We start from the raw sequence: 144,179 nt of genomic DNA, 5'->3' as shown, positions 1-144,179 counted from the left end.
TTTTTGCCACCTTTGCTCCTTTGGAAGTCTGTTCCAGAATTTAGAAATCTTTGCCTAATTTCAAGCCTAAACTCATTGATGGCCAGTTTGTATCCATTTGTTCTTGTGTCCACATTGGCACTTAACTTAAATAACTCCTCCTCCTCCCTGATATTTATTCCACTGATGTATTTATAGAGAGCAATTCTGTCTCCCCTCAGCCTTTTTTTGGTTAGTTTAAGTCAGCTCTTTGAGTCACATGTCATAAGGTAGGTTTTCCATTCCTCTAATCAATCTAGTAGCCTTTCTCTGCACCTGTTCTAGTTTAAGTTGATCTTTCTTAAACATGGGACACCAGACAGACACACAGTATTTCAGTTGTGGTCTTGCCAGTGCCCTGTATAATGGTATAAATGGTTCATTGTAAGTCAAAGCTGTATAGTTAACCCCAAGTTTTGGAATATCTTGAGACAGACTTGATGCAAGAATTCCCGGGTGAAGCTCTGTGCCCTGTATTATGTAGTTGGTCAGACTAGAGGAACACCTCAATGTAGACCAGCCACTAGAGGGGGTGAGACATTGCCATTGGACTTCACAGCTATTTGCTAAACAGCAAAGGAATGTTGAAAATCAGGAATAATGTGTTCAAGTCCAGGTTCTGGGAAGTGTGGTCTCCTGTTTACAGGCCTTTCTGCTCCATCTCTCCCAGCCAAATCTCTCGGGCCCCTTACCTCCTTTGCTACGGTTCCCCTTGGCTTTGCAAATTCCCTCTCCCCCACACTTCCTTTAAGCTCCTGATCCCGCCAGAGTTCCTGCTCCCCTTCTTCTTGCTTCCGACTTTCTCCCTCCTTTTTTCATATGTTTCATCTCCTCACCCATCTGCTGCCTCTCTGTGCTCCCATCTCTGTCCTCTTATTGTCTCCTGTTCCTAGCACTCTCCCATCTTATATCCCCTTTCCCCCTATATCTCATCCCTTTGCACTAAAGTTTAGCAAGTTGTGCGGGCACCAGCAACAGCAGAATGGAGATCACAGGACAGATAGTCTACCTGGCTCTCAGTTCTGGTACCCAGTGCTATAAGATACACTATGCTGCATGCCTTTTATGATGGCATAGTCAGTGAAAAGCAAGCTGCATCCACACAGTGGTGTGTGGCTACATGGGCTAATCAAAGACCCTGATTAGCTTTGGGGAAAGGCTCAGCCGTAGGGAGTTGCTGTGGCTTTTCCCACTGCCTCTCCACTGACAAAGCCCTTCCCTGCTGCTGGAGACTCCTCATGAAAGGAAAAGGCTCCAGCCACTCTCTGTGGTGGGGGAAGGCTCCAGCAGCATGGAGCTGCCAATACCTTTCCCTGTTGCCTTCCCAATGCCAGCATCTATCCCACTGATGGATGGAGCCATTCCCTGAGACAAGGGAAGAGGGGAGGCAGCAGGACACAACATGGCTAAATACGGTAGTGTGGAGAGGGGAGGCATTGCTTGGGTGAGTAGGCTACATAGCCAGATACATACCCTTATGGCTTAGGCATGTCCTTTCTCCACTCAAACAAGCAGTCCCTCCCAGACTGAATATACCCATGTAAGGGTGCATAAACAGCAGGGCTGGATTAAGGGGGGCGCTAGCTGGGCAGCTGCCTGGGGCGCCAACCTATGGGAGGCACCTGATGGCAGCTGTAAAGGGCGCTTTGCACTCGGCCGCACAGAACCCCTTAGAGATGCAATCAGGCACCGCACACCAGGGGCTGCGCAGGGCCCTTTAGAGCTGCAATCAGGCGCCGCGCACCCAATTGCAGCTGTAAGGTGTGCAGCGGGCCGGGGGCAGGGCCACACATGCGTCGTGCACCCGCTGCCCGGGGCACAGGAATGGCTCGAGCTGGCCCCGATACACAGTATATGTACTTTACACTATGCCATAAGGAGGGTGCAGTGCAGCCATACCTATAATGCCCTCTGGGAAGCTGGGAGGAATAACTTCAGAGAAAGTGCTGCTCAGCCCCTGCAGCCTCAGGTTGGTGCATGCTCAGCTACCCTGTGGGGATGGCACAAGTGCTGTCTGATCAGCACACGGGCTTCGAGGGGTAGGAGCAAGCCCAGTACAGATGGAATCTTCAGAGATATTAGCTTCCAAATTTACAAACTGTTACAGGGTATGTGCAAACTGCTGTTATTCAGCCAATTATCATTTGGGACAATTTTCACAGGAATGTTGAAAGACGTGTTCCTAACTCCAGCAAAGACCCTGGCCTTGTACTATATTTTAAATCCCTTCTCCAAAGCACAGAGATATTAGAGCGTCTTCTTCATAAATGATTTTTAGCCTCATTTCCTCACTTTCCTTTAACTGCATTTTTAGAAACAACTGAACTGTTTTATCTCAAACTTTTCTAAAGATTACAGCTCTACAAGACATCTGAAATGAAGATTTCAGCCCAAACAAACAAGATTGTTTACTGGAAAGTGTTGGGCAATCTTAACTCTACACATCTCCACCTGTGCCACTTATAATTAAAGACTGAACGAGGAAGTTAAGCTTAGTAATATTGTGGCAGTCTTTTAATCAAATCATTATCCAGTTATGAAAAATTTCAGGTTTTATGAAGCGTATGACACATCTATCACATCTATTGATCTTAACTGATGCCTATTTAGCAAATACATTTAGGAGTTACAGCACTTGCTAGATTTGGGTTCTCACTGATTATTTGCTGACATATTGTTATATACAGCAACATTATGCAGAGAGATGTTATTTAAAGTTAAAATAAATTGCCAGCAAGCAGTTTAACTTCTTAGGTGTGGTAAATGATATGACTATTATGCAAGTCTATGATTTAATGGTTCATGTTTTGGCAAAACAGGTGCTAATACCATAAATATTATGAGTCATCAGTATATAAGCACTTATAATAAAATTCTCTATAGCAAGATTTAAAGGAAATCCAATGCATTAACTACGCTCACTTTTTAAAAGGGGATTGTGTGGGTTAAGTTACTATCCTTTGTTTAAATGGACACTTAAATCTGTTCTAAGTGTTTGTCTATTTGATGTATTAGTCTACACGAGAGGACTGTAAATGTTAGTCCTCCTGAATACATTGTGCACAACCGGGCCCATATGGACCCTGCTGGTGCATATTAGAAATTCTGTAGATCATGTTAATGTATTTCTGCTTTTCATGCAAACTAGCAAGATCTACACAGGCTGGCTAGTGTGCTCTTAAATTTACATCTGGTATGGATTAAAGCACTCTGTAGAAAAGCCCTACAGTTCCTTTGTGTTTCAGAGCAGTTTAACAAAAGAAACTCTCAGGTTTACCTTTCCAGACCATATGTTCCTAGCTGAAGAGTTTTGTGTTAGAAGTTACTAAGGTGAAAAACTCTGGAGCCAAAGATGGAAGAGTAGTGTGGGGGTAAATATGAAAGTCCATGGCTTGATTTAGATTTAGATTTAGAGGTGGGATGTTAGCACATGCCAACATCCCACATTTAAATACTAGACTATACTAGGCTCAAGAGAAACCAGGATAAAGAAGCTACTTGGAGATCGGACAAGTGATATGTGAGTGAGGTTTCTGCAAGAAGGAACTACTTGTGTTGTGTTTGGTCCACTTCTGTTCAGGACTATGTTTGTACTGAAGTCAGTATATTTGTACTGTAAGACATCTTTCGCTACTTTTAATCACCAGTTTTTCCTTTGTGCAAGAAAAGCTGACTTGCAAGACCTCAGTCTGCTAGTGCTTGGCAAAAGGGCAACAATACTATATGTCAAAAAACCTGCAAATAGTAAATTTTCAGAAAAATGCATTTTGGAAGTCACCAAAATTTATTCACAAAGTTGGGTCAAATTCAGAAAACAGTTTCACTTGGAAAAAATGTTGACGAGAAATGTGGATGAAAAATTGACATTTAAAACATTTCATATGCCTTAAATGGTTTTTTTCCCCATGGTTTTTCATTTCGAGTAAAACAAATATAAAAAATGGTTTTGCTTAAAAACAACTTTTCTTGCTTAAACTGGCACCAAATTTAAAAAAAAAACTATTATTCAGATAGTTCTACTATATAAGTACATAATATTAATCCTGCTTTAAGTGTGTGCAGGATTAAGGCCTAAAAAGCCAACTTGTTCAATAGTTTTAAATTAATGATTTGGTATTGTTTTCACTTAGTAACCAAAATCTTCTATTATCTTTATTTACAAATAATTGATGCTTAATCATTCCGTGTGTGTCCCCCCCCCCCCCCCCCCCGTGTATTACTAACATTACTACAAGAAAGGCAAGGTGGGTGACATAATACCTTTTTATTTGACCAGTGTCTACTCGTGAGAGACACAGGTTTTCAAGCTTACAAACCCAACACAATTTGGTCCAATAAAAGATTTTTCCTCACTTATCTTGTCTCTGATATCCTGGGAACAATACGGCTATGTCCACACTGCATATGGCATTGCTGCAAATTTTACCATATATTTTAGAAATCTGCGTCTGTCCATCTGTGAGTCTGTTCAATAACACCTCCTAAATGGTAAGAGCTAGGACCACCAAATTTGGTATGCAGCTTCCTCTTATCCTAACTTAAAGCAAGGTAAGTATTTAGAAGTGCCAGGACAATGGGATGTGCCTGGAATTCGATTGTCACAATAAAATAGAAAGGAAGATGCGTGGTGAGAGAGGGTTGGGGTTGTCCTCTCTCCCTTAGTCAGCTTGTTTACTGAACCCCTCATCTCCAACTCTTCTCCAGAACAATGATTTAAATGAAAAAAATAAAACGAATTTAACTTAAGGACTTGAGTAATGCCGGGTAAATCTTCTAGTTACGTATGCAATTAAAAAGTTATATTGCTACTCTTAGGAAGTTACAGTATTCATTATTTTAATGTATTTCTTTTCATGTTGATATAATATATGGATACATAAGTCAGTGGTTCTCAACTAGGTGTGGGGGCTATGAGTAGGTTTCAGGGGGTCTGCCCATCAGGGCCAACATATACTTGCTGGGGCCTGGGACAGAAAGCTGAAGGCTTTAGTATCACAGGGCCCCTGTAGGTGGTACTCCAGACAGTTACCCTGCTGGCTTATCTATTAACACTGATCCTAGCTTTTATATGTAGAAAAGCAAATGTTATGGCACAAATGGGCCATGAAGTTTTTATACCATTTGACCAGGGAGCGAAGGGGGAACTCAGAAAGGAAAAAGGTTGAAAACCTCTTGGTCTCACCCCTGTGGCATGTCCTGCTGGTCATGCTGGGAATTAGCTCTGTAGACTCCCCCAGGAGACTCTACTACTAGTTGTATCTTGCTGCTGTCACTTCTGTTCCATTCCCTGCCTGGATCTGCATCTGTCTCAATTTGCAGCATCCACCTTGGGGCACAGCCCACCGGCTAAGCCCCAGGACTATTGCCCCTCCCATCCCCCAGGAGAGCAGCAATCCATTGCCTTGTAACTTACCTCAGAGGCCCACTGCATTCCTCAGGCTACCCTCTTACTCCAGAGGCAAACTGATGTCGATTCTGGTCACCTTCATCACTGGCAAGTGCAGGAGAGGAAAAGGGAGCGGGGAAGGGAGGGAGACACCTCAGGCCCATCCACTACTCTGGTCCCCAACCCAGGGACCCTTTATCAGCAGCATCTCACTGTCCCTCCTCCAGTCAGGGCCGGACGGAGGCATGGGCGAGCCGGGCAGCTGCCCAGGGCGCCAACTGCTGGGGGGCACCTGATGGCAGCTGTAAGGGGCGCGTGGCGTCCCTTACAGCTGCCATCAGACGCCGCATGCCCAGCTCCCACAGGGCTGGCCCACCCGCATCCCTGCGGCGCCGGCCAGCAGCGCCCTTTCCCCCATGGCCACGGGGATCTACACAGCCCGGCGCACACGACAGCCGGGCCGGACTCAGCCACGCGTGCGCCCCGGGGGTGGGCCCAGGCTGTGCGCCAGCAGCTGTAGCCGGGCCACTCATGCGCCGTACGCCCAGGGGCGGGCCTGCTCCCCACGTGCAGGCCCGCGCATGCGCCGTGCGCCAGAGAGCGGAGCCGTGCGCCTGTGCCCGGGGCGCCAGGGTACCTCAAGCTGGCCCTGCCTCCAATTCTACTACTGCCTGCTCCCTTGAGCCACTTCTCCACAGCCCAAGCACCTTTGACTCCTGCCCCAAGTTCTCTCCTCTCAGGATCTCAATAGACTAAGGATGTGTTCGTATACATGTTTACACAATGAACTGATGAGCCTGGGCTCATTGGTTAACCGTCACGGTTACTCGCCATACCCCAGAAGGGGGTAGGGAGCAGGCAGGAGCCAATGCTCATGAGGATCCAGTTTTTTCTGTGAGCACCAGCTCCTACCACCACCATCTCACCTACACAGCTGCCTCTGATACAATAACAGCAGGGAGGAGTAAAGGCAACTCCACAGGGAGCCAATGATTGCAGGGATCCAGCTTAAAAGCTGGCACCCAGTGTGCACCGACTCCCACAGAGCTGCCACCTGCGTGTAAATGTGTAAGTGCTGAACATTTCAGGGGTTACACATTTACAAAAAAAATCATGCTTTTTAACATCCCTATTTCAGACTTAGCAAGGTCATTCCCAGTGCTAGCAAGCCAGTCCTCTAAGAAGCCAGCTTTCTCCCCTCAGGCTCTTTTCAGAAGACTTCCCTTCCCTCATCTATGGCTTCCCTTTTATCAGGGTCAGCTATGCCCTAATTATCTGCTACCGCTCAGCTTTCTTAGGCTGGTTTTAACCCTTGAAGGGCCAGTGTGGGGGCAAACACTCCATCACACCCTTGTTTAAATCAAATGTATGCACTGTTAATGATTTTCTGCTTCAGACTTCAGTCCTTTACCATGAGAGAGAAAAATTTTGTTCCTATGATTTATACTATTTGTCTAGTTTAAACTAGCCACAGGAAGGCAAGACAATCACAAACTAAGGCCACAGTCCTGCAAACACAGGCAAGTAATGACAAAAGTTTTGTATCCCTATTGAGTTGCAGTCGTCTCTTTTTAAATGTGGCAGTAATTCTTGCTGGCCAGTCATTGTAACTGTATACCAAGTTTGCCATTTATACCCTTCAAGCACTTACATGTTTTAACCTTTAAATGAAATAAAATACAGGACTGTGCAGCACTTTAAAGACTAACAGGATGGTTTATTAGGTGATGAGCTTTCGTGGGCCAGACCCACTTCCTCAGATCACATGGCTACATCTCTATTACTTAACCTTTAAATGTGAGACATAACCCTGTGCTTATAATGCAGAGCTATTTTTTTTATTGTTTCGGTGTAAGTGATACTCTTTTGGAGTCCTTTGTGGTAGATTAGCTACAGTGCAGTAAAAGTCAAAGATCATTCTACAGTAACAGACTGGGCATGCACAAGAGGGTCAGAAAAGTTGAGTTCAGAAACCTAGTGCACATAATGGTCCTGTTCCCAGCATTCTGAGATTTGAAAATCTAGGGTTAGCTGGTGACTCTCAGGCAGATTCTGCATCTAGAAGGAAAATTATAGTATAGGCAGTCCCCGACTTACGCGGATCTGACTTACGTCGGATCCGCACTTACGAACGGGGCTTTCTCGCCCCGGAGCTCACAGGCAGCGGTCAGCCACCTCGAGCTCCGGGGCGAGAAAAGCTGCTCCCGGTGCCCCTGGTCTGCTGGGGACCGTCTCCAGCAGACCAGGGGCATCGGGAGCAAACCGGCAGCAGCGGCGGGTTCCCGCGCTTCTGAGGCTTTGCCAGAGCAAAGCCTCAGAAGCGCGGGACCCCCCCGCTGCTGCGGGTTCGCTCGCGGTGCCCCTGGTCTGCTGGGGACCGTCTCCAACAAACCAGGGGCACCGGGAGCAAAAGCCTCAGAGGCGAGGCACCCCCCCCCCCGCTGCTTTGCTCCCTGTGTCCCTGGTCTGCTGGGGGGGCGCAGTTAGTGTGCCCCCCCCCAGCAGACCAGGCTTTTGTTGTGGACCCTGGGGCAGAGCAGCTGGGGCGCTGCCGGTTAGTCCCGCAGCACCGCTCTGGGCACTACTGGACCAACCCGGCAGCACCCCAACTGCTCTGCCCCAGGCATCCTGATTCAGCCGCTGCTGGTCAGTTTCAGCAGCGGCTGAATCAGGACTCCTGGGGCAGAGCAGCTGGGGTGCTGCTGGGTTGGTCCAGTAGCGCCGAGGAGCGGTGCTACTGGAGCAACCCAGCAGCACCCCAGCTGCTCTGCCCCAGACGTCCCCAAGTCAGCCGCTGCTGAAACTGACCAGCGCTGACTACAGGAAGCCCAAGGCAGAGTTGCTCTGCCCCGGGCTTCCTGGAATCAGCTGCTGATCAGTTTCAGCAGCAGCTGACTTGGGGTTCTTAAGTTGAATCTGTATGTAAGTCAGAACTGGCGGTCAGTTTCAGCAGCGGCTGAATCTGGACGCCAGTTCCGACTTACATACAGATTCAACTTAAGAACAAACCTACAGTCCCTATCTTGTACGTAACCCGGGGACTGCCTGTAGTTACAATTTACAATAAAGGGTTATTTGAGAGGAAGGCGAAGGTTCAACTTTACAAGTTATAGCACTTTGAATTGTTAGGCCACAGAAAATTGGGCCTACGGCAGTTATGCTAAGACAGACAGAGAAGAGTCCAGCAAAGGGTTCTGGGTAGTCCCTGAACAAAATTTGAGACATGAGTTGAGCAAGGGCATGAGATAAGCGAACAGCTGCATTTTTGTACTTGCTGAGCTGAACAGCTTGCTTAAGAAACTGATAAGAAAACTCCCTGTCTCCTCATTGTCTGGTACTTGCTTTCTGTCTTAATAAGAAAGTTACTAATGTATCAAGGCCACCTTGTATAGTTGGCAAGGTATGCACCCATGCTAGAAGTTTCTAACTAACAAAGGGGGTGGGTTGCTTGAGTGAATAGTCGATGACGTGACGGAACTGTCTATATAACCCCACTTGCTATAGAAATCGGGGGTTGGTTCTTGGTAGAGACGGGCTGCTCTCTATTGTCGTGTGCACTCTTCAATAAAGAGCTTTGTGATTAGACCTTGCTGGTGTTGCCTGTCTCTTTGCGGTCAGATAACAAACTGAAGCCATCTGGGTTTGAGTCCCCGACAAATTTGGCACCCCAGATGGGACACGTCTGACTCTCTGGTGCGGGATCGGACTCTGAAGCGATGCAGTGCGCATCCTCCAACTTTGAGGAGCCTTGCCCGGTGGCCTGATCCCTGCGTCGGCAATAAGGCGTGTCCTGTGAACCAGCTGAAGCCCGCAGAAATCCAGCAACATCGACCTACCCATTGTGTAGGATCCAGGTCTTCGGGGTTCGAGTCCCTGGAGTGTTTGGGGGTCTTCGAGGTTCGAGTCCCTGGAGTGTTCGGGGTTCGAGTCCCTGGAGTGTTCGGGATTCGAGTCCCTGGACAGGTAAGCGAGCGCTCGGTATTGAGAGGCTGGGGTTAGAGTCCCTTAACCGGGGTTGGGGTTCGAATCCCTTAACCGTGGAAAATAGGACAAGTTGGCAGTAAATGCCTGCGGGATGCCCCGTTGTCCCTGGTACTCAGAGATTGGAAGGGTATCTCTGGAACAGCCAGTTTAGCTAAGTCAAAAATGAGAAATTTATGTCAAATTCAATGGCCTTCACTCACGGCCCATTTGTCCCCAGATAATGATTGGCCGGACTGCAGAACTTTCTCCGTAGAGAAGATGGATGCTTTGAGAGATGTATTGGTCAATCTTAGACCGGGACAAATGGAATATTTATTTGTATGGTACAATTATAAGCCAAAAGAGAAGGAGATGGCCCTGCAGGCCGTTTGTATGGAGGATTCTGTTAAACTTCCCCCACCCTATGCTCTGGAAATGCAACCAGAGGATGACGATTACGTCCCCTTTTGCCCTCCAAGGGAACAAAGTGAAAGACTTCATGGGAAAGGAGGTGCTGTTTCCTCTCTTCATGTGAATATTGTACGCCGCCACCCATCCGAGCAGGATCCTCAACTCCCCAAAAGGAAGAATTTTTAGGTCCTCTACGAGCCTACCCTGCTCCCCAGAGTAATGGATCGGCTCAGATGGTATATACTCATGCCCCATTTACGACAGCCGATTTGTTGAATTGGCAGCGTTCTATGCCACGACTCCGGGATAACCCGGAAGTGGTAGAAAGAACATTCCGTACCATTTTCTTTATCCATCTGCCAACCTGGGCTGATGTGAACCAATTGTTGGATACCCTCCTTATGGAAGATGAGCGTCAAAAGGTTAAAGAAAAGGCTGTAGCACATTACCAGAGTCAAGCTTAGGGAGCCATGCCCACTACTGAGCCTAATTGGGATCCGAATTCAGATGAGGGCAAAGAGAGTTTGAGTTGGTATCGACAAGTTATTTTGCATGGATTGAGGGCAGCGGGAGAGGTTACCCCCAATTGGAGCAAGGTTACTGCATGTATTCAACTCCCTAATGAGCACTCCTCCGACTTTTTACACGATTGACTAATGAAATTAGAAAACATAGCAACCTGAATCCTGACTCAGACTCTGGGAAAGAAATGATAAAAATGGTTTTTATGGCGCAATGTGCAGAAGATATTGCAAAAAGGTTTAGAGAACATCCAGATGGGATACAAGGGAAAAGTTTACCTGAAGTGGTTAGCATTGCAACACGGGTGTACAATGGGAGAGAGGAGAAGAGAGAGAGAGAAAGAAGGAAGGAAAAACAGAAGGATATGAGGGATCAAGTATCGTTGATGGCAGTGGCCGTGGCAGGAGGCAGAGAAGGGGACCGCGGGTGGAGTCACGGTAACCAGTGAGGACCTTTGGAAGAGGAAGGAGTGGAGTAGCTAGAAGGCGAGGACGCGGAGGTAGTATTGACCCTGGTCGTAATGAGTGCCACTATTGTGGTGAGGCAGGAAACTGGAAAAAGGAATGTCCTTTCAGACCAAACCCTGATTGCAAGCCTGAGGTAGTGGGTCAGCTGAATCTTGAGACTCGGCGGATATGTAAGGAAGTGACGACTCCCCTTATTTCATAAGCTGCTAAGGTCTGACACTCTAGACCCAGCAGACTCTTTCTTTGGAGTGTGTAGAGTTAGTTTAGGTGAGGGTTAATCTAAACATATCCCCCCACACTGCCGAAAGGCACCCCTGTGTACTACATGTATGTGCATAATGGTCCAAGGACTTGAAAGCATTTAACAAATTGGAAAAGAGGAAAAATTAAAGCCCTGAGGAATGAAAGTAAAGCTCAGAAAAGCAAAAATCCTCCCTGCAGTGAAAGATGTAACTTACAAACTGCTGCAGCGCCTCTGTGCCAAAATAATGCACAAGAAGTGTAAAAAAAAAAAGATTTCTCAGTTGGCACACACATATCAACCACGCTTGGGGGGGGAATTCGACACAACATCATCCCTCCACCCCTCTTTATGATGCATACACAGATAAAGAGGAAACACGAAAAATAACTGAAAGGAATTAGCTCTTCCCTTTGGAAACACAGGCTCCTGTAACAAACTTGCCCAATCCAAAGCAAAACACCGAGTTTTGAAATAGATTTAACAGCTTGTGGAAAGTATTCCTCCAAACTTTCAAGGAAGGAATGCCTGCCGGCCATCAAGCCATATTGGCCCTAAGCATTTTAGTTGGAAACATATACACAGAACACAATATAGGAGTAGGAAAGGGCTGCCAAGCAACTTTAGGAGATTCTCAAGCCCTTGTTAGCAAATAGATAACTACAGCCTCTCCGGCTGGAATCGCAGGCAACCCAAGGATGTTTCACAACGCACAAGCAGGGGCCGTCCAGAGAAACAAATAAATAGTTAAAACCTTTCCCTCACACGCTATTATAATTGGCTTGAGGGTGTGGGAGAAGGTAACCTAAAAGCCACCGTAAAGTCAACCGGTAGAAATTGAATTTGAAGATGTAATCACTAGAAGCTAAATCTGCCTTAACAAGGAAACACATTCTGCAACATAAATCTCCTTACAGAACATAGGTGAGTGATTCACCCCAGAGTCAGCAGCATAGATCAACTGCTGCAGCATAGATGTTATGAAAACCCTATACTGAGAAGTTTAAAATTAGTAATAGCTGACTGCAATACTAAACATTCGGATTTACCTACTGAAAGGAATTAGGAGGGGTGGGGCTAATTGGAAAGTCCACCCTCCTTACCAAATTAATACTGGATAAACCTGTGCCATTGGGAAAAGTCATTTAGCAGGAATCAGGACAGACCATAAGAAGGAATTATGCGATTGTTGTTATATATGAAGGGAAACCTGCTTTTAAAATGACTCCTTGTTTCTTGCAGCCTCTTTTAATCATCTAGGCAAAGAAACAATCAAGTTTAAACATTTGGCTACAGACACTTTGTTAAATCTATTATAGAGAAATAAGGAATTATACTGAAATTTTATTGGTTAACTGCATAAAAGAATAAAATATATACATTGTACATTTGTAAAACCTGCACCGTAAGGGTTAAATGTGTCTTCCAAGGAAACTAATTATTGTTTTAAAAATCCAAGCCCAGAAACTTCACTGTGTTTTTGTTCAAGGCTAAGTTGATAGCACTTTTGGCTTGCTTTCAGATCCAAGGTTGTGTGTGTCTGCAAACTGCCTGTCTGTTCTGGAAGGGGGGGGGCACTGTCCCCCATAAGTAAGCCTGTAACATTGTATATGATTCTTTTCAGGAAAAGAAAACCTTTTTGCTTGCTGGAATAGTAACTAGCAAGGGCCTTGTTCTAAGAAAAAGTTTCTGTGGCAGTAAATTATTTGAAGCTTCACACATTAAAGAAAAAAAAAGGCCTAGTCTGTAGTACAAGAGGGAAACTAAGGCATGTCATCTTTAACTTAATAATTGAACAATGAAGTAATTTACTCAAACCCTCTGAAGCTGGTGTGCAAAACAAAAGCATACCAATAGGTAACAGCAGGCTAATAAAAAATTAGCAAAGAACATCTGTAAAGAAAAAGTATTCTAAAATATAATGCACCACCCCAACGTGGGTAGAAATGTTTTCTTTGTCTTTCAGATCATCAAAAAGCACTAATATCAGCTGAAAAGTTAACTGAAGAAAAAAAAACCATGGTTCTGTGTCATGACATAATAAATTTATGTTCTGTGTTCTGTCCAAATTTGTCTTGTGTGTCTTAATTGTGATATATGTATTTCGAGCATTGTTGTGTGTACAATATTGTTGTTTTAATGAAAGAATAATTTAAGTCCCTTAAATAATCTTAACTTTGTGCTTTACACAGATAGGTTTTTGCCTTTATAAATCTAGTGAAGTTTTAGCAGCAGGCTATGCAGTTTGTACTGTCTGGAATGTAGCGGAATCTGCTCCTGTACCTGCTGTTTTTTTCCCTTCTCTCCTACGATCGCCAGCTCCTTTGCCATCTCTTTCGGAACTGGCCCTCCTGCAAGACCAAGCCCCAGAATTGGGAAAGCAGGAGTGGAGACTGGCAGGGTGCACCTTGCACCCAGACCACTTGTGGTGCAGCTCTGATGGCCGCATTGTTGCGTCAGTGGTCTTGCTACCTCACCTTGCCTCAGTGCTCCATGGATTGTCGCATGTTGGCAAAGGTAAAACAAAATTGGTTTGCTCCCAAATTCTCCCAAGCAGCCAAAGATTACTGTCTGGCTTGCCCTGTCTGCCAAGCCCACAGTGTGGGTAAACCTGTAAAGACAGTTCCGGCAACCAGACCTCTGCCTTTGGGACCATGCCTGAATTTGCAAATGGACTTTATTCAATTGCCTACATGTCAATCTTTTGAATATGTGTTAGTTATTGTTTGCTTGTTTTTAGGATGAGTAAAAGCTTATTCCCTGCAGGAAAGCTGATGCCATCACAGTGGCAAAGAAACTTCTAAATCATTACATCCCGTTATGAGGAATACACCTTGTGATCTCCAGTGATAAAGGTACCCACTTTACTGGACAAATTGTTTAAAAAAAAACTGGCAAAAGTACTACTCTATTAGACAAGCACTGCACTGCGTGCGACACCCGGAGAGCGCAGGAGCAATAGAGAAATGAAACTGGATTTTAAAGAACAAACTTGCAAAAATATGTAAGAACTTTGGCTTAACATGGGTAGAAGCACTCCCGATTGCCCTAATGAGCATGAGAGCGACTCCTAATCGGAAAACTGAACTCAGTCCCCGTGAAATTGCATGTGGCTGACCTATGAAATTGTTAAGCAGCCCAAAAAATTAACCTGGCTGTTGCCACACTTATTAAAGGAAGCATAGTCAAGTATTGTCAGGAACTTATGAGGTGTGTACAGTCTTATCATTCACAGGTTAAGGATGCCTTCCAGAAGGCCCTGACTGAGCCGTGCCATAAACTACAACCAGGAGATTAGGTTTGCGTGAAGGTTCACAGCGAAAGACTGCCCTAGAACCCAAGTGGAAGGGTCCCTACCAAGTGCTTCTGACCACCCATACTGCTGTAAAGTGCGAGGAATTGCCCACCTGGATTCACGCCTTCCACTGCAAACTGGTTCCAGTGCCTACATAAGTTGGCCCCAACAAGGAGCACCGCAGACCTGGTACCAGAAACCCAGGTCCAGAAGTAGACGGGGATCAGTGCAGGCCTGGTACCGGCAATTCAGGCCCAGAAGCAGACGACGTCGGACTTCAAGGGAGCCACGCACATTCACCCCACCACGAATCAGGTGAACCAGAAGCAGATGACATCTGTGCCCGGGGCAAATGAACTGCTACCCCCTTAGGCAACCTGAAGCTTCGCCTTCGACTGAGAGAGCCTTAGATTAGTGGTGTCCTTTCCCGGAAAGATGGCCTCGTTTCCTTGCCTAGGTTCTTAAGTTTGCAATCTGTTTATTATTTGTTGTCTTTCTTTTTCAGTAGTATGGAATGTAACAGTTTCAGGCTCCAATTAGAGGAGCCCCCCCTTAAATAATGATAATGAGTGAAAAGGAAATTCATATATCCATGCCACTGTAGTTATAGCTAAAGCTTTACACTTATCCAAGTGTTAGTTATGTAGCTGAAACTCCCCGTCAACTTCCCAATCTTCACACCCTATTACAGTGATAGGTGAAGCAAACTACAAAGTCCTGAAGAACAGCCAGCATAAGGCTGGACAAACAATACATGCTAAACTTATGCTTAATTTTGTTTTTAATACCTAGCCATTATAACTTATATGGTTCAAATGTGTTTATGCTTTTAATGAACCAAGTTTCCCAAAAATTTAATTCCACAGGTTGCTGGATATGTGCTCTCAGTCCTGTACATTCAAAAGGAGGTATCCCAATAATTCCAGTCCCACTGAACAACACTCAAATAAATGGCACACTGTTTAGTAAATTGGGCCCAAAATAATACTTGGCAGGATAAAAAGTTTACTAACCCAGGGTATATCCGCCTAGCCCTGACCCCAATTGGAGAGTACTGCTGAACATGTAATGGTTCCGGAGCCAAGGTAGAAAAAGCCAAAACTGGATGGCCCTAAACTATGTCCTAGTAAGTAAGGGCTGGGTCTGTGCCTTAGTAGGAAAAGAATGCTGTGTGTATATTTCTGACACCAGCAAGGAAGTAAAGGAAGATGCCTCAGAAATTAAAAGAACTGTAGAAAGCCTAAGACAAGAAAAAACTGGACTCTCTGGGGTTGGTGGGAAAGCTGGTTTGAACATGTGGAAACTTGGATTTTGCAAAGAATAGTTCTAGTATTGGTTATATTCTTTTGTGCTTATTGCTGTTTCTTGTTAATTATATGCTGTATTTCTTGTGTTCTAAAAAACACAAGACAGACCCTTACCAAAGAGAATGTGAAACTCATGATGTTAAAATATAAGGAACAAGGTTCTGATCAGCGCGCCACCCAGTACCGCGAAGTTGTCCCAAGAGTCCCTTCATTGGTACTCTAGGGACAAAAGGGGGACCGTTAGGCCACAGAAAATTGGGCCTAAAGCGGTTATGCTAAGACAGACGGAGAAGAGTCCAGCAAAGGGCTCTGGGTAGTCCCTGAACAAAATTTGAGCCATGAGCTGAGCAAGAGCATGAGATAACCGAACAGCTGCATTTTTGTACTTGCTGAGCTGAACAGCTTGCTTAAGAAACTGATAAGAAAACTCCCTGTCTCCTCATTGTCTGGTACTTGCTTTCTGTCTTAATAAGAAAGTTGCTAATGTATCAAGGCCACCTTGTATAGTTGGCAAGGTATGCCACTATGCTAGAAGTTTCTAACTAACAAAGGGGGGGTGGGTTGCTTAAGTAAATAATCTATGACGCGACGGAACTGTCTATATAACCCTACTTGCTATAGAAATCGGGGGCTGGTTGGGTATGTCTACACTACAAAGTTAATTCGAACTAACAGCTGTGAGTTTGAATTAACTTTAATAGGTGCTACACATACAAACCGCTAGTTCGAAATTAATTCGAACTAGCGGAGCACTTAATTCGAACTAGGTAAACCTCATTCTATGGGAACTAATGCCTAGTTCAAATTAAGTAGTTCGAATTAAGGGCTGTGTAGCCACTTAATTCGAACTAGTGGGAGGCTAGCCCTTCCCAGGTTGCCCTGGTGGCCACTCTGGCCTAACCAGGGAAACTCTTCTGCCCCCTTCCCGGCCCCGGAGCCGTTAAAGGGACACGGCCTGACTACAGTGTTTGTGCCAGTTGCAAGCCTGCCAGCACCCAGCCAGCAGACCCTGCATCTGGCACACCATGAACCAGCCACCCGCTGCCACCCAGCCCTCCGCCTCTTCCCAGGACTAGGATGCGGCTCACAGGAGCCTGCCCAGGGCCGCAAGAGGTGGGTGCCCTCCTGGTCAAGTGCGGAGATCGTGGACCTCATCGAGGTTTGGGGGGAAGCCTCCAACGTCCACGATCTCTGCACTAGCCACAGGAACGCAGACGTCTACAGCCGCATGGCTGACAGCCTGGCCGCCAGAGGCCACATGCGGAGCCGGGAGCAGGTCCGCTGCAAAATTAAGGACCTGCGGCAGGCCTACTCCCAGGCCGGCCGACCCAGAGGCCTGCCCCCACTTTGAGGCCCTGGACCGCATCCTGGGGGCTCATGCCGTCCATGCCCCCCAGGTGGTGATCGACCCCAGGGCACAGGGCCCCATCCCTGACACCGAGGATGAGGAGGACACCGAGAGCCAGGAGCCTGCCCAGGACCCAGGACCCCCGAGGCACCCCACAGAGCACATCGCCTGTGTCGTTCGAGGCCGGGGAGGGCTCCACATGTGAGTACCATTATGCTTCCCTTATGTGTATGGGGGAATGGGAGGAGAGGGAGCCCAGGGACCGTTCACCTGGGCCTTGCCCACCATGGAGCAGCAGCTGGGTGTCATGCAAGGGCCCTGGCCTTGCAGAGGGGGGCTGGGTTTCACCCACCTTGTCCCCAGGGAGAATTGACCGCTGCTCTTGTTTCACCACAGCCGCAGCACCTGTGACTGCAGGGCGCACCACCCCGCCTGCAACAGCCACCCGCACCTGGGCCAGCAGGCACGCCAGGAACCAGGAGGAGTACCAGCAGCGGCACCTGCGGTTCCTGGAGCACCAGCTCCGCACCCAGGACCACTGGGTCCGGGAGGACCTGCAGCTGCGGCAGCGGAGTGTGGAGGCCCTGGAGGAGCAGGGCCGTGCCCTCAGAGGCCACCTCCAGACCTTGGTGGAGAGGTTCCTGCCTCCTCTTGCTCCAGCCTCTGCGGCCGTCCCAGCTCTTGCTCCTCCTCTCACCCCTGCTCCCCTTCCTGCTTCCTCCGCACCCCCCGTCCCTCCTGCCCCACCCTCCACACCCACTTCCCCCCTGACGCCCCCGCACCCGCAGTGCTGCGAGATGAGAGAGCCAGCAGGACCCCCAAGCCTGAGCTTTCCCTTCTCTTCCTCCCCTTCCTTCCCCTTCTAGCTCCCTCCTCCCAGGTTTCCCCTCCCGTCTCCCACCTTCACTCCTCCCTCCCCCCCACCCCAGTTATGTAAAATAAAAAGAGATTTTTTGTTGCCAAACAGGTGTCTTTATTTGACATTAGGAAGGAGAGTTAGGGAGGGGAAGGGGGGAGGGCTGTAGGGGGTAGGCCACATCCCCCACCAGGCACACGGGCATGTCCACGTCCCCGACCCTGATGTGGCGGTCAGGGAAGAAGGTCCCAGCCTGCAGCCTCTGGCACACGGAGGAGTTCTGATACACCCATGCGTCGTGTGCCTTGCCGGACCAGCCCACATTAATGTCCGTGAACTGGCCCCAGTGGTCACACAAGGCCTGCAGGAGCATGGTGAAGTACCCCTTGCGGTTGACATACTGGGAGGCCTGGTGTTCCGGAGCACAGATGGGGATGTGCATCCCGTCGATGGCTCCCCCTGCAGTTGGGGAAGCTGAGGGCGACAAACCCCCGGATGACGGCGTCCAGGTCGGCGAGGTGGACCACCCTGCAGAGCAACACCCGGTTGATGGCCTTGACCACCTGTAGAGAGACACAGCAAACCGCGAATCACTGGGGTGCCCAGGTGGCTGGGAGTGTTTGTGCCCTGGCACTGCCCTGCGCCTCACTCCCGGAAGCAACCCCCCCGGGTGGTGTGTAGTACGGCCGGGACAGACCAAACCCTCCGGTGCGGGGCACTTTTGACTCCTCCCCCCACCCCATTGTCCGTGGGGTGGCCCATCCCCTCCTTGCAGCTCCCCTGCCCCCTGGCCCAGTGGCCGGTGGGTGCCATACCTGCATGAGCACTGCTCTAACGGTGGATCTCCCCATGCCAAACTGGTTCCCAACAGATCGGTAGCTGTCCGGCGTGGAGAGCTTCCAGAGGGCGATGGCCACACGCTTCTGGAGGGGGATGGCGGGCCTCATGCGAGTGTCCCGTCGCTGCAGAGCAGGGGCGAGCCACTCGCGGAGCTCCAGGAAGGTGTCCCTCTTCATCCTGAAGTTCTGGGTCCACTGTCTGTCTCCCCAGCGCTCCAGGACAATGCGGTCCCACTAGTCACTGCGGTGTCCAGACGCCAGATGCAGCAGGGCATGCTGGCGTCCGGGCGCTGCTGCGGCTCCTCCATGGCCCCAGGGAGGCCAGGGGACAGGTAGGGGGCTGACGTGCAGGCAGCCTCCAGCCATTGCTGGCAGGCTTGCAGCAGCAAGTCTAAAAACTGCACCAGAAAGCCCAGGGCGAGGTCTGGCTCCATGTTGCCAACTGCGGCAGCGTCCCCAAAGGGAAGCACCGACACAGACAGGTGCAGACAAAAACGCTTTGCTGTCCCTCAGCGAGGTAGGCAAGCAAGCGGAAAAGCTGAGAACTGGCTGTCCAGGGAGGTCCCTTTAAGCACGAGCCTCAGACAGCAGCCACACAAAGCAACTACTGACCTGATGCCCTGCCGGAACCGGTTTCAGCGGCCCTTAAGTGCGCCCCAGCATCCAGTCAGTGTGGACACGCTAGTTCGAATTAGCAAAACGCTAATTCGAACTAGTTTTTAAGTCTAGATGCACTAATTCGAATTAGCTTAGTTTGAATTAAATAATTCGAACTAAGTTAGTTCGAATTAGCGCTGTAGTGTAGATATACCCATTCTTAGTAGAGACGGGCTGCTCTCTATTGTTGTGTGCACTCTTCAATAAAGAACTTTGTGATTAGACCTTGCTGGTGTTGCCTGTCTCTTTGCGGTCAGACAACGAACTGAAGCCGTCTGGGTTCGAGTCCCCGACAGAATCAAGTACAAAAGGAGCAAAAAGTCAAAACTGAATGAAAAGAGAAATTAATAGAAGATGAAGTGACAGTCACAGATAATGGAGAACAGAAACAACTCAAGCAAGGAAGAAAAGACCCAGTCCCACTTCTAGGAAGGCAACAGAAAAATTCATTTCCATTCCAAATCAGGCCCAACAGGCAAAAATGGAAGGGAAGAGAGAAAAAAATAGAACAGAAGAGGTACTGATAGAAGGGAGTAAAATGGAAACCCCATTCAGAGAGCTGCTTCTGGCCTCTTATCAATGTAGGCAGGAAATATCACTGCCATAATAAATCTAGGTGGCATCAAGTAAGTGAGACAAAACAGGTAATGATTTAATAAAGAATTAAAACTGGGCAGGAAGAAAATATCAGCCAAATTGGAAGAAAAGATGATAGTGATGTTTGCATCAGAATGCTACGGTATTTTATCAGTGTAACACTGATTGCTTATGCAATGCTCATCTTAACATGAGATTCAAAATCTGCACCAAATTCAGACTTTTCCTGGAATTTCTTTCTCTCTCGGCCATGTAATGTGAATTAGGGTATGTCTACACTACAGCGCTAATTCGAACTAACTTAGTTCAAATTAGTTAATTCGAACTAAGCTAATTCGAACTAACGCATCCAGACTAAAAAACTAGTTCGAATTAGCGTTTTGCTAATTCGAACTAGCGTGTCCACATTAAGTGGACCCTGAACCGGGGTTAAGGATGGCCGGAAGCAGTGCCGGCAGGGCATCAGATGAGGACTTAGAGCGTGGAGCTGCTGCCTCAGGCTAGCCGAGGGCTGTGCTTAAAGGGACCCGACCCCTACCCCGGACAGACAGTTCTCAGGGGTGCCCCGCTTGCAAAGCAGTCCTGGCTTGGATTGCCCGGAGTACCCACACTGGGCACATCACAGCACTTGGCCATCAGACCGGCTGCACTTGCCGCAGGCTGCCATCTGGGGAGAGGGGGCAATTGGGGGGCTGCAGGAGAGCTTCCACCCCCAGAAGCCTGCAGAGCCAGCCCAGTCCTCCCCATCGGGGGCTTGTACCCCATTCCTCCCTCACCTCCTTCCACTTACCCCTCCCTAGCCCCCCTTCCTGATGTACTAAATAAAGGACAATTGTGTTCAAAAATAGAATCTCTTTTTATTGAACAAAACTGGAGGAGACTGGGAAAAGGAGGTGGGAGAGGGGAAGAGAGAAGGTGGGAGAGGGGAGGGCAACTAAAATGATCAGGGGTTGGGAACAGGTCCCATATGAAGAGAGGCTAAAGAGACTGGGACTTTTCAGCTTAGAAAAGAGGAGATGGAGGGGGGATATGATAGAGGTCTATAAAAGCATGAGTGGGGTGGAGAGGGTGCATACAGAAAAGTTCTTCATTAGTTCCCATAATAGAAGGACTAGAGGACACCAAAGGAAAGGAATGGGTAGCAGGCTTCAAACTAACAACAGAAAGTTGTTCTTCACAAAGCAAAGAGTCAACCTGTGGAACTCCTTGCTGCAGGAGGCTGTGAAGGCTACAACTAGAACAGAGTTTAAAGAGAAGTTAGATAAATTCATGGAGGTTGGGTACATGGAGTGGTATTAGCCAGGGGGTAGGAATGGTGTCCCTGCCCAAAGTTTGTGGAAGGCTGGAGAGGGATGACACGAGACAAATGGCTTGGTCACTGTTGTCTGTCCATCCCCTCCAGGGTCCCTAGGGTTGGCCACTGTCGGCAGACAGGCTACTGGGCTAGATGGACCTTTGGTCTGACCCAGGACGGCCATTGTAAGCTCAGGGTCGGGGGTCTCAGTGGACCCCCTTGATTTTCATGCACACCTGCTCCTGGGTGGCCAGGCTGGCAGCTCTCCTGCCCTAGACAGCCACTTTCCTGTGCCTAGTGCGGAGGTCGGGGACGAGGTCCACGATGTCTGCACTAGCCCAGGCGGGTGCCCGCCTCTTGCGGTCCCGGGCAAGCTCCCGGGAGCCGCCAGCCTGGTCCCGGGAAGAGGGGGAGGACTGGGGGACATCGGGTGGCTGGCTCGAGCCGTGCCAGGTGCAAGGTCTGCTGGCTGGGTGCTGGCAGGCTTGCACCTGGCACGGGCACCGTAGCCAGCCCGTGCCCCTTTAAGGGGTCCGGGGCCAGGAGGGGGGCATACGAGTTTCCCTGGTGTTGGCCAGAGTGGCCACCAGGGAAAGCTGGGGAGGGCTAGCCTCCCACTAATTCGAATTAAGGGGCTACACACCCCTTAATTCGAACTAGTAAGTTCAAACTAGGCTTAGTCCTCATAGAATGAGGTTTACCTAGTTCAAACTAAGCGCTCCGCTAGTTCGAATTAAGTTCGAACTAGCGGAGCGCTTGTGTAGCACCTATCAAAGTTAATTCGAACTAACATCGGTTAGTTCGAATTAACTTTGTAGTGTAGACATAACCCCAGTTACTGTATTTGTGACTGGCTATCCACAGTGCACTGGCTGTGTAGCTGGACACTATGAAGAATTTGGCAGTCTCAATATCATGCTGATGCAAGACAAGACTATGCTTACCCTAAGTAACAAAGCTGTGCTGGCCAGTCCAGCTCTTAAATGGACAGTACGCCCTGTGACAGAACAATTACCTCCCAGGCTACGTTGGGAGCAACCAATGAGCTTTATATTCCATATATCTAGCTCTTAGAAAGTGTGGGTATTTGTTACTGTTTCCCCTGTGTGTTTGGGGAAGGAACTGAGTCTTTCAGTTGTTTTTCATCCTTCCTTACATAATTCAGGGGACCAGAGAGCAGAATATGTGCAGCAATGTACTGGTACTTTGCTAAGAGTGCAGGAATGCACTCTTTCCCTTTCATACACTTATCAGAGTCAGCATGGATCGCCGCTTTGAATTGCACTTTCCTTGTTCTGAGTAAGCAGTGCAAGACAAGTCAACTCTCAGCAGCAAACATATTCCAAAGCTCAGACTGTTTTCATCTTTCCTCCTACTGCCCTCTAGGGGGCTCAGCTGGGAATTTTGGTCTTTCCTTCTTGTGACTAATTACTACAGCTTTATACATAGGGCACAGGCCAACTCTTTTTCTGCCATTTCTGTTAAATCCTCCTTTGCTATATGGCTACGTCTAGACTGGCATGATTTTCCGCAAATGCTTTTAACGGAAAAGTTTTCCGTTAAAAGCATTTTCAGAACAGAGAGTCTAGATTGGCACGGACACTTTTCCGCAAAAAAGCCCCGATCGCCATTTTCGCGATCAGGGCTTTTTTGTGGAAAAAAAATCTGAGCTGTCTACATGGGCCCTTTTGCGAAAAAGCTTTGTGCAAAAGGGACTTTTGCCTGAACAGGAGCAGAATAGTATTTCCACAAGAAGCACTGATTTTAGACAGTAGGACGTCAGTGCTTTTGCGGAAATTCAAGCGGCCAGTGTAGATAGCTGGCAAGTTTTTCCAGAAAAGCAGCTGATTTTCCGGAAAAACTGGCCAGTCTAGACACAGCTTATGTGTATTTAGTTATTTTATTGAGAACCAGCAAAGGGCAGAAATACTGGGCCTAGTGTTTGGAATACCTACACTAGTCCCCCTGAGATTATTGTAACCGTAAGCGGTGTACATGCTAGGCATTTTTCATACATTCAGAAGGATGGTCACTGATACAAGGTGATTATAGCCAAGAGGACAGAGGTTAGAGGAAGGACACTGGCAATAGGAAATGTATACGCAACTTGTATATGTCAATATGATTCATTGCAAGCAGAAGTGATTCTTTAAGATGGAATTAAAAGTGCCAACATATATTGTGGCTGAATTAATGGAGATCCTACCACACACAGGGCATTTATGTGGAAGAAGGCTCAGAGGTGCTTGTGTAAGAATCAGACAAATGAGAGGACAAAGTTGGGAAACTGGCAGAATGACAGTGATGTGGACAATGTGAAGCGTGACAAGTTGAAGACATAGAGGGGAAAGCTATGCTATGGAGACCTTCTAAGGCAGAGCAGAGAAACTCAGAGCTGATCTGATGGCAGGTGGAGAGACAACGGAGGCATCTGAAGAGTGGAGTTACATAATCTCGCCAACAGGCAAGGAAAATGAGTTTACCTACTGTACAGGCAGTCCCCGGGTTACGTACAAGATAGGGACTGTAGGTTTGTTCTTAAGTTGAATCTGTATGTAAGTCGGAACTGGCGTCCAGATTCAGCCGCTGCTGGAACTGATCAGTTTCAACCGCGGCTGAATCTGGACGCCAATTCTGACTTACATACAGAATCAACTTAAGAACCCCAGGCGTCCCCAAGTCAGCTGCTGCTGAAACTGATCAGCAGCGGATTCCAGGAAGCCTGGGGCAGAGCAACTCTGCCTCGGGCTTCCTGTAGTCAGCCGCTGGTCAGTTTCAGCAGCGGCTAAATCAGGACACCTGGGGCAGAGCAGCTGGGGTGCTGCTGGGTTGCTCCAGTAGCTCCGCTCCTCGGCACTACTGGACCAACCCAGCAGCACCCCATCTGCTCTGCCCCAGGCGTCCTGATTCAGCCGCTGCTGAAACTGACCAGCAGCAGCTGAATCAGGACCAGAGCAGCTGGGGTGCTGCTGGGTTGCACAAGTAGCGCCCAGAGCGGCGCTGCGGGACCAACCGGCAGCACCCCAGCTGCTCTGCCACAGGCGTCCGGAGAAAAGCCTAGTCTGCTGGGGGGGGGGGGTACTAGCTGTGCCCCCCCCCCCCCACCCCAGCAGACCAGGAAGACGCGGGCGGCGGACCGAGACACACCGCGCCTGGGTCCTCTGCGGCTTTGCTCCCCTCTCCCTGGTCTGCTGGAGACCAGCAGACCAGGGAGATGGGGAGCAAAGCCTCTGAGGACGCCGGCAGCGGGACAGCCAATGCGCGTCTGGGCTGTCCCGCTGCCGGCTTCCCCCGCGGCTTTGCAAAGCCGCGGGGGGGGGGCTCGGGCAGCCCAGGCACCCCTGGGCTGCCCGAGCCCCTCCGCGGCTTTGCTCTGCATCTTCCTGGTCTGCAGAGAAAGCCCCAGAGTACACAGGCGGCAGGACCGCGAGGTCCCGCAGTCCGTGTACTCTGGGGCAGCCCCGTTCGTAACTGCGGATCTGACATAAGTTGGATCCACGTAAGTCGGGGACTGCCTGTATTTGATATGCATTGAATAGGAGGCAAATTTATATGTCCTGCCCCTGCTTCTGTGCAGAGAATTAGAGTGGGGACAGCATGCAGGAAGCAGAGCTGCTCAGCCCTGTCCTGCACCTATAAAAATCAGAGCATATTTTTTAGGAAAATACCCAATCTTGATTTAACATAATGCCAGTTATGTATGATCCTTCACAACACTGGCCAAAATGGTGAAAACCCTGACTGCTAAAAATGTTGGCCTTTCTAGTCTGAATATGTCCGGTTGCAACTTGCGATTGGATCCTGTTCTTTGTCTGCTCAAGTGAAGAGCCAGTTACACAGTATTCGTTCCCTTAACCTCACCCCTTAAATTTCTCTTTTTTAAGCTAAATAGAGTGAGCTCCGTGAGTCTAGCATTGTAAGACGTACTTTCTAATCCTTTAATAATTCTTGCGGCTCTTCTCTGAACCCTCTCAAATATATCAGCACTTACGTCAAATTCTGTACACAGTATTCCAGCCATCGTTGCACCAGTGCCCAATACAGAGAAATACAACTTCTCAGCTTCCACCTGTGATTCTTCCATGTAAAATGTCCAAGGAGCACATTTGCCCTCTTGGCCATAGTGTCCCACGGGGCGCCCATAGTCAGCTGATTAGCTGACATGACTCCAAATCTTTTTCACTTCCCAGCACAGAGTCCCCCATCCTGTACATATCACCTATATGTTTTGTTCCTAGAGGTACACTTTGTTGCATAAAAGCCTCTGCCTGAGCTATTACTTGATTTTACACATGGATTTTCTGGAAATACACTAAACTGTAAGGTTCTGCCAACATATGACATATGTAAGGGGACTGTTAGCCCTTTACTAAAACTCTGTGGGAGTTTTTGGTTCGCCAGCTCCCAGTATCAAAAGGGGAAGGGTCCATGAGACGGACAGACCCCAGAGACAATGGAAAGCAGCCAACACTCCAGCTCAGCCTGACTGACAGTTTGGACAGGCCAGTGAGGAGAGTGAGAGGCCAGGCCCCGTCCTCCCTGCGATCTGGGATTGTTCTGGGTCTCTCTGAGCAGGGAGAGAGAGAGCTGAGACACAGCGAAGAGGAGCAAGCCGTGTGGAGGGGCAGTCCTGCAGCAACAGAGTCAGGCACATACAGCCCAAGGAGTGCAAGCTGTGCTAAGGGGCAGGCCTGCAGCAACAGAGCCAGGCACACACAGTCCAAGGAGTGCAGACCCTGTGTTGAGCAACAGACTGGCAGTGCTCAGAGAGCCAAAAGGGACAGAGAAGCAACGCAAGGAGCTGGAGACTGGCAAAGCAGCACAGGGAGAGGCTCTGGGCAGGGAGATATCATCAGCCAGGAGGCCCAGCAGGCCAGACTGGGAGAGGGGTCTGACCACCTAGATCAGTGGTCTCCAACCTTTTTACACCCAAGATCACTTTTTAAATCTCCGAACAGGCGAAGATCTACCACCCCGCCCCTTTCTTGAAGCCCCACCCCTTTCTTGAAGCCACACCCCTTTCTTGAAGCCACGCCCTCTCTATTCTCCCGCTCCCAGAGGGAAACCAGCGCATGCCTGTCCCAGGGCCGACCCCCCCCAGCACAGGGAAACCCCGCGCGCGCCTGTCCCAGAGCCAACCCCCCCAGGCGCAGGGAAGCCCCGCGCGTGCCTCCCCTGGGGCTGACTCACCCCTCCTGTGCGGTGCAGGGAGCCGATGCTCACTCCCGCAGTACACTGAGCAGAGCAGCTAGCACTACTTCTGGAATCGCCGGAAGTGGCGCTAAGCTGCGGGACTTCTGTCCATCCCCAGGAAGACGACACTACCTCCATTTTCACTGGAGGTAGGTAGTGGGGCTTCTTGGAGGTGGGAGGGAAATGGGGGCAGGGCGGACAGGACGCCTCGCGATCGACTGGTCGAGGCCTCATGATCGACCAGTCGATCGCAATTGACCTGTTGGTGACCATGGACCTAGAGCTTGAGGCTGTGTGGTCACTGCCAGAGCAAGTGTGTCCCCCCTGCAGCACATCCAGGGCCTATAAGGGGCCTATAAGGAAGAGTCTGTGAACTGTCCCTACACTCTGCTGACTTCTGTTTGTGATGTCCCCATGCTACAGAGCAGGACTGTGTGTTCTCATTTAACCTTTCTCATTTTTTCTTATTCTTTTCTCTCTAATCAGTTGATGTTTAATAAATTGTATTTGCTTTGAACTTTATGGAATGATCACTGGGCCAAGAAAGCCTGCAGTGTGACAAAAGCACCCTGGAGTGGGGACACTCTAGCCCCTACCCCAAATGACTACAAGGTCGGGGATTAAGCCCCAGGAAACTTGGGACCAGCCTTGTTGGAGTTTTAAGGACTTTGCTACTCAGGAGAGTGGAGGGGGAGCCCTCAGGATCAGGGAGGTTGTGAAGTAAAGGAAGTGGGAGCGGGGACTCAGATCCTTTCATTGGTCCATTTCACCAGGGTGGTATAGAACTCAGGAAAGTTCCCCACAATAGCGGGACCATCCCCCCGCTTACACATAGAAACTGACAAAAACCTCCTGCTGACTGCATTGCTAGGGAAAAGGGGGAAGGCAGTTGTCTTCTCAATCACTTCATTAGTGATGATTTGTAAATGATTCTCTGAAGCTTTGTAATTGTTTCAGCTGCATTAAACTCTGCAACTTGTTGTAATCTTTGTTAACTTTGTAAAACCTTGTAACTTTGTAACTCTTAGCAACTTTGCTTTATAAGCTCAGAAACCTACTGAAAGCTTGGTGATTGTTGAGCCTTGCAACTTTGTAATCTTTGTAACTCTCAGCCGCTTTGCTTGTAATTTGCTTTAAACTGCATTCTTCCCTGAGATATGAGTGTGTGTGTGTGTGTGTGTGTGTGTGAGTGGAGGCTATTGTGTGTTTGGGATTAGAAACTGCAAGGCTGAGCATGCAGAGCCAGGTGATGAGTCATCAGACCAATTAAAGAGATACTGATGCTCTGCTGGATCAAAAGAAGGCTGGGGTCAGAATCGCTCTAGCTACAACACTGTGACATTTCATATTTAAACAACTGAAATGGTGAACCTGATTAATTTAAAAACCCTCTGACCATGAAACTGACCAAAATAGTCTGTGAATTTGGTAGGGCCTTATTATGGAGGCCCTAGCAGGTTTGCACGTCCAGTTCACCTAAAAGAACATTGTGAATTCATGCTGCATGAGAAATGTCCAAGAATAAGCTACCAAAATTGGGAGAAAATGAAGGAAATAAAGTAAAGCCTGAGAAGGATGGAGAGCATGGATCCAAGTGACATTTAAAGCCCTTCACCCCCACCTGTCTGCCTCCCACGAAATGGGTGTGTGTTCTGTTTGTAAACTTCCTAATTCTGTAGGGTTTAGCACAAGCCATACAGGCCATACACTGCATGCTTGATAACACAGCAGTAAGTTGGATTTTCAGAACCATTATTTTCCCCATGCTCTGCATCCTGTTTGTATTGTGCCCAGCAGACTCTGGGTGGAGGGGAAGGAAAGGTGAAGGAGGGAAAGTGAGGGGATAGGCTGTGCAAATGGCATGGCAGCTGCACTATACCAAGAGCACACGTGCAGTGATACATGGCATTGTATCCGGGACAGTAAATTATTTGGCCATAATTTACAATGTCCTCAGTTTTAAAAGCACAATTAGTCCAGAAAATAAAATTGGGGCAGGAGGGTTCAGTTACCAGCCTGGACTTCCAGTCTCTGGACAGACACATCCCCTCTCCAGGGTTTTCTTTGGCATATTCTCCAAATTGGTCCTCCTGATATAATTTCAGGACCATGTTCAGGCCTTCAGGGTCATTTCCAGGAGCTTCATTGTTTGCAGCTGCTCAGTGTCCAACCCCATCAGCCTTTTGGCCATGTGACATGCAGACATCTAGCTCTGAGAGATATCACAGTCACAGCTATAATCCTGCCACATCTTGATTAAAATCTTGGTGCGCTTCTCCTGCCAAGTAGCTAATCACAGCATTGTGGATGTTTTAAGCTCCTCTGAGCTGGGAGGCTGCAGCATGCCATGTGTGGGTGCACACAGAGGATGTAGAAAGAGAATAGATAGGTCAGAAAGCTCTGGGTAGAGGGGACTGTGAAACTAGAACTGGAGGACTAATCTGATAGGCAACCAGGAACCTGCGCCTTTGCTACACCCACCCTGCAACGTGGGCAGATGTGAGGTGGGCCACACCCATCAGACAATCCAGGCAGCTTGAAATCTACATGCCTCAAGATGTGCAGTTCAGGAGTTTGAGTGTGGACAATAGGGAGTTGTGACACACCTGGACACATGTAGCTGCTGCAGAACACACATACCCTAAGAGGCAGAAAGCCTTACATCCAATTTCCCACATAGGGCACATGACCAGTAACAGGCATGTGACCTATAGCTCCCAGTTTTAAACCACTGTAAGATGTGGACTGGGACATGTGCCCCTTCCCCCGCCCCTGCCCCCAGGGGCCACTGCCTGGTGAATACAAGGAAATAATACAACAAACACATGTACTGAAGTTTACAAGTTGTACAAGACAAATAAATCCTGCCCCGGAAAATGGCAGCTCCTCTGGCAAAAATCCTGGGCCTTCTGAAATTCATGAAAAATGTGGAGGAATTTTGGAAGTATTCCAGGTGCTTCTCCAAGTATCCCAAAGAGTGAAACGCTGCCCCCACATCCACATGTTGGCAAGGAAACAGAGAACAGTCTTGCTACTTCTGCATCTCTGGTTTCTGACACACTTGGATCCAGCCATCTGAAGAACCTCCCCCGGGCCCAGTGAAATGGGGGAGTGGGCACTGAAAGCATAGGAGATACAGGCTCTCTGCTCTCAGTTCAAGTACTTAGATGCAGCACATACCACAGCAGTGCAGAGTTGCAGGAAAAGTCCTGCTCAGCTGTAGGCCAGTACAAACAGACTTATCGGGGGAAGGGAGCTGCTAACATCTCATTGGTATGTGTGAACTTGGACTTTTCAAAGGCTTGTCTTTAGATGAAGTTAAGTAGATTGTCTGAGACAGCAAAAAGCACATCCCTAGCACAAAGGCTGCCTCCTTGGGAAATTTCAAATCCCTGCTCCAAAGCCTGGAGGCATCAGAGCTTTTGAAAAAAAAAATCTCAAGAAATGGTTAGTATGGGTAATACAAGGTCTTCATACACTCATAGGCTGTGTCTAAACTGGCAAGTTTTTCCGCAAAAGCAGCTGCTTTTGAGGAAAAACTTGCCAGCTGTCTACACTGGCCACTTGAATTTCTGCAAGAACACTGACGATCTCATGTAAGAAATCAGTGCTTCTTGCGGAAATACTATGCTGCTCCCGTTCAGGCAAAAGTCCTTTTGCGCAAAAGGGCCAGTGTAGACATCTCAGATTTGTTTTGTGCAAAAAAGCCCCGATTGCGAAAATGGCGATCGGGGCTTTTTTGCGCAAAAGCGCATCTATATTTGCATGGACGCTTTTCCACAAAAAGTGCTTTTGCGGAAAAGCGTCCGTGCCAATCTAGACACTCTTTTCCGCAAATGATTTTAACAGAAAACTATTCCGTTAAAAGCATTTGCGGAAAATCATGCCAGTCTAGACGTAGCCATAGACTTTAAGGCCATAAAGGATCATTCTGATCGTCTAATCCCCTGCTCCTGTAATAGACCTAGCATCTTGCCTAGCCTCCTTCTCACAAACCTCTGGATTATTTTGACAGAATGTTTCAGGAAATGCTCAGCCTCAGGGCAGACACCCAGCATGGAAAATTTTAAGTTTGACAGTGTTATAATCCGCGGAAAACAAAGGTGTATCATGGGAAGCACTGGGCAACCTTTGTAATGCTGCCAGCCCCCTCTTTAATGTGATGCGCTCACAGTTGGGCTCTAGAGATGTCATTCAGAGCCAGCAAAGGTCTTGATTCCAGAACTCATCCTGATTTGAATTCTCCTGCCAGCACCATATAACCCCTTCACTTAAAAAACAACTTTTGACAACTTGCTCTCAGGTATGACCCCCTCTAAGAACTTGGTTCAAAAGGCTGAGCAAGCTAATCCCCATGGAGTTCAATAGCAACAAAAATTATTAAGAGTATGGAATGGCTGCCATATGAGTAAAGACTAATAAGACTGGGACTTTTCAGCTTGGAAAAGAGACAACTAAGGGGGGATATGGTAGCAGTCTATCAAATCACAGAAAAAGCAAATAGGAAAAGTTATTTACTTGTTCCCCTAACACAAGAACTAGGGGTCACCAAATGAAATTAATAGGCAGCAGGTTTAAAACAAACAAAAGGATGTATTTCTTCACACAATACACAATCTGTGGGACTTCTTACCAGAATATATTGTGAAGGTCAGGACTTTACCAGGGTTCAAAAAATAACTAGATAAATTCATGGAGGATAGGTCCATAAACGGCTATTAGCCAGGATGGTCAGGAATTGTGTCCCCAGCCTCTGATTGCCAGGGCTGGGAGTGGGTGACAGGGGGTGGATCACTTGATGATTACGTGTTTTTAAAATTCCCTACAAAGATCTCACATTGGCCACTGTCAGAAGGGAGGACACTAGGCTAAATAGCCCTTTAGTCTGACCCGATATGGTTGTTCCTATATTATTATGTAAGCAGGGTATGCATCAATGCTTCCATTCCAGCCAGCTGGAATGGGAAAGAAATCTTGGGTGTTTACATAAATACAATTTGCCCCTACTTTGTTAGAAATATCTGTTAGAAATTGGGCTGTTACAATGGTGTTTTCCTCATTGTAATCAACTTGACTGGTGTTGGGTCACAAATTGTGGTAATACTAATTGCAATGTCTGTAATTATTGGGGAAATACTCTGTGCTTAGCCTGGCACAAAGGAGGGAAATATTCTCAGTTTAAAGAATGAGATTCTGACTCGGATGGACAAGGGCCCCCCTGCCAAAGCTCTGTGAAGTTAACCAGGGAGGGCAGGACTCTGAATCTGACGGCTGCATGCCCTCCAGGTGTGAGCTGAAAGACTGTTTCAACCAATTTCTCCCCCTTGTTCTAATGATAGAACTAGAACAGACTCCATAAGGAATCTCTCTTATGAGTTTAAATTTACTCCAGTGGATACTGGAATTTATTGTGGCTGGACAGTGCTTTGGGCCAAGAGCTGAAATTATTGAGAGCTGAAATCACTAGGTTTCAAAAGCCAAATCAAAGCCAAATTCACCACAAGTGGCAGATGCGAGGATCAGTCAGAAGAGTGGCAACATTACGATGAGCAGCCAGCAGAGCACCGATGGAGAGGCATAAGGAGTGGCCAACAGGGCAGTGACAGATAGGTGCAGTGAGTGGCCAGCAGAGCAGCAGTGGCAAGGTGGGATGAATGGCCAGCAGGCCATTCACCAGAAAGCAGCCAGAGAGCAGTGAATAGGTGGATGGCGAGTGACCAGTGGAGTGAGTAAGATGCCTCCTTACCTTCCCTCCACCCCTCGACTCAAGATGGGAGGTGGACTTTGTGGATGCACCTCTGAACACTGGGTCTGCCCTGATCAAGGGCAGCAACTATGAATGAGGTGCAGACAAGGGTTGGGCATGTGAAAGGGACATTTACATGGCTGGATTTAAGAACTTGAGAGGAAAAGGACATTGCCCAACTTACTTGGGGTGGGACTGTTACTCATGGTTTTGGTTATAAACTCTGTGGTATTTTCCTAAATTAATTCCACATTATTTCCCTCCCCTTTTATTAAATGTTTCTTTTCTACACTCAGACTCTGTGAGTGGGGAAGCATTGCCTCTCAGAGGCGCCCGGGTTGTTGTGTGAGTTTCCCAGATTACTGGGTGGGGGCTCGAGCCAGTTCTGTGTTAGATGGATGGAGAGGAATCCTCAGGGTATGTCTAAACTACATGCCTCCGTCGACAGAGGCATGTAGATTTATTTGTTCGAAAAAGGGAAATGAAGCGACCATTTAAATAATCGCCGCTTCATTTATATTTAAATGGCTGCCCCGCTCTGCCGACAAACAGCTGATTAGCTGTTTGTCGGCAGATCAGGACAGTCTGGACGCGCCGCGGTCGACAAGGAAGCCTTTGTCAATCGGCGCAGGTAAACCTGGTTTCACAAGGCATACCTGCGCCAGTCAACAAAGGCTTCCTTGTCGACCGCGGCGCGTCCAGACTGCCCCGATCTGCCAACAAACAGCTGATCATCTGTTTGTCGGCAGAGCGGGGCAGCCATTTAAATTTCAATGAAGCGGCGATTATTTAAATCGCCGCTTCATTTCCCTTTTTCGAACTGTCTAATCTACATGCCTCCGTCGACGGAGGCATGTAGTCTAGACACACCCCTAGATATTGAACCTGGCCCTGTCTGCTGCTTGCGCTGCCTGAGAGAAGGGTTACACTTATGTTCTTATGCCAGTCTGGTGTATAAAGCTGGCACCAACATGATGCTTCAGTGGTATTTTTTGCTACTTGTTTCTATGTGCTGAGAGGGTATCATTGGTGTTAAAGTAGCAGTCAACCTTTATTACACCTCATCTTTACAGAGGTGCAGCAGCCACTCCTCTTGGCAGTTCTTAGGGCTGAAATGCATACTGCTGTTGAAACAATAAACATAGTAAGGACCCAAGCTTTGTTTGTGTGAAGAAGTGAAAATGAGAGGGCAGCTTTTGTAGTCTTATTCCACACATTTTTGACCTATCAGGCTGCAAATGGCAGCTGAGGGTGAGGCTTGACACCTTGTTTTATTGTGTGAAGTAATGACAGATTTCTCAACTAGCTTTAGCTGCTGCTTGCCATTATGTGTTCCCCAGGATCAATAAGAAGGGGATGGGGTATTTGTAAAGGCCATTTTGCAGGCTGCCAGTGTGTTAGCGGTCAGTATATATAAAAAAATCTGTGACTGTTTTTATTCCCAAATTTTGTGTTTTTAATTTTGTACCTTCTGCATGTCCAGGGTTCACCATCACCATCTGGTATGCAATGGAAAACATGCTCCATTTTCTTTAGAAACAAGTTGCAGAACAGTGGGGGTTTTTTCAAATATCATTTGCTTGAGTTCAAGGATTTTGCTAGAAGAAGGTGATCAGGGAGGGGGAAGAGGCGAGAGACAGTGGGGGGTGAGGGCGGAGCCTGGAGCAGAGCAGGGGTGGAGTATGGACAGGGCCATATGTAGAAGCCAACTGGGGAGGACCATTGAAATTCATGACCTGGTACTTACTCTTTTTGCTCTCCATAGGACACTGGCATGAGTACAGGGATGTGCCACAAACTTCAGACATGTTAGCTTTCTCAGCCTGTACTCACCTACGCATGTGCTTCTGGAATTTAAATATGGGCAATAGAAGAGGTCTTCTTCTACTAGAGTCCACACGGGTGCTCCACTATAGGTGCTCATGTGCCCTATGCACCTCAGATTAGAGATTATAGGTAGCAGTGCCCGTTCAGCCCTCACATGCATTCCATATGTTCTGCACTATGGCCATACAAAGCTGTGCAGGCAAATTTCTCAACCACTTCAGTCTGAGATGGAGCCTCAGCAGTGTGCAGGCTGATCTTACCCCACCTGGATTTCACAGAGGGAAGGAGTTTTATTCCTGATAGTTTCTGGTTCCAAAAAGAATGGCAGATGGAGACCCAATCTAGACCTAGGATTACTCAACAGATTTGTAAAGTTGATATAAATCTTTTATGACATGTCTGACATGAAATTCATGTATTTGCCCCAATCAAGAAGAAATGGAGACAGATATTCCTGATTGTGACCAAAGCCTAGAATCGCAAACACTAAAAATGAGAGCAAGAAACATGGCAGGAACACCCAATAAACTGGTGGTTTATTCTGTAATTAAATTAACCAAACCAGTAATGAAAGAGCTTCAGTAGCACCACACTGGTTAACAAGAAGCTACACACAATCCCCTTTAGGCCTTTCAGCATTTGGTTCCCATCCAGACAAACAGGTCTAATATAGTGAGAGGTTATTGAAAAACCAATTTGCCATATGTGATTCACAACCCTAGCCAATTTAGTCACTACAATCCACTATACAATTTGAGGTTCACCAATCCCAAAAGGTCAATTACCCACAAGATCTCAATATCCTTATCCAAATATCAGGCTGTTGGCATCTTTTTAGTAAACTAACTAAAGATTGTATTAATGAAAGAAAAAATAGAGTAATGGAATGTTTTTTAAAAGAGTACATACATTAGACATGCTTGCAAGGTTCTTATATCAGATTTATAGCAGTGATGGAGGAGTCTGCTGGCTTGCAAAAGTCTCTTTGGAATCTTCCTAAAAGCTGAGAATCCAAATAAGGCTTGGATGTGGTATCTGTTTGAGTCTTTCCTGCATTTTCCATAGTATTCTAAGAAATTATTTGGAGAACCGAGCCCTATGGCTTGAACCTTTCGCTGTTTAAAGTTCTGCAGACTAGAGATGCAGTTTCAGGCCTGAGATTTCCCATGTATAGCTCTAGCAGTTTCTCCATGTTTTGAATACAGCATGTGCCTGAGGATTCTTCTTAGCTGAGCACATACTGACCTATCACTTCGAAGCAAGATCACCCTATCGGCAATGAAGCAGAGAGGCTCTGGAATTGGTGCATTGGAAATCAGATCTCAGCAGCTTACTTCCCAGGAGTAAAAAAACGTGTCAGCAGATGCCCACAGCAAAGCACTTCTCACAGGATCACAAATGGGAATTAGAGACCATTATTTTCCACCGCTTACTTCTATGTTGGAATGTCTCACAGATAGACCTCTTCATTATAGCCAAAAACAAGAAGTCTGATCAGTATGAGAAGTGGACTGAATTGCAACTTCCTGGCAGATGCCTTTCTCCTTTATTGGAGGTCAGGCCTGATTTATGAATTCCCCCTAATGCCCTTGATATGTAAAGTGTTAATCAAATTAAAGAAACACAAAGCCAGAGTTATTGTAGTAGCTTCGACATGGCCAAGACAATCATGGTTCATTTAGTTCACTGTTTGCTGATGATTCTTGCACCCTACTTCCAGCCCTGAGCCCCTCTTCAACCCCTGCTCTGACTCCTGCACGCCCATCCTCTGCCCTGAGACCCTCCTCACCAGTGTTCCCTGTAAGCTGTGCATTTGTGTGGCTGCTCAGGAGAGATTCAAATGCTGCCCAGCTGATTAGCAGAGTGCCCACAGCTAGGCTTTGTGTATCTGCTGGTGGTGCGCATTCACATATGCCTCGGCACACGTGGAAAAATACAGTAAACTTCTGATAATCCGGCACCTTTAGGACCCAGGGGGTGCCGGATTATCAGATTTGCTGGACTATCCAAAGGGGGGGCTATGAGGGGCCTGGGGGGAGGGATGCCACCCCAGACCCCTCATAGCCCCCCCTTCCGATAGTCTGGCTCTGCCTCAGGTGTCCCTGATTCAGCTGCTGCTGGTCAGTTTCAGCAGCGGCTGAATCGGGGACGCCTGCAGCAGAGCAGCTGGAATGCTGCGGGGTTGGTCTGGTAGTGCCGACCCTTGGCGCGGTGAGACCAACCCGGCAGAACCCTAGCTGCTCTTGGGGACACCTGGGGCAGAGCAGCTGGGGGGCTGCCGGGATGGTCCCACAGCGCCGAGGAGCGGTGCTACTGAACCAACCCGGCAGCACTCCAGCTGCTCTACCCCAGGCGTCCCCAAGTCAGCTGCTGTTGAAACTGATCAGCGGCTGACTCCGGGAAGCTCTGCCTCGGGCTTCCTGGAGTCAGCCACTGATCAGTTTCAGCAGCGGCTGAATCGGGGACAGCCTGGTTAGACCAACCCGGCAGCGCCCCAGCTGCTCTGCCCCAGCTTCCCCGATTCAGCCGCTGGTCAGTTTTAGCAGCGGCTGAATCGGGTAAGCTGGGGGCAGAGCAGCTTCAATGGTCCAGCTGCCCGGAGCACTTCTGGGTTCCTGATGGTGCCGGACCATCAGGAGTGCCGAACCATCGGATGCCGGACCGTCGGAGTTTTATTGTATATTCTGCATATGGATAGAAAAGCTTACAGGGAATATTACTGCTCATCCCCCCCAACCCTGACTCCCACGCCCCCACCTCAGCCCTCTGCTCTACGCCCCTCGTCAACCCCCAACTCTGGCTCCTGAAACCCCTATGTCCTCAGTTTTCTGTCCTGAGCCCCCTACATCTCCAAGCCCCTGCACTGACTCCTCCAAGCCTCAGACCACCAGCCCCATGACATGAAGGATCCAAGCAACACCAGGAAAGTCTTCTAGTTAAATATATCAGAACATGAGAACTGAGACCAGAATTGGGGTAAATCCAAAGAAAAGTATCTAGGAGAAGGAAGGCATCAGATGTGCAAGATATGAATTCAAACAGACTGAGAAAAGAGAAACAACAGCTGGGGCCAGGAAGGTGTGAACAGGTATCTGGTAAGTGTCTGGTAAAAACAGCTTTCATAGCAAATAAATCATAAAAATTAAGTTAAGAAATAGGGATGTGAAGGACTAGTTGACTAGGCCCCTCACCCCACCCCCATTGCTACCTCTATCAGATAGAGGCAGCAGGAGAGGGAGCGGGGGAGAAGAGGGAGTATTTCAAAGTGGTAGCATAGCATGAAGCCTGGGGCCAGACCCCAGGCTCCACAGGGTGCTGCCACTTTGAAAAGCCATGTGCAGCCCGGGGCCAGCTGGAGTGTCCCCAGGCTGCATACAGCATTTCAAAGTGGCAGTGCCACATGACGCCTGAGCGTTTGCCACTTTGAAATGACATGGGGAGCCCAGAATCGGGCTCCTCATGGCATTTCAGAGTGGCAAGTGCTGCATGGATCCCGGGATCAGTGGGGACTCCCCAGCACATCCCAGGCTCTGTGCATCAGGCGCCTTGAAGCATTTTAAAGTGGCAGCACCGTGGTGCACGAAGCTGGGATCAGAGGGGAAGTCCCCAACTGACCCCAGGCTCCACGCAGCGTTGTTGCCTTTGAAGTGTAGCAACAGCCCTAGGGATGTTGCTCCACTTCAGGTGGAGGCGCCCTATCGACTAATTGAATAGTTGATACAAAATGCATTGACTAATTGATTAGTCAATTACCCAATACTTAACATCCTTATTAAGAAAGATGCAGTGGGTTATCCAGACTATCCTTAGGAGCCAAGACAGATTGTTCCCTTTGGTACTTCCTCCGGTTAGGGTTGCCAGATGGTTTAACCGAAAATACCATCCTCCAACCCCCCCTTCCCCGCGAAAAAACCCACCAGGGAAAAAATTCTGTTGAGAAAAAGAAAGGGTGAGACCAAAGTTGTTGAGCAAAACAACAACATCAAAAAGGATCCCAAGAGTTAAGCAAAAAAAAAAAAAAAAAAAATTAAACAAACAGTTTGGCCCCTTTAAGAAATGCCTTTGAGGCTTTTTGGCTGCTGATGGCCATCTTGTTTTCCTGCTCTGTGCCAGACAGCTCCCCTGCAGAACCAGGTAAGCACCCGGGATTTTTGCCTTGTGGCTGGGGAAAAAAATCAGAAAATACTGGACATTTTAGGTGTCCGGTATTTTCTGATTTTTTTTTACCGGACAGGAGGCGAAAATACTGGACTGCCTGGGTCAATACTGGACACCTGGCAACCCTATCTCCAGTCTAGTTTAAAAATTTTTGTCTTTGGTAAAATGAATATTCTGCACTCCAAGTAAGTTTAGAAGTCTGAGCTTTTTATCTGTCATATAGTACTGTGTATTAGCACTTACAAGCGTAAGTGCAGTATTCCATGATAACTAACACAATGATACATTTTAACTTCAGCAATACACATTACATAAACATCCTAACTAAACAACTTTCTAGAAAAGTATTCCAAATACTTATTATTGCTTTAGCAACCAAAACTATGTTAGGCACTTTACAGAAGAAATAGGAGAGACAAGACACTTGTTTGAAGAGCGTGACATCAGAGGCCTGCAATCAGATCCTGAGGGTGACAGGATATATCCACTGGGGCCTGTACGGCCAGAGGGTTCCATCCATTGGACTCAACTGCAAGATCAAGGTCTCATGCTGGACCTCATGCTGTCTCTAAATTCTACATTTACTTTCTTTTTTAAAACACCATCTATTGTGAATAATGTTTTGATTTTTCCCCTGGCTTTCACCACAAAGCTCTGAAAATAAAAATAAGGTTTTAGCCATGAAATCAAAGCATTTGAAGATTTTGCTTCAGATCACATTTAGCATGTCAACAGTCCCTGTGACCTTCTTAAATATCTAGGCCGTTCTTCAACTTGCAATCTTTCTTGTCATTTTTAGAATTAAATATACAAATGGCATTTTAAAAATTGGACTAGGCCATTTATCACTCTTTCCTTTAAGTGACCATACATGGTAGTTGAGACTATGTAATATTAAACTCAGCAATACAAAATAATAGATGACTTGATGGTTCTCCTATCCCCACCCCTCTAGTCACTTCCACAATTTGGAAGGTAAGATGATACCTCTGAGGTTAAGCACATAAGAAGCTCTTCCAGATTATGGGATACATAAATGTCTTCTATGACGCTCCAACAGTTATTATTGAAAATGCTGCTGACTTGAATTTAGCAATTGGAAGAATATGAAACGATCACTCTAATTTTTGTTATGTTTGACTCCTTTACGCTTTACTGAATCATTACATCATAGGATTTATGCTCTTCAAAGACATTGAAGTTCTGAAACAAAGAGGCTGTGTCTAGACTGGCCAGTTTTTCCGGAAAATCAGCCGCTTTTCCGGAAAAGCTTGACAGCTGTCTACACTGGCCGCTTGAATTTCCACAAAAGCACTGACGATCTCATGTAAGCTTGTCAGTGTTTTTGTGGAAATACTATGCTGCTCCCGTTCGGGCAGAAGTCCTTTTGCGCAAAACTTTTTAAGGGTGATGCTTACCGGTTAAACATTTACATACACTGTACTGTCTTCATTTTTGGACTTGACTCTAAAGCTCCACACCTCCATGGAGAGTACTGCTCAGTGGCTACTTAGGCTATGTCTACACTGCATTCTGTATCTATTGAAGCAGCCTGTTATTTCGAAATAGATTTTGAAATAATGGGCAGCTTATTCCAATGTCCCTGTAACCCTTATTCCACGAGGGTTAAGAGATGTTTCGGAATAACGCTATATTTTGAAATTTGGTGCTGTGTAGAAGCACCAAATTTCAAAATTAGCTATTTTGAAATTAACTCAAAATAAGCTAAGCAATTTGCATAGCTTATTTCGAGGCAAGGGTGCTGTGTAGACACACCCTTAGGACATGTCTACACAGCAGGGCTTAAGTCAAAATAAGTTAAGCAAATTGAGCTATATCAATTGTGTAGCTTATTTTGAAATGCTTGTTTCAAGTTTTGGTGCTGTCTACACAGCACTTATTTCGAAATAGAGCACTCTTCCTCCGACTTCCCTTACTCCTCATAAAATGAAAGTTACAGGAGTCAGAGTAAGAAGTCCTCCAGCTTGACAATATTTCAACATTATGTCGAAATAACTGCCGGCTATGTAAACCCGAACTATGGGTACGTCTAGACTACCGCGTTTTGTCGACGGAAGTTTTGTCGGCAGATAGTGTCGACAAAACTTCCGTCGACAAAGAGCGTCCAGACACATTGAGTTCTGTCGACAAAGCAAGCTGCTTTGTCGACAGAACTCCGTAGTCTGGACGCAACGTTACAGGCAATAACACCTTCTGTCAACAGAGTTCTGTCGACAGAAGGTGTTATGCCTCGTAAAATGAGGTATACCAGTGTTGACAAAACTGCTGAGTTCTGTCGACGTTATGTCAGCGGTAGTGTAGACGCTGGTATAGTTTTGTCAGTCTAGACACACCCTATGTTATTTTGAAATCATGTTGCTGTGTAGACGTAGCCTTAGTGTTACCTAGCCTGCAGTGCCCATAGAGACATTACTCAAAGAAGTGGGGAAGATGTCACCCCGTGCAGTAACTGTTCCTTTGAGATGTATCCTCCCGTCAGAACTATCCTGTGCAAAGGATAATTCACGATGGCTGGCCCAGACCTCCGCTCTTGCGGCTCCCACCGTGGCTCTCCCAGCACTCTTCAGGAGCAGGAGCAGGAGCAGCTGCCAGCCTGAACCAGCCTCTCTTGGCTGGTGCTCTAGGTTTCTCCAAGTGCAGAAGTGTGTATGTGAGCCCCTGTATCAGCGCTCTTGGACCTGTGTATGTTTTGTGTGCCCGCGCATCTTGTGCACGTTTCTCTCCGCGTGTGGAAAGGGGCATGTTTCAGAGCCGCTCATCGCTTTCTTGTGCAACGCTTCTGTCTGTGCCATGTCAGTAAATGCTGCTGCAGCTGAATAGCGGGTGCGCGCGCCCGTGCATGTGCCTCGGCCGGGGCGTGCGCACGTGCTGCGGCGGTGCCCGGCTGCTCCCGGACACGTGCAGACACGCCGGGAACTCCGAGCTAGTCTCTCCCACGCGCACAGGCGGGCCCCGGGGTCTCGCCTCCCCCCCGCCTTCCGGGGCAACAGCCTCGCCGCGCGCCGGCCGCCGGGGGGTGCTGGAGGCGAGCGCGGCGCTCTAGGCCGCCAGGCTCAGTCGGGCGGTCTCCATGGTGCTGGCTGCGCCGCGAGCCCCTCCCCCCCGCGGTCACACCATCCGCCCGCCGGCCGCGGCGCTGCGTCAGCGAGACAAGATGGAGACCGCCGAGGAAGGTAACGCGCCCGCTGGCTGCTTCTCCCCTCCCCCCCCCCCCCCCGCGCCCGCATCATCCCCGGAGGGGGGGGGCGACCCCAGGAGGTTACACGGGGGAGGGGCGCCCCAGCTCGCGCCCGGCGCTACAGGTGCCGCGGGGGGCAGGGCGGGTGCCCGAGCCGTTGCGGGGGGGGGGGGGGCGCTGCGTGCCGGCACGGGGGGGGGGGGGCTTATGTAACCGCGCGGGCGGGCGGAGGGGGCGAGTCCCGGCTGGCGCTGGGGGCTGCGGGCGGCGGGCCCGGGACCTGGGGGGGGCGGGGCGGCCCCTGCAGCGCGGCGGGCTCTCGTGGCGCCCCCGGTGCGGCGGCCGCGCCTGGCGTTCGCCGCGTGCCGGGCTGGGGGCGCGGGGCAGCCGGAGCGAGTCCTGCCCGGAGCAGGGCGGGGGGTGTCGAAGGTGTCGCCCTGCGACGTTTGTCCCCCGCATCCCACCTGCGCTCTGCCCCCACAGCGTCTGCGGAGCCTCCGAGGCGCTCGGTGCGTCTCTCACTCCCCTCGCTAGTGCGGCCCGGGGGGGGGGGGCTGAGAGGGGGGCCCTGGCTCGGTAACAGTTACAGCTGCCCTCTGTCATTCTCCAGCGCCAGAGATGCTTTGGGAGGCTTCTTTACGTGCGAGTCTTCTGTAATGTCAACAGTATAGGTGGTCAGGGCCAGCAGGGAAAGTGGGCCAGTACAGCCTAGCTAGGGGGCACTTAATGAATTTTGATACACGGTCATGGGCCAGCTCCACCCCCGGAAGGGGCGGGGCTGAAAACTAGCCTCTTCCCAGAGTTGTCTGGGCCCAGAGGCTTTGAATTAAAAACACAACAAAAGGGTTTGTGGCTCTTGGCCTGCTGCTATCGCATTGCCTGGCAATGGCCCTGGGGTTGCTGTGGCTATTTAAAGGGTTTGTCAGTCACTCTGGCCCTTGCCCAGCCCTCGGCATGGCATCTGAACCATATGCAGCCATCAGCATTTTAATGTCAATGCCCTTTCCTCCTCCTTTCCCTTTGTTGGTTGCTCTGCTAGTAGGGTTCAGCAGCACTGCTGATGATGGGGTGCAAAAGGGGCAGCTGACTTGAAACCTAGCATGATGGCAGCTGCAGAGGGCTGCAGTGGCAGTTTATAGGGCCCAGGGGACTCCCAGCTGCTAACTCAAGGGGAATCCCGGGTCCTTTAAATGATCACTGCAGCCCTCTGCCGCTGGGGAAGTCTCCCAGCCCTACCCCTTTTGCATCCAACGTCCTACTCCTTCTGGGGGCTCAGAGCCACCCTCTCAGGTTGCCCAGGACCCGGGCTGCCCAAGGTATTAGAGCTCTCAGCTGGGAGATGGCAGATACATGTTCAGATCCCATTTTCTCAACAGGTAGAGGGGAGTCTGGAATTGGTTTCCCGTGTCCTAAAGGAGTTCTTCAATCACTGGGCTAAAAGTTATAAGGGAGGGGTCCTTTCTTTAGCTGTTTCCTGGATTGTTGTTTTATAGCCTTTGAGTGAATGTGTCTCGTGGATCAGGCCCTAGAGGCATAAGAACACCATATTGGGTCAGAGTAATGTCTCTAGCCCAGTATCTTGTTTTGTCAGTTACCTGTAGTAGATGCTTCAGAGGGAATGAAATGGTAGTTCGCGGAGAGATTCAATTTTTGTCATACAATCCCAGCTTCTTGCTTTCAGAGACTTTGGGATGCACAGGGCCTAGGGTTGCCTCCCTAACTATAATGTCAAAAAGCCATTGGGGACATATCCTTCATGAACTCGCTAATTATTTTTTTATACAGTTATACTTTAGTCTTTCTTGATATTCCCAGCAAAGAGTTCCACAGGTTGTGTGTTGTATGAAGAAGTACTTCTTCATGCTGTTTTTAGATAGGCTGACTATTTAATTGAATGGCCCCTTAATTCTTGCATTTTGTGAAGCTGTAAATAACCCTTTCCTATTGACTATTTTCACACATTTCATGATTTTATATATTTATATCAAGTGTCCTGTAGTCATATGCTTTTCTGAATGCCATGGTCATGGAAGACCTAGGATTCATGGGGATAGTTGTTTTAGGGAGGTGGGATACTATTAGTACTAGCAATGGAGTATAGCCTCCGGAGTGGGATAATCAAAATAATAGGCATCTATGCCTGCTGCAGCTCTGCACGAGCTGGGGCTGAGCCAGGCTGACTTCCTGCTGGTTCCTAAAATAGTTTCCTTGCAGAGCTGCAGCGGGGCTAGCTCCTGGGACTGGACGTGAGCTGGGACTGAGTTCTTGCTAACCCTTCTCGCTTAATCATATATCGACAAATTTTGTCCACTACACGTTTAACAAATTACACATTTCTTAACATCCCTAATCCAAGCTAGACCTTCACAACTGCAGTTTAAGACTGCTTCTTATTCTGTCATCTGCCACCACAGAGAACAGCCTAGCTCCACTCTCTTTGGAATGCCCCTTCAGGTAATTGAAGGCTGCTATCAAATCCCTCGTCACTTTTCCGCAGACTAAATAAGTCCAGTTTCCCTCAGCCTCTCCTCATAAATCATGCACCCCAACCCCCTAATGATCTCATTGCCCTTTCCTGGACACTCTCTCTAGTTTCCCCACATTCTTGTGGGGTGGGGTAGGGTGTGGGAATGTAATATTTCAAATGTGGCCTCACCAGTGCAAAATAGAGGGGAATATCTGCTGGCAGTGTCCGATTAATGCAGCCTGATATGCTGTTAACAGTGTGCCTTTGTTGCCAGGAAGGCTGAGACATATCTAGCTTCTTCTCTACTGTAATCTCCAAGTCCTTTTCTGTAGAACTGCCACTTAACTTGTTGGTCCCAAGTCTGTAGCAGTGCATGAATTTCTTCTGTACTAAGTGCAGGACTCTGCCCTCTTTTCCTTGTTGAATCTCATCCGATTTTTGGCCCAATCTTCCAGTTTGTCTAGGTCATTCAGGACCCTATCCCTATCCTTTAGTGCAGTGGTTCTTAACCTGGGGTGCATGCAACCATGGGCAAGATGCCCTTTCTGGGGGTGTGAGACATGCCAGATTATGATATATCCAAGGGTGTGTCTAGACTACAGAGTTTTGTCGACAAAAGTGGACTTTTGTCAACAAAACTATACCTGCGTCTACACTACCACTGAGTTCTGTCGACATAACGTCGACAGAACTCAGCAGTTTTGTCAACGCTGGTAAACTTCATTTTACAAGGCATAACACCTTCTGTCGACAGAGTTCTGTCGACAGAAGGTATTATTGCATGTAGGGTCGTGTCTAGACTACAGGGTTTTGTCGACAAAGCAAGCTGCTTTGTCGACAGAACTGAATGTGTCTAGACGTTCTTTGTCAACAGAAGTTTTGTCGACAGATACTGTCGACAAAACTTCTGTCGACAAAACCCTGTAGTCTAGATGTACCCTTAAGTTTAAAGAACTGACCTACTTCAACGATTTTTAATAAGGGGTGTGAGAACATATTTTAAGAACCAAAGGGGTGCAGGCTGCGGTAAGGTTAAAAACCACTGCTTTAGCGTATCTTCCTCTCTCCCCAGCTCAGCGTTATTCAAAAACTTGCTGAGGATGCAATCCATACTATCATCCAGATATGAGGATGGTGAACAAAACTGGCCCCAGGACCAACCCCTGGCATACTCTGCTTGATACTGGCTGACAGTAGACATCAAGCTGTTGTTCACTACCCATTGAGTTAAATGATCTAGCCAACTTTCTGTCCACTGTATAGTCCATTAATCTAAGCCATACTACAAGAATACTATGGGAGACAGGATCAGAGGTTTTGCTAAAGTGAAGGTATATCATGTCCACTGATTTCCCGGTATCTCTAGAATCACTTATCTCCTCATAGAAGGCAGTTAGGTTGGTTAGGCATGACTTGGCCTTGGTGAATCCATGTTGACTGTTCCTGATCACCTTCCTCTCCTACAACTGTTTTAAAGTGGTTCCTTGAGGACCTGCAGTCTGATCTTTTCCCCCCGAAGAACTGAAGTGATGCTGACCAGTCTGTAGTTCCCTGGATTTTCCTTTGCTTTTCTTTCTTTTTTTTTTTTTAAAATGACGGCCACTATATTTATCTTTTTCTAATTGTCTGGGATCTCTCCCAGTCACCATGAGTTCAAAGATAATGGCCAAATGGCTTTGCAGTCACATCAGCCAACTCTGTCAGTACCTTTGGATTTGTGCATGTCCAGCTTTTTAAAATAGTTTTTAACTACAGTAAACTTCTGATAATCCGGCACCTTTAGGACCCAGGGGGTGTCGGATTATCAAATATGCCGGACTATCAGAAGGGGGGGCTATGAGGGGTCTGGAGTGGGGTGGGAGGGGATGCCACCCCAGGCCCCTCATAGCCCCCCCTTACGATAGTCTGGCTCTGCCCCAGGCGTCCCTGATTCAGCCGCTGCTGGTCAGTTTCAGCAGCAGCTGAATCGGGGATGCCTGCAATAGAGCAGCTGGGGTGCTCTGGATTGGTCCCGCAGTGCCGAGGGGCGGCGCTACGGCACCAGCCCTGCAGCACTCCAGCTGCTCTTGGGGACACCTAGGACAGAGCAGCTGTGGTACTGTCCAGTTGGTCCCGTAGCGCTGCCCCTCAGGGCTGCGGGACCAACCTGGCAGCACCCCAGCTGCTCTTGGGATCACCTGGGGCAGAGCAGCTGGAGTGCTGCCGGGTTGGTCCCGTAGCGCCGCCAACCCGGCAGCACTACAGCAGCTCTGCCCCAGGGGTCCCCGATTCAGCTGCTGGTCAGTTTCAGCAGCAGCTGAATGGGGGAAGCCTGTCCGGCTGCCCCAGCACTTCCGGGTTCCTGATGGTGCCGGACCATCAGGAGTCCCAGAGCATTGGATGCCGGATTAATGGAGTTTTACTGTATTTCACTGAAAGCTGCTCACCTCCTTCCCATACTGTGTTGCCCAGTGCAGCAATCTAGGAGCTGACCTTGCTTGTTAAGATCAAGGGGAACAGAAGCATTGAATAGTCCACATTTTTCCACACCATCTGTCACGAGATGTCTTCCACCTACAGTTAGGGTGCATCTAGACTGGCAAGACTGGCAAAAATCTTGCCGCCTGTCTACACTGGCCGCGAGTATTTGCGCAAGAACACCGACTTTGTATTGTACAAAATCAGTGGTTCTTGCGCAAATACTCCGACGTTCCCACTCCGGATAAGCCCTCTTGCGCAAATATTCTTGCTCAAAAGGGCCAGTGTAGACAGCCAAGTTAATTTCTTGCGCAAGAAAGCCCGATGGCTAAAATGGCCATCAGAGCTTTCTTGAGCAAGAGAGCATCTACACTGGCACGGATGCTTTTGCGCAAAAGCAAATCTTTTGTGCAAAGGCACATGTCAGTATAGACGCTCTCTTGTGCAAATACTTTTAACGGAAAAACTTTTCAGTTAAAAGTATTTGCGCAAAATCATGCCAATCTAGACGCAGTCTTAGGGTCCCAAACTTTCTCTGACCATGTTGATAACATATCTTTAGAAACTCTTCTTGCTACCCATTGCATCCCTTGCCAGCTGCAATTCCAGTTGCCCTTTGGCTTTCTTGATTACACCCTTTACATGATTAAGCAATATTTTTATATTCCTCCCTAGTCATCTGTCCAAGTTTCATGTCAGATTCCTTTTTGTGTTTCTCTGATAAGCAAAGCTGGTGGTCTGCTGTATTTGCTATTCTTTCTTCACTTTGGGTTGGCTTGTTCCTGTGCCCTTGATAAGGCTTCTTTAAAATACAGCCCACTTTCCTGGACTCCTTTTCCCTCCCACTCATATTAGTTTCCCAGAGGATTTTGCCCATCAGTTCCCGAGGGAATCAGTCTGCTTTTCTAAAGTTCAGGGTCCATATTCTGCTGTTCTTTCCTTCTTTCTTTTGTCAGTATCCTGAACTCAACCATCTCATGGTCACTACTGCCTAGGTTGCCATCTACTTCTACTTCCCCTTATGAATTCGTTCTTCTTTGAGCAGTGGGTTAAGAGGAACATGACCCTCAATTGATTCCTCCAGTTGCTTTTCACCTGGGGCCACCAATAGGGGTTAGGCTCTGTCCCTTTCTGGAGCCACAAATGCCAGACAAGCAGGCAGCCTCTTGAGTTCTATATCTTGCTGGGAGTTGGGCTTCTGACCTGGAGTGGTGGGTAGCAGACTTCAGCTGAGAAGGGGCAGGCTCCATGCCTTGGGTTGCTGCTCTAAGGTCACTCCCCAGCCACCGCTGCCTCCTTATCCACCTCCCTATTCAGGGCTTAATTCATCCCCCAGCTTGCCAGGTCAGAATAAGGCTGTTGTGAAAACTGATGTTTGTTAATGTCACTGTTCACTGCCAGCTAGCTAGCAAATCTGTTGCTATGCAAAGTGATATTAATACATTTACAAGTATCATTTTTCCCAAAAACAGACTTACTAGGTAGAAGAGCTAAAGGAAAAAACAACCAAAAACAAAGTACTTTTTCTATATGTTTTAGAGGATGCTTGTGTCTTTGTCTGTGTTCATCTTTCTGTCTGAGTCTGTCTGTTCAAGAACTCCTCCTAATTGGTAAGAGCTAGGACCACCTAGTTTGGTATGTAGCTTCCTCTTATCATAACTTAAAGCATGGTAAGGGTTTGGTTGTGCCAAGACAATGGGATGTGCCTTGAATGGAACTGTTCCTCCTAAAATAGAATGACCACAGGGGGGCATCAAGGGACCATAGCTGGGGAGCAGGCATGGAGAAAGGGACAGCTGTTTACTATATAATTCAGAGAAGTTGTCTGTCTTTCCCTCCCACCAGTTGGGAGACATGTATCCCTCCCCTAGCTGTGTCCACTGCTGCAGTGGCCATAGACAGGTACTTCTCACCTGGCCCCAAGCTGCTGTGTTGAGAGAGGGCTGGGGTTTTCCTCTCTCCCCAGGACAGCCTGCTTACTGAACCTCTCATCCTCACCTCTGAGCAGTGATTTCAATGAAGGAAAACAAAACTTGAGTTAAGGACCCAAGCAGTTCTGGATAAATCTTCTAGTTTGTTTCTATTCTGTTCAGACCCTGTAAAGAATAGAGACAACTGTACATTAATTTTGAGTCTGCCCCCAAAAGAACCCTCCATAAATAAATTACAATGATTTGGACATGCATACGTGGCTTTTTTCCTTAAAGCTAAATGAGTATAATAGGGAAAAATGTCAAAGTGGCCACAAGTAGTGATGTAAACAACTAGTTGACTATGTGATAAGTATATGCTTATTGGATAGTCGACTAGTGACTCAACTAACCCCTCCACCCCTCGTTCCCTCTATCGAAGAGAGGCAGCAAGGGGGGGGACCCCCAGGAGCTAGTGCTTGTGGGAACCGGCTTAAAAGCCAGCCCCCCAGCACCATCTCTGCAGGGAGCAGAGGAGGTGAGGGTGTAGCGGGGACCAGGCACGAGCCGGGAATTGGCTGTCCTATCTTGTGCCTGGCCCGCCCTGCTGTGTTTCAGCCTTTTAAATGTATTAAGAATCTGCTGGTTCTTAATACATGTCAAAGGCAGAGCTACAGCGGGATTAGCTCCCGGGGCCGGGAGCTAACTCAGGTGCGGCTCCGCAGTTTTCCCCTGCTTATTGACTAGTCAATTAGTTGATTAAATGCAATTTAACATCCCTAGCCACAAGGAAGAATGAATGGCCACATTCAGAAACCACCAGAAACCTAAGGGCACTAGTATAGAACATACAGAAGTATTAACTTGAACAACGTTTAAATTTGTAAAGCACATACAAGTGACATTTTTTCATGCAACCTTGGGGACTGAATGAGTTGCTTTTTCAAGTTCTGGTTCACTCGTGAAGTTATCAGCTTGCCCCAGTGCTAACAGTAATTGGTGTATGTTGAATTGTAGTACAGATTGAATTTCTGTAATCTGGATGTTCCTAGTCCAATAACATCCCTGGTCCAGCATTGTTGGAGAGCCCATGAGTGCTCTCGGGCTGGAGCACTTGAGGAGGGAAAAAAACAAGCAGGCTGGGGCTAGGAGCATTGCTAGACTAAGATGCAATGGAGAGTGTGGAGCGCCTGCCCACCAGCAGCTGGCCAGGAGCACCAGAGCCCTGGCTGGCCCGTGTCTAGAGAAGTGGTGCATCAGGAGAGCTGATACTCTGGCAGCTGGAGCAGCAGAGTGTCAGGACGGTCCGGTGGCCAGAGTGGAGGGGCAAGCATTGATCTCCCCTGATTTGGCAAAATCTGTTGTTCGGGACTGATCAGGTCCCAAGGGTGCTAGACCTGGGAAGTTCAACTTTTAGCTAATAACTCTTCAAAAGCTGGTTTAAAACTAGAGTTCCCCTTCTCTGATTATCTCTTCTGTAAACACGTGTTATAAGTATAATTCATTAGCATGATCTTATGTCACTATAAAACTGTCAAAACTTGGTCACCACATGACCAAATCAATATGCACATTTTTTATAAAGGAACTTTGAAAAGCTAAAAACTTCCTTTTATAATGGGGTAGGCAATAATTTTGGTAGAGGGACCATTCCTTGAATTTGGTAAGTTGTCGGGCTTGTTCTGGGCCCCTAGAAAGGGACAGAACATCTGATGGAAGAGACAGAGGCAGATTTTCTGACACAAATTGTGTGTGGCACAGAGTATGTGTGTGCTAGCTGCTGCTGGATGAGTTTCTTAGATGTCATGCACTGTCTCTTTAAGACAGGGAAAGCTGTCATGCTCTATAGAGTATGGATGTAAGTGACTAGTTGAATATCCGATAAGTCGTTGTGACTCGACTTACCTGATAGTCATAATGACTTGACTAGTCACTTCCTCCCCCCTTTGCTGACTCTGAGAGGCAGTGTGGACGGGAGGGAGATTGAAGAGGCTGCTGCGAAGTAGCCCTTGTCTGCATGGGTCCCAGCAGGGAGCTGTCCACCGCAAACAGGAGCTGTTGGACTCAGCAAGAGACAGGATGCACAGGTCCTGCTGCTGATCCTCTCCCTGTGGAATGTACCAGAGTTGCCTTCCACTCTTGTACATTTCAAAGCAAGAGGCACAAAGGGGAACTTGTGCCAGCCGGGACTACTTTACTCCCTGCTGGTGTGGTTTCCCCTGCCTCTCTCCCTTTGAAATATACAAGAGCTGCAGGCAGCTCCTGTACATTTCAAAGGGAGAGAGACAGAGGGAACCCTCTCCCTTTAAAATATACAAGGGCTCTTGTACATTTCAAAGGGAGAGGCATAGTGGGATAGCAAGCACCCCTCTTATCGGGTAGTCGATGGAAATTCCTTTAACTACTTGATTAGCTGATAAATCAAAATTTAACATCCCTACCCTGTAGATCTGCAGATAACTGTTTTGTATCTGCATCCACAAATGTGGACGTAGATATTTGTGGTTCATTTTTCAGATATGGATACAATTTTTTTTTCTGAGCAGAGCACTACTACTCAGTCTCCTCCTCTGTTTTGCAGAGATGGATTAATGGGTGGGTGTGGGGCAAGAGTGTGTGAGTATAGAATCATGGAATACTAGAACTGGAAGAGTCCTTGAGAGGTCATCGAGTCCAGTCCCCTACCCTCACAGCAGGACCAAGCACTGTTTAGACCATCCCTGATAACGTCTGTCTAACCTGCTTTTGTGGAATCTCCATCTCTGGAGATTTAACCTCCTTAGGCAATTTATTTCAGTGTTTAACCATCCTGACAGTTAGGAAGTAAGAGGGAGAGAGCTAGAGAGCTGGCTGCAGGACAGATCTTAGAAGCAGTGTGCTTGCCTTTTAAAGACTGAGGTGAACACCCTATCTTCACAGCTTGCAGACTGGAGCAGATCAGTTGTGTGTCCTTCTCCTGACCCCTGCTTTGCAGAGCAGGGGTATAGGGGCTGGAGGCCACATTCCTCCACCCCCCTCCCAACCCCACTATATAGCTAGCAATTGGGTTGCAGAATAGAGGAAGGTGGAGGGAGGGGCAGCTGAGCACATGTTGCTGGTACAGAGAGAGAGAGAGAGCGAACGAGGCCCATATTCAGCCTGGGGGACACATTTTGTCCATTCCTGTTGTATAACAAATTCCAATTTGTGCTGGTGGAGGATAATTCTGTTGTTTTGCAATTAAATTTTAATTTATAGGTAAATATCTTAATTTCCAATTTTAGGCATCAGGTGCTGAAGAGATCTCCAGTGGGGGAAATAGTAGATTGAAGTATGTACAGAGAAAAATAAGTAGGCAGTCTGTCTTTAACAACTTCTTTCAAGATAGTTATATACAGCCTGGATTTCCCTTCACATTTCATGTCAACAGAGGGGAAGATGAGCACTCTATTCACAGGTAGAAAATTATACCTGTTACACAGCCAGAACTCATTTTGAATGTTGCAATGTGTAGGCAATAATTTGTGTAATTCTAGGTGGCTGCCCTCAGGAGACTGAACAGTTTGAAGCTGAGTTGCCTTTACAGTCTGCATTATGTTAGGCCTAGCACATGTGTATATATTTGGATTTCTACAATAATAAAAAGTGCCTCTCCAAAAGTTCTCAGAATCTCCTGGTGCCAGCTAGAGAAACTTACTCTGACAGCCAGGAATAAAATTTCTTACAAAAGCACAGAATCCAAATCCCTCTCTTAGATATAACTCCATTCTTCACAGCAACTTCCACAAATTCATGTGCCTTGCAGCATGCCCTTGAGATAATGTATTCTCTCCAATCTTCTTTCTTTGAAATCAAAGGAGATACGGTTTATGCATCTTGACAATTAAAGCTGGCAAAGTATTCTGTGGATGGTGAGATGTGGTCTCTCCAGGGGGAATATTTGAAATCATTTAGGGCTTTAAAGGTGAAGACTAGTACCTTAATTTCCATCCAGAAGAAAAAAGGCAGCTAGTACAGATCATATTGTACTCCAGGGAAGTAACACTTAATATGTAAGCTGGTACAAAATGTGGCATCTTAAGTTTCTGAATTGATTTAAGACGTATTCCCATGTAGAGTTTATTACAGTAATCCAGTCTTCAGGTGACAAAGGTATAGGTTATTAAATATTGCCATAGCCCTTACAAGCCCTAAACAAAGCAAAGGTCCCATTGTACTAAGTAGGGATATTAAAATATAGTGTAATTGAATAGTTGTGTAACCGCATGAAATCTTGTCAGTTATATGACTATTCGATAATCCCCAGAGGTGGGACCAGTAGCAGCACTCCCAGCCCCACTCCCAGGGAGCCCCTGCGACCCTATGTGACTGTTTCTGTACTAGAGACAGCAGTGCAGGGTGGCAGGCGGGAGCTGGTCCGCACAAGGGGAGCTGGCTTGAAAAACAGCTCCCTGTGCAGACTAGCTGCTTGCTGCCCCTAGCTTAGTTTATTGGTTACCTAAATGGTTACACATGGGGCATTTATTTTACTCTGACAGATGTTTAACACAAGACATGTAGTTGATGATTTTTTTTACAGATGACTTTTGGATATCATAATGACTCTTAAGTAAAATATTTTATTGACTTAAATGTTCTATCTATACTGGTTGGCTGTGTCTACATTGGCCCCTATTCCGTAATAGGGATGCAAATGTAGCACTTTGGAATAGGCAAATCCGCAGGGGATTTAAATATCCCCCGCGGCATTTGCATTAACATGGCTGCTGCTTTTTTCCAGCTTGTAGATAAGCCGGAGAAAAGCGCCAGTCTGGACGCGATCCTCCAGAAAAGAGCTTATTTTCCGGAGGATTGCGTCCAGACTGGCGCTTTTCTCCGGCTTATCTACAAGCCAGAAAAATCAGCAGCCATGTTAATGCAAATGCCGTGGGGGATATTTAAATCCCCCGCGGATTTGCCTATTCCAAAGTGCTGCATTAGCATCCCTATTACGGAATAGGGGCCAATGTAGACACAGCCGTTGTGTTTAGCTAATTGTCAAGAGCATCTAAAATTGGGATAGGCTTTATGTCTGCTCTTATAAATAGAAATAACATGTTTTTCATATCAGAAAATCTCCCATAGCTACATTAGTTCAAGAAAAATTAGGTGATAAGGTTATGGAACAAGAGAGCAGAATTTATTCTTCTCTCCTTCAGCTCCTGATACCTGGTATCTATTGACTTTGATTCTCATCTGCTTCATTTTAATTACCCAGTCTTCAGGTGCTTACTGATTCCCAGCTCTGCCTTCCTGTTTTTCCTTTTGATTTTCTATACCCTCTGCTCCCTGTGTCTCCCCTCTTCTCTCCTATTAATTTTGGGTCTGCACATTCTAAACTCAAAACTCCAGTCATCTGAAGAAGTGGGCTGTGCCCACGAAAGCTCATGATACCATCTACATGTTCTGTTATTCTATAAAGTGCTACCAGATCATTTGTTTTTTTTTCCTGTACAGACTAACTTGGCTACCCTCTGAAGCTTATATTGTTTTTGTTAGGTAGAACTTGTGTTCACTTGATCTAGTATATCTTTCAGCTTTTGTCACTTTAAAGCAGTGGGTAGGTTTGTTTTTTAGTTCCTGCTGAGTGCTGAGAACAATAATTTACTAGAGTTAGGGCCTGTATCCCAAATGACATACGCTTGAATAGACCTCAGTCCTTCTGGTCTTTTGTTTATGTCACTCTCGTCTTCCAATGCCAAGTAGAGATGCAGCTGTCTGGGAGCATCAGCTCATGTCCTCAGATGACCCATATTTGTTGCTGTTTTAGCAATACAGATAACTTCACACCCAGTATGCCCATGCATTTCCATCATTGGCAGCTGTGTGTTTGTATATGCATATTAATTCCAGAACCTTTCAATCCGTTGTTTTTGTGTAGAAGTTAGAAATTTTTGTCTATCTTTTTCAGTGGCAGGATGTTCAGCAAAGAAGAGGCAGAATTTTGTTCTGATCCTTTGGAGCTCATGGAATCTTTATTTCTCCAATTAATTTCAAAATATGTCTTGCTCATTTTTAGTTTATTTTATTTTAAATTGGTGTGTTTTTTTTTTTTTTTTTTTGCTATGTGGCATGATCCTTGATCATAATGCTATATTTTTCCATTATCCTGGATTATTAATTTATTTTGATGTTATGTGTGTGAGAAACTTTGAGCAAAATAATGAGTTTCTTGTTTTGACCAACAGACATATGTAGGGTGTGTCGGTCTGAAGGAACACCTGAGAAACCTCTCTATCATCCCTGTGTGTGTACTGGCAGTATTAAATTTATTCATCAAGAATGGTAAGTTTTAAAAAAAATTAAAACATTAATGTTTTCTAAAAGGGATACTAGTTATTCTAACATGCATGTAAGCTGAAAAGTTAGTGTGGGAAAACTATATTTACATATAGACTTTTGGATGGTTCTTACAGGTTCACTTTCATTGCCTGCTTTCTGTCTCTATAGGGTAAAGAGCACATAAAAATCAAATATGTGCATCCACATATTGTAATAGTAATTCCTGTTTATGAGTACAGTAACATTTGACACAGTCTTTTACAAACTGTGAACCTCAGGAAGACGGCTGACTACACTTACTAAATGTTTAGTATGTCTTTCTGCTTTTTAATGGATATGAATTAGACATTTACCCTCTAACACCCAGCAAGAGGGATGGGGTGCACGATCTGGGCAAGAGGTGGGATGCAGGAGGGGGTGAGGATGCGAGGTCTGGATGGGAGGTAGGGCGCAGGATCATGCCGGGAATAGGGTGTCTGGCCCAGTGGAGGGTGTGAGCAGGGCAACGTGCAGTGTGTGGCCGGGAGGGAGAGTGCAGGAGCATCGAGGGGTGTAAGCACAAGGAGGGGATGCGGGGTCTTGGTGGGGGGGAGGAGGTTAGAGGTATTGGCATGCAGAGTCTGGGCATGAGGTGGGGTGCTTACCTGGCTTTACACTCCCATTGCTACCAAGCGAGGCCCCCTGCTGCTCCCATTGGCCGCAAGTCTGGCCAATGGGAGCAGCAGGGAAAGCCTTGAGACGGGCAGCGGCAGTACGTGGAGCTGCTTGCTCTGCCTCTCTCCACAAGCTGGTTTGGCAGGGAAGGTCGGGTCTTTTTTCACCCCCTCCCTGCGCCTTCTGAGTGGGAATCTGGAGCACCAGTTCAGGCTTCCTGCTACGGGGTCTGAGGAGGCCTGACCTCAAGCTGCAGATCACCTGTAAGGTGACTACAGACTGAGACTCTCTGGGCTAGGGGTTAGGGCTTGCCACTTACCACATCTGACCGGAAGATATTTAGGTTCTTGTCCCAACCTAGGTTACAGAGGGAGAGAGCACAGAGAGGGTTCTGTCCCAGAAAGGGAGTTTCAGGAAACGTGGCAAGGGCACTTAAACAGAGACAATACAAATTCAGTAAAAACTTTATTAAAATAAGTAAAATAGTAAAAAACATGAAAAGACATATAGTTGTTAAAACATAAACATCTTAAGGATTCCTTCTGGAGCATCACAAAATTAGAGAATTGCTAACCCAGTATATTCACACTCCTTTCTGAAGACCTTGTGTTAAGAGATGGAGGACCAGCCTTGCTCCTAGCATGCTGATGAGTTGAAGGTCCAGGCAGGTAGAGTGTAGAGCAGCTAAGATATACTATAAAGCTAAGGAGAGGTGCAGTAGAATGAACCGAAGTACCCAGAGAGCCCTCTAAACTAAGCAACATGAATATTGCTTGATTTTGACCCAACCTACCATGGCCATATTTTATTTTCTCACCGTAAGAATTTATGGGTACATTTTATAGATTAGTTGAGCGTGATGCCTAACACTACGGATTATCTCATTCCCGAAACCATTACCTTTGACCCTTCTAGCAACTTCTTTGCTTTGTTGCCTCTTTTGTGGTTACTGAATGGTTCTAGTGTCAGGTGAACCAGCTCAAAATAGGTATAGTTCCTCTATTTGGTTCCTCCAAAGCTGAGGGACCTTTGAGTAAGAATTGTATCTGGGACAGAGGTTGCTTATGCAGATTTACTGTGATATACTTTAGGTATTCATATAGGATACAGGCCTGTAGGTGTCTTCTCACATTAACAGCTTAATACCATGAGCACCCACAATAGGTCGGCAACCTATGATGTGCATGTCATCAGTGGTACGTGAGTTGATTTTCATTGGCACGCAGGCAGGAGCTCAGTCCCACCCCTCCCCTCTGACCCATGCTGCAGGGAGCCTGCATTGCTGTTTGAGCCTCATAGTCAGCTGACTCAGAAAGTTCAGCTGATTGGCAGGGGTGGGGTATTGTCAAGTAGCTGCTAAACAGAGCTGCTCTCAAGCTTGAAAGGGAGTAGCAAGATAAGGAGGTGTTAATGGCTTTGATTTACAAATACGTAAAGAGACCCATAGGTGCCTAATGGGAATTGCATTTATTTTCATTTGATTTTTAATGGGAGTTAGACATCTGGGCTACGTCTCGATTGCATCCCTTTTTCGTAAAAGGGATGCAAATTAGATGTATCGCAGTTGCTAATGAAGCAGGGATTTAAATCTCCCCTGCTTCATTAGCATAAAAATGGCTGCCGCTTTTTTCGGCACGGAGCTTTGCCAGAAAAAAGCGCCAGTCTAGATGCGGATCTTTCGGAAAATAAAAAGCCTTTTCCAAAAGATCCCTTATTCCTCTTAGAATAAGGGATAAGGGATTTTTCGGAAAAGGCTTTATTTTCCGAAAGATCCGCGTCTAGACTGGCGCTTTTTTCCAGCAAAGCTCCGTGCCGAAAAAAAGCTGCAGCCATTTTTATGCTAATGAAGCAGGGGAGATTTAAATTCCTGCTTCATTAGCAATTGCGATATGTCTAATTTGTATCCCTTTTATGAAAAAGCTCTGGGGTTTTCTGGAGTGCAAAGCAGGTTAGGCATGTATCTGCCTCTTCAGGCACTCAAATACCTCTCTCTCTCTCTCTCTCTCTCTCTCTCTCTCTCTCTCTCTCTCTCTCTCTCTCTTGTTATATATATAATATGGGTCTAGATCTAAAAAAACAAAGCTAAAGGCTCTGATGGGAATTGTCAACATAGGTGTAACGCATGATTTTTTTTTCCATGTTACCAGAACTGTCTGCAATATGATGACCTATTTTCACAGAGGGGAAAAACGAAGTATTAACTTATGAATTCGTGTTCATTTCAAAATGTGCCAAATGGACCCCTTTTCACTTTTTCTCCCCTTTTTCAAAATGTCCTATATCTTTTCTATTTTCCCCCACCCCCAAGACTTTAATGAAGTTTTTCCATTACAAAAAGCCTTTCCAAAAACTGGTGCTAACTAGTTATAAAAGACACTTTTAAGTTTGAGTTAGTGAAAAGGCATGACATTTTTTACACAAGAAGAACCATTTTGACAATGTTTACAGTTTGGGATGAGACAGTTTCTTGTTTTAGAAAAGTCCTTTCCTGCTGCCTAAAAGGAAAAAAAAAACTTTAAAAATTTAAACCAGCTCAGTGTTACACTCAGACTCCCAGGTATGTCTTTAGCTTCCCTTAGTGCTACGAAGAGGTTTATGCTCTCCACACCTTATAGTAGCAAGTTTTTAACTACAGTGCAGGCCTACCCTCAGAGCACTAGCTCAGCTAAAGGTAGTATGTGTCCTTGAGCTGTAACTTATACCTTCATCTATAGTGTAGATGTACCCTTGGGGATTAACCTGAGCTCACTCAAGAAGTCTGTGATGGAGCCAAGAATTAAACCTGTGTATCCCAAAGTAAGAAAGAAAAAGATTCTTTTAAAAGATTATTTTTTTAGTGTTGCAGATATCAAACTGATGTTAATGATTTTTTTAAAATCCTGTGTTACTAAATGATAAGATCTGCTTCTGTCTGTCTTTCTTTCCTTCTGTCTTTCTTTCTTTCTGTCTTTCTGAAGCTGCTGTAAGTAGGACTATTATTGACTTTAAAAAGTATCGACGGCGCTCGGACCCGTAAATAGAAGTGAATAAGTTAAAGCTTGGCTCGCCACTTCTGAAAGTTTGCTGACCGCTGACTTACAACATAATACCTACAATAATCTGTATACTAAATATAATTAATATAATGATAAATTGGTATAAATCAACCCAAAAGCATGTTATCTGGTATGGCAGGCAGGCAACTTAATCTTGTAGGCTTTAGTGGCTAGCCCTTCCTTCTTTTCCATTCTTGCATTCCAATTTCATTTTCATAGTGGTCCAAACTAGCTATATTGACTTAATAGGCTTAATATATTTGATAAATGAATACATCCAATTAGTGACTTTTGAACTCTAATTACTTTAGATTTGAACTTTTCTACAAATGGCAGGTAATTAATTGCTTAGACGTCCGACATTTTTAGGTGTAGACTCATTCTAGCAATATGTATGTTTTCTTTATTGCAGCTTAGTTCAGTGGCTGAAACACAGCAGGAAAGAATACTGTGAATTATGTAAACACAGATTTGCTTTCACACCAAGTAAGTACATAACATCTTTTATAGTTTTTTTTTCAACACTTTTGTTTTCTTCTTTTCTTATTTGTGGTATTTGTAAGGATGTTTAGCTTTGTTTAAAAAAAAAATCTATATTGACAATTTTGGACTCACTCTCTTATTCTTATTTGACCTTCCTCTCTTTTAAATAGATCATAGTATAGGCTTCCACCCCCATTCCCCCCCCTCCTTTCCCCCTGTTTGCTGCCTCTATCCCATAGATGCTGCGAGGGGGAGGGATATTGACTAGTCAAAAGACTATCCAATAAGCAAATTCTTATCGGATAGTCGACTAATCTTTAACATCCCTAGTTTGAATAGTTAAGTTGTTTTTGTTATCCAGGAGGCAGTTTAGCTCTTGCTGCAGGAGGACATGTGACGCTTTTTTTTTTTTTTCCTTCACACCCTCCGGATTAAGTTGCCACTACCCCAGTCAACTAGGGGAGGATGTCATAGTGACCATAATAACATAAAAGCACATTGGGCAGATGCTACTACTGATGTGATCCGAAATTAAATATCTAATGTTGACAGTTTGGGGTTAACATCACACAGAAGAGTAGAGCATTAGCATCTTTCAGGGTTACTATTTCAGACTGGTTGGTAGCCTCTGGCATGTTAACACATTGGTTATACTTGGTTTCTGGTTGTAGTTTGCAAATACAGTGGTGTGTACAATTTAAAATAAATCTGTTATTTAAATACAGGTTAATTTTTTTTAAATTATTAAATTTTAAATTAAGGCAACTTACATTAAGATCTTAACGTCTTATAATTTATTAAAATCATGTAACCTAAATAAAAAAATATGGTACATGTTTGCTGTCAAGTTTTAAGGAAAGTCAGACCACTGAGCAGATGGAAATCACTGAGGTTCGAATACACAACAATATTATTTTGAAATAACTAGTGTTATTTCGACATAGTGTCAAAATACTGTCAAGCTGGAGGACTTCTTACACCAACTCCTGTAACCCTCATTGTACAAGGAGTAGGGGAAGTCGGAGGAAGATTTCTCTATTTTGAAATAAGTGCTGTGTAGATGCTCCCAATTTCGAAATAAGCTATTTGAAAATTAGCTACACAGTTGATGTAGCTCAATTTGTGGAGCTTATTTAGAGTTAAGCTCTGCTGTGTAGATGCATCCTGAGTAAGAACCTGGAGCCAGACTTTGTTGAAATGCTAAATCAGCTTTTGATAGCATCAGCAGCTTCTGTATGTGCGGAAAATGATATTTTCTTCAATTCATTTTCAGCTAGTTCTGTTCAATAGCTAATTGAGAAAACCGTTGGGAGTTTTAAAAAAAAAAACTAGGGATGCTTGTTTTGCAATCTCTGAATAAATATTGGGTTTAAGAAGATGTGATGTGACGGTGCTAAAATCTTGCAGAACATGTTGACTAGAAACAATCAGTTCATATAATTAACTACAGATATTTCCTTTATTTAATAAATCAATTAATTTTAAATAAAAAATGTTTTGCACTTTTTAAGATGGTATTTAATTTTTTTATTAAATAAAACTATTTTTGTGTGTTTTAATTGAATTTGAATTTCTATTCAAGCAGACCTTGATCCAAATCATAACTAAAACATTATTCATTTGTTAAATAAGTAATGCATCATATAAAATGTAAAATCATGAGTCTGAATAAAGAAGTTAAACTATACACATTTATTTGCACAACTGTATATCAATTTAGTGTATCCTCTGGTTACACTAAATTTGGTGCTGCTTTTTGCTAAAGTTTATACAGCGGGTCCTCGCTATAAGTCCAAGATATGTTCCAGCGAAACAACTTAAAGCGGGGTATTTTTTTCCTGCGTCTGACTTCCATTTAAGCAAATTGCGGGGAGTGTTTTGCATGACTTATACTGGGGAATGGGAGGACTTATAACTCATCACTTCCTACAAATGTCAACGACTTTTAGTGTGGAATGGATGTATACAGGGATGACTTATAGCGGGGACTCCCTGTTGCAACAGGAAATCTACCTTGATTCTGGGCACAACTACGTGGCATTCTAAGAGCAATTCATAATTTTGCAACAATCAGAATGTAAACTAATCTAATTTTACATGGGGCTCTGTTAATATGTTCCTTAATGTATCTGCAAAAGAATGGAAATATGAGCAACATAGCATTCACCTCTAAAGAAGTCAGTGGGCAATTAAACACAGTTATAAAAGGTGAAGAGAAAGTTTGAGTGTGCACATACGTATTCCAGTTTGGGGGTGTGCATATCCAGTGCATTCAAGTCTGAGATGATTGGTCAGCAGTACCTGCTGTAGTGATTCCTGTTAGGGATCTGAAATCCCATTTAATTGGTTAACAGGTTAAATGTTAACTTTAATTGGTTAACTGATTAAATAAGGGGAGGGGTTGGAGGAGGTCCCTGCCCTCAATGGGCCGGCCAAGCTGGAGCAGCTCCCTGACTGTTAACCATTAACATCGCTAATTCTTGTAACAGAGTGTCCTTATGCCTTCAGCCAAGAACATAGAGGTTGGGGCCACCTTGACCTTTCTCAGTTTCTTCTCACCATCTGCAGCTCGCTGTCATTCATCACTTATCCATACTCTTATATATAGTTGGTTTAGTTTTCAAAGTAATTAGTAATATTTTTTTGAAGTAATGTTTGTTTTTTTTCCTAACATTTTGAGAAGTCTCTTCTTTTTCTTTGGGTGAGATTCCTGTACTACTGTTGCTATGCTGAAGTTGTTAGTCAGAAAATGCCCACATTTTTAAAAAGTCTGTTTTTTCTTTGAGTGATTGCTCATATTGATTTCAATTATGTGTGTGTGCGTAGTTGGGAAGTTTTCCCTGTAGCAGCATCTGTCAGGTTGGCTGAGGAGCCCCCTGGAGCACCATCTATATGGTGCTCTATATATGACCCTACCGACCCAGCGCCATCTCATTTTCTTCTTACTGCTAGTGACAGTTGTTGGAACTGTGGCACCTTGTTCTTCAAGGTCTCCACGTTTCTCTAGCTTCTGTGTACTTTAATGTTTGCCTTATTTAATTTAGTTACATATTAGTTTAGCGTTAATAGTTGGCTGTTGGGAGTGTGGGATTTCCCTTCAACCCAGCTCCACTCTTCCTATGTGATTCAAAGCATGCTTAAGTCCCAGAGGTTCAAACCTCACAAATCCTGCAACAAGCACATGCCAATGAGTGTTCCCCACGATGCTTGTATAAAGTGTGGGAAAGCACATCAGGTGGATAAATGCAGATCTGTAAGGAGTTTCACCCAAGAACAAAAAAGAAGCAGGACTTTAGACTGAAGCAGCTCCTTATGAAGGTGATACTTAGACCACAACCTGTATTCTGGCACCATGCACATTGGTGTGCAGTGCCTGTGCAATGTTTACAGAAACAGCACCACAGAAGGACTCAATGGAGACTCGCAGCACTGTAGCTCAGAAGATCATACTGCATCAGAAACAAGGGAAGAGTTATTCCTTGACTCTGGGACCCACCCCCTCAGAACCAGCCAGTGGAGCATGTCCTAAGGAGGAGCCCCCAGTGCAGAAAACTTTGTAGCTGGCAATGTCAAGTTTTGTCCTGGAAGGGGGATGATGGAGTCCGGTGCAGTTAGACTCTTCGTATTGAATGGTGGAGGAGGTGGAACTGCCTTCGACCCCACTTGAGGCAGCAAGAAATCTCATTGATATGATGGCACCATGGCCTCCAGCTTTCCACACCAAGCCTCTTGTAACATTTTCAGTTCAGAGTCCTCCGATTTGGTCTACCAACACCCCCAAGAGTGTTCACCAAGTTCATGCCAGTTGTAGCAGCCTTCCTCTTCAAGAAACAGGTGCAGTTAAACTTCTACTTCAACAACTGTCTGCTCAGAGGATGCACCAGAGAGCAGGTGGAATCACAAGTCCAGTTAATCAGATCTGCTTTCAAGAGAATGGGTGTCCTCCTTTCCATGACCAAGTCAAACTTGTTTCCTATTCAGAAAACAAAGTTCATCGGGGTGGACCTGGACTTGGTGCAGGCAACAATACTTTTGCTGAAGACCTGATTCCAAGCCATGTCAAACTAGGGGTGTTAGAAAGTGAGTAATTAGCTAATCGTGTAGTCAGTAGTCGATAGAAATTCTACACGATTAGTGGATAAATGAGGAAGCACTCAGTCCTGACTTGCGCTGGGTATGGGAGCTACCCCTGCTGCAGCTCTGCAGCTTAAATGTAGTAAGAGCCAGGTGGGTAGGCAAAGTGTAAAGTGCTCACTTTATATTTATTTTTGACTGGTAATGTTTGCACTGTAGTGTAATATCATCATGAAAGTTGAACTTAGTTATAGAATTATGTACAAAAAACTGCAGTCAAAAATAAAACATTAAACTCTAGAGCAGAGGTGGGGAATCTACGGCCTTTTGGCTGGATCTGACCTGGGGCTTGTCTTGATTTAGCTGCGAGTCTTTGGGCTCTCCCCTGCAGCAGTGCAAGCCAGTGCTGGTGCTCCAGTCATGGGGAGGTGCTGTGGCTGGAGTGCATGCTTCCTACTGCAGAGGGGAGAGGAACCCTGACCTTCAAGGGCTGGGTAAAGGCAAGCGACCTGTGGGTCCTGTTTGGCAGGGGAGAAGAAGCGTCTCTCACGCTACAGGGAAGTACTTCAGCAGGCCTTGTTCCCACTCCCATTGCTTCATTGGCTGAAAGTCACTGCCAGTGAGAACAGCGGGAGTTCAGTGCCTGCAGGGAACACTTCCCTGCAGCTTGCAGATACTTGTGCTGCACCTCCTCATGCCCCTGGGAGTTGTACCACATAGGTGCTTCCATCTCTTGCCCCATTCTGCACCCCTCTTCCTGCCCAGTTCCTGCACCCCTCTTCCTGCCCAGATCCTGCACTTTCACTCCCTCTCAGACCCTGCAACCTCAGCCTGTTTCCTCTCTCCTGCCCAAATGCCACACTGTCATCCCTAGCCAACTCCTGCTCCCTTCTTCATACCCAGCTCGCTCCCCTGCAGCCTCTTCCTACTTACTGAACCCCTCATGTTTGGGTCCATCCCAGAGCCTGGGGGTGGGGGCCATAAAATCCACTAACCCTGGGTCCCCAGAAGAGTTAACCCAGCCCTTGGGGGTAAGCTCTGAGCCCAGGTGCCTTTTTTCTAGCACTATGGGGCTGAAGCTTGATGGAAGTGTCTTTTTTTTTTTTTCCTGCCTCTCAGTTGGGGTAACATTTTTGTGGGTTTTTTCCTCCTCATTTAGGGGCCAGGTTAGTGAGGGTTGGTAATGGTATGAGGTTTTTTTTCTGACTTATGTGTGTGTCCCCCATCTGATTTTTCTCTAGGTCAGTGGCCCCCAACCCGTGCTATAGAGCCTACAAGTCCACTAAAGTTGTATTTCTTCTTAAGTTAATTGCTCATGCAAACTAGTTGATTTATACTTGTGGGAGATAATGCTGCTTGCTTTGTGTCATAGTACCTTCTTGCTTTGACTGCTATTCTAGAGGACGTGCTTCCATGTTGATGGGTTCTGCTTGATGATGTTGCAAAGCAATGTGACTTGACATGTTCATTTTCATCATCTGAGTCAGATGCTACCAAGATTCAGATGCAACCAAGGTTGAGTGTTCATGTTTGGTGGTTTGGGTTCTGTAGTTTTTGTATCAGTGTTGCTCTTTTCAGACGTCTGAAAGCAGTCTCTAAAATTCGTCCCCCCTTAGATTCTGGAAGGCACTTCAGATTCTTAAATCTTGGGTCAAATGCTTATAACTATCTTCAGAAATTTCACACTGGTTCCTTCTTTATGTATTGTCAAATCTGCAATGAAAGTATTTTTAAAAGGAACAACATATGCTGGGTCATCATCCGAGACTGCTGTAATATGAAATGTATGGCAGATACAGGGTAAAAGACAAAGCAGAAGATATAGAATTCAGCCCCAAGGAGTTCAGTCACAATTTTAATTAACACTTGTTTTTGATGGGCATCATCAGCATGGAAGCATGTCCTCTGGAATGGTGGCTGAAGCGTGAAGGAACATACAAATGTTTAGAATATCTGGCATATAAATGCCTTGTAATGCTGGCTACAAAAGTGCCATATGAATACCAGTTCTTACTTTCGGGTGGCATTGTAAATAAGAAGCAGGCCGCATTGTCTTTTGTAAATGTAAACAAACCTATTTGGCTGAACAAGAAGTAGGACAGAATGGACTTGTAAGCTCTAAAGTTTTACATTGTTTTGTTTTTATCACAAAAAACTTCTACATTTTGTGAATTGCTCTTTCACAAAGAGGTTTCTCTATCTTTGAGGTGAATTAAAACATACTATTTCTTTTATCATTTTAGAGTGCAAATATTTGTAATAAACATAATAGAAAGAGAACTGTACATTTTATATTGTTGTAATTCAGTCAATATATCTGAAAACGTAGAAAAAATCCAGAACATTAGTACACTTCATATACTTAATACATTTGGCACTGTATTTTTGTTTGAAAGCGTGATTAAAACTTCAATCAATTGTGATTAATTTTTAAAAGCTATTTTCATATATTTGCCTGTATATGCAACCACATTTAAGTTGTGGTCCTTGGCATGTGCTGTGAGTATCATTGTGGCCCCTGGGGCTTCCAAAGTTGAGTAGCCCTGTGCTATACAGTATTCTAATATTACTTTTGTGTCTAGAAGCTCTAGTCTTGGATGAGAACTGTGTTGTGCTAGGCACTGTACAAAAATAGAAGACTGTTCTTACCCTGATGAGTTCACAATTTTAACAGTGGAAAAGAGAACAAATAGGTATAGACTGATGTGGGAGAGTATAAGTGAGCAATGGGACAGCATTGGTCAGTATGAGAATCAGTGATCCTTGTGTACCCATTGTCATGCTTTTTTTAAGGCATCACTCCAGAGGAGAAGTTTTAGGAGAGATTTGGAGAAGGATCATGAGGTAGCTTTGTGGATGTTTATGGGGCGCATATCCCAATATGTGCAACATAGGAGAGATCATGAAGATGCTTTTTTGAAAATCTAGAAAGGGGGCAGTGGAGGTTTGGCATCATGGGGATACTTGAGATGAACATCCACAACTCGATAATGCATGAGTGGAGGGAGATTTAGTAGGTATTGATAATGAAGGCCTTGAAAGTGACCACAAACAGTCTGATATGATAGAGAGGGGAGAGCCATTGAGGAGAGTGAAAGAGAAGGGTGTCAGGGTAAAAATTTGCTGAGTGGATATGATCAGGGTAATAATTGATTTGCAGGTTATAATAAGCCTTAATATATTCAACAAATAGCTTTCTGAAATTTTTTCTTTTCTAAATATGCAGTTGGCTAAAGCAGGCATTTGTTTCCTTAAGATGTCTTACCAGTTTTGGATATTGTGCATCATTTAAAACAAGGTCAGAGTTTGGTTGTGCTAGGACAATGAGATGTGTGTGGAATGCTAAGGTTAGAAGCACCTCTCCATGACCACTGCAGCGCCAGTGGGCACAGCTTGGGGAGGGGTGTATGCCCTCCAGGAGGGGCAGATCCAGGTTCATCTGTCCCATGTGCTTTCCAGCCAGAGTGAGGATTGCAGCTAACTCTTCACTTTCCTCTTACTCCCTGATAAAGGGGAACAGCTAGCAATTAGGAATGTGAACGACTATTGACTATCCGATAAGCGAAAGCAAATGCTTATCGGATAGTTGACTAGTTTCTTTCCCTCCCCCCTTCCCCTGCTGCCTCTATCAGAAAGAGGCAGCAGGGGAGTGGGGGGAGAAGAGGGAGTGCTTCAGGCTCCGTGCAGCGCTGCCGCTTTGAAATGCCGTGTGCAGCCCAGGGCCCAGTGCTTTTTTTGTGATGGTATTGCCCGGTACCAGATGCAGTACCGTCACCTCCAGTCAGAGCTTACCTGGAAAGAACGGAGCATACCTGCACCTCTGTATGCAAGTGTCCGACAGTCGGCTGGGCCGCATGTCTTTAAAGAGCAGTGCTGGTCCCACCCTGGCTTTTTTTTCCCCCTCAGCCTTTCCCCTGAAGTACTGGCACTTGCTTTTTTTGTTTAACCCCCCCCCCCAAAAAAAAACCACACCCCACAACTGCCGGGGCCATTTGGGACTCCACAGCTGGCCTGGGCTGCATGCGGTGTTTCAAAGCAGAAGCACTGCGTGGAGGCTGGGGGTCTGCTGCTTTGAAATGCCATGTGCAACCTGGGGTCCCCAGCTGACCCCAGGCTCTATGTGGCGCTGCCGCTTTGAAACGCCGTGGGGATCACAGGGACAGCTTGAGTCCCCCACTGGCCCTGTGCTCAACCAACCAACTTGTATCTCTAATATAACAACATTTGATTTAAACTTTAAATAACTGATTTGTATACACCCTGTCTATATTTCAGCAAGCTAAATTGGTTGTTAAATGTTTGTTTGGAGTAATATTCTGTAAAATATACTATCAGAATTAATCAGACAAGCCCCAAAATTAAGCATTTGTGAAAGAGTGATGTGTTGGGGAGATTTACCATTAGGGACAGACTTCCCTCTGCAGCAGGGTGCCATGGTTGGTATGAGGTCAGTAGAGATGACAGACCCTGTGGAGTAGAAGATATGCATTTCAAATTAAAAAACAACTTTATAAAACGGTGCGGTAGCTTTAATCACTTATCTGATCTCCATAAATCAGTTTGTGATGGTGCTGCCTATATAGTGTTTGTGGACATGACATATTATGGAGTCTGGGACTTTCAGGTACCTGAAGAAAAGAGAAACATACTGAATTATTTGTGGCATGTCCCTCTAACTTTTCTATCTTGGATATTATGCGTATAAATCTAAAATGGATGGAATTTTCTTAAACTTATTTGTAGGTTGCCTTTTAAATATACAATAGTCTCTTGTTTGTTCTTTCCCTGTTTTGTAAATAAGCAATGACACATCCCCTTTTGGTGTCAGCTTTCTCCTACATCACCAGTTCTCTTTAGCAACCCTACTTTTGATTTGAATATTTTCATTGACCCATAAGTCTGCTTCTCACTTTCCATGCGGGTGCGCAATCCCCACTCAGCCACAGTGCCTTCCCTTTTTCCACCCCTTCCCCAAAGGTCCACTCATCCCTGTCTCACCTCTTCCTATCCCTGCTCATTGCTAGCTCTCCTCTTCCTTGCCTCTTTCTGCCCTTTCCCAAACATCCCCTGTTCTCACTCCTATCCCTCCCTCCAAGCGCCTCATGCATTCTGCTGAACATCTGTTCCATGGCATGCAGTAGGCCCTTGTGAGGAAGGGGAAAGAGCTGATCATCAGGGCTAGCGGCTCCAGTTTGAGAACCGTTGTCTTACATGTTTAGTAGGACTGTCAAGCTAGTAAAAATGTAATTGTGAAATTAATTGCACCCTGCCCCTTTGAAACACCGCAGGGGAGCTCGGGATTAACTGGAGTTCTCAGCTGACCCTAGGCTCAGTGCAGTTGCTCCTTTGAAATGCCGCCCCAGGGGCAGGACCGCAGGAGCCCAGGGTAGCTGGAGTCCCCAGCTGATCCTGGGATCTGCTTGCGCTTCCCCTTTGAAACACAGTGGCAGTGTTTGAAAGGGGCAGTGCTATTCAGAGTCTGGGATCAGCTGGAGTCCCCAACTGACCCTGGCTCCATGCAGTGCTGCAGGAGCCCAGAGTCAGCTGGAATCTCCAGCTGATCCTGGGCTCTGCATTGGGCTGCCCCTTTGAAACGCTGCAGCAGCATTTCCATGGGATAGTGCCACATGGAGCCTGGGATCAGCTGAAGTCCCTAGCTGAAGTTTCCCCTTGGAAATGCCAGCTGCTCCCGGGCTGTGTTGTGCTGCCCCCTTTGAAATGCCACGGCGACGATTCATACAGCTGACCCCAGGTGCTGCCCCTTTGAAATGCAGCGGCAGCGTTTCAAAGGGGCATTGCTGACTGGAGCCTGGGTTTAACTGGGGACTCCAGCTGTGATCCCAAGCTCCTACTGTGCTGCCCCTTTGAAACGCCGTGGTGGTGTTTCAAATGGGCAACGCTGAAGAAAAACCTGCAATTAACGAAATTAACATGTTAATTGTGCTCTGCATTAATCGCAGGTGCTAATGTGTGTTAATTGACAGCTCTAGTGTTTAGTTGATGGAAAGCATACTGAATGGGAAAACCTTACTTCTCCAACCATTTAATGTTCTGTTTATTTAATAACGAGATTTTAAAACTAGCATTGATATTTGAAGTATGGTTAAAGCAAAGATATACATTGGGTGTACTCTGTAAAATATCTCTTCAGCCTTTGAAGGACGTTTTGATAATTAACTTGCCCATCTACATGTTTATACTCTCAAATTGTCTCTTAAATTGGTTAACATTGACTTGTAAACTGTTATTTCCAAAGTCAAACAAGTTTAATAATCTGTGAATTGCATTTTAAACTCCTGATTCTTAAGTTCGTAATTCACATCTGGGCAAAGGGATGGTAAATAGTTGCCCCTTCGGTACAACAGTTTTAATTTCATTACAAGCAGTATGTTACCATTTTTAGAATAAAGCAAGCAAAGGGAAATGTCAGTTTAAAGCCATACTCTGCACTTATAATCAATGTACTTAGACATTCAAATCTCTTTTTTGGTGGGATGGAGGGGATCTGCAAATGATCATGGGACCAAAAGGGAAGCCCACCAAAGATAAGGTTGAGAGTTTTGAGCAACAGAAAGTACCATGTCATATGTTGTCTTGATTCCATGGTCAGGAGCGCTGATGTACACCTTCCTGCCAGTGCCATTAATCCACAAGGTCCTGCTAAAGAAGCAGCAAGACAACGTGATTATCATCCTCATAGCTTCAGAATGGCTTTGCCAGTACTGGTTTAGAAAGTTGCTGAGCCTTTCGATAACCACTCCACTGCAGCTGCCTCTTCAGCCATATATGGTGTCCCAGAACAACGACAGTCTGCTGCATCCAACTCTAGTGGTGCTGAACTTGACAGCTTGAGTACTGCATGGCTAAGTATGGATGAATGGGCATGTCCTGCTGGTAGTCAATAGGCTCTCTGTGCAGAAGCAAACCCTCTACTAGGTTGATCTACTTGGCAGTGTGGAAGCGATTCTTGTGTTTGGACCTCAGGTTGGCACATTCGGGCTCAGGAGGCCTCACTACAGGATATCCTGGACTATTTGTTGCATATTAAGCTCCAGAGCCTGTCACTCTCTTTGGTCAAGGTTCATCTGGTGGCCATTTTGTGTTCCATCCTCCCATTTCAATGTTGGACGGTCTTCACCCATCTTATGATGGTGCTGTTCTTGAAAGGTTTGGGGCACCTCAACCTGCATGTCCAGCATCTATTTTCCCCATTGGGACCTGAATCTTGTTATGTCAAGGCTCATGGCTCCTCCCTTTCAAACCGTGGCTTCCTGCTCCCTCCTGCTGCTACTCCTTGATGGTTTCTTGTTCACTATAACTTTGGCTTTCAGGTTGTCCAAGATTAGGGTACTCATATTAGAGCTGCCTTATCTAATTTTCTACAAGAACAAGGTCCAGTTGCACCACACCTGGTTTTCTTGCCCACTGTTTTTTAATTTCAAACTGGTCAAGACATACTTAGTTTCTATTCCAAGCCTCAAGCGATGGATGAAGAATGCAGGTTGCATACTCTGGACGTCAGACATGTGCTGGCCTTCTCCATAGATAGAACAAAGCTGTTCTAGAAGTCAACACTGTTGTTCATTGCTGTCACAGACAGGAGGAAAGGTTGTACAGTGTCATCCCAAAGAATATTGTTAACAATCACTGATACAGGCTGTGATCCTTAGGAGTTGGCAAAGGTGCTCTCACCAGTGATTGTAACCTCTCTCTTGACTAGATTGCAGGCATTATTGATAATGTTGGTGAGGGTGCCTTTCCAAGAAATCTGTTGGGCTGCTACATGGTTGTCCATCCACATGTTCGCATCTCCTTATGTGCTTACTTGGCAAGCTCAAGAGGATGCTGCCTTTGGCAGTGTATTACTGCAAGCTGCAAAACTCTTGAATTAAGATCCCACTTTCAAGGATACTGCTGGTGAGTCACTAGACTATGATCAACATGAACAAGCACTCGAAGAAAAAGCGGTTACCTCCCTTTCGTAATTGCTGTTCTTTGAAATGTGGTTTTCATGTCCATTCTGTTATCCATCTTTGTCCCTCTGTCAGAGTTGTCGACAAGAAGAAACAGAGGGTGTTGGTAGGCAGTACCTAATATGCTGCCACATGAGCGCTGTATTCCAAGAGGCGCTAAACCAACCCTACGGATATCTCTCTAAGGCAAAATTTCCAACCATGTACGTGTGCATATGCACACCTAAGATGGAATGGACATGATCAACATATCTAGAACAACAACAATTACGAAAGGTAGGTAACCATTTTTTTTAATAGAAAAGTTAGATCAAAATTTGTGACATTTCTCACAGTTCAATGGCATAGGCAATGAATTCATTTTAAAAGAAGGAAAAAATATTGAAGTGGAATAGCTATGCTATGGTTTTGTTGTAAACTGTTTTGAGTTAGTTTCTTATGGTTTCAGATAATATTTTAGTAACTGCCCTTTTCCTTGTGTTGTGCTTTTATCCAACAGCTAATATAATTTGGAAACTGTTCCTAAACGTGTTCATTTTAGGTGTCGAGTGATGAGTATTCTCTTAGTGGAGGGCTCTTGAATTTGGAATTTTCGTTTCCCTTTCTTGTCAGGGCCTGAGTTTGTTCACTTCACTGCGTTGTCTGCTGCTTAATTTACTTTTGGGGGTTAGGTTGAGCAGGGAAGTATCATGTGATGAGGAAGGAGTGTTTATATTTGGGTGATACCATGTTACAGGATTTTTTTTCTCTCGTTCATATATAAAATAAAAAGTGATACCATCACCGCACTCTGCGTTCCGTCTGTCTCCTCCCTCCCTCCCTTCCTCCCTTTCCCAAGTGCTCTGCTGCCGTGCAGGACCTGGGGAGGCCCCGGAGTGGCCCCCTTCCCTGGAGGGGTCTGAAGCCACAAGCCATGTAGCCTTTTTCCTCCCCTGTGCTCCAGTGGAGGGGAGGAAAAGCCACGTGGCCCCTGCAGATGTATGGCCTTCCCTGCCTTCACCCCTCCCCTCATCCCTCTCCCAGGTTTTTTAGGGTGCATCCCCTCACCCCCCCTAGGTTGGGGGGAGAGCTGGGCCAGCCTTGCCCCAGCCCCCCTCCCTGGCGGCTGGGGGGGAGGAAAGAGCTAGGTCCAGTGTAGCGAGGCAAGAGCAGGAGTCGGGGGGAAGAGTGCTGGGATGGCCTTGGACGGGGGGAAGAGCCAGAGCAGGGGTGGCCTCTTATTCTTCTGGCGAGCGGTAGCCTCGGCCTAAACCCCTGGTGGCCGGGGTGGGGAGAGTTGGGGCAGGCCTGGCCTCGGGGGGAGGGAGCGGGGGCTGGGGCTGGGGCTGGTGGCTGATGTGAGAGAGCCAGGGCTACCATGCCTCTGGTCTGGCCCTCTCCAGTTGCCATGGGGGGAGGAGCTGGGGTTGCCTATCCCAGAGAGGGTATAGCGACCCCCCCCCCAAGATGGGGGTTGGCGAGCATAGTGAGCAGGGGGGCACTGCCCACTAGTAAGCTTTTAAAAAAAAAATTTCTCTCCTTTCAAGTCAATAAACTGCACCATAGATCTGAAGTAATCTAGCTTTACTGGCAGGGATGAGGCATTAATACCTGAAAACAAAAACTTTTCCAACTCTGAATCCTCTGTAAAACAGTTTTATAAAATTAAATATATACGTTAAGGAGAACTTGTGGTGGAAGGGTTTCTTTGGTACTTGTGTGGGATGCACTGTAGTGAATGTGAATGTTCATTTATTTTTGGGTTTGTAGCTGGCTGTTGTTGCCTTACGTTTTTCTTAATCTATAAATGTATGATATTGATTGCTGTGCTATATTATGCTCTTAATGCAAGCACATATAAAAACTGTTCTATAAAAGTGTTTTTTCATCTCCTTAGTTTATTCCCCAGATATGCCTTCACGGCTTCCAATCCAAGACATTTTTGCTGGACTGGTTACAAGTATTGGCACAGCAATACGATACTGGTTTCACTATACACTTGTGGCCTTTGCATGGTTAGGAGTTGTACCTCTTACAGCATGTAAGTATTAAGTTTTTACATTGAAATACTTCCATGATGACAAATGAAGAAAAATCTTTTTCTTATAACAGCCTTGCACATAACCATCACTTTAATACTTCTCACATGTATTTGTGTTCTTACCACACATTTTATTTCAGATAATTGTATTTTTCTGTATTTTATTTTATCTGTCTAAGAAGCTATTGCAGTTCATAAACCAATAACACAGTGCAAACCATAGGTAATATGTAGGAAAACAGAGACAATGTTAAGGGAATTTTAATCAAGTACCCCTTTTAGTTAATGTATTGACTTTTTCAATCTAAGTGTTTTATTTAAAATTTAAAAATAAAAACAGTAAAATCCATACCTTTTTCGTTTTCCTTTCCTGCCCATATACAAGATGCAAATAGGTATAACTTAATATAGCTTTCATTCTAAACAAAGCTATGCAAGTAAGCTCTCCACTTTCATAGTGCTTGTGGTTAATTGACTTTGGTTGTACAAATCCAAATAAATTGCAAGTTAGTTGTCAATTTTTTAATTTCTTGTCAAGTTCAAAATTAAGTGTTTTAAAAAATTGTTTAATAAGAATGGGAAGTTAATCTCAGGCTCATTAGAAAGGAGAAACTTTTGATGAGCAAAATTTGGGAGCAAAAGTCTTTGATTGTGTCTTCAGTAAAATAAGGCAATAAAACGGCTTGAAAATTAGCAAATAGATGTAAATAATAAAGCAAAGGAGTTCCTATAATTCAATTGACAAGGACTTGGACTCAGTTATATCAACATTATAAATGTTTTTTTTCTAAATAAACAACTTAGAAGAACCCCTTGCATATTTATTATAAAGCAAAATAGCTCTGTCAGTCCATAATAGACCAGTAATAACACTTCATTAACACAGCAGGTCTCAAATACTGGCTGCTTCTTAATTTTTCTTTTGTTCTGGTTGAGAAATGAATATGGATAAGCTTGATGCATTAAACCTCATTACCTTAAGGGTAACAAACAGTCATCTTGACCTGGTAGTCATCTGGCAGGAAGGAAGGATCTATTAAGGCAAATCTCTGAAGTACTGTAACTCCCCTCCTCCCCCCCCCTCCGAGATTCAAATGCTATCTCTCACTGAAAGTGCAATAGCATGACCAGAGAGACAAGGTGGGTGAGGATAATATCTTTTATTGGACCAGCTTCTGTTGGTGATAGAACCAAGCTTTTGAGCTTATACAAAGCTCTTTTTCCAGTGACCTGAATCTTAATTTAATTTAAAATCTTGAAAATTTAAAGAGTCTTTCCACTTCAGAGTTAAAAACGCAGATGCATGAAAGAGCTTGAAAGTAAAACTAACTAGAAACAAAGTAAGAGTCTGGTATTATAGTTCATTATTGTTGCATACTCTTCCAAAGCAACCAGCATCAACTGCAGCTATAAAGGCACAGGATAAATTGGGGCTTAACCTAGGGATGTGAAGGACTAGTTGACTGTCCGATAAGCAAATGCTTATTGGATAGCCTGTCAACTAGTCGCTCCTCTCTCCCTACTGCCTCTATCAGAGTAAGTGTGCATGTGGGGGAGAGAGAAATGGGGGATACTTCAAATCGGCAGCGTCACGTGCAGCTCAGGGCCAGTTGGAGTGTCCCCAGGCTGCACGCCATGTTTCAAAGCAGCAGCTGGGGACTCCCCTGCTGATCCTGGGCTCCATGTGGTGCTGCCGCTTTGAAATGCCACATGGAGCCAAATGCATTTCATTGGTGGGATAATACACATGATTGGAATGTTTGTATAGAAGGGTACAGCTTGCTCAGGAAAGATAGACAGGGAAAAAAGGGAGGAGGTGTTGCCTTATACATTAAAAATGAACACACTTGGAGTGAGGTGGAGGTGGGCATAGGAGGCGGAAATGCTGAGTCTTTGGGTTAGGCTAAAAGGGATTAAAAACAAAGATGATGTCATGCTAGGAGTCTACTACAGGCCACCTACCCAGGTGGAAGAAGTGGATGAAGTTTTTTTTTAAACAACTATCAAAATCATCCAAAGCCCAAGATTTGGTGATGATGGGGGACTTCAACTATCCAGATATATGTTGGGAAAATAACACTGCGGGGCACAGACTATCCAATAAGTCCTTGGACTGCATAGGAGACAACTTTTTATTTCAGAAGGTTGAAAAAGCTACCAAGGGGGAAGCTGTTCTAGATTTGATCCTAACAAATAGGGAGGAACTGGTTGAGAATTTGAAAGTGGAAGGCAGGTTGGGTGAAAGTGATCATGAAATTATAGAGTTCACAATTCTAAGGAAGAGTAGAAGGGAGAACAGCAAAATAGAGACAATGGATTTCAGGAAGGCAGATTTTGGTAAGCTCAGACAGCTGATAGGTAAGGTCCCATGGGAATCGAGACTGAGAGGGAAAAACAACTGAAGAGAGTTGGCAGTTTTTCAAAGGGACATTGTTAAGGGCCCAAAAACAAGCTATTCCGATGTGTCGGAAAAGATAGAAAATATGGCAAAAGACCGCCTTGGCTTAACCACGAGATCTTGAATGATCTAAAAATAAAAAAGGAATCATATAAAAAATGGAAAGTAGGACAAATTACAAAGGATGAATATAGGCAAACAGCACAGGAATGCAGGGGCAAGATTAGAAAGGCAAAGGCACAGAATGAGCTCAAACTAGCTACAAGAATAAAGGGAAACAAGAAGACGTTTTATAAATACATTAGAAGCAAGAGGAAGACCAAGGGTAGGGTAGGCCCACTGATCAGTGAAGAGGGAGAAACAGTAACAGGAAACTTGGAAATGGCAGAGATGCTCAATTACTTCTTTGTTTCGGTCTTTACCGAGAAGTCTGTAGGAATGCCTAACATAGTTAAAGCTAGTGGAAAGGGGGTAATTTTAGAAGGTAAAACAAAAAAAGAACAAGTTAAAAATCACATAGAAAAGTTAGATGCCTGCAAGTCACTAGGGCCTTATGAAATGCATCCTAGAATACTCAAGGAGCTGATAGCTAGAGGCTCAGATACCTCCTCTATCATCTTTGGAAAATCATGGGAGATAGGAGAGATTCCAGAGGACTGGAAAAGGGCAAATATAGTGCCCATTTATAAAAAGGGAAACAAGAACAACCCAGGAAACTACAGACCAGTTAGTTTAACTTCTGTGCCAGGGAAGATAATGGAGCAAGTAATTAAGGAAATCATCTGTAAACACTTGGAAAGTTGGCAAGGTGATAGGGAACAGCCAGCATGGATTTGTAAAGAACAAATCCTGTCAAACCAATCTGATAGCTTTCTTTAATAGGATAACGAGTCTTGTGGATAAGGGAGAAGCGGTGGATGTGGTATACCTAGTCTTTAGTAAGGCGTTTGATACGGTCTCGCATGATATTCTTATCAATAAACTAGGTAAATACAACTTAGATGGGGCTACTATAAGGTTGGTGTATAACTGGCTGGATAACCGTACTCAGAGAGTAGTTATTAATGGTTCACAATCCTGCTGGAAAGGCAGGGGTCTATTTTGGGACCAGCTCTGTTCAATATCTTCATCAACGATTTAGATATTGGTATAGAAAGTACGCTTATTAAGTTTGCAGATGATACCAAGCTGGGAGGGATTGCGACTAATCTGGAGGATAGGGTCAGAATTCAAAATGACCTGGACAAATTGGAGAAATGGTCTTTGATAAATAGGATGAAGTTTAATAAAGACAAATGCAAAGTGCTCCACTTAGGAAGGAACAATCAGTTTCACACATACAGAATGGGAAGCGACGGTCTGGGAAGGAGTACGGCAGAAAGGGATTTAGGGGTTATAGTGGACCACAAGTTAGATATGAGTCAGCAGTGTGATGCTGTTGCAAAGAAAGCAAACATGATTCTGGGATGTATTAACAGGTGTGTTGTGAGCAAGACATGAGAAGTCATTCTTCTGCTCTACTCTGCGCTGGTTAGGCCTCAATTGGAGTATTGTGTCCAGTTCTGGGCACCGCATTTGAAGAAAGATGTGGAAAAATTGGAGAGGGTCCAGAGAAGAGCAACGAGAATGATTAAAGGTCTAGAGAACATGACCTATAAGGGAATGCTGAAGGAACTGGGTTTGTTTAGTTTAGAAAAGAGAAGATTGAGGGGGGACATGATAGAAGTTTTCAGATATCTAAAAGGGTGTCATAAGGAGGAGGGAGAAAACTTGTTCATCTTGGCCTCTGAGGATAGAACAAGAAGCAATGGGCTTAAACTGCAGCAAGGGAGGTTTAGGTTGGAAATTAGGAAAAACTTCCTAACTGTCAGGGTGGTCAAACACTGGAATAAATTGCCCAGGGAGGTTGTGGAATCCCCATCTCTGGAGATATTTAAGAATAGGTTAGATAAATATCTATCAGGGATGGTCTAGACAGTATTTGGTCCTGCCATGAGGGCAGGGGACTGGACTCAATGATCTCTCGAGGTCCCTTCCAGTCCTAGTATTCTATGATCAGCAGGGGAGTCCCCAGCTGCCACTTTGAAACATGGCGTGCAGCCTGGGGACACCCCAGCTGGCCCTGGGCTGCACGTGACACTGCCGATTTGAAGTATCCCCCATTTCTCTCTTCCCCCACACGCACACTTACTCTGATAGAGGCGGTAGGGAAAGAGGAGCGACTAGTTGACAGGCTATCCAATAAGCATTTGCTTATCGGACAGTCGACTAGTCCTTCACATCCCTAGGTTAAGCCCCAATTTATCCCCAGTTGACCCTGGGCTTCTTGCGGTGCTTTTGCCTTTCAAGTGTAGCACCAGGCCTAGGGTTGTTGCTACACTTCAAAGGCGGAGGTGCCCTATCAACTAATTGAGTAGTTGGTGCAAAATACATTAACTATTCGATTAGTCAATTACTCGCAATTTAACATCCCTAGCCTAACCCAGGTGAATGTGCATGGAGAGGCGGGACAGTAGCTACCCATTACTCCTTAGATGTAATGGGGAATATGTAAGTTTTCTGAGATACGGCTGAATTTGACACCTTACCCAACACCTTTTGTAGGGAAAATGACAGTAGCCTTCTGACACCTGACCATATTCCATCTGCTCTAGAGCTTGATCTTTGAATTCGTTTATTATTGCTGTTGAGCCCAAAGGCTCAGATTAGAGCTCCAGTGCACAAATAGAGGTAAATTTGGTTATTCAGTTTATAATCTGAGAACATAACAGGTGTACCAATGGAAAGGGTTAGAATTGATGAATGATAGTTCTAGTGTGTTTTTTACATGGTCTTACAATCTGTAGCTTAGTGATTTGCATCAATTTTTTTTTTTAAATTATAGTTTTAAAAACTATGGAACCATAACCTTATCAACTACTTGAACCTCTGTCCATCAGAAAAATGATCCTGAACTCAATGGTTTTTTTTCCCCATGTGCTATGTCTCTGGCTTCTGGTCTCAGCTTGCTGCTCCTCTTTGCTATCTTTTCTTCAGTTTCCCGACTCACTCTCCTTGTCCGTTGTAGTTGTTCTCGCCCTTACTCTTGTTTTTTTGTCTCTATCCAGTCCTCTATCTTTCTCCCTCAGTTTCTTCCATGATTTGTCTCAATCCTAAGCGCCCTCCCAAAACAAACATGAAACTGCATCTTTATAATATACACAAAACAAATGCTTAACTTTTGGAATTAAGACAGGTGCATACTAATTTTCATCCTGATGGTATGGGCTATCAGTTTTTCCTACTCTTTTGTTTTATATTGTCTGCCTTTTGAGGCAAGGACCTTGCTTTCCTTTATATTTGAAAGTGCCTACTGTTCTGGATGTTACTGCAGTGTATAGGAGAACTAATAAGAAAATGTTTCCCTTTTAAATTGATTTCTGCCAAAACTGAAGTTTTCATAAATATTATATAGGCTCTACTTTATCCTTATATTTCCCTTCCTGATCCTTTTACCTCTTAATTCATTTATTTGCTTTCCTATGACATGTCCTCCCTCCTGTTTTCCTGGGCCCTCATTCATTGTCTCCTCTTCTACACCTATATTTCTGTCTCTCTCGTCCTTTCACTTTTCCTGATTCTCTTTCTCATTCTTCCTCTCTCTTCAGGTATGGTCTATATTTTGAGCTGGGAGTATGATTGCCAGCTTGAGGAACATACTTGTGCTAGTTCCAGTTGAGCTAGCATGCTAAAGAGCATGCAACTATGGCAGCATGGACAGAGGGAGGGACTGTCACTCCAAGTACCCCTCTCAATCCCCAGACTCTGAAATCGGGGACAGTGACCCTCCAAAATGAACAATGAGGGAAAACATATCTTGACATGAGGGACACCATGAGGATTTCACCTTTAAAAAAAATCAAGTCGTTTAATAATACAAATTGCCTGAAACTTACTGTAATGAGACTAAATTATTCTGAGTATCGAAAACCATTTTTATTTGGGGGGAGGGATAGCTCAGTGGTTTGAGCATTGGCCTGCTAAACCCAGGGTTGTGAGTTCAATGCTTGAGGAGGCCTTTTAGGGATCTGGGGCAAATCTGTCAGGGATGGTACTTGGTCCTGCCATGAGGGCAGGGGACTGGACTCGACCTCTCAAGGTCCTTTCCAGTTCTATGAGATGTTATATCTCCATATATTATATTATTTTATTGTAAATAATGGCTTTCTGTAGGAAGTCCAGTTGCTCGGATGCTCACTGTTATGTTCAGTGTCAGAGATTCCTAGCTTGCTCCCTTTCTCCCCCTCCCCTGGTTATGGATCTCTGCTCCTCTCCCCCTTAAATTATTAAATAACAGTGAAACTTTTATCCATAAGCAAACTGTGAGCTAATCTAAATAATATGGGCACAAGATGGGGTGTCAGAGTAGAGTGGTCAATAAAGCGAAATGGAGCAATGCTTGGTCACCTGTACAAAAAAGTATCTATCTTTGTAGAAATAAGCATATCTTTAAAGTGATTCAGTTTCTAAGATACTACGAACGTATTAATGTTTCATTTTTTGGTTCTTTCTGAAGAATGGCAGAGAAGCTGACTGTTTCCTCTAACATCACCCCATAAAACATTAGATTCCTTGAGTATGTTCCGTATCGTCAACTTAAACAAGCTGGTGTTAGTCTATGTACTGTGTGTGCATAAGGAGAAGTCTAGATCCTTGTGCAAGTTAGAGATTTACGGTCAACTCAAGCTTATGCACTACAAAGGCCAACCCCTGTTGTTTCAACAGCTATCTATAGTTCTGGGACTTGTTTGTGAGTAACAACTGTATTGTAATATTTTTTATGACTTATGTCTGAATGAAGTTTTTTCGTCCATCTGTATTGGTTCCCTCCAGTTTTAGCTTCTATCACAGAAGTTAATTGTTACTGGAACTAAGAAACAAGCAGAAATAAACTAATAATAGTCACTTTAGAGTGTGTTCTTCCCTCATAACTGAAGTTATTTACAGCATTTCATTTCTTTTATACAGGCCGTATCTACAAGTGCTTGTTTACTGGCTCTGTGAGCTCACTGTTGACACTGCCATTAGATATGTTGTCAACGTAAGTACTAAGCAGCCTGATATACTTGGCTTTTTAACCAAATGTCTCAGGAATACTTGCTGTGGTGTAAAGTTACACTTCAGGTTTTTTTAAACTTATTTTTCTTTAATTAAAAGTGGAGTGGAACCTAGAGTTTTTAGAATGACAGCTATCTTTTATGTAATTTTTCTATTAATTGTTTATACCATATGATCTAAGTTATGGGATCCTTCACGACATTTTGTTTTTCTGTATACTGAATTCTATTCATGATGTTGGATACAGTAAAGGATTGAATTAAGTGGCTTCTTCTTTTTTCTTCTACTACTACTAGGTTCCCCATGGGTGCTCCACTTAGGTGTGTCAGTGTTGCTGTGCACACAGCCCGGAAATCTTTGCTAGCAGTCTCCCAGACGTCGGCATGTGCTGCACTATTGCACAATCGCCCTGATTGACAGTTAGGTATGCACCGGTGGCAGTTCCTTCAGTTCCTTCTCAACTACCACCGGCATTGGTTGCACTTCAACCAGTCTCCCTAATCCAGCGAAATAATAAATAAATAAATAAATAATAAAAGGAAGAAGAAGAATTAGAGGAAGGAGAAAAGGAAAGGACAGAAAGACAAGCAGGTGAAGCAGTGCGCAGTTGCTTCCACTGCGTCTCGCTCCCCCGCAGGACCAACACAGACCAATAATCCTGTCATGCTTGCACCACTGGGCTTTAAAAGGTATACAGGGTGCAGAACAGCAATTGCAGCAGCAGACAGACATGAGCAGTGTCTGCGCTGCTTAAGGCAAGATCATCCGGTCAGCCACTGCCTTGTCAAAAGCTTACCCCATGCTCTAAGAGGGCGAGAGATTTACAAAGACGGCTACTGTTTGTGGATAACATGGCTGAGTCACAGTCTCATTCACCCTCTTCCCCCCCCCCCCCAGAGATAACCCTCTCAGGGAGGAGGGCAGGAGGAGCACTCCCCCGCAAGGACATGCCAGAGACCAGGAGCTGGAGCGGAGCGCACAACGCTCCCGGTCCCCCCGCTGAGCCTCAGCCTCTAAACAACAAAAAAGTAAAGGAGGCTGATAAGAGCACCAACAAACGGGGCTCCCAAAAGCGGGAAAAGGGATCCAGCTTAAAGAAAAGCCATGACCCTCACACGGAGCAAAAGGTCTGCTGGACATGCTTCAAGCTCCCCACACAGGAAAGCGGTACCAGTGGAGAACACGTTACCACGGGGCAGCAGGGATACTGGAAAGCTGCAGAACAGCAGAATGCCATGTGTCAGCAAGCGCTTGGTATCACACTTTAAAGCGCCGATGGTACAGACGCAGACATCTGTAGGGAGCTACACAGCGCTGCCCCCCCCCCCATACTCCAGTACCGAGGTTCATAACAGAAGCATCGGTATTGTGCTCACCACTATTCAGTACTGATGGCACTCCACTCTCTAGATATTCTCTACTTTTCTTGACACCAGCATCACAAACAACTGCCAGATTCAGTGAGGATGAGTCAAAGGGCCAGCACAGAGTCCCTCCGCATGCGGGATTATTGGAGCATCAGCTTATTCAGACATGGCAGATGGCACAGTGGATGCCTCCACCAATTCTGCCACAGTGGACATGTTAGGATTCTTGGGCACCTTATAGAACCCAACAGTTTCAAAACAATATGCAGGTTACAGGACACAGTCAGCTGACATGAACATTTGAAAGAGAGCTGACTGGGACCAAACTGACCATGACAACGAATCGGCTATGGAGGAGGAAACCCAGGCTTCCTCTGTTCTGCCCAACACCACCTACTCGACGATAGAGGAACACAGTCTCCCCATGTCACCAATGAAAGGGGATGACTTCAGGAAGTTCCAAGACTTGTTCAGGAGGGTGGCAGACACACTTGCCATAACTCTCCGACGTCACACAGAACAAACACGTACTCCGTACATTAGGAATATAACCGCCTGGAGCCAAGAGAAAACAATACAAACAATATAACTATAACTAAAAGTTCAGAGCACTAGGGTACATACAACAACAAAGACCCTATGACAACAAGAGGCGCATGAGATAAACCTGATGCAGACAACCGAATGAGTAATTATCAATTCAGACATCCACCTCGTGTCAGCAGATTTGAGGATTTGATCGAGGCTACAAAAGCCCCCGATTTCCCAGAGCAGGTACATCCAAGCAAACAAACATTCAGAAACAAACTCGCTGCATTCTATCTGGCATGGACAACCATCACATTGGACCAATGGGTCCTGGAAATAATATGAACTGGATACTGCATATTGTTCACAGCAGTTCCATTAATCCACCCCCCTTCCCAGTCCCTCTTCAGGGACCCCTCTCATGAGTTGGTGGTCCTGGAAGAAGTGCAGTGCCTCTGAGAACTAGGCACTATAGAGGAGGTACCCAGTAGTTACAGAGGGAAGGGTTTTTGCTTTCAGTACTTTCTAACTACCAAGAAATTGTGGGGCGGTGTGGAGACCCATCTTAGATCTCCAGAGGCTCAAATGGTTCGTCAAGTGCCAACAATTCAAGATACTCACGTTGGCAAAGATTATACTTGCTTTAGAGAAAGGAGCATGGATAGCTACCCTCCACCTCAAGGACACATTTCCATGTATCTATTTACCCAGCTCATAGAAGATTCTTCAGGTTCACCCTCAAAGACTTACACTGTCAGTACAGGGTCCTCCCCTTTGGGCTGTATACGGCACCCAGAGTCTTTTCCAAAGTCCTGTCTGTGGTAGCAGCACACCTGTGAAGAAAATGTATAAGCATGTTTCCGTATCTCGACAATTGCCTGATCATGGCGTCCACCTATGGTGACATGGAACACTCACTGGAGTCAACAAGAGCATTGTTTGACACGCTTGGGCTCTTGCTGAATCTGGAGAAGTGCACCCTCACTCCGACAGACATTGGAGTTCATAGTTGCACAGTTGAACTGCAGTCGGGGCATAGATTCACTGCTGACCCATAGGTGGCCAAGAATGCGTGATTTGATTGTATCCATACAGAGTTGCACATACACCACAGAATGGAGATGCATGCTAATACTAGGACACATGTCTGCGTCCACGTTCATAGTCCCCAATGCCTGATTACATATGAGGCCATTCCAAGCATGACTACACTCTGTGCCATTCACTCCACAAAAGAGGCACCATCCACTCAGGCACCATCCACTCCACAAAACAATTTGTGCCCAGACAGGCCAAGGACACCCTAAACTGGTGGACAGACAAACGTCTGCGTAGGTCTTCCATTTCAAACGCCACTTCCATCTGTCACTATCACAACAGACATGTGTTGCAACTCAGAGCAGTGAGGAGGGCATGTGCTCAATTACTTCCACTTCCACACATACAAGACAAACACGTGAGAATAATGTCGGACAATGCCGCGATGACATATTACATAAGCAAGGAGGAGTCAGATCGTGCAGCCTGTGTGCAGAAGCAATGAAACTATGGCGATGGTGTATTATACACCGCATCACACTTACTGCGATGCACTTACTGTGCAAGGACAACGTTCTAGCAGATGCCCTCAGCAAACAATTCCTACAGAACCGTGAATGGGAAATCAACAAATCCATCATAACCAACCTGTTCAGGAGATGGGGATACCCGATAGTAGACTTGTTTGCAACACACTCCAAATGCCCCCTGTATTGTTCCAGAGTGGGCATTGGACCACGGTCTCTAGGAGATGCATACATTAGTGGGAAATCCCAGTGTAATGCAAACTCATTTCCTCCTATACCTCTAATACATCAAATGGTAATAAAGACGAAACAGGAGGCAGCAAAAGTCCTACTCGTAGCTCTCAACTGGCCAAGACGAATCTGGTACCCTACCATACTACAACTCAGCATGCGTCAGCCATACAAGTTTCCCCCGGTATGAGCTTTGACTCAGGATAAGGGGTGCATACCACACCCCGTGATACGTACACTGAACCTACGAGCCTGAATAATGTTGGCTCTCTCTCAAAAAGCTAACCCTGTTTCAAAGGGACAGAGACATCCTAATTAATTCCAGGAGACCCACTACGAGATGAACATTCCTGCAGAAGTGGGCTAGATTTGGATCCTGTGTGTGAGCCGAATTCCAGGCCTCAAGACAGGGATATCAGATGTACTGGAATATATCCTTCACCTACAGGACAGGATTATCAATTAGTTCTATCAATGTGCATTTAGCAGTTATATCAGCCATTCACCCACCCATACAAGGGTACTCCATTTTCTTCCACCCTTGCATTAAGAAATTCCGGAAAGGCATATGGAATCTGTACCCACCACTTAGAGCCAGTACCATCATGGGATCTGAACCTTGTGCTCAACTCAATCATGAGACCTTTCGAACCACTCGCATCTTGCTCACTACTCCACCTCTTAATTAAAGTAGCCTTTCTTGTGGCAATAACATCAGCCAGGAGAGTGGGAGGGATAACAGCTCTCATGGCAAATCTACCGTACACTGTATTTCACAAGGACAAGGTTATCCTTGGAACCCACTTAGGTACCTTGGGCAGGAATTTCAAGTGGGTTCTCTCTCATTCCATTGTAATAAACTGATATACCTACCTGTGTTCTTCCCAAAACCACACGAGGACAGCAACAAGGCTGGATGTATGCAGGGCATTAGCCTTTTACTTAGAACGCACAAAAGACTTCTGAAGAACACCTAGGCTATTTGTGTCTTGTGTGGACAGGTCCAGAGGTCAACCTGTTTCCAGACAATGAATATCCAAATGGATTTTGACCTGTATACAGCTGGCTTACTCCCAGAAACACAGACAGCCACCAACAGTTATCCGGGCGCACTCCACGAGAGCAGTATCTACTACAACTACATTCCTCAAGGGTCTTCCAATAGACATCATTTGCAGAGCTGCAACCATACTGTCCAACATCCAATCCTGCATCACAGAGCGCCCACCGCCAAGCAGGAATACTGCTGCGTAGTCACGTAAGTAGAGCACCCACGGGGACCCTCAAAGGAGGAGGGAAGGTTACTAACCTTGTGCAGTCCTTTCCTCTGAGCAGAGAAGCCCTCCTTATGTGACTTCTGTGTTGAACATTGTCTACCTACAAGCATCATACCCTCCTGGGGCCCAGCACAACCTGACAGACAGTCTCAGCAGGTCTTTCCACATACACGAGTGGTTTCTTCACCTAGGTGTTGCCAACTTTTCTAAAGATAGGGTATTCCACAGGTGGACTTGTTCATCACATGCCACAACAGTCCAGGCACCTGCAACAATGCATTCCTTTTCCAGTGGAGAGTCTGTCTCCTTTCCACCTATTGTGCTGGTTCACAAGGTTCCCCTGAAGATCAAGAGGGAATGAGCACAGATCATCTTAATGATGACAGCCTAGTCTCATCAGTAATGGTACACATCCTTCCTGGACATGTCAATGGACGTACCAATCACAATTTTTTTACCCAGATCTTCTGACTGAAGACTATGGTTGTGTTTGACACCCAGACATTGAGTCCTTATATTTCACAGCCTGGAAGTTTTGGGGCTGAATTCCCATGGAACTTCTCTGCTTTGACTATGTTTGTCAAGTTCTCCTGGGCAGCAGGAAACTCTGAGCCACTTGATGAGGCAAGTGGAAGAGGTTTTCCATCTGTGCAACACATCTTGGTTCATCTCTGATGGTGGCACAAGTTCCGCTTATCCTAGACTACTTACTCTATCTGAAACAGCAGGGTATTTCAGGTTCGTTGATAAGAGTTTGCCTGGCTGCCATACAAGGCCATATGGTGTTCTCTGATCCCACCATATGGCCTCAATTCTTAAAGAGCTGAGACAGGTTATATCTGCAAGTGTGTCAACCTGTCACTCCATGGGACCTCAGCCTAGTCCCCTCAAGTCTGACAAGTCCACCATTTGAACCAAACATGCTCCTTGTTTTACCTCTCTTACAGCGGTAGCTTTAATAGTGGCCATAACCTCAACCAGCAGGGTTCTAGAGCTCAGGCCTTACTATCAGCAGGCCTGGCCAAAGAGTTTGCAGGGTCCAAGGTGGCATGCTGAAGTGGGGCCTTGCCTGGCCTGGGCAGTGAGTGGGCAAGTGGGGCAGCATGCTGACAATGGAGCCCAGGCAAGGCAGCAAGTGGGCAGGCGCCAGGCAGTAAGCAGGGCCCAAGGTAACCGCCTTGTGACTTGCCCTAAGGTCAAGCCTGAATATCTGAGCTCCTATGTGCTGTAGTCCTTAAGAACAAGGTGCAGCTAAGATCTCACCCTGCTTTCCTCCATAAAGTGGTTTCTCAGTTCCATGTCAACCAGGACATATTTCTCCCAGGGTTTTAGCTTAAGTTGCATTCTGGGAGTAGGGAACAAAGACACTCTGGATGTCTGAAGTGCATTGGCCTTTTACATTGCGAGAACTAGACTGTTTAGAAAGTCAGTCCAGTTAAGTTAAATTGGTTGGTTAACTGATTAAACAAGGGGAGGTGGGGACTGCTCAAGCCTGGCTGCTTTGGGCCCCACATGGGGCTGAGTGAGCTGCTGCCACTTCCGGGACTGTTTCCATGTGGGGCTGCCACTTCTGGCTTGCGTGGGCTGGAAGCAGACAGTGCCACATGGGCCCGGTGGGGCTGTTCCCCAAGTACCAGTTAACCTTTATTTGATAAGTATCATATGCTTAGTAGGTAACTGGTTAACCAGTTACCTGTTAACATCCCTAGTGGACACCAAACTTCTATTCGATGGTGAAAAACTGTTTGCAGGCAAGACCAATGAAGTTCTACACACAATGAAAGTCATGCCATATTCCACTCCCTTGGGATACACCCCTGGCAACCAGAAAGAGGCAATATCGTTATCAGCCATATTGATGGCCTCAGTATCCTCCTTACACCACCAGAGACCTTTTGTCCAAACATACTGACAGAGACCACAATGCTGATGCCATCTAACAGCACCAGAATCTCAACCTCCACCACCACCAAATAAGCAAATTTGAAGGCCTGGTCGAGAGCCTTGAAGATCTCCCGCCTGTTTAAAGTCATGCATGACCATCTCAATGTTCTCAGACCAGCTACACCCGTATTACCATGAATGGTTATTATAACCTCCAACAGATGAGTTTCAGATGTTGTCCTCACTGGCACCCTTCCCTCGGGATGCAGCTGCATCGAGAGGTAAAACATCTCCTGCAGTTAGGAGTGAGGGAGCCTGTTGCCCATCAACACACAGGCAAAGAGTTTTACTACTGCTACTTTTTAACCCGCTCCTCTCCCCCCAAAAAGGAAGGAGGGTGGGAACTTATTCCTGATCTTCGCAGACTCAAGTTTGTAAAGAGACGATTCCACGTGGTCACATTCATCACCATCATTCTAGCATTGCAACAGGGCAACTGGTTTTTAGCCCTTGATCTCCAGCACACTTACTTTTGCATCCTAATCTATCCCTCACACAGATGGTTCCTAAGTTTCATGATGGGAACAGATCATATCAGTATCCGGTCCTGCCCTTTACACAGTTCCTCCTGCCTCCTCCAAGAAACTAGTAGTTAGTCATAACAGCATACCTTCACAAGCTAGGGATAATTATATTCCCTTATCTAGATGACTATGTCCTTGAAGCATAGCTATGCAAATGGCAATACATTATTTCCACCACCTAGGTGTAGAGAGAAACTGGGTGAAATCAATCCTACAACTCTCACAAATCACACAATTTATTTGAGCACCCCTAGACTCCATAATCTCTTGAATCTGCTAGCTGGGAGTGTTGCTAGATATATTAGAATTAGAAGAGTACAGAGAAGGGCAACAGAAATGATTTGGGGGTATTGAACAGCTTCCATATAAGAACTTGGGGCTGTACAGCTTGGGAGAAAAAAGATGACTGGGGGATATGTCTATAAAGTCATGAGTTGTGTGAAGAAGGTAAATAAGAAAGTATTGTTTGCTTCTTCAGAGAGCATAAAAACCAGTGGTCACCCAATAAAATTAATAGGCAGCAGGTTTAAAACAAAGGAATTACTACTTCATACAGTGCACAACCAGCATGTAGAACTCATTGCTAGTATTTGAAGGCCAAAAGTAAAACTGGATTAAAAAAAGAAGTGGATATGTCCATAGAGGATAGGTTCTTCAATGGCTATTGACCAAGATGATCATGGGTGCAACCCTGTGCTCTGGGCCTCTCCAGTCCTCTGATTTGCAGATGCTGGGAGTGTATGAGAAGGAATAGGTCACTAATTAGTCACCTTGACTTGTTGATCCACCTCTGCAGCATTTCATAGAATCATAGAACTGGAAGAGACCTCAGAAGGTCATCAAGTCCAGCCCCATGCTCTAGGCAGGACCAATTCCAACTAAATCAACCCAGCCAGGGCTGTGTCAAGCCGAGACTTAAACATCTCTAGGGATGGAGACTCCACTACTTCCCTAGGTAACCCATTCCAGTGCTTCACCACCCTCCTAGTGAAATAGTTTTTCCTAATATCCAACCTGGACCTCTCCCACCACAACTTGAGACCATTGCTTCTTGTTCTGCCATCCGTCACTACTGAGAACAGCCTTTCTCCATCCTCTTTGGAACCTCCCTTCAGGAAGTTGAAGGCTGCTATCAAATCCCCCCTCACTCTTCGCTTCTGCAGACTAAACAGACCCAAGTCCCTCAGCCTCTCCTCATAAGTCATATGCTCCAGCCCCCTAATCATTTTGGTTGCCCTCCGCTGGACCCTCTCCAATGCGTCCACATCCTTTTTATAGTGGGGGGCCCAGAACTGGACACAATACTCCAGGGCTGTGTCTAGACTGCAAGCCTCTTTCGAAAGAGGCTCTTTCGAAAGTATCTTTCGAAAGAGCCTCTTTCGAAAGAGAGCGTCTAGACTGCACGCGGAACTTTCGAAAGAGCAAGCTGCTTTTTCGAAAGAAAGCACCCAGTGAGTCTGGATGCTCTCTTTCGAAGAAGCCCTATTTACATTCAAGAACGCCTTCTTTCGAAAGAAGCACTTTCGAAAGAAGGCGTTCTTCCTTGTGAAATGAGGTTTACCGCCGTCGAAAGAAAAGCCGCATTCTTTCGATTTAATTTCGAAAGAACGCGGCTGCAGTCTAGACGCAGGTGAAGTTTTTTCGGAAAAAGGCTACTTTTCCCGAAAAAACCCCTGAGTCTGGACACAGCCCAGATGTGGCCTCACCAAAGCTGAATAAAGGGGAATGATGACATCTCTGGATCTGCTGGCAATGCTCCTCTTAATGCAACCTAATATGCCATTAGCCTTCTTGGCTATAAGGGCACACTGTTGACTCATATCTAGCTTCTCATCCATTGTAACCCCCAGGTCCTTTTCTGCAGAACTTCTACTTAACTGGTTGGTCCCCAGCTTGTAACTATGCTTGGGATTCTTCCATCCCAAGTGCAGGACTCTACACTTGTCTTTGTTGAACCTCATCAGATTTCTTGTGGCCCAGTCCTCCAATTTGCCTAAGTCATTCTGTACCCTATCTCTGCCCTTAAGCATATCTACCTCTCCCCCCAGCTTAGTGTCATCCGCAAACTTGCTGAGGGTGCAATCCATCCCCTCATCCAGATCATTAATAAAGATATTGAACAAAACCGGTCCTAGAACCGAACTTTGGGGCACTCAGCTGGAAACCGACCGCCATCCTGACATCGAGCCATTGATCACTACCTGCTGGGCCCGGCCTTCTAGCCATATTTCTATCCATCTTACCGTCCATTTATCCAATCCACAATCCCTTAACTTGCTGGCAAGAATATTGTGGGAGACCGTATCAAAAGCCTTGCTAAAGTCAAGGTATATAACATCCACTGACTTCCCCATGTCCACCGAGCCAGTTACCTCATCATAGAAGCTAATCAGATTGGTCAGGCACGACTTGCCCTTTGTGAATCCATGCTGACTATTCCTAATCACTTTCCTCTCATTCAAGTGCCTCAATATGGATTCCTTAAGGATCCCTTCCATGATTTTTCCAGGAACCGAGGTAAGACTGACCGGCCTATAGTTCCCTGGATCATCCTTCTTCCCTTTTTTGAAGATGGGCACTACATTTGCCTTTTTCCAGTCATCCGGGATTTCTCCCGATCTCCACGACTTTTCAAAGATAATAGCCAAAGGCTCCACAATGACATTTGCCAACTCCCTCAGTACCCTCGGATGCACTAAGTCTGGAGCCATGGATTTATGTACATTTAGCTTTTCTAAATAGTTCCTAACCTGTCCATCTTCATCCCATCTTGCGTCACTTGGCGCAGAAGTCCAGGATACTGGACAGATACTGGGCTAGATGGAACATTGGTCTATCCCAGTATGGTAATTCTTCTGTTCTTATGGTAGTGGGCACAAGAATGGGTATGTAGGGCATGAAAAGAGCAGCCACTGTTTCAGAAATTTTCCAATTAAAATTGTAGGATACATAAGCATTTAATGTGGAGCACCCATGGGGGCATACACCTTCAAATCCCATTTATTACACAAGGTGTGTAACCTCTCCTAATGTCATAGAGCAGACAGTAAAACCTCTGGAAAAAAAATCACACCTGTATTATAAAGCCTTTGATAATTTGCAAGGGAGTGTTATGCACGTACTTATAATTAAATGAATGCCGTTTTCTTCAGTAAGATAGTCTTCAAAAATATTCACTTAATTTTTTCCCCTTTAAATGGAGATATTATTTATGTATCATGCTTACTAAAGGAGCTGGGAAACATGGCTTTTCAAATGACAAAATCAGAATTTAGTTTAACTCCTTGTGACTGAAAGATTCTGTGTGAACATAAAAGGTTGGAAATAGGTATTTTAACAAAATGTATTAACCATAAATGTATTCTTTTTAACAGGGAAAATTTATTGGCAGATTGTTTGCAGGGTTGTTTTGTGGTGACATGCACACTCTGTGCATTTATCAGTCTCGTATGGTTACGTGAACAGATTGTCCATGGTGGAGCACCACAGTGGTTGGAACAAAATCAACAGCTTCCCAATGGGCTTGGCCAACAGAATGAGGTAAAGGTTTGTAATGCCAATTAGTTGAAAATAAAGTTGTTGTCAGGAAGGTGTGCACAGGGAGAAATAAAGGGTAAAAACCTGTCCACTTAAGCTTAATGATTTTTACTGCAAGGAAATCTTATTTCTACATGAACAACTGCTGTGTTATAGTCTTATGTAATTATATTTACCAGGGTAATATGATCACAGCTATAATGTGTACAAAATACAATCCTGAAGCATTATAAAATGTAGAATCTTACAGTAATGTTTATTTACATTTTCTAACTATCTTGGTTCTTATGACACCCTCCTCCATATATAATATATTAAATCTTTTCAAATAGGATTTAATGCTTGTGAAGTTGGAACTTGTAGCTATGAGAAAGCAAATTTGAAGCGACATGGTCAAATCATTTTTTTTTAAATACCTGCCAGCAAAATATTTTCTGATGCAACAAGTTTCCACAGGTCTTTGGGCAGCAGACTGATTCTTGGAACATTTACCAGTCACGTAGGGAGAGCTGATTTGTTACATAATGCTAGCTATCCATCTTTCCATCATTAAAGTTCATTACAGAAATGAAAAGTATAATTTTCCTAATAATACAGGCAGTCTCCGAGTTACGCGGATCCAACTTATGTCGGATCCGCACTTACGAACGGGGCTTTCTCGCCCCGGAGCTCGCAGGCAGCGGGACTGCCCAGAGCGCAGCGGTCCCGCCACCTCGACCTCCAGGGCGAGAAAAATTGCTCCAGGTGCCCCATGTCTGCTGGGGACCGTCTCCAGCAGACCAGGGACACCTGGAGCAAAGCTGGGGAGACGGAGGGGTCCCACGCCTCTGAGGCTTTGCTTTGGCAAAGCCTCAGAGGCGCGGGACTCCGCCACCGCTGCGGCTTTGCTCCCCATGTCCCTGGTCTGCTTGGGGGAGGAGGGGCACAGCTAGTGGCCCCTCTCCCCCCAGCAGACCAGGGAGACGTGGAGCAAAGCCCCAGGCCTGTGGTAGAGCATGTGGGGCGCTGCCGGTTGGTCCCGCAGCACCGCTCCTTGGCGCTACTGGACCAACCCGGCAGCACCCCAGCTGCTCTGCCCCAGGCGTCCCCGATTCAGCCACTGCTGAAACTGACCAGTGGCTGACTACAGGAAGCCCCTGCCCCGGGCTTCCTGGAATCAGCCTCTGATCAGTTTCAGCAGCAGCTGACTTGGGGATGCCTGGGGTTCTTAAGTTGAATCTGTATGTAAGTCAGAACTGGCGTCCAGATTCAGCCGCTGTTGAAACGTATCAGTTTCAGCATTGGCTGAATCTGGACGCCAGTTCTGACTTACATACAGATTCAACTTAAGAACAAACCTACAGTCCCTATCTTGTACGTAACCCAGGGACTGCCTGTACTTCCACTTGAACAATTGTAGTTGCCTGCGAATATCTCTTAAGTTGATTTCCATAGTTTGGTAAAGTTTGAGTCCTCTGTGCTGGAATCCCTTTTAAACAGTAGGTTCTGAATTATTTATTTTATTCTTCGATTTCATTTTTTTTCTCTATACCTATTGCTTATCATAAGGGTCTCTTCATCAAAAGAAAAATTGGCTATTAACAGGTTACTGTCAAATGCACAAACTAAATACAAACTTTCTGCAACATTTTATAAGTATCTGTAACTATATAGATAAAAAATTTTAACATAGCAGTATGGGCCTTTAATTTGACAGTGTTGTTAAATATTTTTCTTGCAAACTGTTAAATTGAATCTCTGGAATTCCAATAAGAGTGTTAAGATTTTAAGAGGTATGACACTGCCAGAAGCAATGGCTTATGTTATATTTTTAAGTGAAACTAAAAATTTGCCTTGATCACTTGTTTTTCTGGACGTTGATCAAAGCTCAATGGTACTTGTTGCACTGAAATCTTGTCTCTGCAGGCTCAGGGGGTAGGGAATGGTGGAGGTGAAAATGCTGCACTTGATCAACCTGCTAATCCCCCTGCTGAGAATGCAGTTGTAGGTGAAAACCCAGAAATTCAGGAAGAACAGGGAGATGAGGAAGAGGAAGACAATGAAGAGGAAGATGTTGTAGTAGAAGATGCAGCAGATGCAAACAATGGAGCCCAAGGTAACAGGTGACACAGAGCAGGAGCATGACCCTAAAATGATCATGTAAATTATTGAAAAGAAGTGGAAATAGAAAATATACTTTTATGGTTGACATCTGTATTTTTAATCTGCTTAGGGAAACTACCAAGGCCAGTAGGCTAAGAGTTCAGCCTATTTACCTCCTCTTTGTGTGTCACAATGTTTATGTAGTTTGTTTTTTGATGAGCACTGAAATAATTAGCAGTTTATGAAGAGTTAAAATTTAAGCAACACTGTGGATTCAGGAATCCCTACATTAATAAATTACGAAAAAGTTAAACTTTAAAGAGAATAATTACTTTAAAAATGTGTTTTTGACTTGTATCCCCTTCTGATGTACTGACTGAGATAAATGGGATGCAGTTTGTATTTTTTCTAGATAAAATCATAATAAAGCTCTTACAGATGTGCTGCTTTAGGTGAGGGTCATTTGGTAGCTTTAACCATTATAATTTCTCTGTAGATGACATGAATTGGAATGCTTTGGAATGGGATCGAGCAGCAGAAGAGCTTACATGGGAGAGAGTGAGTAAGAGTCATTCTGAAATATTCTGAACTTTCTCGGTCATTGACTTATACTTAAAATGAATTTAAACCTAATTGAAAATTAGTTCTGATACCTAATCAGCCACATTTTACATGAAATTCAAGTATCAGTGACTCCCAAGAATAATCAGATTAAAAATACTGTATACAGTATTAAGGAACAATTTAAAAGAAGCAGTTCCTTGATTGCAGTACAGAAACATAATTAAGAGTACCTTTCAACAAGGTACTTTTGAGACCTTCAGTTTTGCTCCTAAATTTGCCAATAGATGTTAAATGATTCATGACTTAAACTAATTTTTCTGTGAATGTATGTATAGATATAAGTATACAACTTATAAAAACCATCAAGAGTATGTGTAAGAACAATTTCCAATACAGCAAGGTAAACTCATTTCATTTTTCTAGTTTGAGTTCCTTAACTGAAACGTTCTTGCAGTCTTCGTAGCAAGATACAATGAGATGGAAAAGTCCTTTGTTAATGATACAAAATGCTCACTGCATTGTCTTATTTAAAAAAGTTTGGTGAAAAGGACTCAATATAAACTCGAATTTCTGATCCTTACTTACTGTTTCCTGAAAGTAGCAATTAGCTCTTTTGATTTCAGCATAAACTTTAGGCTCACTTTTTCTTCTAATGGAAAAAAATATTCCAGAACTATTTGTGTACTTGAAAAATATTTTAATTATTTTCAGAAACTTTTAATGAATAAATACATACATTGACTTCAGAATTTTACAAAGTGTAAATGCAATATTCTTATAAACCTCTCTTTGATCTTCTTGCCAGTTTGTGTGTTTAAGTATATTCCCTTCTTGATGGGGAACAGCACATTGAGCACTCTTGGGCTGTGTCTAGACTACATGCCTCCGTCGATGGAGGCATGTAGATTAGACAGATAAGCAAAGGGAAATGAAGCCGTGATTTAAATAATCGCGGCTTCATTTAAATTTACATGGCTGCCGCGCTGAGCCGACAAACAGCTGATCAGCTGTATGTCGGCTCCGCGCGCTAGTCTGGACGCGATGCGCCGACCTGAAAGCCCTTTATCGACATCCCCCTTATGCCTCGTAGGATGAAGTTTACAGGGGATGTCGATAAAAGGCTTTCATTTCGACAGGGGAGCGTCCAGACTAGTGCCCGGAGCCGACAAACAGCTGATCAGCTGTTTGTCGGTTCAGCGCGGCAGCCATGTAAATTTAAATGAAGCCGCCATTATTTTAATCGCGGCTTCATTTCCCTTTTTCGAATACACAAATCTACATGCCTCCGTCGACGGAGGGATGTAGTTTAGACGTACCCTTAGTGGTGTCACCTTTGACTGTAAGGTGCTTAGAAGCTTATCTGAAATTTCAAAAGTAGTTTACATTGTTAAGTGAAATATGTAAGCTCTATAATACCTTGAAATATTAGCTTAAAATTTAACATACAAAATGGCTTTGAAAAAAGGTAAACTTGAAGCTGCTTGTGGGAGTGTGATGGTTTTTGAGCACGGAACTGTGAATGAATTCAACTTTTTCTTTTATTCTTAGATGCTTGGGCTTGATGGATCTCTGGTTTTTTTAGTAAGTGAAGTCTTAATTTGCCAAGGAATTCTTATATTTGTTACGAACAAAACTTGTGTAGCTAAGTTACCAATAACAAATGATGTATTAATACATTATTTTAAGCATTCGGTGTACTTCTCCTTATGTTCTTTATGTACTACTTCTGTATTTCTCTCAGCTACAGACAATGAAAACCAATATAGTTGGTTTCAGATTTAGAGGTGAAATGCATGTGTTTAAAAAGTGCAGAGGAAAAGCGCTTCTTTTATAAAAACCTATTTGGAATGTGGCTGTTTGGGTGGAAACACATTTATTGATCATAAAGTAACATTTTTAGCAACTTTAAGTTTCCAATAGATGAATAATTTCCATTATTGCTACCATTTTCACTTACAACATACACTTTCATTTTGGAGGCCTTGAAATTTAGAAATGTTTCAGCTTGCAACTTAGCTCATTATAATTCATTCCCTTCCCAAGAACTCAGATGTATTAATTGGCTTATTATGTGACTTACATGCTTTTTATACCCTGCTTTTACTGAAATTATCTTTTTTTTTCTTCCCCAGGAACATGTCTTCTGGGTGGTATCTTTAAACACACTGTTCATACTTGTGTTTGGTAGGTGTTATTTGCTCTAACTTCAAAACTAGCTTTTTCTTTGTGAATACTTGGTAAAAATTAGTTGGACTAATTTTACTTCTCTCAGAGAATAAAAGTAGTCTATTTTTAAAAAACTGAACCAGAATAAGACATGAATAATTGAACATGAATAATAAATTTTTCTTACTAATGATATTACACAGATCTTTCAACTACATGGGTATGAATATACCTCAGTGGAATTACTTTCATCTTGTGTAATTTTAGTTCCTAAGTTGGCATGTGTTGCATCCAGCACAGATTTTTTCCCTTTTTTTACTTTGTTGCTGAGGGTAATTTCTTTGATTTTAAAAAGTCTGAGGTGTTTTATTGCTATTAGTTAGATCTGAGAACTATATGTGGAATAATGTTCAGGAGGGAATTCTTGAAAATTATTTTTTGAAATTCTCCAAAAAATTGTGGGGACAAATGACATGTAATTTTCCTGCTTTCATTTTTTCCTAGCTATAGCTAAATTACCTTGTCTTTGAGGCTCAAAATAATTTCTGAAGGACTTTATATTTAATAAAAGATTTATCTGGCGTTGCTCAGTTCCTTAACTCTGATGATGTTTTTTTCTGATACATGGGCTTTATCATAGGCTTAGGAAAGGAAAATCTGAGGGATCACTTTAATAAAATATTGACAAAACACTATTGTATTTTTGGTGGGAGCTGTGTAGTATGACTTTAGGGGTAGAGAGTGAGAGGAGCCAATGGACTTGCTATCATATGGATCCATAGGCTGAAATCAAGAATGCCACAGATGTATAGGAAGGAACAACAGCCATAGCACATACTCTAGCCCTGAGTCTGCAGAACTGGTTGAACCACCCAAATATAGGACACTCTGGTGGCAACATCTGTGGTCCAGCAGGGCTATGGGTGTTGCTGGACCAGAGATCCATGGAGGTGGGAGTGGGAGCTAGCCAGAGAATGCAGTGCTGAGCAGACCTTGTCTGGCTGGGGAACCCCTGGCACCAGTGGGACCAGATGGCAAGCAGGGAGCCCTCATTTTGGCCTGGGAACCTCTGATATTGGCTGGACCCAAGTGGTGAGCAAGGAGACCCTGCCCCATTTGAGGGACTCCGTGCAGCAGATCCAGGGAACCCCAGGAAACCACTGGTGGGAGTAGAATTGGCTCCGTCAGTGGGGCTGGTGGCAGCCAGCTGGCCCCAGCCGGGGAATCCCGCTAACTCCCAGCAGCAGCCAGTCTGGCGGACCTGCTGGGGAACTTCCCGGCGTTATCTGGGACATGCGGGGCCAGGGAACCCCTGGAGTCAACGAAGTCAGGCAGCCGGGGAGTCTTGGCCGATGGCTTCTGAGCGGGGCTGGAGGTGGCTGGGTAGCCCCGGAATTGAGCCCTGGGGAATCCAGGTGCCAGTGGAGCTGGCAGCAGCCCAGGCAGTCCTGTCTGGAATCTGGGGAACTCTGGCAGCAGTGAGCATTTCCATAAGTACTCCTGTACTTGAGAGTAGGGTTTCTTCCTCCAGAGAGCTGAACTGAACCAAACGAGTTCACTCAATTGTTGCTGTAAAGCAGGTTTGGCTAGAAATGCACAAATGTGGTGGTGTGTTTTTAAAAAAAAAAGTTTTAGAAGAGCCTATTTGACTCCCTTTTTTGGTGGAGAATAATTAACTTTATCGTTTGACTTTTATTGTATTTACCTAACAATATGTCTGGACCTTTTCACTCTAATCTGTAAAGAAGCCTTTATTTTGGTATGTTGGATATTTTTACCTTAGAGGTGGGGTGCAGAAGACTCCGGTAACAGACATATACAGTGGAATAATAATATTTTTTGTTCAGTTTCTACTTGGCTGCTGATAAAGTTGATTTGCATCCTTAAATGTTTCAAAAACCATTTGCCTCTTTGTTATATTTTGGTGCGAGATACTGGGAATCACCTAATGTGAAAATGTTTTTATTTTTTGGGCTTGAAAAAAAATTACCAGACACCTACTAACCACAGGTAGATAAGGAAGATGAAGATATAGGGCTCCTCCAGAGAAGATGAGTGGCAGATATTGAAATGTCCAGCCTGCATCATTAGCATGATGTTTTTCCTGAAGTCTGCTTGGGGGACATCCATCTTTCATATCAGCCTCTGACTAGCAAATTTCAGACCAATTTGAAGTTGTACCTCATCTCGCTGCCAAAAGGGAGAAGGGTTAAATCTCTTCTATTGAGTGGTGCTAGACTATTGTAAACAGTGGAAGGTCTCCCGTAATCTGTTCTGTTATCAGAGCCCACTTCTTGTTGTGAGAAGACCATGAGATGTCTTCACTTCTCTCTCAAGCCACCCTTTTTTGTGGTGGTCTTCTCCATCAGTAAAACCCGTGGTTGCTTCTGCTATTGCTCGTTACTTCCCCAAGTAGCAGTGTAACATTGCCCTGCTTTGTTGTCAGTTCCCTGACTGTCACAAAGCTTTAGGTAGCTATTGTGAAACTGGTCTTGTCTGTTCCACTCTGCTGCTGATTGGAAGAGCTGTGAGCAGCCTCTAACTTGCTCAAGGAGCCTGATTGTAGATGTGTGGGCAACACTACATTTGTAATTAGTATGCATTTTGAAAGATTGTCTCAGCAACCCCAAAGCTGGAAACATTATTTAAAAAACATTGTACATAGTGCAGAAATAGATGTCTTAGGCCTTATGCTTGCCAAAAAAAAATCCCACTTGTAGCATAGGCTAAATTTTTTCAAGCTGTGTAATGAGGTGCACAATACTTGGTTTCCTGCTCTAAACAAGATGTGGCATCTGAATTCCATAGGTGAAAACAAACTAGCCAGTCTAAAATAGAAAATGAATATGGGGAATCATAATGTATATTTTATTTACATAAAACCAGGGCTTTTTTTGTGATGGTACTGCCTGGTATGCAGTACTGGCACCTCCAAATACAGTACCAGCACCTCCAGTCAGAGCTCAACAACTTTTTCTCCTGTAGTACCGACACCCCTCCCTCCTTTTTTTTTTTTTAAGACAAAAAAAGCATTGCATAAAACTTAACACTTTCAATCATTTCTATTTAATACTAGAATTAGAAAAAATTCCTGATGGCAATTACAGGTTAGAATAATCATATAGTACAATTTCTGATATTCCTTTAGGATCTATGAATGAAGTTCTGCTAGACCCAATTATACACATTTAGTACAGTTTAAAATAAATTTAGGTCCTAAACTACAGTTAAGGGATATTGCAGTTGTTTCGATTGACTATCTTAAATTACATATAATCAGTGAGAATTCTGCTTTGTAATTAAAGTGAATGAGAACAAATACGTCAGTCTCCAAACACCAGCCCATCAGGCTTAAAAGCTGGTTTCCCCCACAACACTGGCTCCGTGGTGCTAACTGCTTCTCTCCCACTCTGCTGCCTCTATTGAGGGGGACAGAGGCTGCTCCACATCCCACAGAGTAGCCTCTGTCTGTGGGAGGGTCCAAGCTTGGACCCATTCCCCACAGACAGGGGTTTTTGCAACCCCACACTGCTGCTTCTGTATCAGAGGCAGTAATGCAAAGCGGTAGGTGGGAGCCAGTCCTCATGAGAAGCTGGATTGTAAACCAGAGGCAGCAGCATACAGTGGCAGGGGGCTCCCAGGAGGGGCCAGGAGTGCACTGGCTGCCGGCCCCACCCCAGGGACTATCAAATAGTCAGGTAATCATTAAGATTTCATGCAGTTATATGACTACACAGTTATACAATACCTAACATCCCTAGTTTCTAGAGTGAAGTGACTTCTCTGAATGATCTCCTTCTTTATATGGAGAGATCTTGAAGAGTGGAGTGTTTTTTGCTCCCCAGCTTTGCACGTTTGCCTCTTAGATTCACTGTGCTACATTGAGAGATCCTGAGGAGTGAAGAGCTCCATGCCTCTCCCTTATCCTCATTTCCATCATCTACTGCTGTTGATTCTGTGGAAGGGATTTGGACAAGTGGAGAGTCTCTGCTAGGTATGTGCTTCTGCTCTTTGGCCACAGACAGGAGTAGGGACTAATGATGCCATCACCATCTTCCAACTGGTCATGGTAATGGGTAGGAAACAGCTAATCCTCTTCATCTGATGCAGTGAACCAGATAGAGGTAAAGCAATAGTCTCTAACCTTTTTGAGCACAAGATCACTTTCTGAATTCGTGCGTTCCAGGATTTACCTCAAAGAAAATGTCTCAATAACAATGTTATATAAAGCTGAGATCAATATCAATTTCACTGAGGGAATGTCACAGTCAACACACCAATATTTGCTGAAAGGAACACATTTTGAGATACACATAATTGACTTCTTCACATTTAATTCTTGAAATTGTGTGTTGAATTCCTCTGCTAATTTGGTCCTCTCTGCACAACATTTTTCTTGGTGTAACCATTTTTCTTTGTCTTCAGTCTTTTTTTTTTTTCCTAATAATTTCTCAAGACTCAGGAAGTGCTGACTAGAGACCCAGTTTCAGTTTGAATGCATTCCCTTCACTGATGATATAAGTCTCTGTCCTTTCCCTGCAGTTTTTAGTTCAACTCCTCCAGTTTGGATGTTGTCAGTAAGAAACACTGAATCTAGCAGCCATTCATCGTCGGATAGCTCATTGCATGCTTCATTCCTTTATTTTAGAAAAATGATGATTTGGGCTTTAGATCCAGAAATCTTTGCAGGACTTCCCTCCCTGTGTAACCACCTCATGTCTGCAGAAAGGAGTAGTTCACCATAAGCAGCATCTGATTTGTCAGCCAAAGATTTAAACAAGCAGTGCTCGAGGAATCTTGCTCAAATCAAGTTTACAATTCTGACAAAGATTTTTATTAGATGTGATTAGTCCATAACCACTCACTAGTGTTTGTTGATGAATTATACAGCAGTAATTCACAAATGAAGGAAAATCTGGATCACTTCTGCAAAATGCAACAAAGCTTACGTGTCAGGTGTACCGTCCATTGTGGTTGTAACAAGTTTCTTCATCTGGAATGATTTTTCTCAAGCACATACTTCTTGCATTCATTATAAATACCTTCACCTCTTCATCTCCCTTTAAGGGGCAAAACAGAAGAGCCTATTTAGTTGTTGCACCTTTAAATGTCATTCGAGCAAAAGCGGTTACCAGGGCTATATTGGTCATGTTGACTGATTCATTGAACTGCAGAGAAAAGCATCCATAGTCTTTCAAATCTTTCTGTAGTTGCTGAAAGGCATCTTTGGATAAAAATTCCACTAGTCTTACTACTGTGGAAGCACCAAATGATATGTTCTGGATTATTTCCTCTTTGTTTTTAAAGTCTTTAAATAAGAAATGTTCTGTCACAATAGTTCTCTTTAAATACTTTGCCATTTGTAAATCATTTTTTTTTGTTTTGCCCCCAGATGGCAAACACAAAACGATGCCTAAATAGAGGCCTCCCCTTTGGCTGCTGGTTTAGTAAAAAATTATGATTGAGCTTTCAAAACAACCTCCAGTTTAACTCACTAACTTTGTATGGAGCACATTATTCAAGGGGAAATTATCCTTGAATTTTGCTATGTATTGTTTTGTGGTGTCTTTCTAAATTCCTCTTTTTATCGATTGTATCTGTGACACAGACATTCACTCTTATCTTTCACTGCTCTGAGCAGAAATTAACTTTCCCATTGCAAATGGAAATTGTAGGTTTTCAAAGTTATTTGACATGTCCCAGATTTGTTACTCATTGTTAATACTAACTAGCTAGCTAGTTAGCTAGGTTCATATCTTTTATCACAATAAGTTTTTTTTTTCTTTTTAATTCTGCACTTGCAGCCAATAAAAAGAGCTGTTTTAAATGTAGTTACAAAGCTGTTTTAAATTTATAACCTGTCACATTGGGGAGATCAGTTTATGCCTAGATAACGTTATTGGTTTGAAAGGATCTAATCTGATGTGATCATACACACTGCTTGATGTTATGCCTAAGTTTAGTTGGAAAAATTAAACTGAAATGGGGGACTGAAATGAGGGTTGTCAACTATCTAATCACACCAATACAAACACGTTTGTCCTGCCCTGACCCACTCATTCCATCCTCCCTCTCTGTTGCTCGCTTTCCCTCACCCTTACTTGCTTTCACTGGGCTGGAAGAGAGTTGAGATGAAAGTTCAGGATGTGGGCTCGGGAAGGGAGTTTGGGTGCAGGAGGTGGCTCGGGGCTTGGGCAGTGGAATGGGATATGGGGTGCTGTCTCTGGGAGAGGGCTGAGGCAGGGGGGTAGAGTACAGGAGTGGTTTAAGTGGTTTTGTAATGTGATTTATTTATCTTGAGTGCTAGAGAAATGTCATGTTTTAAAATGAAACTTTCAAATTACATTGGATGGATAGTTATTTTGTCATCTTTGTTAAAAAGTCAAACTATTACCATGCCATAAAATAGATTTCAGCATAAATCTCACATTGCATTTTTAGAGCAATTTTTATCACTTTCTCCATTCACCTTTGTTTTCCAGCTTTTTGTCCTTACCACATTGGTCACTTCTCTGTTGTTGGCTTGGGTTTTGAGGAATATGTAAGTATGGTTTTCTTATAATTTTGATTATTTAAATTCTTAAAATGTGTGCAATTTAAGATTTCTCTATATATAGGAACCTCCAAGGCTTTTATTCTAGGACACCAGAGTAGCTTGGGAAGTTGTTTGTATATTTCTTCTGGGACCTTTCTTTTGTTTTTAGCCATTTACCCCCTACACAACCAAACTTCTTTATTAAGTCTCATACATTTTATTGCTGTGTCCCATGATTGCAGTGGAGGGGTGGGGCAGGGAGAGTAATGCTTTAATAAATGACTTTGTGAATGCCAGGAAAAAGGAGTAAGGTGTATATGGGTCCTTCTCTCGCAAGGCTGGCAGCTTTGCCATTGTCATTTTTCTAGTGGATGCAAACTTATTTTGTTGAAGATGCCAAATTATTAGTAGAGTTTATTGATTAAACATGTCTTATACATGGAACCTTGTTGTTCCAAATTCCAACTGCCCAAGTGGATTAAATAATATTGAAAGAGGATTAAACTTTTGAGGAATAAAAACTAAATTAAAATTGGATGGAAAATATTTAAAATGTGTTTTCTCTCTCTCTCACTTTCCCCCCTCCCCCCCCCCCCCCAGGTTCAAGCATCTCACTTTGAAGGCCTAATCACAACAATAGTTGGCTATGTGCTTCTAGCAATAACTCTAATTGTTTGTCATGTATCCTTTCATAATTAGTTGCCTGACTGTCTTAAATTCTGTTTGTGGATCATTATCTCTAACCATGTTATCAGGGTTAGAAATGAAATAGGACATTCTTTTTTACTTTGTTCGTATGATGAAAGAAAAAAAAGGGCTATTTTGAGTTCAAAATTTGTATAAAATAAGAGCTTCATCCATTCATTCAGACCAAATTTTAAAACAGGATGTATATTCAGTAGTAACAGTTTTGAGATTTCAGTGATCCCAGTTTTCCACATATGGTAGTTTGGTTTATGGGCATGACATTAGAGAGTGTTTAACGTGGAGTCATCTTCTTCCCCAGCTGACTGTCATTTAACCAAACCAGGATACAATTTCTAGAACACTTTGTGGATACAAATTGAAATGCATGCCTGTGGATATAAATCGCTGTCTATGGAACTGGAGGGTTCTCCTGGGAACTGCAGCAGCGAAAGGAGCATAATGTGGGATTGCTCTCAAGAGCCGGTGTCGTGTGCCAACAGCTCCTTCAGCATGGCTATTCCACCCCACCCCAGCCCTGCTTACTGGGATGGCACCAAGCTCACGGGCAGCTGTCCCTGCTTACGTTCTTATGTCCAACCAGCACGCACATTCCTAGACATAAAACACAGAGAGATAGGTGAAAGGACGAACACTGGCAGGACTAGGGTGGTGGTATAGCTATAAGAATTTTTGGCATAATGCACTGGTTCTTGGCAGTGGCAGTCCCATGTTCAGCTCCTTTTACCACTGCAGTTCCCTGGAGGGTTCTGCAAATACTGATTTTATATCTGAAGATGCAGATATTCACAAGTATACATTTGTATCCAGGCAGGGCTCTAAAAATTTCATAAGGCCATAGATGGAATATGTTGCTTTCTTCCTGAATGGCAAATCCATTTCTGGCCGTCTGTCAAAAAAGGAACAATGTGGTACACATATTTTCACCATCTTCACTATCTTCTAAAATGCTAAAGGAATGTCCTTTGCTCTCCATGCACCATAATAATCCAGAAGGAATTTTGCAGCCGTTTTAGGGATTGCACTCAATGCTGCACTTGAGAGACGTGCTTTCTGAAATGAAGTCATGATTGGATGGGTAAAAGTCACATCTTCTCCAGGGACTACCATTTTGGATTTCGCAGACAAACTGCAAAACACTGTCCAAAATGCTTTTCGCCTGGCTTGAGAGAGCCTGCAGGATGCTCAGCAGGAACAGAAGGCCTAGTATGATAAACATGCTAGAGAGCATACCTTCAAAGTAGGTGATCAAGTCATGGTCTAGAAGTGCTCCAAGCCATTAAGATGGAAGCATTGTAGGATGGATCATTTGCAGTCCCAGAGTGCACAGGAGTAGTAATTACCTCATAGCATTACTAGACCCTAACCTTAAACCTAAGGTATATTATGCTAATTCATTAAAGCCTTTCATTATTGAGAACTCAAGATTCTTCCGTTCACAGCCCAGGAGAGAGATGACGCTAAGTGCCCTGAAGGAGTGTACTATGAATGGAAAGGCCAGGGTGTCGTCAAAGAGGAAACCTTTTCCATGAGCTTCGGCCGTGAGCAGCAGCAAATCAAAGTTTGCACCAATGTTTTCAGCCAGGACAAACTGCACAGGCATGCAGCTCTAAACACAAATGAAGCTCAGCCAATCAGAGCCCAACTATATTGGATAGCTCCTTCAGCCAAAACTGCTATAGAAAAGGAGATCAAGGACATGTTAGACACAGGTTTAATCTGCTCCTCTGAGAGTGCATAGGCCTCTCCATGGTCATAGGTCCCAAACCAGATGGAGAAATCTGCTTTTCTTCTTCGAGTGGTCCCTGTGGGTGCTCCACTCTGGGTGCTGGTGTGTCCCTGCGCCGGTGACCGGAGACTTTTCCAGCAGTTTCTGCCACGCCGCGCAGGCGCCAGAGTGCCTTCCAGTGCTGTTGGAATCCTAAGGCGCCTTCGCCGCGTGGCTCCTCTGTTCCTTTTCTACCGTCCTCAGTAGCAGACAGAGCCACTGAGTTTTCCTTATTTCTGTTTAAAAAGAGAGACATACCTAGTTTAACTCCCTAGTTTCCTCAGCATCCACATTTTTTAGCCCTTTTCTCCTTACCTAGTCTGTTGAAAAAAATTTTTTATTTTTTTTTATTCAGTTGCGGCCCACCGCCTTTCCCCTGGGCGCTTCATGCCCGGCTCACCCGGCTTTAAGAGATGCGAGGCATGCCATGATGTTATGCCCGTCTCTAAAGTGCTTAGGAGAGGCACACCAGACGCAAAAGTGCTGCCACTTCCTTAAACTCACCACGAGAGCGTGCCGTGACCAAGCCAGTAGGCTCTAGGTGCTACTTTACGAGAAGTCCCTTCACCCTTCTTCTGAGGACTCTCCCATGGCTCCTAAACCAGAGGCACAGAGTAAGGGTATGGATAAAAAGCGTCCCTCTACCTGCTCCAGCCATACAGCCTCAAACGGGCCTTTCCCCAACTCCCTCGCTACTCTCGGCACCATCGGCCGCACAGGTCAGCACCGGAGAGAGACCGGGGACCTCAGACATGGTGCTGCGTAAGTCGGTGCCGACTCATAAGAGAGCCCTCTCGGAGCTGAAGCAGAGGCCAGAGGCACCACAACCTATGGCATCGGGGCCACATGAGACTCCGACCATATCAACTGGCCAGGGTTCAGACCGAACAGCACCGAATCAACATCCTAAACTGCCATCGATGCCTGCACCGAAGAAACCCTGCACCGATGCTCCGCCACCTGAACGTTTGGCACCGGAGCCAATTGCCGTGCTGTCGTCACCTTCGACACCTACAGTGACCTCCGCACCGTTGCCGTCCTCGGCACCATCTAGACACCACCATTCAGCACCAAGAGAGGGCTGCAGTCGGTACCGTTCACCTGTGCGGAGTCATACTCCTAAGGCACCGCATTCACTGGGCTCTTCTGTTCAGTCCTTACCGTCTCGACAATTCTCTGTGGTGTCTCGTTCCCCAAGCGAAATAGGCACCGGAAATAGATTTTCCTCCCAACATTCCAGTCCGACACCTAGGCCACCATCCTGGCAACCCACCACAGTGCAGTACGCATAACCTCCTCCACCACCATGGTATGCACAACAGTATGCCTACTCACCACCGCTGTATGCCACCCAATGGCAACCTTGGGAGCCACATCCAGAAAAGAACCACCATCACCCTCCTTCTACTGTTTGTAGGACACCACCGGCCTCCCCATCCTCTACTGCTGTCATTACTGAACCAGCCTCCCCCCCTCATTTCGACATACAAGACTCCCTTTCCGAGGGGGAAGATAAGTCGCCTTTGCATAATTTGTCATCATCTCCAGATGACGCAGTCACAATGGAAGCCCCACCACCAGACAGTGACGCTAAGAAATTTCAAGACCTGTTCAAGAGGGTGGCTGTGGGACACATCTTGAAGAATCACCTTTACTGCACAGGGTGAGTAACTCTTTCTTATGTGGACTACTGTAAGCTAAATGCTGTAACTCGCCCAGAAAACTATCCAGTTACATGCACAGGTGAGCTGTTGGAGAAACTGGGACCCACTCAGTTCATCTCTACCCTAGATTGAACTAAGGGCAAGAACCTCTGGATGAGTCAGCCAAGGAAATGTCAGCCTTCATTACATATGTAGGGTTGTATGAATTTAATGTTCTCCCTTTCATGCTGCACAATGCACCCATAACCTTCCAAAGACTTGTTAATATTCTACTAGCTGAATTTGCAGTAGCCTATCTGGATGATGTGACCAGATTCTTTGATTCATGGCACAACACATCAACTACCTCCAAATTGTTTTCCAGTGCATAAGAGATAGAGCTGACAGTTAAGTCTAGAAAGTGTCAAATAGGCTTAAACGGAGTGACTTACTTTGGATACCTGGTGGGTCAAGGAACTATCAACTCTCTAAAGGCTAAAGTAGATACTATAAAAAAAATAGGCTTGTTCCTGAACAAAAAAAAACCAGGTCCAATCATTCCTAAGTTTGGCAGGGTATTACAGGTGATATGTACCACACTACAGTCATCACCGCTCCACTGACAAACCTGACAAGGAAGAAACAACCAAATGCAGTTAAATGGACTGGAGAGTGTCAAGAAGCTTTTACGCAGCTTAAGGCTGACCTTATGTCTGACCTGTACTAAGGGCCCCAGACTACAACAAATCTTTCCTTGTAACCATGGATGCGTCAGAGCATGGTGTGGGAGCAGTTTTGATGCAGACAGGGCCAGATCAACAGTTCCACCCTGTTGTCTTTCTCAGTAAGACACTCTGAGAAGGAAAGCCACTGGTCTCTCTCAGAAGGAATGTACCATTTTATGTACTCTGGAGAGACTATGCCCATAAATCTGGAGACAGCACTTTCATCTTCAGACTGACCATTTGGCACTAAAGTGGCTTCACACAGTCAAAGAGATTAACAAGAAGCTACTTTGGTGGAGCTTAGCTCTCCAGGACTTTGATTTTGACATGCGATCCATTTCAAGAGCTTCTAACAAAGTGTCTGAGACACTCCCCTGTGAAAGCTTCTGAGATTCAACCGGTTAAAACTCTCTCTCTAATTTGAGTCATTGTTTTCCATGAATGTGGGGGATCTTGTTTAGTTTTTCATTTATTCAGTAGGGAATGTAGTATGTGCACTGTTTTCTCCTAGACTTCCAGGAAGAAATCACAGCTGGTGTGGACCAGCATGCCCAGCACAGTCTGTGATTTGGGGGGGGGGGGCATGTGATGGATGGGAGGGGTACTACCCTTTTCTAAACATTCCAGCCATTCAGTTAACTAAAATTGCCTGTGAAGAGTTAAACCCAGTGACAATGGGTATCCAGGAAGTGTTGGCCGGGAATCAGGCAAGCCAATGGGTGAAGTGTGAGAAATTTGAATTGAAACCGGTTCTGCTTTCTTCAGTCTTTTGTGAGAGTTCAGAACAAGAGCTGGGGGAGATGGACTGACCCAGAAGTAAGGCATGGATTTTTCAGTGATATCCATGCCTAAGGAAAGACTAAACCTTGGAACAACAGATGTGAGTAGAACGGGGAATGTTTAGGTGCACACTATCAGGTTGTTTTCTTTATTTTGGGGTTTGGCTAAACCCTGTGCTGAGCCCATGTTCCCCAGTCTACTGTAACTGAAATTGAATCCTAGGGAGTCAGTTTTCTGTGCTTAATCTGTTCTTTTTTTCAGTTGGTCTGTAACATATAGCAACCAAGTATGCTTTACCAAAAATATATCTTTGTTTTGTTAATAAATTCACCTTTAAAAGACTATTATTTGATTCCTGTGTCCTAGAAAGCAGGAGGTTCTGTGTGCATATGTCTGAGACTGAAGGTCAGCTGTTAAGAAATTACAGGTTTTTTCAAGCTCTCTCCTGAGGAAGAGTTAAAGAGCTTGTGGTTACACCACAAGATGAAATTTCTGAGTGCGTCTTCCTGGGCTCTCAAGGGGTTTTTGCATTTGGGTGTTGGCAGTGTACTGCCCAAGGTCAGGGAATCTGTGACCTTGGGGAGGTTTTTTTTTAAATGGTAACCTTTCAGTTGCAGGGTATTTTAAGGTCTCTTGCGGACCCCAACTTTCTGCACTTGAAGTGTTGGGGAATGTCAAGACTGTTCTCCATTCCCTCTGAAGTTGTTGCTTTGCGTGGGCTACCCAAGAGGAAGCTTATGCCCCCTGAAAAGTGGGTTTTCCCCCCCATTTATCTGCATGAGGAGGGGGGAAGAGACAGAAAAATATGGGCCATATGAATTATGTGCCTCCACGGGAGTGCAGAATCCTCCAGGAGTAACTTTTGAAAGATTTAGGACTTCAAAGATAGTGTTCACACATTCATGTGACTGCTTGACTCTTCCAGAATTTCCTGGCGTAAAAGCTAGATTGCACAGTTGTTGATATGAATTGTATTATACTCTCCTGGTCCTGTTGCAACATTTCATTTAGTATATTTCCTTGACCAGAGTATGTAGGGTTTGGCAGCACTTGTAAAATTCCAGAGATCACGTCGCTTATTGGGAGTCTGCTATATTGTTGTTAAGGTAATTATACTCTTCTGAAACCAAAAGGTAATCAATGATAATTTCATTAGAAATTTAGTCATTGTGGCTGAGTAATTTTTTCCTTTTTCCTTAAAGGTCTCCTTATTAGTGGTTGTGGAAATTGGTGTGTTTCCCCTTATTTGTGGCTGGTGGCTGGATATATGCTCTTTGGTAAGAAAATAAATTATTGCAATGTAGTCAAAGTCTTGCTTTTTCTTTTTTCCTGAGGGGAAATTATTTTTTGCCCTGTAGACAAAAAGATGGATGTAAACTGTCCTTGCAGAAAATGTATCTTTTTGCTGTTTTTATACTTGCATTGTTTCAGAGGTCAAAGAGAGTTTGTTCTACGGCACGGTGCAATACTAAGGCCATATTCCTGTGCTTAAGGTAGTTAAAGTCTACAATCTGCTTAAAACAAAGCAAGAAAACCCATCATTACATTTTTTTTAAACAATTAGCTACAAAACACAGAAAAGTCACTTCTCTGCTATGCTAAATGTCTTACTGGCAAATCCATGACTGAGTTTTCTTTATTTGGCTGGCTATGGGGAAATTCATACATGATTCATCTTCTAGCAGTACCGTGAATTTTTCCTTCTATGTATTGAATGCTATATATAAACTATTGTAGTCTAAGGCAGTGGGTCTTAACCAGTGGTCCAAGGCCCTCTAAAGGACCTGTCAGCAGGTTTCAAGGGGTCTAACAGAATAAACCACAGAAGGGCTGTCATTAGACTTGCTGAGGGTCAAGGCAGAAAGCCAAAGCCTGAGTCCCATCACCCGGGACTCAGGTTGAAGCCTGAGCAACTTATCTACATGTCATGGGGCCCTAGGTAATTCCCCTGCATGCTACCTCCTAATGGTAGTGACTTTTAATCTACCAGAGATGCTGAAAATCAGTTGTGGCACAAGTGGACAGTGGAATTTTTATAATATATTCGGGGAACCTCAAAGTAAAAGATTGAGAACCCCTAATCTAGGTGTGTGCAGGGGAAAAGAAGGGGAAATTATAACTTTTAAAATGTTACTTCCCCAAAAGCTAATATAGGCAATTACTGTTAAATGCTTTATATGGGAGAAAAGCAACCAGTTTTGCTCTTATTTAGCATTAATAATATACCCCTATTTCTAATGAGAATGAATGTACAGTACAGTTTAGTATGAGCTCATAATGTTTCAGTGTTGCATATTAAATGTTAATGTTTTTCTTATTTCAGCTTTCCTCCCATTATATTTCTCTGTTCCATATAGTTTAATGTCACTATTTGCCATCTCCAGCCTCAGTATTATAGTGTGTTGTAAGACCACAGTAGTTTTCAGAGGCAGAAGGGACTTGCAGTTTATGTAGATGTTTTTGTTTTTCTTAATATTTATAGTTTTGGAACAAGTTGAGATTTAAATATAATATGTGATCCAATTTAACCCTATTTACAAGATACGAAGTGGGATAAATTAAATGAGTAACCAATAAAAAGTATTTGATAAACATTGATGATTGTATTTACTGCTTTTTTTTTTTGTATAGGAAATGTTTGATGCTACTTTGAAAGACAGAGAGTTGAGCTTTCAGTCTGCCCCTGGTACCACAATGTTTTTGCACTGGTTAGTGGGAATGGTTTATGTCTTTTACTTCGCATCTTTCATTCTCTTACTGAGAGAGGTAAGTTCTTATCAGACAAGGGGATTATAAAATGTTTTTGAACAGCTTTATGTATAGAAGAATTAATTAGCTCTTCCAATCTGTCTGTCTCTCTGTTAGGGTGCTTTTAATACATATAGGTTGAACTCTCCCTGGCCTAACAACCTTGGGACCTGACTGGTCCCGAACCGGTAACTTGCTGAACCAGTGGCTGACATTGATGGAGTAGAGATGGGTGGGTGTCTGGGGGACAGAAGGGAGCAGCAACAGAGGCCTGTGACTATGGGGCTGTACTCCCAGCACTGCCACCAGCCGGGGCTCTTCCACAAACCACAGGATGACACTCCTGGTACCCTGACACAGGGCTCCACAGCTTGAACACTGTAAATGAGCTATTTGTGGCACCCTTGAGGGAAAAGTTACTAACTGTAGGGACCCTTCGTTTTTCCCTGTGATGGCTTCAACCCCAGAGTATTCATGGATGCTGGACCACAGGTGTTGCTGGATGAGGGAAGTCTGGGATTGAGAGTTCCAGCCTTTATTAGACTTCAGAATTTTTCTTCCTTAAATTGAACAGTTGGCTACAAATGAATGTGGGAACTTTAAAAGAATGCTAGATGATTGCATGCACAAGATTTCTTAAAATACGGATGCTGCATTTGTTTAAATGCTACTTAGTATCTGTAAACTTACGTATATTTGAAAGTAAAGATTTTTAGTTAAAAATGTTTCCACTGTGTAGTGGTAATGCTCTGCAGTGTCTAACTTCTGTATCTCTCACTGTTGACTCTTACATTGAAAAGTTCTTATTAATATCTTGCAGCCTAGTTGCTTCTAACACCTTTTTTCCAACAAAAATCTAATTCTAATTAGCTAATATGTTAATTGTTTGCACTTTTTTTTTAAACTCAAATGTAAATACATGTTTCAGGTACTGAGACCTGGTGTTCTGTGGTTTCTGAGGAATTTGAATGATCCAGATTTTAATCCAGTTCAGGAAATGATTCACTTGCCCATTTATAGACATCTCAGGAGGTTTATTTTATCAGTGGTAAGGACTTTTTTCAGACTTGTCCTTGAATATTTCATATTAATTTCTTGTTGCAAATACAGTACTAGCATGTCTGGTGTTTTGAATATTATTAGTATGTTTAACTTTCTTTTTTGATGTGTTTATTCAAACTGAAGTTTACTTCTTCAGAGGTGTTAATTATAACAAATTCCCTATTTCTTGTTGTCTGAAATGTGGGTGCAAATTTTTCAATTTAAAGTTGTAAAATTTTTTAGTCCAACATGGACAATTACAAATCTTTTTTTGTGCTAAAACCACAATGACTGCTTATATTATTAGCCAACAGTTACTCTGTACAGTGGAGGAAATCTCTTGAGGGCACAGTGATGATTAAGCCATTTATTGCAAACATTCTGTGTCCCAGTTCAACCAGATCACTAGAGATGGATCTGATTCATGTTTCTGGTCTGTCTTGAGGTGGACTGTGATGGCCTGCACAGTGGTACCTACTAGCATATGTAGCTACAGGCAGTTGAATCCCTGGGGAAATACCTAGAGTCTCTTGCTTCTCCCATTACTTAATATTCACCCTGATGTCTGTCTGGGAGGCCTTTAAGGCAAAAATCTCAGCCTGCTTTGGCACAGATTTTGCAGATACAGGCCCTGAAGACTGCATACCTTGGAAACAGACTGTTGTATGGGATACTGTGATGTTGATATACTGTTTACACATCAACATGCTCTGTATCTTGTTGCATCACCCCAGTGAGGCTCAGCATGCACTCTGACGGTAAGACCCTCTACCTGTCATCACCTACTCACTTAAGCAGAGGAGAGGAGTGCTGGATCAGTCCTGCTCAGAACTCTAGAAAACCGGATGTGGTAGCCTTTATCATCTTTCAGCCACACTGCTTTGGCTGCAGCAGGAGTGTATGTGCCAAATCAAATGACCCAAATTTAGTCCAACATGTAGTTCTTTTATAGCTTTCAAATACATGGGTTATCAGAATGTAATGGAATTGATTTTTGCCTTGTGAATCAAGAAATTAAACTCTTGGCTAATGATCATTCTCTGAAGGTGTGAGTTGAAATTACTTCAGAACCTTCATCAGACTCAGAGAAACCATGGGCCACAGGCAAGATGATCAGTCACAGACTATATATTCAGAGATTAAACAACTTTCTCATCTAGTTTATAAATGTATTGAACATAGACTTTATTGAATATAGACTACCAAAAGTTGAGAGGAACAAGTATTAATTAAATCATGGACCTTTGTTCATACAATTTTTCATTCCAAATCTTTGCAGATGTAAGCCATTTTCATTGGCCCATCCATACAAAAATAAGAACTCATGTGAATCTTTTAGATACAATATGCATTGTAATTTTCTTGTTGCAGATCGTCTTTGGGTCAATTGTCCTGCTCATGCTTTGGCTTCCTATACGTATTATTAAGTATCTGTTGCCTACTTTTCTTCCATATAATGTCATGCTCTACAGGTAAGTTGTTTGGTTTTTTTATATATTATTATTTTCATTCTGAAAGATGTTTTGGTCTCTGTGTGATTAGACAAAATCTTGTGTACCTCTCTATGGCCATTTCTGCACTTCCAGTCTTATAGCAGCACAGCTGTACCAATACAACTATTCAGTTAGAAGTGTGATCATTGTAGCTGAGTTGTGCTCATTGACAAAATAAACCAGCTCAGTGAGTGGCAATAGCTATGTCGGCCAGAGAGCGTCTGTGGCCGATTTAGCACTGTGCATATGAGTACATGGGCCAGCAAAACTTGTCACAAGGACAGGGAAGGTCACTCCCCCAAAGCGATAAGTTTTCCCAACGTAAGTGTGTCAGCCAACAGTCAGGATAGGGTGTGTTCCTATACCTGTCCCATATGACCAGCTGAAGTTCTTTTAAATTGTGCTTGGTTCTGTTACAGCGACTGAAGGAGTCAGGTTAAAACTTAAACAGTTACAGGTTTATTAAAGAAGCTTATAAATCATATGGTTACAATGACTATTGCGCTCTTTCTTAACTGCTAGCAAATATAGATCTTAAAAATGGTTACAAAGAAGATAAAGATAGAAAAATAGAAATAATAGTACCAAGTACCAGCTTAATCTTTAAAGAGCTCTAAGTTTATGTGTACACTTAAGACAGAGGACCACATCCAGGTACAATTTTTACCCCCTTCTGTGCCTCTTGACTCCAGCATGTCAGGCCAGGGCCGGTCCCTCAATTCCTAGGAAAGACAAAAATATGAGGTGGGCGTCCCCGTGGAACCTCAGGAGGTCAAAACACCTAACCCGACCAGCAGGTAAATGGTAGATTGACACTCAAAGTGAGTGTGCTGCTGGAACCATCTTTATACCCATGGGGTCACGTATTTCTCTTTATCTGTTATGCCAAATGGTGCTGGTCTGTCTTTTGTGAGACCAGTTCTTACAAGGAAGTTGTGAACTTAATTTACACTTGTAAGAGAACACTAAATTAGAAGTACTGGAGATTCTTTTCTCAGTGGGAGATTCCTCTCCCAGGGACTGTGTGTGATCATATCAACATGGGTGCCAGCCGGGGCAGTTCTCGCAGCCTCGAGGCCAGCTTATTGCCTTAATCGCTCTCTCCTCACATCTATATTTTCAGCTTCTCATGATCAGATGAGCCAGCATACACTATGCTGATTTTATTGCTCCTTCTCTGCCCTGTATGCTTCAGGAACCTCAGAGAGGCAAATAAGATGGATGTGGGGGGAGGGGGGTCTGTCTGGCTACAAAGTGCTAGTGTAGACATGGCATAATTGTATCACTTTCATCATTATGTTGACATTGCATTTGGTATGTTTGTTGAAAATGAATAACATCACATTAATTTCTTTTAGGAAAGTTAAATGCCAACGTATACTGAGTACAAAAGCATGTTTTTAACAGATAAAAAGGTTTTTTTATACATTGATTTTTTTCCCCTAGTGATTCAGAAGTTGAACAAATTAATACTCTTGCCCTACAGATTGTCATTCTGTGGGGTTATTTGTTTGATTTTACACTGTTAGGAATACTTCAGGAATGAGAGATGGTTGGATCTTTATTGTAAATGGTGAAGCAAAATTTTTCCTCTGTAAAGTAAAATAATAATATTGGCATACCAGTGATACTACTCTTATTAGCAAAGGGAACTTAACAGAGGAACAAATAAAAATCTAAACTTTACCCTTTCTGATAACTGAAGATATCTTTCCTAAGGACTTTTCATAAAACTGTCTGTTGGCATTAAAATTCCTAAACACTACTAAATTCTTCCCCAGTGTTCAGAAAAGAATGACTTGCCTGTCTTGGAATCCTATTTAGCCTTTACTCTCTTACTGTTTAGAGATGTTTTTGTTTATAATGGTCTTGGATTGTTAAAATGTTTGTAGGAAATTCATAAAATGTTAGATCAGTTCTTATGTGTTTGCCTTTTGGCTCTTTCCCTTTGTTTCTAGTGATGCTCCAGTGAGTGAACTTTCTCTGGAGCTCCTTTTGCTTCAGGTGGTGCTGCCAGCTTTGCTTGAACAAGGGCACACGAGACAGTGGTTGAAAGGTCTTGTACGAGCATGGACTGTTACAGCTGGATATTTACTGTAAGTGTAAACAACCAATATTAGTTATGTGGCTTGTGTGAGTTTAGACTTTTTAATGCGGAAGAAATGTGTTCTTGGCTAGATACTATAACTGGAGCATTATGAATTACTCGATACATAAATGAGATGCATGAAAATTTGTATAGAACAAACTATTGAATAGTGAATCCTTGAACTTGTTCTGCAACTTTAGAATATTCCTTTGCAATTAATCGTATTTGTTACACTAAAATAACTTATATTTGGTAAAATATGAAATGGCCAAGTGTGAATAGCTATTTATGTTGTACCTGTTAATGAAAAACAAAACAAACATAATGTTCATCTCTTCAGAATGAAATTTGTGTTGTTTTCTTTTTCTATGGAATCTTTGGAAAATATGGGCAAAATGAGCATTGACATTTCTGGTACTGTTTAATCCCTGCAAAAAAGGCAACTAAATCCACCCCTGAAACTTAGCATTTCATGTAATGTTAAGGTGAAGACACGAAACTCTTCAGAATCCGGCAATGCAGGGCTAAAGTTGAAAGTTCAACTGTTATTCTCTTCATATACTTATCCTTTTTAAGCATAATTTCTTTATATCCTAAATTATGTTAATATATAATACAAATGGGAGCTTCTTATACAATATTATTTTAGGTTAAGTCAAGTCTGAAAACTGTACACATTAAGTGCAAATCATATTTACAATACCAGCCAAGTTATTAAGATAAAAAATTTGTTCAGGTATGTACCATTGTAGATCCGACGTCACATGCCCTGAGAGTACAAGCTTGGAAATTTTTGAATTACAATGTTCATTAGCACCATGCACCTGCCCTGTGCCACCTCATGCTCATGTGTGAGGGCATAAAGGGTGAAGTGGCTCTTATGGAGCCTCGAGAGTGGGGTATAGAGTGAGGTCAATGGGAGAAACTCTCATCAGCTTCCCTTATTCTTTGCAACCTGGTAGAGTACCAGAGTCGAGAGGGGTGTCATCAGTGGTCGATTTAGCATGTCCTTAGACCTGCTAAATCGAGCCCCCGGAGATCGCTCTCCGGAGCATCAGTCTTGGGGTAAGTAAAGACAAGCCCTTAGAACGGTGGGTTTGGTAATGATCACATCACCTAAGAGAGTGAACGAACTTCAGATGCGCATGGTTGAATACCTTTTGGTCCCATAAAGACACAGTGATACTTGAAACCTTACACTAAATTTATTCTCGATGATTTCTAAGTTCCATTTTTTTTTAGACCTACCGGTGTTCTTCCCAAGACAACCTCCATGTGAGGGGAAAATAAACGCCACTTCTGCACAAACTTAGACCTTCATGATATTATGTTCATAACTGTGGGGATGATAGAGAATTTTGTTCTATTTGTTACCATGGTAGGCTGCTTCAGGAGCTAAGCTATTTCATTGTGAAGATGTAGCTGATGCAACTCATTCCCACGTTCCTGAGTCAATATTGCTTGCCAGTCATATACAGTGATTAACACTCAAAGAAAGAATGGTTACTAACTCTCCAGTAATTGTGGTTCTTTAAAATGTTATCATCAGTGTGGATCCCATTTCATCCCCACTTTCCCAAGTCCTCAACAGTCATAAGACCATAAAACAGCCATACTGGCTCAGATCAAAGGTCCAGTATCTTGTCTTCTGACAGTGGCCAATGCCAGATTCCCCAAAGGGAGTGAACAGAACAGGTCCTCATCAAGTGATCCCTCTCTGGTCATCCATTTCCAGCCTCTGACAAACAGAGGCTAAGGGCACTATTCCTACCCATCCTGGCTAATAAGTATTCATGGACCTAACCTCCATTAATTTTTCTAGTTCTTTTTTGAACCCTGTTAAAGTCCTGGTCTTCACAGCATCCTCTGGCAAGGAGTTCCACAAGTTGACTGCACTGTGTGAAGAAAAACTTTTTCATTTCTTTTAAAGCTGCTGTCTATTAATTTCAATTTGTGACCCTTAGTTCTTATGTTGTGGGAACAAGTAAATATCTTTTCTTTATTCACTTTCTCCATAGGTGTCATGACTTTATAGACCTCTATCATATCCCTCTTCAGTGTCCCCTTTTCTAAGTTGAAAAGTCCCTGTCTTTTTAATCTCTCTTCATATGGAACCCCATATCATTTTTTTTGCCCTTTTCTGAACCTTTTCCAATGCCAATACATCTTTTTTCAGATGAGATGACCACATCTCTATGCAGTATTCAAGATGTGAGCACACCATAGATTTATATAGCTGCAATAAGATATTCTCTGTTTTATTCTCTATCCCTTTTGTAATGATTCCTAACAGTCTTTTTGCTTTTTTTTACTGCCACGGCACATTGAGTGGATGTTTTCAGGGAACTATCCACAACGACTCCAAGATCTCTCTTGAGTGGTTATTGCTAAATTAGTCCCGATCATTTTGTATATGTAGTTGGGTTTATTTTTTCCAATATGCATTTACTTTGCATTTATCAACATTAAAATTCATTTGCCATTTTGTTGCCCAATCAACTAGTTTTGTGAGATCTTTTTGAAGCTCTTCAGTCTGCTTTGTTCTTAACTATCTTGAGCAGTTCAGTATCATCTGCAAATTTTGCCACCGCACTGTTTACCCCTTACTCCAGGTCATTTATAAATATGTTGAATAGGATTTGTCCCAGTATGGACCCTCGGGGGACACAACTAGTTACCCCTCTCCATTCTGAAAACTAACTATTGATTCCTACCTTTTGTTACTTGTCTTTTAACCAGTTCTCAGTCCATGAGAGGACCTTCCCTCTTATCCCATGACAACTTAATTTACTTGAGAGCCTTTGGTGAGGGACCTTGTCAAAAGTTTTCTGGAAATCTAGGTACATTATATCCACTGGATTCCCCTTGTCCACATGCTTGTTGGCCCCTCAAAGAGCTCCAGTAGATTGAGGCATGATTTCCCTTTACAGAAACCATGTTGCTTTTCCCCAACAAATTATGTGCATCTTTGTGTCTGACAATTCTATTCTTTACTATAGTTTCAACTGATTTGATCGGTACTGACGTTAGACTTGCGTTAGGTCACTTGTGGACTTTGAAACGGAGGGGGATTGCTACTACTCCACCTTTTTATGCTTTCACACAGGAGTTCGAGGAGGCTCAGGGTGCATGCTTGTTGGATTTCAAGCTTGTGCACATGATGCATATACCTAACAGTAGGATCTACACCGATTGAAATATCTCAAAGAACCACAGTTACTGTAGGGTAAGACACTGTCCTTTTGTAGTGTAAGGGACTATTCTTTTTTAGTAGTTTTTTACTGTTTCATGTTTTGACTTAACGTGTCCTTGCACTTCTCAAAGCTTGTACTGCTCATTATGGGGCATGCATGTAATATTTCAGGTTGGAGGTTTTTTTCCTGGAATGAATTATTCTTATGGAGCCTTGTGTGGGGTATAGAGTGAGACACTTTCTTCCTTGTTGCGGTAATCTTTTCAGCTTTTGGTTCATGACATTTTGTAACCAATATTATTTTTAAACAGATCAATGACTCATTGAGTTCAGATTGTAGCTGTGCTGCCACTTTTTTTACCTGCACCCACTTTGGTAATTGTTTTTCTTCCAAGCTTTGTACATTCTAACTTGTATTTAAAAACTGGGTAAAACACTTAGGGTATGTCTACACTATAGAGTTAATTCGAAATAACAGATGTTATTTCGAATTTACTGTAATAGCTGTCTACACATACAAACTGCTATTTAAAAATTAATTCGAAATAGCGGAGCCCTTATTTCGAATTAGGTAAACCTCATTCTACGAGGAATAACACCTAATTCAAAATAGCTAATTGCTGTGTAGACGCTTAGTTCGAATTAGGGGGCCTCCAGCCCTTTCCAGTTCTTCCTGGTGTCCACTCTGGGCCAAACCAGGAAAACTCCTCTCCTCACCCCCAGCCCTGGGGCCCTCAAAGGGGCAGACTCTGGCCACTGGGCACATGCAAGAGCCAGGCCTGCCAGCAGCCGCAGACCCTCAGCCAGTGGCCAGAGGGTGGCAGCCAGCTTTCTCCTGCCCAGTCTCCCAGCACCCAGGGGCTGTAGACAGCGCGTGCCCTCCTGGACTAGTGCGGAGGCCATGCACCTCATTGAGGTTTGGGGGTAGTCCCCCAACGTCCATGATCTGCAGCCGCGTGGCTGCCACCATGGCCAGGAAAGGCCACAGGCGCACTTAGGAGCAGGTGCACCTGAAGGTTAAAGAGCTGCGGCAGGCGTACACTAGGGCCACCAGGGGTGGTGCCGCAGCAGGGGCTGCCACCTGCCCCTACTTCCCCGCCCTCAATCGACTCCTGAGAGGCGGGGTGGTCCGCACCAGCCCAGGAGGCAGCGAGCTGGGACCGGAGGGCCCTGACCCAGGTACACCAGAGGGGCCACTGCCAGCTGTTCCAGCACCGGAATCGGCAGGGTCGTCCAGGGAGGCCATACCGGGTAAGTGCCAGCACTGTTCCCTACCCAGGGGGGAAGCGGCGAGGGAGACCAAGGACCGCGCGCATGGGGCATGCCTCCCACGGATATCACAGCCACCTGTGCTCATGTGAGCACTTGCCATGCCAGCCTTGGGCAGGTGGCTCCAGCTGCGTGACACCCAGAGGCCGTGGCCCAATAGGCACACGCATGTGTGAAGAGACCTGACACACTCCCAACCCCGGGATGGGACTCAGCTGGATGCTCTCCCTTCACACACCCCCTCTACATAGACACAGGCGATCTCTCCCCCTGCCCCGGCCACACTATAAACGGCACAGGGGCATGGGTGCAGTCTTGGGGCAGCTTCCAGTCCCGGGAAGAGCCAGACATCCTGAGCATGGCCTTTGTGCAAGCACATCGGCTCTGATGGTGCAGGGCATGGTTGCCCTCCCGTCGCGGGGGGGCGTCATCCACTGTGTTCCTAGGGAGAACTGACCACTTCTCTTCTTTCTCTTCAGCTACACCAGCTGCTCGTGCAGGGCGCACAACCCCGCTCGGGACATGCTCCCACACCTGCGGCCTGCCCCGGACCACCACCATGCATCAGGAGTACTGGGACCAGCACCTGGGGGCCCTGTGAGCCCTGCACTGCACCGTCCAGGCCTGAATGCTGGAGGACCTGCAGCTGCGCCAGGAGCAGCTTGCTCAGGACCAAGCGCTGAACTCAAACCTGCAAGTTCTGCTGCAGAGCATGGTGCCTCATGCTGGTCCTGCGCCTGGTGCCTCCTGCCAACTACTGTTCCTCCTCCCACTCCCGCGCCCCCCCCCCCCCCACTACTTTCTCCTCAGCCTCCGCACCCTCCTCCCCAATGTCCACACCCTCCTCCCCATCCTCCTGGGGATGCCGAGGTCCCCTTCCCCGCCATACTGGGAGGTGGTTGGCCTGGCGAGACCCTGAGCCCTGAGCTTCCCCTCCCCCTTCTTCCCCTTGCTTCCCCCTTCCAGCTCCCTCCTCCCAGTTTTCCCCCTCCCCTCTCCCACCCTCTTTTCTGCCCTCTCCCACCTCCTTTCCCCTGTCTCCCCAGAGTTTCATTCCCCCTCCCCAGTTGTGTTAAATAAATCCAGTTTCTATTTTTGAAAATACGTGTTTTTTATTTGACATCAGGAAGGGGGGGCTAGGGAAGGATAAGTGGAAGGACAAGAGGGAGGAATGGGGCACGAGCCCCTGGTGGAAGGGACTGGTGTGCTATTTTGAGTTAGAAAAACGCTATATCGAATTAGTTTTTTGGTCTAGATGCATTATTTTGAATTAACTAATTCTAAATGAGTTAATTCAAAATAACACTGTTGTGTAGACATACCCTTACAGAAAAAAGAATGAAACCTGCCAAAAGCTGGTTTTATGTTTTGTTTCATTCCAGTGATCAGTCCTCTTACCTTGTTTATCAAACAAACGCTAATAAATATAGTTGTGTGGTGTGCTTTCTCTAGGTGTTGGTTCATGTTACAAATCCCGAGGAAGTTACATAATCATTTAATGCTTTTTGTCACAGGGACCTCCATTCTTACCTACTTGGAGACCAGGAAGAAAATGAGAACAATGCAAACCAGCAACCTAATAACCAGCATGCTCGCAATAACAATGCCATTCCAGTTGTGGGAGAAGGTCTTCATGCAGCCCATCAAGCCATACTTCAGCAAGGAGGACCTGTGGGTTTCCAGCCTTACCATAGGCCTTTAAAATTCCCACTCAGGGTAGGTAGATATAACACTTTAAAAAGAGGACCATCTATTTGCTAGGTGATGTACAAATATAGATTACAGTGGGGTCCTGGTCAGTGTTCTCCCTAATTTTTTATGTCTGTGTGAGAATAAATTTTACGTGCATCAATATGGAGATGATGTGGTACACATCTCCATATTGGTGCACATAACAAAATTCATTCTGCACACAGATGACCTGTGGCAGAGGTGAGACAAGGGGGTTTGGAGTATGGGAGGGTGCTTGGGGTTGTGGGGATGAGAAGCTCTGGCTGGGGCTGCAAGCTTTGAAGTGGGGGTGAGGATAGATATGAGGTGTTTTAAGTGCAGGAGGGAGCTCCAGGCTGGGGCCAAAGGTGTTTGGAATGTGGTATCGAAGTCTGGGCAAGAGTTAGGGTGCAGGAGGAGGTTCAGGGTTCAAGTGTGTGGTCTAGGAGAGAACTAAAGTGATGGAGGGGACTGGGATGGGATTTGGGTGCCAGGGAACTTATCTCGGGCAGCTCCCATTTGGTTGTGGTGGTGGTGAACAGATGTCAATACTGCCCTGCAATCACCTACTAGGCTCGTCCCTCCACAGCTCTCATTGGCTGCAATTCCCAGCTAATGGGAGACGTGGGGACAGAGCTTCCCAGCACTTGCAGTGATACAGCTCCAGCTAAGGGGAAGGAATGGCAGTGTGTGTTGCCACTTCCCTCTTGCCTTCCACCCTAATGAAGGGATGCCCCAGAACACTGGGGCTTTATGGGATACAGCTCAGGACCCTGAGATAAGGGTGCCCACTCAAATGGGGGCCCTCGCTTGTAACTCCTAAAGCCCCTTTCTTAATCTGGCCCTGCTGCTGGGATCGGAGCAGCATCCATCTCTCTCCCCCCTCCCCCCCCTTATGGCAGCTCCCTGCTGGGTCCATAGGATAAGAAGGGGGCCTTTCCCCTGTCTGCTGCAGTTCTGTGTACAGCAAACCTGAGCCCCTGCATAGGGCTTATTAGCTAGTTGCACAGTTGAAGGGAACCTTGGTTGTGGTCCATCACTAGGATTCTGAAGAACTACATTAATATAAGCAGAGGGAAAAACAGATAGAGTATATTTAAGGAAGAGTGGATGATAGAATTATTTTTGGAAGCTAACTAATTACTGTCCTCCATTTTATTTAGTACAGGCAGTCCCCGAGTTATGCTGATCCGACGGATCCGCAGTTACGAACGGGGCTTTTCTCGCCCCGGGACGCCCAGATGCGCCGCGGTCCGCCGCCCCCGTCCTCCGGGATGAGAAAAGCTGCTTCCCGTCTCCCTGGTCTGCAGGGAGACGGGGAGCAAAGCCTGGGAGCAAAGCCTCGGAGAACGCCAGCAGTGGGACAGCCGCAGCGCGCCTGGACTGTCCCACTGCCCGCATGCTCTGCGGCTTTGCTCCGCGTCTCCCAGGTCAGCAGACCAGGGAGCCGGAGCAAAGCCGTGGAGGTCTTGGGCGGTCCGCCACCCCCGTCTCCCTGGTCTGCTGGGGGGGGGGAAGGGGTGGTGCAGCTAGTGCCCCTCCCCCCCCCCCAGCAGACCAGGCTTTTCTTGCCTACCCCTGGGGTAGAGCAGCTGGGGGCTGCCGGGTTGGTCCCGCAGTGCCGCTCTGGTCCAACCCGGCAGCACCCCAACTGCTCTGCCCCAGGCGTCCTGATTCTGCCGCTGCTGGTCAGTTTCAGCAGCGGCTGAATCAGGACACCTGGGGCAGAGCAGCTGGGGTGCTGCTGGGTTGCTCCAGTAGCGCTGAGGAGTCGCGCTACTGGAGCAACCCAGCAGCACCCCAGTTGCTCTGCCCCAGGTGTCCCCAAGTCAGCCGCTGCTGAAACTGACCAGCAGCTGACTACAGGAAGCCCGAGGCAGAGTTGCTCTGCCCCAGGCTTCCTGGAATCAGCCGCTGATCAGTTTCAGCAGCAGCTGACTTGGGGATGCCTGGGTTTCTTAAGTTGAATCTGTATGTAAGTCAGAACTGGCGTCCAGATTCAGCCGCGGTTGAAACTGATCAGTTCCAGCAGCGGCTGACGCCAGTTCCGACTTACATACAGATTCAACTTAAGAACAAACCTACAGTCCCTATCTTGTACGTAACCAGGGGACTGCCTATACCTTGGACTTTGTTAGCAAATGTCTTTTTTAGTTTATATTTATGTAGTTGACTTCAATCTAAAATTTTCAATTTGAAACCTATAATCAGCCCCTTATGTTCTTTTGCATCCATTATTATAGAGCTCAGACACATTGTGATTTCTGATGAGATACGAACGCTCAGTTTTGTGTTAGTGATTTTTTTTTAAATAGAGATAAGGAGCAGAGTGGGTTTTTTTTTGTTTTTTTGAGGCAAATATCTAACCAAAAGGACCTCTTAATTCCAAGGAATTGTAAAACTGGCATCTCAACTACTTGGCCAGTGGCCTTTCTTCCTCTGTGGTAATATTTGATGAGATTGTTTTGTTAGCTTTAGAAACTGGTATTATAGTGCATGTATTTTAGAAATTAATAAAAAAGTCAATGTACTTGTCCTGACTTTTTGATTTAGTATGAATTTTTACATGCAATTAATTTGCCTATCTAGACTAATCTACAGGTCATCTCAGTTGGTCTGGTGGTAGCTAAAATTCCAGGTTAAGCAAGGTCCGTTGTGTCTCTGGGAATGAACTTTTAGTTCAGTTCCTGGTTAGGAGCTGTGAGCACAGAAGGAGGCTGAAAAGTTCAGTGTGGCTTTAAAACTAGCTGAAACTGTAGTGCCAGGTATATCAGAATTTGTTAGCTCAGTAATATGGAGCAGAGCTTTATTCCTGCAGAGCTGAAAACAAGCTTGTGTGGGACTTCTGAGTTTGGTAGGAGTGATTAAAGGGGTGTACTGGAGCAGTTAACCCTGGAAGTATGACACACATGCTTTTCAAAGAAGGAACAGGAGTCCTTGCCTCCCAGAATACTGTGTAGGATGATGATATCCTATATCCCAGGTAGTTTTAGCAGGTAAATAGTCAGTTAAGCAACTTTTAGTTTTTCTGTTAATTGTCTCCCTTTGTATTTTGTCTTTCAGATATTTTTGTTGATTGTTTTCATGTGTATAACATTATTGATTGCCAGTCTTATCTGCCTTACATTACCAGGTATGTGTTTATGCTAAAACAAAACAAGCACCTACATACATAAGATTTATGGCAATAGTTGATTTTAAATTTAAAACCATGCAATCACAGAAAAATGTTGGGAATGTGTTTTTTAACATTTTTTATAGTGTAATAGTCTAAATTTAAAATGATGGGATGTTTTGTAAATCAAAATGAGTATCTTTATCCATATGTCAATACAGTGAAAGAGAGACTGATGTCCTCTGTACATCTTACTATCACAGTTTATAGCAACTGCATGTATATTGCCCCTCCATGGTTCCCTGAGGGCACCCACTCTAGGCTCCCTGTTCTTCAGTTTTCACCTCAGTTGGCAAAGATGTGTGTGTGTCTCCTTTCAAACCAGCAATTTTAGGAATAGCACAGTCTCTGCCTAGCCTGCAGTGTGATATCTCTGGCAAACTAGAATAAAAGGCCAGTGTCTTGTGTTTTTCTCACCTGAGGCTATTAACAGTATAATTGCTACAATTACAAGTTACCACATTGCTCTTTCTAAGCAAGCATGTTTATTTTTAAGATGAAAGCATTACAGAAAACATTAAAATAATAAAAGAACCTTCATGCATACTAAAAAACTTACTAGACATCATCTCAACTCCAACCTCTGACTCTGGTAGGTGTTAGTCCTTCAAAACCCACAGCTGAGTTTTCCCTGTTATAAGTCTAGAACAGTCTCAGATTCAGAATCTGAACAACCATGAGGTTCAGGCTTTCCTTTATACAACTTGGGCCCTTGACCTTGTCCTCCTGTAGCTTCAAGAAAGATCACCTTTCTGCAGTCACAATCTCCTGCAATAATGGTTTCCCCAGAACAGTGAAATTGTCAACCAGTTTGGGAGCCTAATACGTTTTTAGAGATGGTATTTTTCACAGAAGATATATTTACATTATGTAACTTGGTACCTGTGAGAGAGGAGTTGACCATGGACCTAAACTTCTTTCAAACTATTCCTTTCTTTGACTTAATTTTTTTCAGTAACTTCACACAAACATACATGCTCTCATAAATATAAGCAAGCAATCATCCAAATCCATAACTAAGACAATGGAGCTATTTCTTCTATAACCTGGAAAGGAAGGAAGAAAGTTATTTTTTCTATTTTTAAATACTTGGGATGCTTTCATGGGCACCACCATCATGATACTAAGACTGCTTCTATGGAGAGATTGCAGTATTACTATAAAATGATCGCATTCCAAGCTTACTGTAAGAATTTTTTGGTATAGTCTAGACATGTCGTGCTAGACTGAATGCCACAAATTTAATAGATTTCCATAATTTGTGAGAGAGAACCATTACTAGTTCAGCTTCGTTTTTAAACTTTTATCCTTGAAATTAAGAGCAGTGAATCTACTGTGGATGTTTTATTTTTGTCTAGAATGTGAGATGATAAACTAGTTGAAATGTGCAATTTTTGTGAACTCAGCACAAGATTTTGAGAGCTATTATTTTACATTGGGTTGGAGACTGAGGCAAATTTGCTATTCAGTTTTTGTGATCCTTTACTAATAGAAAAAAATCCTACTACTTAGTCTTAATATATTTTATCAATCTCTGCATTTTCAGTATTTGCTGGCCGTTGGTTAATGTCATTTTGGACGGGAACAGCCAAAATCCATGAACTGTACACAGCTGCTTGTGGTCTTTATGTCTGCTGGCTAACCATTCGGGCAGTGACCGTTCTAGTTGCATGGATGCCGCAAGGTCGTAGAGTGATATTTCAGAAGGTTAAAGAGTGGTCTCTCATGGTAAGTTCTCAATTGAAAAAAGCTTTTGCTATATTTTCAAAGAGAATATTACTGAATAAGTCCTTTGTGTTCTACAATACTATTTAACTACTGTACTTCATTTAAATGTGAATGTAATACTATCCAGTGAAGTATTCATTTGTTTAGAGACTGAATGTTATCAGTAAAATGGCAAAAGAAGTAGGGAAGATCATTGTCAGTTGTGAGAAGACATTTGTTGTGTACCTGCACAGTGCATTTTCAGAAAGCTCTTTCAGATCACCAGATTTGTAGTGATTGTTCAACCTCTCCAGTTGAGAGAGAATTTTCACAATATTCTTATACTAACAGTGACTTTGACACTGAGGGAAAACTTTCATCATGATCAAGACAAGCCCTCACCTGTTTAAATTGGTTTGTTATAAAACTTCACTACTCCCTCTCCTTATAGTTCGGGAATGGTAACATAATTTTCCCCTTTATTAATACATTTTAGAGATGCAAGGGGAAAGTGTTAACCTGTGAAAGGGCCACTCAAGGTTGAATCTTACTGGAAATTTACAGATGACAGCAATTTTAATAGATGTTTCTTGCTATATCTGTTTTCATGATCAGCACATTCTTTATTTCATTTGCAATTACTTTAGTTTGCCAAAAGAAATTGCTAATGTCAATAAAAAAAATTATATCCTTGGGTTCACTCCTACACTTCCAAAGGTAATTAGATCATAATGCCTTTGTTTTTATTATGCGCCAAAGAAAATTCAAGGATAGAATTGTTAAATCTGTTAAAACAAATACCACATAACATGTAAATAACGCAAACAACTCAACATCTTAATTACAGGTTGAACCTCTCTAGTCTGGCACCCTCGGGATCTGACTGGTGGCCAAACCAGAGAATTTGCCAAACAATATTGTCTAGCAGGATTACTTCTGTTGCTTACTGGACTCTTAGTAAACATTTAGGGGTAAATTAGAGATGAATAACAGCACAGAATACTGTGAATCAGGACTGGTGGCTGTAAACAAATTTTGTGGAAAACTTGACCATACTCATAAATGGATATAAGCAGGGCTCGCTGAACCACGGCGATCCCTGCTCACCAGCCACACTGTCCAGTGATCTGCGCATGCACAGATTGCCCAAACGCGGCTCTTCCAGGTTGCAATCTACTCGCCACGGGCGAGTAGATAGCCTTATATCCAGGGCTTGATAAATTAATGCAAACTAAAATCATGGTGGACCACATGGATGTTTCTGGATCAGAAAGCACCAGACTAGAGAGGTTCAACCTATGTAAGGAAGGGGAAGCATTGGAAGAATTCTTCCTGGTTAAGTACTGACCATTGGGTACTTTACGTGCTATGATAGTCAAATATGAGTGTGTAGTTTAGGAAAAAAGAAGACTCTCACATGTAGGTGCCTGTTAATTATTTTGGGGGACTAAAAAGGATTAAAAATGCAGATTTTGTTACAAAGTGTGTATTGTAATTTACAATTAACAGAACTTAGTTTTGCATATGTACTAATTCAGTTTTTTCTGCCTTTGAATTTTTATTCTTGAGAAAAATAAAAATACTTTTAAACATAGAGAAATCAAAAGGTGCAGCTTTGCCCAGAACTAGCCATCTGGCATCATTTTTACAAATCAGTCTTTTTGTGTTTTAGATAATGAAGACACTGATAGTAGCTGTGCTGCTAGCTGGTGTGGTTCCACTTTTGCTTGGTCTTCTGTTTGAGCTGGTAATTGTTGCTCCTTTGAGAGTTCCCTTGGATCAGACACCTCTGTTCTACCCATGGCAGGTCAGTTAATTGCTGGATTTATTTTTAATATAATTCAGACTTTTCAACTCTTCATTGTTTTTTACTAAAATATGAGGTTCTCTAGATGCTTTTATAACTACTGTATTAGGTATGGGTTTTTATATGATTAAGTATTAAAGCATTTTTTAGTTTGTGTGCTTTGTAGTTTTAAAAAAGGCAACTAGTGGGTTATCATTGTTAAACTAGAAGTAGGTTGCTTGACTCTTTGGAATCACAGGTTCAGTTTTTCACAAGATCTGTTTTACCATCCATCTGTGTCTAGATAAGTACTGATAGATCATGCTATGAACGGCAGCTAAAGATCTCAGAGGCATCCAGTCATGATTGTTTTTTAAAAAAAAAATACACCATAACTCTGTTCAAAAGAAATAGTTTTATACAGATGTTGTTGGCCAAAATTCTTCCATCCATCTCTTGTGCAGGGTGCTTGGTTGCCAGCATCCATTGCAGGGGCAGCTATGTTTCATTGGTGCTGTGCTCTGTAAATAGTTATGTGCTTCTTTTTTTTATCATTCTGGGTGAAAGGAGCTGTGTAAATGTAAATTGTTGGCCTAACTCAGAGATAGGCAGCTGGCAACCCAACACATCCAGCATGTCAGATCATTTTATTTGGCCTGCCTAAAGGCGAAGTTGCAGCCCAACGTGGGGGGAAAAATAAGGTTGAGCCAGCACAGACTTACGGTAAGGCTGCTGCTTCCCCATTGGCTCTGATTCCACCTCAGGAAATCCAGCTCAAGTTAGCATTTCCCCATTTTCTGATTGGTTGGGTGTGGAGGGCCAGCGAGGTGGTTTCCCTGGTCTCCTAGCATTGGGTAGAGAAAGATAGACTCCTAACGGTGGGAAGGTAATAGCCAGAACAGTGAGCCTGGGATGCTGACGGATTCTATATGGATGGAGAATTGAGCAAAGCCTGGAACTGGGTTACAGTGCCACTTATTGTCCCAACCACCTCTCCATCATTAACACGGGGGGATGCTCTGCTCTGTGCCATGTGGATCAGGTAACTTGCCTTCCCAATGGCTCCCTTCTCCCACAGTCAATCTGATTGTGGCCTGTCGTCAATCTTGGGAGACAGGACGAGCAGGGGTGCATTTCTGCCAAGTTATTGGGAAAGCAGTAACCAGAAGTGTGTGACAACAACCAGGTCATATTTGAGTGACATTGTATGACACAGTGTATGGGCTCTTGCTGCCAGTCTCAGACTCTCCGCCCGGGGGAGTAAAGAAGAGGCAGAGACTGGAAGAGGCAGAACAAAACTTTAAGATTGTTTTTATTTTTTATGTTTTCATTTATTAATTCCTTTCTCTTCTGCACACTGGACAACAGATTAGTGAAAGACTTACATGCTGTATTGTAGAAGACATTTCTGATATGCGTATGCATTAAGAAAAAAATTCTTCTCCTTCCCAAGGGCTTTAGTGAATTTTTGTGGCCTTATGATAGTTGCCCATTCCCCGGGTCTAGATACTTGAAAATAGGAATCGTCATTTGCCTCCTACCTGTACCAAGTCTCATAAGGAGGAACTATTGACCCAGATTTAGAGTTAGTGGTTAAATTCCCTTGTTAATTGGATTTGTCTAGCAGTGTTGTTTTTAGATGGATTAGGAATGATGCAAAGGGATTGAGTTAGTGGCATTACTGTGGGCTGTGACAGCTAGATGTTTGTTTCATCCCAAAATTAACTTTAAATAAACTTTAACTACAGCATAAGAAAGCATGTGAAAGCTATAATACCAAGTAACAAAAAGAATTCTGAGATGGTGAATCTCTAACTTCTATGCAAACAAATTATTTACTTACAGTAACTAAGTATGTAAAACAGTCTCAACTTGAGAGACATTAATTTACATATTGAATCTCCCATAACTACTTTGTATTTTTTCACCACTTTGGAGGTATGCTTTTATAATATAAGTTATTACTTCTAACAATTTTACATATCTGATTTTGATTATTCATGAAACTATCATGACATAACAATGGAAATAACAAGAACAAAGAAGTTTAAATTAAAAAGATTATCCAGAAACTTTACCTCAGTCTTCCCTCCCCCCTCCCCCCCCCAAAAAAAGTAGGGAAACACTCAGAAGCCTGGAATTACATTTAAATTCCCTCTCTCGCACTTCCTGTGGGGCTTTCACTTTCGAACTGTAGCAAGAGCCTGGCAGGGACCCTTATAGACTAACCAAATAGTTGATGGAAATCCCATCAACTATTCAATTAGTTAATCTAAATTGAACATTCCTAGTCTTTAAACTACTCCATTTTGTAAATAGAAAACTCAGTTTCTAATGATTTTAAGTAATTTTGATATTAAAGATTTTCTGTACTAAATCTTTGGTTGGTCAGGACACATTTAGAAAATACAGTTTACTTTTATGTTCCCTTTTTTAAAATTAGGACTGGGCTCTTGGAGTTCTGCATGCCAAAATAATTGCTGCCATAACTCTGATGGGCCCTCAGTGGTGGTTGAAAACAGTTATCGAACAGGTAAGAAAATGAAATATTTTTAAGTATTAGCTAAGGAAATTAAAGTTAAATTTGGACATTATAATGTATGGAAATACATACATTAAAATTAAAATCATTCATACACTCTTAACTGATTTTGCACAGTTGGCAGACACTGTACACAGAGACTTCTTGCTGAAGATTCTTGTATATGATTTAAAGTCTGTGAATTACTAAAACTCTTTTATTTGCATAATTGATCTGTGATGTTCAACTCTGGAATGCATGACTTTGTATGTACATGCAAATTATCTGCCATGCTGTGCCCATGTGTATAAACTCCCTAATTTGAGTTCTAGCCTTTAAAATGTAGTTGAAGTCTATATTTTAAAAATACCTCTGAAGTTCTATGTTTGTCTTAGATTATATCTGTTCAAATTATAAGTAAATAGATGATCTTTCAAAATGCCAACCATGTCAACTTATCCTTGAAATTTACAGTCAGCCTTAGGGATGTAAAATCCCATTTAATCAGCTAGCTGGTTAAACATATTGTTTAACTGGTTAACTTGATTAAAGGGGGAGGCAAGCAGGGAAGGGTGGCACTCCAGCTCAGCTGGAATAGCCCATTCCCACCCAGAACAGCTCCTGCCTGCATACTCTCTGCAGTATTGAGGAGGCTTACTGGTTAAACCTTCACAGCCCCAGTCAGCCTGTATTATTTCTGGTTCGCAAATCATGAGGAGTAGTAGATTTACAGCAGTTCAGTACAGTAGTGACTTCTGTTATAATCAGGATTGGGACCTCAATGTACTGGGTGTACAAACACGTAGTAAAGAGATCCTGCATGCCCTCAAAAGATAAACTAAGGTAAAATATTCTTTTTTATTAATGGTGGAATAGAATCTTTATGTTCAATAAGGGTTCTTCAGTGTTAACAAGGAATATAAAGCTGTAGACATTTATTTTAGTAAAGTTAAGCCATTATATCAGTGGTAGGCAACCTGCAGCCCACAAGACATTTTCTTTACTGTTGCCCATGCATAAGGTTGCCAGATACTTCTGCATTTTGTCTGTATAGTTTTTTTCCTACTGATATTACTTAAGTAACATGCATGTAAGGCAATGGTACGTGAAGTATGGTGCATGCTGATTGCATATATTGTTGACTTCGAGAGCCTTGTGCTCCCTCTGCATCTAATCAAAACACTGCTACAGTTTGCTGGGCACACATTGCAACTTCTACATACTCATGAGCAGTTAGCAAAACTATCCTATCATGAGAGACTGTCTTGGTTGGAACAATCTTGCACCCATTGAGATGGAGTGGCCCACTCACTAAACTTAAGTTCCTATCGCTGAACTGTATGCTTAAAGAGAGTAACTGTTGTACCATAGAGTATCATTTGTATGTTTACTATTCATGATTTGTGAACCAGAAGTGATACAGACTGACCTTCATCACTAAATGCTACAGCTATATGTTTCTGCTAAATCTCTGTATGATAATGTTGTCATTTGATACATTGTACTGTTCCTGGTAATTGTCCCAAATATTGGCTTATTTGGTAAAGACAGGTAAATGCTTCATTTTGTCATTTGAGCTCTATGTAAATTCTAAGATACTCGAGTTTTACTTTAGAGATACATGTACTTTTAACAAAATACAGGACTATGTAGCACTTTAAAGACTAACAAGATGGTTTATTAGATGATGAGCTTTCGTGGGCCAGACTCACTTCCTCAGATCAAATAGTGGAAGAAAATAGTCTATGGTTGTGACTGTTTTCTTCCACTATTTGAACTGAGGAAGTGGGTCTGGCCCATGAAACTTCATCATCTAATAAACCATCTTGTTAGTCTTTAAAGTGCTACATAGTCCTGTATTTTGCTTCAGCTACACCAGACTAACAAGGCTACATTTCTATCACTATGTACTTTTAAGACACTCTTAGTTCCAGTTCAGCTATCTCACTTCTCTGTTTTGGAGTTACTAGCTCAAAGGGCAATGGTACATTGTTTGATGACAGGCTTGTTTCCTGGTTTTCATTGCTCCGTGAATGGTGATACCAAGTAAAAGTGGTTTGGGTGACCTTAATTGTATGTTTTCATTATTTTTAATGTTCTCCCTTGTCTAAATTTCAAAAATAAGTTGCACTTACTTCTGATATTTGTGAGGGTTTTGTGTGTTCAGTTTTTTGTCTTCAGATAATTTCCTGAAGGAGTTTGAAATCCTGATATCTCAGAACTGATTTCTTGCTTTGCTTAAAGCTTTCCAGAAGAATCTTACCCTGCTAGATAAACTTGCATATGATTTTGTCAAGTGTAGGCAAATTTGGGAGTCAAAATCAGTCTTGGAATAGGAGAATCAACCTATTCCAATCTGACCAATAACCGTAAACTGACCAATCCTGAGTGCGACTTTACTTTTTCTGTTCAGAATATCCAAATCAATTCTTTGAATAAAATACATAAATGTCAATTTTGAATACTCAAGTCAGAAAATGAAATAATTGTTATTGCACTAATAATTCAGGACATATGTCCTGTGTTTATATTGTATATATAGCTATAGTGCTGATAAGTGTCTACTGCTTTTTGGGAGGTGGATTATAGCTGTGTTGCTGTAGTGTTTCAAGTGTAGACCAGCCATAAATCTATGGTAACCTGTGAAGGGATCACCACTACAATTTAACTAGGTACACTTAAGAAATATTCATGTTCTTAAAGAAATATTTGAATTATGTGAAACATTTTATTTAACAAAACCTGTAGTGATTTTTTTTTTCTTCTGATTCACTCTTCCTGACTCTTTCATTTTTCTTCTTAGGTTTATGCAAATGGGATTCGCAATATTGATTTACATTTTATTATTCGTAAATTGGCAGCACCTGTCATCTCTGTTTTATTGCTTTCCCTTTGTGTACCTTATATTATATCATCTGGCATCGTTCCCTTTTTAGGTAAGTATAAATTGTAGGTACCTGTTAAATTATCTGTCCATTGTGCCTAACGGGCTATATCTACACTAACACATCAGCTTGGGGGATGAATATCAGCTCTCCCACCCACTCACCCCACAAAAATGACATAAGCGTGTTGGTGGGAGAGCTTCTCTTGTCGACATAGTGGGCATGGATTAATTATGTCAATGGGAGAGCTCTCCCACCAACATGGCTACACGAGATCTTACAGCAGCACAGGTGCATTGGTACAGCGGTGCAGCTGTAAGCTCTCTAATTGGGACTTGATCTCAGATGTAGTAAAGGAAATGCAGCATAGCATCAGTGTTAACTAACAAATTTAAATGCTTAAATAGTGATGTCACCCTGCATTTTGTTTCATTTTTTGATATACTGAATATAAATGTTTTAAATGAGTAATTAGACTAGGTGGGAGAGGTAGTATCTTGTATTGGACCAACTTCTGTATATGAGAGAGAGAAGCTTACACAGCTCTTCAGGTTTAGGAAATGTAATCACTGTGTTACAGTTAAATACAAGGTGGAAAAGATTGTTTAGCATAAGTAATTAACACTCATTTCAAGGGGCCATTCAAGGTGAAGTAATCTGTTAACATCTAAGCCTTTGGAAGAAGGAGAGTGGGGGAGGAGGGCGTTAAGTGGATTATATCTCTTTGTAATAAACCGTGAATCCAGTGTTTTTATTCAATCCAAGATTTTTAATGTCTTGAAAAGGAATTTGAGCTCCTAAGCTCATTATTTGAAAGTGTTGTGCAGGTTTCCATTAAGGAAGACAACTAGAAGTCAGCTATAATGATCATTTTGTGAAAAGTGGTCACCCAAAGGTGCTATGATATTCTTTGTCTTATCATTTTTTGTTTGACTTAATTAAAGAACTAGTGACTCTGTGATTTCACCCACATAGTTATTGAGTCATTTTGTGCTTCGGATTGTACCCTAAGGATTGTGATAGGCAAGTGTAGGACCCATAGATTTTTGAAAGGTGTATTTTGGGGAATGTTGATTGTCATAGCAGTGGAAATAAGTCTACAGGTTTTGCATTTATTCTGCAGGGTTTGGGTGCTGCTTTGTGTTGGTGTGTCTTGGTCTGAGGAGAGTTTGCTTCTGGTGATAAACTTATTTGTAAGGCAGTAGTGGGGGTTCAAGAAAGATTTCATTCAGGATGGGGTTCCCATTGAGTGTGGATTGTAATTGTTTAATGATGCCCTATATGGCTTCCAGCATGGATGAGTAGTTAACATCCCTAGTGAATTTCACTGAGGCCAGGAATCTGCTTAGTATAAGTAAAGATATGTTTTATCACAGTAAAAGCTTATTGAGCTGAAGAAAAAGAATTAATTCTCAGGGTATGGCTAGATTGTGGAGTTTTTCCCCAAAAAAGCTCCACTGCATCCAGAGAACGCACTTTTTTTTTTTTGCAGAAGAGCAAACATACTCTTTTGGAAGCCCCTGTATTCCTCATTCCATGAGGAAGAAAGGCGCTTTCGAAGGAGGGTTTTTTTCCAAAATGTGGCCCAGTCTAGACAGGCCAAATTTCAGAAAAGCCTCTTCCAACAAAAGTATTGGAAAAAGATACACAAAATGCAGAGCACATTTTGCGTATCTTTTTCCAATAGATCCTTGCAGTCTAGACAATACCCTCTGGTGCAAAGGAAAGACTGAACAGGTGAAACTAATGTTTTTTATTATTGATACATTCAAGTTGTTTAAAGTGTTTCTGAATTTGAGTGTGGCTTAAATTTGAGTTCTGTAGATGTGAACTGTTTCCACTTGCTTTCCAGTGCAGTAACTGAATTCTTTATAGATGTTTCTGTTGAAATGTTCACAATTATCCATTTGAGCCTAGTAAATTTAAAGTTTTAATGGAACATCTGTTTTGGTTATCACTTGTTCATTACTGATAAGCTTTTATGTATGTGGCTGTATAGATAGAGGAGGTCCAGTAATTATACCAGTTAGTCATTCACTTCGCACATAAATGTAGGTGGCATAATGAACCTCTCATCATATGTGAAAATATATATCTTTGTTTGTAAGCAAATAGCTCACTGTTTGGTTTTGCAACTTGGGTTTTCACAGTGCTTATAACTTCAGGCATCAGTGCCCAGTTCTTATGTTAGACATGTTGTTTGCGTGTTCTCCAATTAAAGTATAACATAAATGAGTACACATAGACTATATTCACAAGCTAATTATTTCAGTAAAACTAGATACTAGCGATAGAACTGATAGTATGCTTGTTTACAAAGATGGGCAGATTAGTTGGTTTTCCTCAATTATGATTCATTCGAGACATAGTATTTAGAAATGCATATTTCATGCTAACATTTAGCCTTATTTGTGGCAGTGCACAAAGAGGAAAAAAAAAGTGCATGGTCTGTTCAATACTGCTGTTGGATTCTGCAAGATGTCATGGATATTTGTGGACTTAACTGTGTATATGTTTTACAGGTGTTACTGCTGAAATGCAAAATTTAGTACAGCGCCGAATTTATCCTTTTCTACTCATGGTGGTGGTTTTGATGGGTATCCTGTCCTTCCAGGTCCGCCAGTTCAAGCGCCTTTATGAACATATTAAAAATGACAAGTATGTACTTATCACTTGCTCGGCGTCTGGAGATTTTTCTTAAATTGTGACTAGAGGTCAGACCTCTTTTGAATTGAGGAATGATATAAAATCCTGTACCATTCCATTATTTTGTCATGTTATGGGCTGGGCACATTCTTCATGCACATCTTTGGCGTCAATTATATGTAATTAGAAATCATGTTTGATTTAATATAGTTGAACAAATGCTGTTGCTGTGTACTGATTTTTCTCAATGCAGTATGTTGGAGAAATAATGGGAAACAAGGTATTTAGCTGAAAAATATCAATGTGCATACACTCCTAATAAAGTGCAAGATTCCTTCACAATAAAGTACCTCAATAAAATACTGTTACCAAGAGCTAAAGAAACTTGCAATGGATTATAGGTTATCAGTTCAAACAGATATTAGACAGGATCACAAATTAAAAACAGTTTCTTGCTATTTCTACCAGAAAGGGCATTGTCTCAATGACCTGATTACCTGCATCCTGCTTCAAAAACCTTTTAACACCAGACTTAAAGAGAATCCTCTGAACAGTCATTCATGCTTAAATTTGACACTTTACAGCTAGGTCTTAACAAGGACCCTAATTACCTTACCCATTACAAAGATAGCTTCCCCAATTATCACCTCTAATATCATTAGCTCAGACATTTACCTCCCCCCCCCCATCCCTCTTCTGTTCTGAAATTTGATTTGTCCTTTTCATATGTGTTCATTTTTTTTATTTTATCCTTTAGTATATATGGTCGTGACAATTTTCTTCCACAATTTGATCTGAGGAGGTTGGTCTGGCCCACGAAAACTCATCACCTAATAAACCATCTTGTTAGTCTTTAAAGTGCTGCATAGTCCTGTTTTTTGTTCCATCAAGACTGGTATCCTGTCATCTTATATGGCCAGTGCCAGGTGCTTCACAGAGAATTAGCAGAACAAAACAATTCCAAGTGATCCATCTCTTGTCATCCTGTCCCAGTTTATGGCAATTGGAGGCTTACGGATATCTTAATCAAGGGTTTTTTTTTTCCCCCTAGTACAGGGGTTCCCAACCCTTTTCGGTCCCTGTACCCTCTTGGCTTTCAGTAAACCTTCCTGTACCCCCTATTCAATATGAAAGGAAATAAATTCTAGACTCTAAAATCCACAACTTTTTTTCACTAACACTACTACTTTTGGAATATTTCAATTAGGATAATCTAGTTATTTACCAAATATTCCCCATACCCCCTTGACAAGCTTCTCGTACCCCTTGGGGGGTACGCGTATCCCAGGTTGGGAACCCTTGCCCTAGTAGATGTATTTGTTTTGTAAAACTAAACCTAAACGGCACTCTTGTTGACATCATCACTAGAGAAGCCAAATACTGGATAAGTGGAATGACTGAGCAGACCTCTCACACTGCTTAATGTGCCCTTTGTATCACTGTGGTAAGGCACAGTAATACACAGTGTGGGAAAGTACAGCATTGTAGCTATGTTTGTAGCTCTGTAAGCAGACTGTTTTGCCCTACAAGGTTTTCAGTCTGATATTCTTCCACTTCATTAAAAATGTAGCTAGTGTTCTTTACTTGACTGAAGAGCAGTACGCATTTCCTCTCTCTAAGTATCCTTATATAACATCATCCTTGTGGAAAAGGGGAACTTACACAGTCAGATTTTCAAGTAATTTGCATAAAGCACATGCATGCAAGATAGTGCACAATTAGTTCTTCACACTTAATCTTGTGGAATTAAATCATTGATAGTACCGGGTCCTGCCATGAGGGCAGGGGACTGGACTCGATGACCTCTCAAGGTCCCTTCCAATCCTAGTATTCTATGATATAGCACTGCACTTCAACTGGGAATGTGGCTTATGCTCTCTTTGAAGTTATAATATAAGTGCACATGACAAAAGGTGACAGTTTGGAAAAGGGAGTACAAGGAAAGACTGAAGAGAATGATGGATTACAGGTTACCAGGTTTATCAAGGAAGTGGGTTCTGGGAAAGAATTAGAAGAAGGGGGGAGCTTCTAAGCAAGGGACCTAACATTAAAAAAGGCACAAAAATGAGTGCAAAAGGCAAAAAGCAGTAATGTGACGGGGTTAAGAATGTAAGAGGGCTTTAGCAGGGGGCAGTAGTAGAAGCAAATTACATTGTGCTGGAGTGCAGTGTGGCACCTCCCAGCAACAAAGCTACTGCTTTACAGGGAGGTGGATTAAGTATTCTGGTGGGAGAGGCTCTCATCTGTGTAATATCTTCATTAAAGCACTACAGCAGCACAGCTGCTGATGCAGCATTTTAAGTGTAGATTTGCCCTCCGGCAGCTGTTGTGTATAAGAGTTTGAAAATGTAACCCAACTACAAAGAGTAGAAATATTTCTTTACAATGAAAGCTGAGATTATAAGGTAATCAGGACCTAAGTGCCTGTTTGTATATTCTTGGCAAGACAGGATTAAACATAAACAAAACATGTTAATTTAAGTGAGAGGATGGAAAAAAGCTAGTGTGGAGTTTAAAATGTGAAGTAACAAACTTGACGGGAGGAGGCTACTGTAGTACTAGTAATAGTATTTTCAGTGCGCTGGAGGGTAGAGGTGTAAGAACAATGCATTTATGGTATTTTTATCATGTTGTTGAATAATGGCTATTTGTCTTTAAAATCGCAGATACCTTGTTGGGCAACGACTTGTGAATTATGAGCGAAAATCTGGTAAACAAAGCACATCAACACTGCCACCTCAGACTTCACAAGAATAGAATGGTCACGTTAAACACCTCAACCTTTTTTTGCCTTTACATGCCCTTTTCACAGACTGTTCTTCAATCTTTGGATATCCTTCCCAATGATCTTCTCAGCAGTGTTTTTATTTTTGGCTTCTCTTTGTAGCATTCAGATAGCAGTCAAGGTTCTGCTCCTTTACCTGCATATTCTGATGTTATCAGTGCTGTCTGAGATCTGTAAATGTGTAAATAGAATTATCCTGATACCCTAAAACCTTGGATTAAAAAGAATGTGCATTGTACATCTTTAAAAAAAGTATATTAATTTATTAAATCTAGTTGTCACTTTATTTTGGACTGCTGTTCTGTTGACAAACAATGTGCCACAAAGCAATGGTGCAGAGGCAAGTCATTTTTATAAAAATTGGAGTGTACTTTATGGTGTTCAAGACAGTTCTTCTTACAGTAATATTAATGCGACTTTCTTGGGCTGGAAGGCCACACTGGGAATATAAAAAAGAAAATAACTACCCTTCCAGTCATCAGTGAAATGGCTATGGTAAGAACGCAATGAACTATGTACTTTACTGTCTTTTTTATTGTTTTGTATAACACCAAAGCTGTTGTACATTTTCTATTGCCTCATTTTTTTCTTGTGTCTGGGTTTGTAATATTGTACAGTTACTGGTAGGTCAAGAAAAATATTTCCTTATTTAGACAGTACTTGCAGGGGCTCAGTGACATTAATTCTTTGGCACTGGGGATCAGGATTTCATGAAGCACTAAATCAAAATTTATTTTCACTAAATGGTGGGAGCACTAAACCCTGCCACTGGAGGGTTATGTAAGAAGACTACAGTTCTCCTAATTCTCAACCAATATTTTCCTGTCATCTCTAAAGCTCTGCTTTTTAAATGATTACAGTAATTTTCCCTAATGGCTTTTATTTACACAGAAGAAGCTTAGCTGACTTGTTTGCACAGGAACATAGTGTAAGAAACATACTGTGAAATGCTCTTTCATTGAAGATCTTGAAAAGCTTTTTTTTCCCTTACAACCAAAGCTGCAGATTATGCTACTAACTTAATATTAGATAACACAAACAAAGATAAATCTGTCTTTTCATTTATATGGAGTAACCCTAGAAACTTTCAGTAAACATATACAGAATGTTACCTGTGGAGAAAAAGAAATCCATATAGTATTAAACAGAGTAAAAGAAAAATGAAAATTTCTTTGCAAGGAAACAGCCAAATGAGAGCCACCAAAATCAAGATCAACAATTTATGATATTTTTCATATTTAGATAGGTTTTTTTCCAGTGGTGAAGATTTTTTTTATATAAATGTCTTTTAAAGAAAAATACAGAACAGTAATACAAAGCTTTAAGTAGAGTTAAATCATGTGCTTAGATGCAGTTATCAGTCTCTGGACTGAGTGAGGAACATTTATGGAGATTGATTGTGGTAATCCGAAAACTAATGGAATTGCTTAAATTACTTCTTGGCATTCTCCCTGCGCATTGCATACTTTATTATATGTATATAAAATATAATACCTGGGACACACATAATACTGCATCTCTGCCTCTGATATGACAGTGAATATGAGAGCTGTGGTCCAGGATTATTTTAAACCTAATTAGGTATCACAAGTCTAGATTCCTTGACAATAAACACATGCCAAATGTGAGAAGGATTGGACTATCACTACCAAGAGGTCACCAGTTGGTATTTTACATTACCTTATTCTGGTCATTTTGAGCTATACAAAACATGTGAGCGCTTCACAATGATTATTAGAAAGTGTCCAATAAAATAAAACAATAGAAAAATGACCCAAACATTTCCACTGTCCATGTCAATTTAAAGTTAAATTGTGTTCACTTCCCAAATATTTTCGACTTGCAAATGCTTTACCTTTGAATATGTATAGTGATGTACTCTCTGTAAGATAAATATTTTTCAAAAAGATGAAATTCACTGGTAACACTTTGTGTTCCACCATGATTGGATCCTGGACGTAGTCTTTGGTAAATAATTCCAAACAGTCTTACCACTCACATATTGCCAGCACTGCTGTGCTTCTTCATGTAGCATTTTCAGTAGTGCGCACACTTATAATTTGTGTTTTTTATCCAGATAAACTGGTCTTCAAAAAATATTAAAGTTTATTAAGAAAAAGCCTTTGTGCTTTGTTTCTTATTACTGTTTGTTTAAAAAATATATAAAACCTAAGTACATATGGGTCAGTTTAGTGCAAAATGTTTAACAAGTTTACTTAAGTTGGACCTAAGAGTGTATGAATGGCTTGCCTTTCTTAATAAAAACAGCTTTCATTATTTTACTGATATTTAAGGAAGGTGCCACGATAAACCTCTGAAAATCTTTTCTCTCAAGATATTCTTTTATTCTAAGTATATCCTGTACATTTATTCCACATAACCTTCACTGTCTTTCCTAGAGCATACACAGTTAAGAAGAAAATATAAAGCAGCTTTAAGGTTTAATACTCTAGTTTGACTATATTCTGGATTATTGTCCTGTGTGATAGAGATTGGACAAGGGAGTTGTTATGGCAGTTAATTCTTTACCATTATTGAGGAGGCTGAGAGACTTTGCAGCAGACACATCTGTGTCTGAAACAAAATATCTCCAGGAATGCTAGGGTAACACATAGTATAGTGGACACTATTATGCTTTTTGAAAAGTGTAGTGTGCACACCTCAATATGTGCTTTAGTATGACAGCTGGTATGGAAGGGGAAGCCATTGCCCCACATTACATTGGTCATCACTACTGATGGCGTTAGATATTTCAGGTCTGTGTATGAAGGGTTTGTGAGGACAGAATTGTAGACACCCTTGCACTACGGATGTTAAGGACTAGTCAACTATCCGATAAGCAAATGGTCACAACCATATATACCAAAGGATACAATTAAAAAAAATTAACACCTATGAAAAGGACAAATCAAATTTCAGAACAGAAGGGAGGTGGGGGAAAAGTAAATGTCTGTGAGCTAATGATATTAGAGGTGATAATTGGGGAAGCTATCTTTGTAATGGGTAAGGTAATTAGATTCCTTATTCAGACTCAGGCGTAAAGTGTCGAATTTAAGCATGAATAACCTGTAGGGGAAAAAAAAGAAGATCCAAATCTACCTCTTCTCACTTCTGTTGCTACTAAAGTGTGGTTGGGCCAGGTGCCAACTTCATATTTAAATATTGTGAAGAAAGAGGAATGCACACACTTACTGAGGTTTCTTTTCCCTTCTGTGGGCTCATCTATGTTTGGTGGGTGGACTGGCTAGAATGTAGTGGAGTTTTGAAAAGATGCTAGCTTGAGACATAGCTAATACTCCTGTTTTCCTCTCCTTTAAGTTGCTGCTCATGGTAGAGGGTTATGTCTCAGCTCCTGAGAAGTATCTGTACTGCTTTTTGTGAGGGGAGGGTGTCTACCACGCATGGCTTGCAGCTAATTGTAAAAGCAGTTTTGTGGTTCAGTAGCAGCTTGTTCTTAGAGTGCTTGCTTGTGTGCATTTGAATTAGGTGTGTGTGCGCTGCATTTTTCCCCCAGTGATATGTCAGGCAACCAGGGAGCCCCTAGAATGGTGCCGACATAATGGTGAATTAGTACCCCTGCTGGCCCCTCTCTCAGTTCCTTCTTACCACCCATGATGGTAGCTGGAGCACCTTGTCTTTCTGACTTTATAACCCAACATGTAAATAGTTACCTTTTTGAAGTTGTTTGTAGTCTAAATAGTAATTAGAAAGTTTTTTCATATTAACATTCCTCTTCACTCTGGGAGAGGGTGATGCAAGGTCTGTAGGGTTTTAAGCCTTGTGCAATCTGTTTAAAGCCTGTGCCCTGCACCTCCCTGGCACCTCTCGCAGGTGCCCTTGACAGCTCTGCCCTGGTCTGTATTGTACTATTCGTCAGGATCTGATGCAGAATCAGTACGGTCAGGGACATCGTCGCATAGATCTTGGCACTGGTCCCGGCACCAGCCCCATCAGACATGGCCATCTCTGATGCAACCATAATGGCCGTTTTGGACTTCTGGGCCTATCACCAAATTTGGGGCCTGATGCCATTTTCTCAGGGCTCTGGTATATTAGTGTATATATATATATATCTGGTATATATAGTCCAGGGGTACTCCAGCAGTGACCCCCATGTCCAGGGTACCCACCTCTAAATATACAGGCAGTGTGCAGAGAGACTTGCCATGTCCCATGACAGGATGAGGGTTTGGGAGCTCAGGACCATCCCCAGGCCCAGCTGGCCTATCAGGTGGCTGAGCCACCCCCAGAACCAGCCGCCAATAAGGGAGACCTTGTCTTCATCCCTTGACGAGGCTCTTGCTGATCCTGCTCCATCCATGCCAACCACAGACATTGCGTCGCTTGGCAGCAAAACTGGCAGTACAGGCAGAGGTCGTAAATAAGGGTTGGACCCCACGGTCAACATTTTATCTGCCCATGCACCAACCAAGCTGGCGTTGCCACTGAATAAGACTGTGGCTAAGATCACGACCAATTGGTGGCAGATGCCGGCAATTCAAAAAGCTATTTTGTTCTCCAGACCGGGCATGAGCATTTGTATTCTCATCTGGTACTGGGCTCCCTGGTGTTTCAGGCGCCAGGACAAAAGGAGAGGCAGGGCCAGCCAGGTCCTACCCCCAAAAGCAGGGAGCCAGAAAGGCATACGCTATGGGAGGAGGAAGAGGGGGGAGAGGAAGGCCTGCAGCTGCGCATTGCCAACCAGCAGGCAATGTTAAGCAGGTATGCGTACAATACCTGGGCGGTGACAAGTTCAAGGAGTGCCTGCCACAAGATTCTCACCAGCAGTTCATAGCATTGACAGAAGAGGGTAGGACCGTTTCCCGTGCACGGTTGCAGGCCACACGACACAGCTGACCGGGCGGCATACACGATGGCCACAGGGGTCGTGAAGCAGTGTGGGACCTGATTACAGGTCTCCAGTGTCCCCCCTGAAGTGCAGAACACTCCAGCACCTGCCATTTGAGGGAAAAGACTTATCTCAGCAGATGGATGCCA

At 44.0% G+C, this 144,179-nt stretch overlaps 1 protein-coding gene and 1 long non-coding RNA gene across 9 annotated transcripts; both read left to right on the top strand.

The window, feature by feature from the left end:
- The first annotated feature begins 8,920 nt into the window (after positions 1–8,920).
- Positions 8,921–19,351, top strand: LOC142827219 (uncharacterized). 8 transcript variants are annotated; one of them, XR_012901803.1, is made up of 5 exons: positions 8,921–9,367; positions 9,606–13,863; positions 14,244–14,618; positions 17,008–17,159; positions 17,355–19,351. It is a non-coding gene; the product is annotated as an uncharacterized LOC142827219 (long non-coding RNA). The 8 variants fall into 8 exon arrangements; XR_012901802.1 differs by having other exon boundaries at positions 14,229–14,618; XR_012901798.1 differs by having other exon boundaries at positions 9,606–13,525; positions 13,775–14,618; positions 17,355–19,350.
- A 21,814-nt stretch (positions 19,352–41,165) lies between these two features.
- MARCHF6 (membrane associated ring-CH-type finger 6) lies at positions 41,166–141,303 on the top strand. Its single transcript, XM_075921472.1, has 26 exons — positions 41,166–41,319; positions 54,365–54,461; positions 58,560–58,633; positions 72,554–72,697; positions 80,103–80,175; positions 91,003–91,168; positions 93,071–93,260; positions 93,744–93,805; positions 95,360–95,392; positions 95,944–95,995; positions 102,460–102,518; positions 103,113–103,193; positions 109,171–109,239; positions 109,336–109,410; positions 110,765–110,899; positions 111,810–111,929; positions 113,294–113,394; positions 115,374–115,511; positions 121,481–121,682; positions 124,740–124,809; positions 126,398–126,579; positions 128,231–128,365; positions 130,788–130,877; positions 133,669–133,801; positions 136,273–136,408; positions 139,063–141,303. The coding sequence occupies exons 1-26, from the start codon at positions 41,217–41,219 to the stop codon at positions 139,151–139,153; spliced, it is 2,811 nt and encodes a 936-aa protein (XP_075777587.1). The 5' UTR covers positions 41,166–41,216; the 3' UTR covers positions 139,154–141,303.
- Positions 141,304–144,179: the final 2,876 nt, after the last annotated feature.

Source organism: Pelodiscus sinensis, chromosome 2 (assembly GCF_049634645.1).
Source record: "Pelodiscus sinensis isolate JC-2024 chromosome 2, ASM4963464v1, whole genome shotgun sequence".
Lineage (NCBI taxonomy): Eukaryota > Metazoa > Chordata > Testudines > Trionychidae > Pelodiscus > Pelodiscus sinensis.
This window is presented reverse-complemented; position numbering and strand designations above follow the sequence as displayed.

Coding starts and splice junctions, on each gene's coding strand:
- MARCHF6 (XM_075921472.1), top strand. CDS start 41,217: ATGGTGCTGGCTGCGCCGCGAGCCCCTCCCCCCCGCGGTCACACCATC. Junction 109,240..109,335: donor TCTGCTATATTGTTGTTAAG/GTAATTATACTC, acceptor TTTTCCTTAAAG/GTCTCCTTATTAGTGGTTGT. Junction 113,395..115,373: donor TATAATGTCATGCTCTACAG/GTAAGTTGTTTG, acceptor CTTTGTTTCTAG/TGATGCTCCAGTGAGTGAAC.